A 124,033-nucleotide genomic window follows, 5' to 3' on the forward strand; every position below is an offset into this window, starting at 1 on the left:
TTTTATATTATTTTTAATTAAAATTGAATTTTTTATTTTGATAATTTGTGATACTAAATGAACTCTAAATTTATTTAATTTAATATTGGATAATATAATTAATAGCTTCTACCACTGAACCCATGCATTTATGGGTAGGAAGTTGTTCCAATTTAACTTATAATCTTAATTTTAATTCCAGCAAATGCTTGTGTTAAATATTTTTTTTTAAAATTGCTACTCATAGTAATCCTACTAAACTTGAATAGTATTGTCTCCAATAAATTATACATGTTTTGATTCAAATAAAATATATTTTAATCTCAATATAACTAATATTTTTATTTTAAACGAATTATGTTTAACTTAATTATTTTAAAAAGATGGTGCAAGAGATTGAGTAAAGCTTTGGACTTTTATTTGAGAGTCATCGTCATATACACCAAAATCAAGAATTCAAGGTCCAAGAAAGGAAGACTTAGAAAACAAATGCTACAGGATTACTAGATTGCCCAATTGCAATGGTAGGAGAGGTTGGCCCTTAGGATGCCTTGTATCGAAAAAAACTCATTGTATTTAGCAGCAAAATAATTACTAAAGTTCATTGGTTGAAATAAATTTTTACATAAAATCATTGTTAGAATGTAATTAATCATTAACCATTACAAATTTGTAAAAATTTAACAGTTACATATTCTAAAAAATTAAGATAATTGATTCTTGATTATTAGGTAGAACTTAATTATATTTAATCTATAAATTAGTATAAATTTATACTGTGTGGGCTGCATTAGACACATAATACATTCAACAAACATACTTTTATATATAGTATTAGTAGTTTAGTTTTTTTTTTATCTGCATTAGTTTTTTTTTTGTGAATAGTACCCAAGGCCACTGTGCCCTTTTCCTCTGTCACCAAGCATTCCTCTCCTCCAGTGAGCACTGCGACTAGAATCACCTTCCCCCGGTGATCACCAAGCTCCGTTCACTGCTCTAATCTGCCATCGCACATGCCCACACTTGCGGGCATTTCACGCACTTGTATCAGATTGTGGGTTTTTTCACTTGCTGGCATGCCCTCACACCTCGGCACCCCTTTGTAGCCCTATTTCAGATTTATTTTCCATGACTTCCGACAGCTCACACTTGAATATCGCCCTTGCAATGACGTTTACCACTATTTCGCTGATTCCATGTGAAAACTGACCGGGGCAGGCAACTATAGCTCTTGGGTTGCTGCTATCTAGCTATGGTTTCAGGGTCAAGGTCGTGACGACCACTTGACCAAACAGGCCAAGGATATTCCCAGCAATGATCAAGCCTGATAGAAGCAAATTGATGCCTCTTTGTGTAGCGTTCTCTAATTCTCCATTGATGTCAAATTGCAGCCTCAATACTAAGTCTTTCCTACCTGTTACGATGTTTGGAACAAAGCTAAGAAACTATACTCCAATGATGTTCATCGCCTTTACAATGTTGTCTCTAACCTTATTTCTGTGAAGCTAGAAAATCATGATATACAGACCTATCTTGGTAAGTTCAATCGCTTAATTGTTGATTGTAGTGCACTCATGCCTTTCACTAATGATCCAGATAAACATGTTGAACAACGTGAAAAATTTTTTATGGTTCTTGCCCTTGCTGGACTTCTTCCTGAATTTGACTCTGTCCACAATCAAATATTATCGGGCACTGTTGTTCCATCTTATGACACCGTTAGTAAACAATTACTTCGCCTCTCAATTCCTCACATGTTTGGACATTCTCTTGTATCTCATACCAATTCATCTGCCTTTTACTTTAACTCTTCCTACTAGAGATGACAAAGTAGAATTCGTGGTGGCTATCATGGTCAACACCCTCATTGCAATTTTTGTCAACAGTGTGGCCATACTGAGGCAGAATGTTGTACAAAGGCACAAAAACAACCCACGATAGCTAATATTGCTCAGGTCATTTCTCCAGGAACATCTTATGAGGTTTCAGTTTCAGCTAATGCCTACAATGAATTTCTCTAATATAAAACAGCCATGCAACATACCCAACCTATCGCCGCCATTGCTCAGTCTAGTAATCTTGTAGCTTTTGTTTCTCAATTCTCTTCCCTTGGATCTTGGATTCTTGACTTCGGTGCCTCTAATCATATGTCTGTTAACAAGTCCCTTTTCTCTCATCTATCTTATTTAGATTCTTTACCCTCTATAACCATGGCAAATGACTCTCAAATAAAAGTTCATGGCATTGGTCAAACACAACCCTCTCTAATCTTACCCTAGATTTTGTACTTTATATCTCTGAGTGTCCTTTTAATTTAATTTCCATCGGCAAGCTCATTCACACCCAAAATTACCTTTTTTTTTTGCTAATAATTCTGTTCTTGTTTAGGATCAGCGTAACAGACAGACAATTGGAGCAGGACATAAGTATCAAGGATTATACTATCTGTCACAATCGGTTGCTTGTCTCTCCATTGCGCCTCCAACTCTTGAGCATCAACGCTTAGGTCATCTTGATATTACCAAAATGCATCTAATGGTTCCAAGTTTTTCTCACAGTTCGTCTTTTCAATGAGAGTCTTGTCAGTTAGGAAAACACACTTGTCATACATATAGTCCTCGAGTTAATAAAAGTGTTTTGTCACCTTTTGCCTTGGTTCATTAAGATATTTGGGGTCTTAGTCATGTTAGTTCAACTTTAGGTTTTTATTATTTCGTTACTTTCATTGATGATTTTTTCCGATGTACTTGGTTATTCTTAATGAAAAATTCTATATTCCAAGGTTTCTCAATTAAAATTCAAAATCAATTTGGCACATCTATTAAAATTTTACACACTGACAATGCTCGTGAATATATGTCTTCCCAATTTTGATCATTTTTTTAGTTCACAGGGTATTCTTCATCAAATATCTTGCTCTCACACACCACAACAGAATGATGTTGCTAAACGAAAGAATCAACACTTGATTAAGACTGCCCGTACTCTTCTTCTTCACCATAATTTTCCTCTTTGCTTTTAGGGAGATGTCATTCTCACAGCATGTTATCTGATCAACCGCATGCCTTCCTTCGTCCTTAATAATCAGGTTCCTCACTCTCTCTTATATACAACATAAGATCTTTACTTCATCCATCTTCGTGTCTTGGTTGCGCATGCTTTGTCTATGACTTTACTCCAGGTAAAGATAAATTTTCTGCCAAATGTATCAAGTGTATTTTCCTTAGTTACTCATGCCTTCAGAAGGGCTATCGTTGTTTTTATCCTCAACTTCAACGATATATTGTTTCTACTAATGTCACCTTTTTTTGAGACTACTCCCTTCTCCACTTCTATTGTATTGGATGTCAATTTTGCAACAAACTCTTTAGAAGTCTTGTACTTTTTGCCTGTTTTGGCTCAAGTAATTGTTTCTCCTCCACCTTCATTGCTTCAATACCACATACGGTCTCAAAATCTGGTTATGACTCACTCCACTAATCCTCCAACATCATCTTTTGCTCCAACCGCCCCTCCGCCCACGCCTGCACTTGAACTTCCTATTGCGATACAAAAAGGTATCTGTTCCACTTGTAATCCTAACTCTCTCTATTTTTTTACCATTAATTATGATCATTTGTCTCCATCCTATTTCTCCTTTGTTTCTTCTTTGGATTTAATGTCTATTCCTAAGATTACAGGTGAAGCTATGGCTGATCCCGGATGGTGCTAGACAATGGTAGAGGTGATGGCAGCCTTACATTCCAGTGGCACTTGGGAACTTGTTCCTTTATCTCCTGGCAAGAAAACTGTTAGTTGTCGTTGGGTTTATACATTGAAAATTGCATCAAATGGACATGTTAAAAGCTCGATTGGTCACCAAAGGATATACATAGATTATGGGGACACCTTTTCTCCTTGGGCCAAAATAACTTATGTTCATCTCTTTCTGGCCATGGCTGTTATTCGTCATTGGTCTCTTCATCAGCTCGATATTAGAAATGCTTTCTTACATGGTGAATTGTAGAAAGAAGTTTATATGGATCAACCCCCTAGGTTTATAGTTCCTGGTGATTCTGGACTTGTTTGTAAGCTTCATCAATCTCTCTATGATTTGAAGCAATCTCCTTGGACATAGTTTGGTCGTTTCAGTTCTGCCTTGATACAGTTTGATATGACTAGATGTGAAGCTGATCATTCTGTCTTCTTCTTTCATTCTTCATCCAACAGGTGCATTTATCTTCTTGTTTATGTTGATGACATTGTCATCACTAGAGATGATGCGACTGGAATTCAACAACTCAAATAGCACTTTTCACAGCAACTTTATACTAAAGATTTGGGTCCTCTCAAATATTTCTTAGGCATTGAAGTTGCTCAATCTTCTTCTGGCATTGTTATTAATCAACGTAAGTATGTCATGGACATTCTTACTAAAACTAGTATGCTTGATTGTCATCATTGCGATACTCTTATGAATCTAAATATCAAGCTTCTTTTGAGTCAGGGGGAGCTATTGAAAAATTCAGAAAGATATTGCCACTTGGTAGGCAGACTCAACTATCTCACTATCACCAGACCCAATATTACTTTCGTGGTTAGCGTGGTCAGCTAGTTTCTAAATGCCCCTTGTGATATCCATTGGGATGCTGTGACACGTATTCTTTGATATATAAAAAATGCTCCGGAACAAGGGTTATTGTATGAAGACAAAGGCAATACTAAGATTACTTGTTATTCTAATACGGATTGGGCAAAATCACCATCAGATAGAAGATCCACTTATAGGTACTGTGTTTTTATCAGAAGAAACCTGATCTCATAGAGAAGCAAGAAGCAAAACATAGTTGCCAGATTCAGTGCAGAAGCAGAATATTGTGCCATGGTAACAGCCACTTGTGAACTTACATGGCTTAGGCAACTACTACTACAACTACAAGTAGGAAACATCCATGAAACAAAACTTATTTGTGACAATCAAGTTGCACTACATATTTCATCAAACCCGGTCTTTCATGAAAGAACCAAACACATAGAGATTGATTATTACTTTATTAGAGAAAATGTGCTTTCTGGAGAAATCACGACTGATTTTGTCAATTCTAGCGATCATCTGGCTAACATGTTCATCAAGTTTCTTAGAGGCCCTCGGATTGAGTACATTTGTAACAAGTTTGGTGCATATGACATATATGCTCCAGCTTGAGGGAGAATGTAATTAGTCATTAGTCGTTACGGATTTGTAGGAAATTAACAGTTACATATTATAATAAATTAAGATGATTGATTCCTAATTATTAGATAGAAATTAATTATATTTAATTCTATAAATTAGTATAAATTTATACTGTGTGGACTGCATTAGACACATAACACATTCAGGAAATATACTTTTCTATAATCACAAAAATGTTGGTATAAGTGAGGGCATTACTGGAGTCGAAAGGTGAACTAATAAAAGCCATAAGAGTAACAAGTAAAAGCAGTGCTGGTGATGGTAGGTAGGAAAAATGTCACTAATGAATGAGTCTCACTAGAAAGGGTTCACATGGGTGCAGGTATGTGAGGCAAATGAGCCGAAAAAGATCGTCGTTGGAGGCATGTGTGACAATGATATGGGATGACGTCAATAAAGTGACAATCACTAAAGGGTGGTGAAGTTGGTTGTAAGGGCACATTAGAAAAGTGAGGTGCAATTGCAAGCAAAAAATGATTGATTGGAGGCGCAAATATTGTTCATTATTCACACGTATTGTTCACAAGTAGAATAGAATCGAGAAATCAAAAGAATATTGATATTATATAAAAGAAGAGACTTTTAAATTTTGGTTATATAATCACATATAAACTATATTTATAATAAAATAATGAGGTATAGTAAAATTAATCATAATTACAGAGGAATCAATTAAATCTATAATTTATAGTTATAAATATAATTATATCCCTAATTATTATTTGTAAATGATCATGAAAATAATATAAGATGATTCAAGGTTTGGATTAATCAATATTTCATTTCATGAAAAATTATTAGGTAATGCAAGTATTTAAGTTTGACATTTAAGTTTTGTTTGAAAGTTTAGATAGAAAGAGAAAAAAAAAGAGTTTAAAGAGTAAGAAAAAAAAAAGTGAATTGATAGAAAGGAAATGACTTCTTTAAAGTACAACTTGTAACGGTAAATTGCATAAATCTTAAGCCATCCATAACAACGAATAACATATAATAATTCCAACTAATAATTGCAAATAAAGTTATAAATATAAAAAAAAGAAAGTAAAAATTTACATATTTATTGTAAACAACTTTCATGTTTGACTTAAAACATTAACAAATTTTCTTTCCAAATTTTTCTACAACAATGGTTTTAACATTTGACTGACATCCCATCCCATTTTATTCACCTTAAACGTTAACAAAATATAGATTGGTAAAATTATTGTGAACATTTAAAGTGGAGACTTCAAACTTTTTTGCTACTTCATGATTATTGAATAACAAATGCTATACATCTTCAAATCGTATTTGTTTAGTGTTATCCTTTAACTTTTATGATTTAAAAGTTGTTTTAAGTCAAAAAAATTATTTTAATTTAATAAATATTATTTATTAAAATTAGAATGACATCGAATTAATTGTATGAGTTGGAATCATTATTTGCCATTCATTTTTATTAATGGTTATGATTTATACACTTTAACCTTTTATACAAATTGTACAGTAGAGGAGTTATCTTCCGATAAACAAAATTCTAAATTGGAGAAACTAAAAAACATATGTTTATGATGGTTTATAAACTTTTTTTTCTCATATGAAAATTCACAAACAAGAGTAAAAGCATATTTGATTTTCCTCTTAAAAATAAATATTTATTTTTAAAAACAAAATATAGTACCGATTTGTACAATATCTTATTTTTAAACATTAAAAACTAATTTTAAAAAAAATAAATATAATCTAAATTTATGTTTGATTTCTTTTTTTCAAATAATTTTAGTTTTTAAAAAAAGAAATCAAACTCATGTCTTTTTCTTCTTTCATTTTTTTCTCCTAAAAATTAACTCTTAAACAAAGTTTAGATCAAGAAATCCTAACAATATAAACAATCATATAATTTTTTTTAATAATTTAACTTCAATTATATTATAATTAAATGAATTTATTTTTATTGATCATAGAATATTTGAAAAAGAGTTAAAGCTAAAAAAAAAAAATCAAGAACAGTACTGTTTACGATCTTCCGTACACCTACCAAGAGTTACTCATTCAAAATATATAAATATATGATTTTATTTTTAAAATAATTTTCATCATCACATATTATAAATATTATTTACTTTCACTTGATTAAATAAATCTATATTTCAATAATCCATCTAACTAATCACGTGGAATCTAAATAACTTTTATCCTATCAAAAGATCAAGTTGAATATCATAATTAATCCATTCATAAATTTAAGAAAATTTATATAGATTATTAGATTAAAGTGCATAATATAAGTTAAAGAACAACTCCAAAAAATATAGACTTAACAGTTCAAGATTATGTCATGAATCAAAAACGTAAAAAGCTCATTCCATAATTTATAACATGTTTAGTTTTATGTTAAAATATATATAAATTTATATTTACTTCAACGTTACTGGTCATATTTTTTATGCTGGATTCACTATTATAAACAATTTCTAATATGTTTTTAAACACGCCCTAACTTGTATTTGAAAAGAGATGTACACACAGTGGAAGTAACCAAAATATGTCAAAAGTGTAGGTCATATCTTTTATAAGTGCTCCATCACGTTGAACCTACTAGAAAAAAAATATCATCGTCGTCGTCGTTGTATTATTATTATTATTATTATTATTATTATTATTATCAAGTAATATTGTATTTTATTTTTATTATATAAATTAAATATTTTTATTATTGATTAATGTAGCAAGCAGATTAATTTAAATATTTTCAAAATATATAAATAACATTAATATTCATTAACATAGAAAAAATTTAATAAGTAACATAAATATGTCAAAATAAATTAATTTATATATTTTTATATTTTCTAAAAATACTAACTCTATAAATATTGATTATCATTAATATGTTAAACCTTTTAATAAGTCTAATTACATGAATTATCATTAAAATATTATAATATTATTACAAAATAATTTAATGCATTTAATTACAATTAGTTTATATAATTATATATATTTATTTATAATATAATATTTTAAAAATAAACATAAGATATATTTAATTTTAAAACCATAATAAAATAAAAATAATAAACTGAAAATGATAAATTAAAATTAATTTTAAATAATTAAAACAGTGGCAGTTGGATGTCGATTTGTAAATTACTGGAATCCTTTGTTTAGATAAAAACAATTTTTTTTGGCAAGAGAAATCGATTTTCTAACATTATTTAATATGTTTAAAATTGGAGCAGTAAAAAAATTACAAATAAGGTAAAATAAAAGAAATAATTTCAGAAAAAATGCCTAGACTAAAACTGATTACCTATTATTATTGAAATTGAAATTATTGGAATAAACGCGGCAGAGAAAATAATATGCGGGAAAGTCAGACAGAAGCGGAAATTGAGTAGAAAGTCAAATCAGTCATTTTCGCCTTCAGCAGTAATTTGATATGGCATCACAAAATGTCTCTACCAAAATAATAAAACAAAATAACAATAAATAAATAAATAAATAAAGTTGCAACATATTCCCTCAAGAAAATTAAAAAAATTAGGTACGCGACCTCACCCCCTTCCCTGGTAGGGTTCCTCTCTCTCTCTCTCTCTCTCTCTCTCTCTCTAAATCCAAACCCATTCCATCTTCAGTCTCTGCCATGACCTAATACACATATCTCCGAGCAATTCTCAAAGTGTTATCAAGTCATCGTTTGCGTTTTTCTTCTCCTTCATGGATGGGTTTGGTTCTGCTGCTACTCCCACCCCCGGCGATCATAAACAATTCGGAAATGTTTCCAAAGGTTCCTTTCTTTTTCATTGTTTTCACTTTCTCGCATTATCATTATTACCAAAATTCCTTTGGCGCTTTTTCTTAAATGGTTATTACAGTAGTTTCTTTCTTCTTTCGCGTTCTCTGATTCAGCTGGTGCATGTAGATCTGGTCCAACTTAGGAGCTCGATCGCGAAAATAGATGGAAAAATTTAAGTTTTAGCTCCGCGATTCAGTTTTTTATTTTTGTTTAATGCGCTTAGTTCACAGCAACTCAGTGAACAACCGTATAGGGTTTAGAGTTTTGTTAATTTTGAAAAGTTTATTGTAACATCTGAATTTAAATGATTTTGTGTTTTTTTATTATGATTTTTGGTTTATGCCATTGTTGATTGCTTTAGTAGATATCCATAGTGAATGTTGGTATTTTTTTATTGTGTGACTGCCAAGGAAGCTTGCAAATAGTAGATAATCATTGCTCTGTTTTTTTAGAGCCTTGTTTGTATTAATATCTTCTATTGTAGAGTAGAATACATATATATTTTTTAAATTACAATGTTGTTATGCCATTTTTATATACTTATTGAAACGTGACCTATTATCTTCAAACGTTTTGTTTTATTATTTGGTTCTTAGCTTTTCCTCCTTGTTTTGTTTTCTTTTGGTGGGCCGTGGCGGGCCATACACATGGGGATACTTCTGTTTTTTAAATGTGCAAAACTGTATTTTATATTTAAAAGGTTGTATGAAGCTGCGGACATGTCTTTGACTCGATTTTCTTCTTTTATGCAGAAGATGAAGTATTTGATGCATCACAATATGCATTCTTTGGTAAAGATGCTGCTGAGGAAGTAGAGTTGGGGGGATTAGAAGATTATGATGACCATATGCCTATGCCTGCTGTTGAGTTCAATGAGGAAGATTTCTTTCTCAATAAAGAAGAGGTTATTTTTCATTCATGTTATTGCATTTTTTTTCTCAATTTTAAATTTTATTGTGGCTATTTTGTTTTAAGGTATAAGCATTTTGATCGTCTGCAAAAAATTTAACCAGCATTTAATTTCATTCACCAATGGTTTTATTTTCTCTGGGTGTTAAACTGCTGGTTTTTCCCCCATTTTCTCTTAAATTGCTTATCTTGTTAAGCAGACTGTTCAATTGCAGTTATGTGGTTAGACAATAGAAGCAGAGAATGCCAACAAAAAAGAAGAAATTATATATATTTTTGTATGATTTTTCTTATTAAATTGTGCTGATACAATGCCTGATCATTTGGTGATGTTGTACTAAGGATGTTGTTTTGAAGTTTGTTGAGAAAGGAGAAAAGAGAGGCATATGCTGAAAACCGTATGGCTCAATAACATCACTGACTTTACATTCTGTAGTGAATATACTAAATACTAGGATACAGTTTTCCCAATTCCTATAATTACATGATACGCATAATGTAGATGTGATGATACAATTTTCCTAATTCCTTGAGTATATGTTTTAGTCAGATGAGTTAGTGGTGGATGCTGTTAAGAGAGAAGAAAACTAAAGATCATTGATGGAATCCATGTGTCTCAACTGAACAACAGGCTGAATATTTATTTTGGTAATAATAATATCAGCAATGATTACACAATAATTACAAAATATCCAACCTAACTACCATAATTACCATGATAGTAATTTGCCGTATTAACATATTTGCACATTTAATACTCTCCATCAAGCTGGAACATATAAATCATATGCATCAAGCCTGTCACATATGTGCTTAATATGAGGACCTCTTACAGACTTGGTGAATATATCTGCTAGTTGATCATTTGAATTGACAAAGCTTGTGGTCAATGTGTTTTGTTCTTTCATGGAATACTAGATTCAAGGCTATATGCAAGGCAGCTTGGTTATTACAAATAATTGTCATTTGTGACCTCCTGAAATCTCAGTTCTTTAGAAAGTCATTTTAGCCCCTAGCCAAATAAGTTCACACGTGGTTGAGGCTGTAGTTTGATATTATACTTCTGCACTAGAAAGAGAAACCACATTTTGCTTCTTACTTTTCCAAGAAATCATATTACCTCCGATCAGAATGCAATAGCCTGCAGTAGACCTATAATAAGGGCTTGCATAACCTATATTAGAATACCCTACAATTTGAGTGTCACCCTTGTCATCGTACAAGATACTTTTTCCTGGAGCTCCTTCCATATACTTTAAGATGCAAATCAATGCATCCCAATGTCCTTTTACAAGGAGAGTTAAGGAATTGACTTATCAGAATGACAGCAAAAAAGATGTTGGGACGAGTGACGGTGAGATAGTTCAACTTTCCCATAAGTCCGTTGTACTTCTCTGGATCAGAATGAGGCTCCCCTTGACTTCAAACCTGTTTCTTCTAAGATATCCAATGCACACTGTCTGAAAAATTACAATATCATTCTTGGATTGTGCCACCACTATTTCCAAGAAATATTGGAGTCTGTTAAAGTCTTTTGCCTGAAAATGGTAACATAGATGGTTCTCCAATTGTGTAATGACATGGGGATCACTATCAGTAATAACAATGTTGTCAACATAAACAATCAAATAAATGGATCCTATAGCTGAATCTCGATAAATAATTGAAAGATTAGCTTAACATCGAGACAACCCAAACTCTTAGACAACATTGTTGAATCTACCAAACCACCCCCTTTGAGATTGTTTAAGGCCATACAAATATTTTTGTAGATGGCAAACTAATCCTAAAGACTCCCCTTGAGCAACAAATCCAAGGTTGCTCCATATAAATTTCCTCATTGAGATCTTTATGAAAAAAAACATTTTTGATGTGAAGTTGATGTAGAGGCTAGTGGCGTGTGGCAGCCATGGATAAAAATAAACAAATAGAAGCCATTTTAGCCATTGGAGAGAAAGTGTTGCCATAATCAAAACCAAAGATCTGAGTATAACCCTTAGTTACTAGACGGGCTTTAAGGCAATCAACTTGATCATCAAGGCCAATTTTGATAGTAAAATCCATCTACCATCAACAAAAAATTTCCTTGAAGGAAAAGGAACAAGGTCCCAAGTGCCACGGCTCTGAAACACACATTTCATCCATCATTGCTTGATGCCGCTCAGGGTGTGAAAGGGCTTCATTTGTATTCTTAGTAATAGGAATTGAAAATAAAGAATAAAGACTCATATTAGAAAGAAGACAATGATATGTTATAGTAGCATAATGAAGAGAAGGATTATGAGTGAAATATATACCTCTTCAAAGAGCAATAGGAAGATCAGCCTCAAGAGGCAAGGCTGGAGGAGATGAAGGAGTTGGTTTTGACAATGAGTCAAATGGAGTTGTAATGTTGGCTGATCATGACAAAGGAGGAGGATCATCTAGAGGAGGTGTTTGTTGACAGTGATAAATTGGAATTGGGGAGGGGGGTTCATCTAGAGGAGGGATACCTATGGTGGGTTAAAAACAATTGGAACTAGGGAAATAGCCATGACAAACCCCGACACAGGAGATGTAGATGAAGAATTAAAAAAATGGAATAGACTCAAAAAGTTACATCAGTAGAGATAAGGTAGTGCTTAATAATATGAGAATAACACTTATAACCTTTTTATGAGAACAACCATAACCAAGATAGACTTATTTGTAAGCACAAGCAGAAAGTTTGTCATCTCCTAGACTAAGATTATGTACAAAACAGGTAGACTCAAACACACGAGGAGGTAAAGGATGGAGAGATTAGTGAGGAAACAAGACAAAGTGTGGGACCTGGTTGTTGAGAACAAAAGAAGGTAGCCAATTGATAAGATAATATGCTGTAAAAACATCACCCCAAAACAATGAGGGACATTATTATGTATAAGAACAGTGCGAGTAGTTTTAATAAGATGTTTATTTTTCCTTTTGGCAAACCCATTTGTTGATGAGCATGAGTACAAGAGGTTTAATGAAATATTCCATTGGATGTCATAAATTGTTGAAAAGAACGAGACAAGTTCTCTCTAGCATTATTGAACTTTATTTCATGGTAAATGGTTTGAAAAATAGAAAATATTTTAGAATAATTTTTTATTTTAAAACAACTAAGTTCAAGAATAATCATCAATAAAAGTAATAAATATTGAAATCCTAAAGTAGACATAGTATAACTAAGATCCCAAACATTTGAAGAGACTAAACCAAAAGGAGATGAAGCTCAATTATTAATAAGATTGTGAAAAGAACTACAAAGATGTTTTCCTAACTGACACAACTCACAAGACAAGGTTGACAACTTAGAAAGACTTTACACCAATTGTTGTAGCTTCTAGCGATTGGGATGACCTAATCAAGCATGTAGACTGAGGAGAGTTCACCACTTAACCAGCATGAGTAATGCCAATCATCTGCTCTGAACTCTGATAGTGCAGGAAAACAGAGTCTATAGTAAAAGAGACAACACAATCTAGAGTACAAGACAACCAAGGGATAAAATATTAAAAGAAGACCCAGGGACATATAAGACATTGTCAACAAGTAAGGATGGAAAGGGATGAACAATACTAATACCCTAAGACTATGTTTGAGAATCATTGACCTTAGTAATAGAAGGAAAAAAACTAGAGGTAGAGAGAGAAGAACAGAGATTTGTTACCAATGATATGATCAATGGCACCAGAATCAAGATCTCATGGACAAAGAGATGCAAAATGAAAAAGACTGATAAAGGAGGGTCAATGCAAAAAATGAGGAGAGATTCAGGGCCAGTAGAGAGAGGCAACTCCAAAAATTGAGGAGAGATGCATTGCCATGCACGGTGGTGACGATGACTGAAGAGAGAAATACGCATAGCTCAGTGGTGACATGTGCCAGCGCATGTGGGCTTTGTTTGCAATGGGGTCTTCGGGGATGGGTCAGTCTTGATGGTGTGGTCCTGATGCTGTTATTGGTTACTAGTCAGAAAGGTGTGTCGGAACAGTAGAAGTGGTGATGATAGTGATGCCGGTGGAGGGAAGATCATAAACTGGAATTGAAGCATGGTTTCTGGAAAAAATTCCATCAATGGGTGGTTGGCCCACCCGGAACACGGATTTAATTCACTAGGCACTAGATACCATGTTAAGAGAGAAGAAAAAGAAAGAACATTGGTGAAATATGTGTCTTAACTACACAATGGGTTGAATAGTTATATTGATAATAATTGTATCAGCAATGATTACAAAATAATTACAAAATATACAGTTATCTAATTAACATAATTACAATGATACTAATTTCCCTAATTAATATATTTACACATATTTAACAGATGCCAATGCCATGACTTGATATTCCACTTGAGCACTTAATATTGCATATGTGATACTAAAATTTCTACCAACTAACTGTTATTTCCACATTGCAGGCGGAGGATGTAAGATCTCTTTCCGATATTGATGATCTCACTACAACTTTTTTAAAGGTAAGGTCATGAAAATGTGGCATACTGTGCTTTCTCTGTATGCTGGGGACTTTTAGATAAATGAATGACTTGTTGCTATTTATATAAGGACTCAAACAGAGAAATCTAAATACAAGATTGTTGCAAAGCTACCCAATCATTGGGTGAGTTGGAGCCACTCCTTTGAGCTATGAGCTGAACACCAAAAGACAATCCTGTCCTATAGCAAACTGTGAGGTCTTGGGTGTATTGGGACCAGGGTTTTAGTGTTGTGCAGTTATTCCATGTAATCTTCATTGACCATAGGGAATTGTCTTTCTATTTTGCCTGTGGAATTAGGCCAGTAGTTTACTGCAGGTTGATCTGCATTAAATTCCATATCTATTTTTCTTCTCCTTATTCTCTTTTGGGCACTTGATTACAACAAATCAAATTCACATGATTTCATAAACAGCATACTACCTTTAAGCTAAACCTTATTTTTTTTATAACTTCTATACAAAGCCATCAGAAAGTACTCCAAAGTTTTAAGTACACAACCTTTGATTGTTCAGCAAGATCCCCAAATGATTGTTTGTTAGGAACTCCTGTGCTAGATCATATTGGAAATATTATGGGGCAGAAGAGGGATTTGGGTTGTTACAACCTTGCTTCATTGCCTTCATGGCAAGGATGCTTGGAACCATGGCAGAAGAGTGAAATGGCTGGAAGCAAAGATGGGAAGGAAAGGCAGGGGAGAAGACATTCAGCCGTTGAGTGATTTTTGGGGCCTTTGGTCGATGTTTTGCAGACCCTCCAAATTCTGTCATGTTTGATATCTTTTGTTTTCTTATCCCTATATCGCTAATAAAATGCCTAGTTCCTACTGTTGTTTCAATGTAAAGTGGCTGTTTTACAATGCTAAAATGAGATGTGTTTCTTTGATATGACTAACGAAGTGGTTTGGTCCAGTCTCATAAATTTCTTTGACATACTGGGTAGAATCTTTGCATTGAAAGAGGAGGATGATTCTAGAATTAGTTCAAGAGGTACAAACTGAGCAGTGTAATCTGTTCCTTAAGTGTAGTAGATTTTCTTTGTTTTATTTTAGGGCTTTAATACTTGTTGGTGAGTTATCCAAAAAAAATTTGTGAAAACTGTAAAGGGTAACTGGCATATTCTCTGGAATATACCAGTAAAGAAGGAAAATCCTTGTATCTCATCTTGTTATGTACATACTAGGCCATTTGATATGCATGATAAAACTTGACTGAGGTATGCATTCTTCTAGGGACCCTGGCTTGGTGGAAAGTGATTTCCACAGTAGCCTTTGATACAGTATTACATTGAAAATATTGGTTGTTAGAGTCTGAATCTTCAGTGAAATGGTCAATCCTTGAAAATACTTTGTCATAACCTAGCATTTAATCTTGTGATTGGTGTTGAGTATGGCTCTTCACCTTTCACCTGAGTTTACCCGAGTTTCTAATGGGCGAAGCAATTTTTACTGACCCAACTGTATGTATACGTGTGCTGCTTGTCATGATCCCAATTGTACTAGCCTACTAGGGATTGTCAAGTTGAAGGATCAGGGTGGGATTGCTAGTAAACTTGCCAGAATGGTGGGATCATCTTAGTTTGGTGAGAGCAATGACAAGCCTTGCTTTGGCAGGATGAGCTGGGTTACTTGCAATCAACAATCTGTGATTAGAGAAACCTAAAATCCCTTAGTCCCATTTGTCTTGACCTCCTCCTCTTTCAGGCTTGAGTACTTGACCTGTCTCAGATGCCCTCAACCCAGTGTTATCAAATGGCAGCCTTGGCGGAAAATGGTGGATTTTTAACAATTTGCCATGCATGTGGTGGGTCATGGCGGTCAGCAGTTATGGTGGCCGTGGCAGATATTTTGGGAATCTGCCCAAACAAAGAAAAGAATCAGGTTTGCTGATTTGATCTAGTACCACACTGACCCAAGATAAAAACCTTCAAATGTAGACTTTCAACCTTGTTGGCCTCTGTTATCGTCTCAGCTACGTCTTTCTCTCGCACAGCAACCTCCCATTTCCTTCTCTTACTTTTCCCGCTGGTCACCTTCCTTGCTTCCAATGACAGTGAGCTCCATCAACCCTCATTTTCCAGTGAGCGGGTTTTTTTGTTGTTGTTTTTGTTCTATCCTCCTTCATTCTATTTTTCTTTTTCCTTCTCCACATCTCTCCTCCACTCTCTCTCTCTCCATTTTGTTTGTTTCAACTTTCTTTCTCTTCTCAGATTTTCTTCTTATTTTCTTTTTCGAGTTTTTCTTCTCTGTTTTTCATCCATTTTTTATTCTAACACTGCTGCCTTGGTTTGAGCAGCAGTTTTCTTTAACTTAGCCTAACAACAAGCTTCCTCAATTAGTCTTTCTATTTTCCTTGTTTTTTATCACCTTGTTTCACTTAACGCTTTGACGCATTTTAGTTTGTATTGAACTGCTATGAGATTTAGGCGATTATGTTATTATGAGATTTTGTTATGAAGCATATGATAATATTTGATGATTTTCTATCAACGAGATTCTTGATTTTGTCATATGTAGTTAGTTTTTGGGTTTTATATCACATTCTGCAGTGTTTTTTAATATATTTTTGGGGTGTGTGTGTATATATATTAGTGTAGTTAGTATTGTACTATTCACCTTACGATACTAACGATTCGATTCTGTAGCTCAAGGATACAAATCATATTGCAGAATCGATTTAACATTTGAATCGTTGCTAGAATCGCTTGAATCGAATGTATCAGGCTGAATCGTGAATCTGAATGGCAGCACACAATTCCTTTGCAAGCCAGGTCGTGCTCGCTCGAATCAGAGCAGTGCGGTGCGGCTGTCAGCCACCACATCACAGGGCGTTTGGCACATCGCAGCAGGTGCAGGTGTTTGCAGCCAAAACAGGGAGACGTTCATGTGATTTGGGGGAAAGAAAAAAACCCTATTCTATTTTTTAAAAAACACACCGTTTGGATTATTTTTTAAGGGTAGAAAGGTCATTTACCCTTTATAAAACACGTGTTAATTTCATCTTCCCCACACTCTCCTCTCTGAGCTCTCTCCACGTAAAGTCTGACCTCTGTGTAGTGGTTTCTCCCATTCTCACTGGCGCACCCATTCCATTTTGCTGGAGAAATCAGCTAGTCCGGAGGCTCACCTGCTCCATTTTGCCGGAGAAATCATCTTTTATGTTGTCTCCTCTAAGGCATATCCTCTGTTTTTTTTTTTTTTTTCACTGGAGAAATTAGTTTTTCTGTTCACCAGAAAAATCATTTTTTTTTTGGCATTTGTTCACTGCTTCCCTATTCAAGATTTCTGGTATTCAAGATTTTTGGTGGTCCCCTCTGGCATTGTAACTGTTCCTATTTTTTATTTGTTTTCTCCTCTTTTTGTTAGCTACATATTATTTAACTTCAAAATGTTAATATATTAGATATTTTGATGTTTCTTTATGTTACAATACTCTTATATTTATATTTTTTTTGTTTTAAATTATTAATTTTGAATCTTACGATTCAAAATACGATTCGATTCACGATTCAAAAAATAGGTCTTCTGATCCACAACTTGAATCCTGATTTAACTACCTTGATATATATGTTATTTTATTATGGTTGCCATGCTTCTGCCATGGCATCTGTCATAATTTTATGGCAGCTTTTTGGCTTTTCACCATCCGCCAGCCATTGGTTACATTCTCAACCTCCCTCATCTTAGATGCCCTTGGTCTCCATCTTTCTCTGTCTCAGCTCCCAACCTCTCTGTCTCAGCATTCAACTGGGATCTCTTTGGTATGGTAAAGGCTTAAGCTTTTTTCTCATTCTGTTTTTTTTTTCCTTTCTTAAGCCTGCAAATTGATCTCTGGGACTTTCTTTGAACAATTGGTTTGAAACATTTCTTAAAACCTTGTCTTGACTCGAGAACTTCTGATATATACCTTACACAACTATTGTTGACCATCTCATGACTCATGGGTGCTGCACTTCGTCGATACATTCTTTTGTTCCTTTATGCTGGTAGGCTCTATTCCTTCAGCAATTACCTTTAAAATTTCACAAAGTAACTAGTCAAAAAATTTAAAATTACTCCTGTAAAATTACAGATTGTTACAGACCCGAAAATAGCAGAACAGGATATAGGGCAGGAACAACAATATTGAGAGAGAATAAGGGAAGTTTGTATAATTTGCAACAATAAATGGAAACTACGTAGAAGATAGGTTCTTCTAATGCCCCAGGGCAATGCTCCTTACAGAGAGCTAAATGGCAACTTTATCCCACAACTACCAAAAGAGCAAAAACCGCCCCTCCACTCATGGATAAACATGCCTAAGTAATCAAAAACTATTCTCTCTCCATTACTAAATTTGCCAACATCCCAAACATTTCCTAATTTCTTTCTTTTCCGGACATACACTATCCAATCCTTGGGCTTGGCTGAAGCATCATGGATCACTTTCTACTTAGGCCCATTTTCTTCTCCTCGGTCCTCATCACTAATTTTACTGATATAGTAATACCATAGACAAATGAAATTGCTAAAATTGATCACTATTCACCCTGCATTGCAGAAGCAGAAAGGGATAAAGATCACAAATAATCTAGTTGATGGAAAGGGGATTAAAGAATATCAATATTCTAGTTTTTTATTTTTTGGTTCCTTATTTATACTTTCTCGGCAGATGGAAAAGAATTCATTATAAGTAATCTGCAGGCCAGTGCTGTCTTTGTGTGAATCATGCTATTTCAAATTCTCTAGAATTGCTATGCGATGAAAGTGTACTTCCCTTGGTATGTTTTCTTAATTTCAGAAGGATGTGAAGGCATAATTCTGTTGCATGGCTTGCACTCAATTATTCTTTCTATTGGGTATACTGGCTGCTTTGCTTTTCTGTGCTTCTCTATTGGGTATTTGTGGACCAGTAGAGCAATCATAATACGGAGAAAATTATGATATGTGATTCTATGGGAATGCTAAACTTTTGGGATCTTGGGTTCTGAAGATTGTTATTGGTGAAGCCTGAAAGATATTTATGATACTTCATCAAGGGGGCTTCTTATCGCAGCAAATCAAATAACATCCTATGAATATAAAATTGCATTTCCAATTTTTGTGTGCTGTGCAATTTTGCATGCTTGGCTCTCTCTCTTTCTCCCTATTTTTAGTTTTTCTAGTAGTTTATTCATTTGGTTAGTAAGTCCCAGTCATTTTTACAATCAAGCTGTTTTGTCATTTATGAAATAGAGCGAAAAAAGAAGGATAAGTAGATGAATGAGTTGTGAAAGGAAAGGAAAGCACACTTCGTTTAGCTTATCTAACTTATATGAATATTTTGACGACAACTAACAAATTTTGTCTATAATTCGTACTTAGTTTTCTGCAAAACATGTACTCTGCATGACTTCAATCAGTGATTAATTTATGATTCAATTTCTTATTGTATTGAAATTTGAAAATAATGTGGGTCTCCTTTAATGGTAATCTGTTCTGCAAATTGATATTAAGCTTTTTGATTTATTACAGTTGAACAAGGTTGTTAGTGGACCTAGAAGTGCAGGAGTTATTGGTGATCGAGGATCAAGAGAAAGTGAGTAGCAATAGCAATGAACTCAGCTACTTGCTTATTTATTTATTTTTTTTAAACTAAAAAACTGATGTTACTTATCTGCATTATCTGCGTTTATTATTTTTGTGAAGTTTCATTTTTTGAGCAGAGGTTTCTTAGGATAGGATTTAGATATGTGAAAATACAACACTATTTTCTATTTAGGGCCTATCATTATCTCAATTCTATGGGCCTGTGCCTGTCATTATCTCAATACTTATTTCAATACTGCTTGACAAAATGAAGGATGAAGAAAGAAATTGACATCAATACAGAAAAAGGCTAGTTTGAATTACTGAAATAGTTTTAAGATGGGTTTTAGCCACTGAAAATGCGTAAAGCAAAAAAGATATGTCAAATAATCTTATTATTTTTGTCTGTTCCTTGTCTATTTACTTTGCTGTGTCTTTATGGGACACAACCCAGGTATACAAAATTGAAAATTATTAAAAAGTCTTGTCAAATTTGGGTAAATGAAAACAAATATGGATGTAGTGACGATATCAATTACTGGTTTTTTCTTTCTTTCTGCTGTTACTTATCAAGATTATTTTTGGTGCTTGTGCTGTAAACTTCTCTCACTTCTATACGACTGCATTGATTGAAACCTCGTAAACATGCTTATGCATTTATAAATATTATGTTGAGTGTACATGCATTGATTTTTTACCATGCAACTGTAAAACTTGAGTCCGGTTCTGCTGCATGCTTATTTATAAATGGTATGGTCTTCTAAGTGGAGAAAGTTCCACCAGATAAAGATGGGGCCTGTGAAATGTTAGGTCAGTAATTTGGTGACTGTTGAGATTCAATTGGCATTTTCTTCGATCATGTAAAAACCATGCTAATGATGGGGGAAGGTCACAGAGTTGTGCAATATATGATGTTTCATCAGAGGAATTGCCTGATTTTGTGATCATTCATGTCTATAGCATGCACGTATGTGTAAAATTCATTTACTTTTGAAGATCGATGGTGTAAGAAACAACGAGCAAAACACCAGTCAAGTTCATGAGAAATTATTTGATAGATAGCAATTTTGAAGTCTGGACTTATATGACATGACACACATGAAGTGTTCTTAGTGAAATATGTGTTTTGACTCTGGCTGCACTATTCCTGCTCCCTCTCTCCATGCCATCTTGTTTCTGTTGACTGAATTATTTCTATTCCTATATTCCTCTATACAGATTCCTCTGCCTCTGAATGGTCACAAAGGGATGATGTTCCTTACTGGTCTGATCAGCATGCTTATGACAGTGAAGGGCAAGGCACTCGGGATGGCAAAAGATGGTCATCTCATCCCCATTCTTCTCTAACTCAGCTTCAAGACTCAAGGCCCTTGTACAGAACATCTTCATATCCTGAGCAGCAACGGCAGCTGCAACACCACCTCCAACATTGCTCTAGTGAACCTGTTCCTAACTGGTTTGATCAGCATTTTTATGATAGTGAAACTACTGAGGATGGAAAGAGATGGTCATCACAACCACATTTCCCCATTGCACACATACAAGAATCAAAGCCCCTGTATAGAACATCTTCATATCCTGACAAGAGACAGGAACTTACTCGTTTTTCTAGTGAACCGATTTTAGTACCAAAATCTTCATTTACTTCTTATCCTCCCCCTGGTGGTCAGTCCCAACAGTCTTCTCCAAATCACAGTACAGGTCACTTGAACATTCTTTATCATGCTGGTGGGGCTCATATGGCTTTGCCATCACAAAATCGCTCTCCTTTCTTCAATTCTGCTCTACAGTTGAGTGGATCAAAACATGATTCACATTTTAGTGGACACATGCGCCAATTTACAACTGGCTCCTCTCTTAATCATCAAATACAGAATCCCTGGGTTCACCAAACAGGATTGTATTCTGGAGATCATCCAAATCTCCTGACTAATATGTTGCAGCAACAATTACCTCATCACAGCAGATCAGTATCACCTCACTTATTGACCCAATTGCAGCAACAACAGCACAGATTGCATCATCCTGTTCAGCAATCAGCAGGCTACATGTCAGGTTACCAGTCCCATTTATTTAGCCCCCAGATTTCATCTGCATCGTCCATAGTTAGCAAATCTGAACACATGCTTGGTCTTGTTGATGTTAGAGAACATAGATCAAAATCAACACATAAGGGTAAACATAGTCATCGTTTCTGCCAACAGGGTTCTGATGCCAGCAGCCAGAAAAGTGAAAGTGGTTCATTACAGTTTAGGTCCAAGTACATGACTAGTGATGAAATAGAGAGTATTCTTAAAATGCAGCTTGCTGTGACTCATTGCAATGACCCCTATGTTGATGACTATTACCACCAAGCTTGTCTTGCTAAAAATCCTGGGGCTAAGTTGAAACATTCATTTTGCCCAACCCAAATAAAGGAGCTTCCTCCTCGGGCCCGTTCCAATTCTGAGTCACATGGTTGTCTTCAGGTCGATGCTTTAGGGAGGGTTTCATTCCTGGCTATTCGGCAGTCTCGTGCTCTTCTTGAAGTTGATCCTCCAAACTCTTCTGTTAGTGGTAGCTCTGAGAGAAATATTTCAGAGAAGCCCCTTGAACAGGAGCCTTTGTTTGCAGCCAGGGTCTCAATTGAGGATGGTCTATGTCTTCTTCTTGATGTAGATGATATCGATCGCTTTCTACAGTGTAATCAGCTTCAAGATGGTGGAACTCAATTAAGACGAAGACGGAAGGTCCTTTTGGAAGGACTAGCAACATCACTCCAACTTGTTGACCCACTGGGAAAGAATGGACACAAAGTTGGACTTGGTGCTAAAGATGATGTTGTTTTCTTACGACTGGTATCTCTACCCAAAGGGCGTAAACTCCTAGCAAAGTATCTTCAGTTACTTGTTCCTGGTAGTGAGCTTATGCGGATAGTCTGCATGACCATATTTCGACATTTGAGATTCTTATTTGGCAGCCTCCCTTCTGATCCTGCTGCTGGGGAGACTACAAGTGACCTTGCTAAGGTTGTTTCTCAATGTGTCCAAGGAATGGATCTTGGTGCTTTGGGTGCTTGCCTTGCAGCAGTGGTTTGCTCTGCAGAGCAGCCTCCTCTACGCCCCCTTGGAAGCACTACTGGTGATGGTGCTTCACGTGTTTTAGTATCTGTTCTTGACAGGGCTACTGAACTTTTAACTGATTCCCATGGTGCTTGCAGCTATAACAATGGTAATCGTTCATTTTGGCAAGCCTCATTTGATGAATTTTTTGGTCTTCTCACTAAGTATTGCATGAATAAGTACCATAGTATCATGCAATCACTGCTTGTTCAAGGGACACCAAATGTAGCTGCAATTGGATCAGATGCTGCTAAAGCAATTAGTAGGGACATGCCTGTGGAACTCTTACGAGCAAGTCTTCCTCACACCGATGACCACCAGAGGAAGTTATTACTGGATTTTGCTCAGCGCTCTGTGCCTGTGGTTGGATTTAACAGTTATACTGGGAGCAGCGGTGGTCATGTGAACTCAGAGACAGTGCTAAGTTGATAGATAATTGGGGAGAAGTTCTCCCAATTATACTGGTTTGTGTTGAAGGTCACATGTACTTAAGTACATTTGGAGCAATCTGAAGTAGAAGTGCAAGTTGCTTCTATGGCAGAGGTTTCTGCCTCTCTTGTAACTTATCATGATGCCGAAACAATGTGTAGCATTGTGATATATTTGCAATCAGGCTCTTCGTGTATTGTGATATACTAGCTTGATCTGTTCCTCTCGTCTTTTTTTTTTTTCTCATGACAGGGGAGCTTATTTTGTTACTGTGTGGCTGATAGAAACTCTGTAGTAGTTATCCTGTACAGATTTAGGCACATATTTGATTCCCATGTTTCCTTTCTATATATACAAGGCGTGAGGTGGGTTGTATCAAATACATCAAGGTTCTGTTACTAAATACATGTCAACAATACAAAATGTTGTTCCGATCTTCTACAACTATAACTGCACTATATTAGAATTTACAAACATTAGCCCTCACTAATAGTGGAAGCCTATTGAAAAGATAACAACTCTTTGATAAGACAACAATCCTAGGAATTTGCTACTCTATAACGTAGGAATGTGGAAGAAAGATAAGAGTTAAGGGTGAGTCATTCAGACTCGGTAAGGACATATACAAAGCGACATGAAGGAGAAACAAAATAATTGCACCAGTTTCTTAGTACTCACATAACTTGAGAATAAGTTATCTAAAAAGATAAATTCTATTATAATTTATTTATTAGATAAAATGTTAGGTTTTCTTACTCATAAGCCACCTCAGTAATCTAAAATAATTATTTTTCTATCAAATGGAAACCAAAACCATGATGGTTATAAATGAACAACAGCTTAAGTTTAAAGTTGGAGAGTTGTAATATCTCACTTTTCTACTTCTGTGTATATAGGTGCGTGCATGTGCGTTCTGCATATGTACATCTATATATTTTAAAATTATTACTAATTATTATTTAATATTAGTATTTTAATTAATTGAATTACTAGTGTATTAATGTGTGTATTTTTAATAATAAAAAATGATTTTAAATTATTTTTATGATTGCTAATATTTATTATTAATGCTATTGTTAAATTAATATTATATGAAATTATTATTTTGATAATTAAAGAAATATAAGTAATTTATTTGCTTATTAACATTATCTACTTAAGCAAAAAAGTTATATTTTTTAAATTATGTTTATCTATCTAATTTATGCTAATTGTGATAGATTATATTTTATTGTAGCATTTTGATTATTTTGAATAGAATTTTACTATATGTATTACAACTCTCAAATGAGTTAGTTTTTACTTATTTAGCCTTAACTCAAGTGAGTTATGGTTAAAAAGTTCATTATATAAAAAGTTTATAAAATTAAGAAGTCCATAAAGTTAAGTGGGTTAGAGTGAATTTATAGACTAATTGTCTTTTAAAAAATTATTTTAATATATGTGTTTTCTAATCATAAAAGACTGTCAAAATAGTCATTAATTTAAAGTCTCATGCACCACATGCATATATATATATATATATATAGTATTTGTCAAGTGCTTTAAGACAAAATAAGATTAGGTCACTTTCTTTTTCTCAAATATTCTTTTATTTTTAATTTAAATTTCCTTGCTTCCATGGTTCACATGACATATTATCATATCTTACAATTTCTTTTTTATTAAAATTTTAAGAATGATGTCTTAAAATATTCTTAAGTAAAGAATAAAAACAATTAATTAACACATAACTTAATAATCAAATTTTATAAGAAAAAAGTAAACTTAAACGAGCAACATAGTTTAAAATTTACTTATAAATAAAGTCTTATATAAAGAGAAAAAATTACTCAAAGTAAATAAGAGTTTAATAACTCTTCAAACATTGGGATAAGGAATTTTTGTTCCAAATTTCTCTATTTAATCTTTAAGTTTTTGTGCAAATTTTATTAAAAAATATAAAAAATATTTAAGACATAAATGTGTTATGCTATTACTTTTAGAGAGTTTCGTAGAAATTCTTTTCAAACGTAAAAATTAAATTATGTCAGTGTAACTTAAATTAAACTTCATGTTATTTAATAATTTTTTTATTAAATAATTTTATTCAAAAACTAATCATTAAATTAAAAATTTTAAGTATGGAATTATGTTTACAAGATTTTAAATCAATCTAAAATTCATTGATACATTGCTTTTATTCATCAAAATTAAGCTAATATATTAAAATATACTACTTTCTTTTTTTTTAAAATGACTGAATAAAGGGGGAGATCCCCCTCCTTCCTTTTATTTTTCTTTCATTTGATGAAATCATCTTCATATACACACTCTCCTCTTCTCCCTCTGCCTTAGTTTTATCTTTTTCATTTTCTCTTGTTTTTTATGTGATTATTTATTTTTTTATTTTAACTCTTTTTTTTTTTAGATTTTGAAAAGACTTTTATAATTCATTTATTTTTCTCATTCACATCGATAATATTGTATGAATTTTCAGAGTTTAGAATAGTGTTTGAAGGAGAAAATTGTGTCACGTATTGCATAAATTTTTTTTATAAATTTCCAAGATATGCTCACAACTCTAGGATATAAGAAAAATTAGTTTTTGATATAATTTATTTAAAAGGAAGGTATATTTTAAATAAATTTATTTATGTATGAGAACAACTTTCTGCAACGTAAATATTTTTTAAGAAACTATATTAAAATCCTATAATTGTTGAGAGAAATAACAGTCATATAGTTATACTTTAAAAGGATAAAGTCACATAGTGTATAAAGAAGGCTATTAACAAGATAGTGTGTTACTCGTTAAATAAAATAACTAATGTATAAAGAGAACTATTAACAAGATGAAGTTACCCCATTAAAATTAATTACAATAGATATATGTAAAGAGAGAACTACTTATTAGATAGAACTACTTTTAAAGGAGAGACCGCTCTTGGGAGAAAAAAGCCTATCAACAAGGTGAAGTTGTGTTAGATTTTAGTTCTCTTTCAAATGACCCTTATAGTATTATATTGACATTTGTTTTTATGATTGTTTTTATTTAACAATGTAAATTTGTGAACTTAATCATGACCATGCTTTTGAAAGAATAGTTAGAATGAATTCTTTTTAAAATAATGTGTTATCAATAAATTCTATAATTACAAACTATTCGGGTGTTATTTATTTCTCTTTCTTATTCATTATAATTATTATATTATCATTAAGTTTGTGTGACTCATCCTTTATTTATATATTATTTTTATACTATTAAATAACGATATTGCAAGCTTTTTAGAATATTAGTTTATTTTAGAAAAATATCTATTGATAAGCCTCGATTATTTTAGTTATGGATTAATAATAATAGATTATTATATTTTGAAATGATGAACTTATCGTCATGGCATATTTTTAAAATATATAAAAATAAAGATCCTTAAATTATACTTTTGTAATTATTTAATTATAACAAAATTCAACACTGATAATCTAAGTAACATGTAGTTATAATTTAATCATTAAATCAACACACATTACATTTATATATAAAGTTATTGATGGTGTAAGATTGAATAATTTGATTCTTCTTTTCACACACTCATATTATTTTTTAAATTTTACATAACTATTAAATGAAGCATAAATACACATATAAACATATAAAATTTGATATATTTTAAAAATTATTAAAAATAATTTTTTACTAAAAAACTGCAAAATAAAATATTCTGAAAGCTATGGTTTTATAAAATTTAACCCCCAAAATATTAAAATATATTAAAAAATAGAAAATAATGTTAAGAGATGAAATGTTTATGATATTTATTAAATTGAAATATTAGTAAAATAATATATGGATATAAATATTATTCTTTAGATGTTTCAAAATAACATTATAAAAATTATTTTTAATATTTTTATTAAAATATTTTCAAAATAATATGGAAAAGGAATATTTCTTAGCTTTTTTATATTTAGAATAATATTTATATGTTATTATACTAATTTATATTTCTTTTTTATTTAAACAAAGGGGACTATGAATATTATGTACAATAATGATACATAAATATTTTATTTTATAATATCAGTTTAGCTCTAATGCATAAATATCTTATTTTATAATAAATATACATATAATTTAATAATTAAAGAACAAAATTAATATTTTTTTAGATAATTATATATATATTGAAATTAACTTAAAACATTTTAAAATTTTTTTGACTGAACTCTATAACTATGAATATTATGTACAATAATGATACAAATTTAATAAAATTAAGTAATTTTAAAATAATACTTTTATCATATAGTGTAAAAATGTCAGCAATTAAATAATCATAATTTAAGAAATAAGATTTTTAAAGTAAATTCTAAATTTAAAAATATAAAAAAATAAAGATAATTTTTATAAATAAAAAAAATATGTATTTACAAAAAATATAAAAATTTGTATAAGCTAACAAGGGAAAGTTAAGTAACAATTTTAATTTCTAAAATTTAAGACAAAATTAATAAGGATGTAGATAAAAAGAAAAATCATTACAATAAAAATGAGTATAATTCACACATCATTTTTAATCAATTTCAATCTTAAAATGTACCTAGACTCTTGCTTTTTCCGTGTTTTGTTGTTTAACATTGTATCTCTTTCCCCTCATTTTAATTTCTTGCATGTTGTTTGTAGTTTGCAGCAGGTAGCTTACAACTTTGCCAAAAGACAAAACCATATAAAATAGATTTGGCAACAATAAAGTGGGATAGGGTGTCGACCTCCATGGTTTGTTGTTCACGTGGACGTGGTAGAGGGGACTCATGAAGCCAGTTTATTGTGCTTTGATAGATTGATAAGCACACGAATATGACTAATTAGTTTTACGTTGTTTTAAATTTATAAGCAGTTTGATGAGTTTTGTTTATTTTAATTTGCTCTACATTAATTACAACTTAGATGATGCTACTTCATTTAGGGTTGGCAATGGGTAAAGTACCCGATGGGCACCCGCAAAATTTACCCACAATGGGTTGGTTATTTACCCGCTTTACGGGTACGAGTATGGGTGTGGGTAAAAACCCGCAAATTTTAATGGGGATGGGTGCGGGTATGGGTATCTAAGTACCCACCCCGCCCCATACCCGCATATATATATATATATATGCTTGAACTTTATTTTACAATTATGAATTGAATTTTTGTATTATTATATTACTTATGTGAAGTTATATAAGATTAATATAAAAATATATTTAATAATAAAGTAAACTAAAAAATTTATTTTGGTTTATATTTTTAATAGAAAAATTTATTTACTATTTTATATCATTTAATTAGGCTAACACAATTTAATTATTACATATTTAATATGAGATTGACTTTTTTTTAAATATTATTTATATATGACACACATAAAATATTTTTTACACAAATATTTTTGTTAATAAAATCATATTGATGTTTAAATCATAAAGTGAATGATAAATAATAAATATATTATAAATATTTTATAAATTTTACAATCACCTACTATTACCGTAAACTTATTATTTATTAATAATATTTAAATTTTATTTTTATATTTTAATTTAAAATAATATTTTTCTATGCAACATATGTATTACAAGCACAACTATAATCTATTGAATCTAAATAATATTATTCTTACTATTTATTCACATTCAAAGAAGTTTTTGAAAAGATATAAATATAAAAAATTATTGTTAATTTTTATTTGTTAATTTTTTTAAGATAAAAAAGTATAATTTTTTTAATATACATGTATATTTCTTTATTATAAAATTTTATTGTAACTATTTATCTTTTATTTAAATTCTTTTTTTTTAAATTTATATACATTATAAATATTTAATTCACTAAAATAATTTTTCAAAAATTTATATTTTTGATAAAATACTTTCGTATAGTATATGAGTTAAAAAATACTAGTATTAATATATATATATATATATATTAATTATATTATATTATTTTAATTAAATCTATTATTTTTCTTACAATTTCAAATTCAAAAGTTAAAAAAAATATTTTATGTATCAACTTTCTAGTGTTAGTATTGAACTTCTCTACTCTAACTCTATTCTCATTCTCAATGTCTGTCTCACTAAAACTTAATAACTATGAAATGTTATTCATTAGAGTTAGTTGTTAATGCCGTCACAAGAGGTTACTAAGTAATCTCACACGAAGGGGACAACCATTATACAGATTTATTTCATTGTCGTTCTGACATTACCAATCAATCAAATCTCACACAAGATAGGATTATCACTGACAAATAACTTGTGTGTTTAGTTTTGCTTATTGTTTCTAAGAATTTTAGTTTAGAAAATTATTATATTAAGATACATTTAACATTTATGATCTTTGAATATTTATTTTTTATCTATATTTGTACCTTGTTCGATAATTACATGTTGAATTTTTGTATTATTATGCTACTTATGTGAAATTATATAAACATATTTTTCTTTATAAATTTTTTTTTCTCAAATAAGCGCGGGTAATGGGTACAAGACGGGTATGTGGGTACCCAGAGGGTACGGGTACGGGGATTAATGTTCATACCCACGCGGGTATGGGGTCAGGTACGGGTATTTTTTTAAAACGCGGGTATGGGGATGGGTACTGTAATACCCTACCCATACCCTACCCATTGTCATCCCTAACTTCATTTTATTTTCTTCAAGAATGAACTTTTCCATGTATGATTCTAGCTTATCTTATTATTATTTTGGGCAAGTCTCAACTCTATGAAATTTATTTGTAATCCATTTGAAAATTACAGTTTGTCTTGTAGTGTTCTAAAGGAGATAAGCAAGTTGGGTGACAAAAACTCCTAAGTACCTGTAGAACAAAGCCATAGTGAAATTGCTATTTGCACTAACTGTTTTTGCTATTAGCACATTCTTTTTTATTATTATTTAAGTTTCAAATGTATATTTAATACATCCTGAAAATTAAACTAAAAGTCATTTACAAATAACTTTGTGAATTTAATTTTTAGAAAGTATATATTTATTTTCAATAAGTGATTTATAAATGATTTTTGAAGTTTAATTTTTGAAAACTATAAAATTACATCTGAAAATTAAATTTTGAAAATAATAATAAAGTGGTAGTACGAATAACAGTAAGCCTAGCATTAACATTACATTGCACGCAACTTAATTGGAAGCACAGAGATAAGCCGACTCTTGTAGTTGAATAGCAGTCTTATAGCTACAACATACGTCCCTTCAAGGCTTCAATTCACAAATACATGTTGACAAAGGGACTTCTCACAAAGCGTTTTCATCTACAAGTAAATTGAGAAGGATAAATGTTCATTCGCCAACTTTTGAGAGTATTATATGGCATAATTTTTGTAATTAGTACATGATTTGCCTCTTATTATCCTTTTACAAATTTACTTTTCTCATTTCTTGTGATTAGGATAGATTTTATTGTTTGATTCCCTAATTAGAAGAGGTTAGATTTAATCTAGATATTGTAAATATCCTATGCTTTTACATCATTAGAATATTCAAACATTGGTCCTCTTTTCAAGTTACGTTTTGTTAACAAGTTCTTATAGAATGTATTTAACAAACACTAAATGCACTTGTACATATGAATTAGTGATTCAATGAATGACGATTAATGCAGATTTACACACCATACGACTAGTCATAATATAAAATGACTCAGTTACTAGTACTGCCTAGCTAGAATTGTCGGTAATATGAAATCTCATTGTATAAATTCTATTTATAACTTAGTTACATTTGCATCACAGATTGTTAGATATAATATAATTAAAACAACATTATATACAATACTGGCGTTTATTACAGTATACTACTACCTAAATTTTATATAGAAATTAGTTTATATTTATTTACAAAATGCATGTAATCCTATTTAGCGCCTAATAATTTGACCATAAGCACTAACTTTTAAGTTCCTTAATCATATTCCTTGCCTCAGCTAGAGTGCGTGTGTAAGAGACATCTTTAGCCCATATATTCTGCATGGTTTGCACATTCACCATTTCTGTAGGGTATTCTTTCTCCAACTGTCTCATTTCCGCTGCATCCATCCCATTAGCAACTACAGTCTGCTCACATCAAGTTAAAAACTTAAATTAGCCAAATATTTAAAAGCCACAACAAATGAAATGAGATGATGGAAGATGGAAAATGTATGATGCAGGTACAATTATTGAACCAACAAATGAGAGTAACATGCAGTGGGCAACATATCATAGAAATGTCATACTAAAACACTACTGAACTGAATATTGCTTCCTTATTAACATTTTTTTTTGTTTGTTTATTTTGCCTGTGAAGAATGAAGTTAGTTTTGATAAAATTGACACAATATACCAAGCACAAGTGACTATTTCTCTACACCAAAATCTTAATGATAAACTAATTATTGCCAATTGTATCAGATCCATATAGGTTAACTCACCCATATTCTACCAACACATGCATTGAATATTATGAACTTGAGCATGTTTTGATCGGAACTGGACAGAGCATCACCAGAAGTAACAGAAACAAGATCCTGGTAAGGAGAATCAATACATAATCCATGGTTTTTCATGGTAATTCTTTTGTGATTTTTCAAAATTTTCGCTAGATGATAAGATGTGGAGAGTTCTTCACGTAGTCTCAACAAGGTTGCTGCCCTTTCAGCATTAGCCCAGCAACAGCATGATGATGAACCATCTTCTACAAGAATCATGAAATGCCAGGAAAAATATCATTATAAAAATAAAGTATTCACAGAGAAGCTGGCATAAAGTAGAGATAAAAAGCATGAGATGTGAGAAAAATAGATGGTGAGTCTGCACATCAAGGGTCACATTAAAGAAGCTAACTTTTAGATGTCAAATAGATTGTCCTAGGTCAAGTATTACCTACAAGTGATTGAACAAAAGCACACATCCTAACCCTCTCCTGTTTAGAACAAGAGAATGATTTCATTCTTCATTATTAAATCAGAGAATTATAGAGACTAAATAGGCAGAGACAATCAATTAGGGAAATTCTCTTGCCAAAACAGATAACAAAATTAATTAAATTAAGAGAAATACTAGGAAGGATCAGCTGGACAACCTGGGTTAACAAGTTATGCACAAGGTGGTTTGTAACTTTCATAGATTCAGAAAAAGGTTACTTCGGTTTTTCTCACGATGGAAAAGTTAGAAGTAGGAAAAATCTTTGAAAATTTTTACAAAAGTTTGGGCAATGTTGGGGCTGGAAAGACTCGGGAGTGCATCACTTATCATATGGTGAACTAGTAGAGAGGAAGCAAAAAGGTTTGTGTATTAAACGTGGCCAAAACTTCCACCCTATGCATCAATGCCCTGCCCTGAACGATAATTTAAGTTAATCATTGTGGATGATGAACAATTAGGGAGGAGGCAAAGAAGGTATTAGCCTTGGAGATGGAGGAGCATCCTGCAGGAAAGTTGTAGTGTTCTGCTCGTAAAAGTTATGCAGTGGGTCGTGGAGTTGGGTTTCAGCCCACAACCATGAAAATAAAAGGGAAAATTAAGCATGTTCCGTTGGTAATTTTGGTTGACAGCAGAGCTTCTCATAATTTCGTTTCAGTGAAGATTGTGAAGTCCTTGGAGTTAGAGCATGGCAACACCACAGAGGTGGGAGTCAGATTAGGAGATGGGAACTGAAAATGGGGGCAAGGGAGGTGTAGCGGAGTAGTATTTGAGTTGGAAGACTTGCAAATATGCATCAATTCTTTTGGGTTTGATATGAAAGAGCTCAACTTAATTTTGGGTGTTGAGTTGTTGGCCACATTGGGAGTCTGATTTCTGATATCTGTTAATTTTGAGCTTTAAGTTTTGGTTAGTTAGTTAAGAGTCTGTTGTACAGTTTGTTAGTTTTTTGTTAGATGTCAAACTGTTGTACTTAACACACTATCCTAACTTTCTAAAAAAGAAAATATTTACACAATCTCAACACCCTTGTTAAAATTGTTTGTTACCATCATAGTAGTCATAGCAGCCACTATCACGGCATAGCAGAGTAGAGCGGCTCCCTGCCACTATTCTAAGTGCATAGCATCACGGTTCAGTGTAGTGGCTGGAGCAATGCGAATCATGGCCAAAATTGCAAAAAATTACAGCTGTACCAGCTGCTATTTGATGTATGACAGAAATGTCAAATTTACACTTGTTTTCTTAACATTAGAAGCCTTTTAAAGGGGGCAATTTTTGAGATTTTACTCCCCCTTTACATTGTCAATTTCTGCATGTAGTTGTATAATCCAAACTCAGTACTCTTGAACCCTAAGTGCTCCCATTCACCATCTTCGGCAACCTTGGTTACAATATTGTGCAATTCTATTGTTTAAATAAATTTTCACTTTCCTATAAAATTTACTACCCTGCAAAATTTAAGCACACTTATAGTAAGAATCATCTACAAAATACTATGCTTTCGCATGCTGCCAAGTGAATAAACATGGCTATATATGTTAGAAATGAAAGAGCAACACAAACTTCATATAAGAATATAGAAAATAGAAACCAAACCAAGCCAAAAAATGGACAGAATTTATGAGGAATTTAGAAAAAAGTTGAAAATAGGATGCCTATAGAATACTGGGTAAAATAAAAACGTCATGAGGTTAAACCACATTTGACCTGTTGTACATGAACATATAATTAAGTTGTTCTTAGCTGACTTTTCTTCCACAAAACTTCAACTGAACTTATCTTTTAACACATAACTTACCCAACAAAAAACAAGCAAGCGGTATGTCCAAAAGAGTCCTCTCAGCATTAATTTTGGTTTCTGCAATAAAATTTGTAGTCTTCCTCTCTATAACTAAAACAAAGACTGCAACAACCTGATCATAAAAAACAACAGTGAAAATAATGTTCTTTGAGAGCACAAACATTTCATAGATAAATATATAAACAATTTACCCTGCATCGAAGCAGTATTTGCTTGTGACTCAAGTTCTGAGGCAATTGGGAAATCAGACAAGAGAAAGAATCTTGAGATGCACTGTAAGCATCTTTAGTAGCCTTTAAATTGGTGGAGTTGTCACTGCATTGGTTATCACATACGTCTATGGATTTTATTACAATAAATGACACAGGCAGCAACATAAATTTATTTTGGACCCTGCAGAAAAAAAGATAAAGATAAGCAATCAATTTTGCAGCAAAAATGAAAACAAATTTCATATAATTAATGAAAGGATAAGTCCTTCAGACAAGTGCATATGGGAACATGGAAGAGTAAAACTGAATAGACAGAACAGATTGGTAAGTAGAAGTACACAAAACATCCTCATCAATGAAATTTTTCATACAAAAAAGTTCACAACTGCCAATTTTGCTTTCTTAAACAGTGCAGCAAAACGAGAAATGGAACCCGATTATCTCATGGAGGAACCTATTTCATACCTTGCATCAAGAATTCGATGAAATGTGGCAGTTACACCAGGTCCAAAACCAGTGGGGAAAGAATGCTTATTTACAGAACCAAAAATATTCACCTAATAAGAAATAAATTAACAAGACTAAGTTGAAAAAATAAGCAAAACAAAAATACAAAAATATGGCGAGATGGAATTGCAGTTACAATGTGATGATGCACCAAAACGTGAATGCAGAAACTGCCTCCAGTCCTAGCAATGCTTTTCAACTCAAGGGCATCAAGGTTTGCACCACTTGAGCTTGAATAGCAGAAGCTAGAGCCAATGTCATGAATGTCAACCACGTTTCCCTCAAGAGAGATCAATTTTCCCTCAGGAAACAAACAATTTGATCTATGAGGCCCAAAACAAAAATTGTGCCTAGAGACTACAGGCCCAGTACTCAAGGAAATGTTAGCAATGTATTCTGATATTGCAAATTGTTGTCTTTGACAATCTCCCGATTCCATAATATTATCCTCCAAGACACCTGCAACATTGACAGGGAGGTAAAGACAGACATCTGAAGAGACACCTGAAGGTTCATTATCGGACCTCAGCAGAAACTGTTCACTTTGATCTTTAGGCAAATCCTCATCAATGGTAAGAGATAAAGAATCTTCTGCAGTTGTATATACTGATTTGTAATCATTAAGATTCTCATCATAAATAAATGAAAGGCTCCAGATATGTTTTCCAGAATCAACAAGAAATTTAGTAGTGCCACTGCTACCAAAGCCATCTTTTGCACAGCTAAAGCAGTCTTTTCTATTATGATCTATGATGTAATAGCCACCAATCTGCAACAACTGAAATGCAGTAGAAAGTAAATCAATACTCAGGTGCCCAATATATAAAACTAGTTAATACCTACTACCCTCAGAAAGAAAGCCAGAGTAAATAAGATACCTGGTACTTTAAAAATCTATCTGATGAGAACTCGAGCAAAATTTTCCTTGAAGTAGGTTTACAATTGAAACTCGTATCTTTCATAGGTGATGTGGAGCACAAGATACCTGGGCAAATCACATTCTCATTTTGAAGGCTTCTAAAAGTAACCAGACAAAATATATCATGAGAAGACCTCAAATTGACACATTTTGTGTTTTCTTCTGATTTCCATAAGCAATTAGAACAAGCACTCAACCCATAGATTGTGCGAAACTCATCCTTTGATGAACATACTGATTCCATAATTTTCTGCCTCTTCATGGAAACTTTATCCTCATTATTACCACTAACACAATGTTTAGAAGGTTCATTTGTTTTGTCATGACAAGCATAGCATGGATGAGCTATTCTACTCTTGCCAGCAAGCAATAAAATGCAAGGCAAAATTATGGCTTCAACAAAAGTACTTGACTTGCTGGATACCATTTTATTAGAATACTGCAAGAATTGATACAGGTAGGGGTATTAGCAGTGCAAGATTGATGAAAAACAATGCTAATACTGTACAACAATGGAACATTTTAGAATGGGTAAAACTATACAAGAAAAAGTTAAATAAAAAGAAAAGCACCTTTTGTCCTTTATGACATCACATCACATCAGATTTTTGCATGGATATGCAATTGTTGGAAATATGTAACTGTGGTAATGTTATAAATAGGAAAGTTAATATCTTTGTAATTACAGTAATTAAGCAATTGAATATTAATACAGTGTATTAATTATTCTCATTATAGATATATGTTAGATTATGCAATTTAGACACACGGATTCATTATATGTCTCTCGTTCATCTATTTTCTCAATTTTGTATCAGCCTAACAAGAAATAGCCTTAATCCATGATTACCAAGTGAGCCCACTGCTACTTTATTTCCAAACATTATTTTTCTCATCTAGTTTTTGGATTTTTACTTTTCTGGTCATTGTGCCCCCCCCCCCCCGGCCAGTTACTAGATTTGCTACATCCTTCCTCACATTAGAAAGGATTCATAAAGAGAAAGCAAATCTTAGAAAAATGTTTGTATTGGATGATTGGACAAATAACAAATTGTCCAAGGAGGCCAAAAGAAGGGAAGCAACAAAAATTGTACTCATGCCTACTTTTTGGAATAATGTAGTATACACACTTAAGGTTATGGCTCCTCTTGTGCATGAGTTTCGCCTTGTTGATAGTGAGAAAAAACCAGCCATGGGTTGTATTTATGAGGCAATGAAAATGGCTAAAAAAACTATTATGAGATCTTTTGAGAATATTGAAAGCAAATATATGGAGGTTTTTGAAATTATTGATAAGAGGTGGAGTTGTCAACTTCATTGTCCATTACATGTGGCTGGTTACTTCTTAAATCCAAAATTCTTCTACAATAATCCCTCAATTGAATTTGATTTTGAGGTAACAAATGGGCTGTATGCATGCATTGAGAGGTTAACAAAAGATTTAGAAGGAGCTACGAGTTTATAAAACTGCTGGTGGTATGTTTGAAAATAAATTTGCTACTTCACAAAGAAACACAATTGCACCAAGTGAGAAACGTTATGAAGTTTTCTCAATTCTTCTAAATTGTAACCCTTGTTATGTGCATTATTGCAAAATATTTATTTGGATTCATAGCACAATGATGGAGAATGTATGGACTATCAACTCCAAATTTATAACAATTGGCTATAAAGATCTTGAACTTAACATCTAGTGCATCAGGATGCGAACGCAATTGGAGTGTTTGAGCAAGTAATTTATTAATTAATTTTCTTAGTAGATAATAGTTTCTATACTTAGTCACTTAGAAAATTTCGTTAATTTTTATTTAACTTATTGTTGCAGATTCATTCTAAGAAAAGGAACAAGCTTAGGCATAAAAGACTATACAACTTAGTGTATGTCAAATATAATCAAGCATTGCTTCGAAGATATAATTTAATGGATGAGATTGACCCAATCTCACTCAATGATATCGATGAGTGTAATGAATGGTTAGTTGAAAAGATGGATGGTGATGAAAATGATGTTGGGAATGAGAGAGTCTTTGAGGATGACAATGATAATGCCCTTATTTGGAAGATGTTTACGGAGCTTCAAGAGTTGGAGAACCTATAACATATATTAGGCAAAGATTTCATAAAAGAAAGGAACCCTCTAATGTTGTTGGTGTTGCATCTAAGACAAAGAAAGGTTTGGCAAGTGCATCGTCATCCAAAAATGGAAAAGAGCATATGGTTGAAGATATTGCAATCTTGGAAGAAATAGAAAAAGAATTAGAAGACAGTCAAGACAATGATTTTAAAGATTTAGAAGAAGTTGAAGGATATGCCTCACTATTTGACAATGAGAATGATGATTATATAGGGGAAGAAGGGGATGAAAATGATTGAATAAATGGATTTATTTTGTCGTTGTTTAGTGTTTTCAGTACTTTGTTTTGAACTTTCTTTGACACTTGATATTTTTGGTACTTTGTTTGAAGTTTGAACAATTAAACTTTTGACTTGAATTAATCTTATGTCACTTTTTTTATATACTTACTTTTAGTCTTTATGTAGCTTATTTATTTATATACTGTTTTACTGCTTAATTTTTTATATTTCAACCATTATGTGACTTTCACTATTTGCCCGCAACGCTATATGCTACATGACATTGCAGTATTTTGGTTTTTCACAATTTTCTGCATTATGGTTGCTATTATTTTTTGAAGGTATATATCACTGATTTCTGCAGTTACAATCCTTTTTTTGTGTCATTGTGGCTTATGTTTGACTTAAATCTTTGTACTATGTTTTATTTATTAGTTATACAATTAAGTATTTAACTATAAAATGTCAATATATGGATGAATTTAATTTTTCTTTATGTTAGAACATTTTTTATTATATTTTTAGCAATTAATCATGAATCTTACTATTCATGATACAATTCGATTCACAATTTAGAAAATAGGTCTCTTGATTCAAGATTGGAATATCGATTTAACTACCATGGTTTGGGGTACAAGACGTATTGTATCCACTTTATGATCAAGATATTTTGTTATGGTTTGGGGTACAAGAAGTATTGTATCCACTTTATGATCAAGATATTTTGTTACTTTTATTCATTATTATTTTAAAGGTACTTGGTTATTCTTAATGAAAGCTCGTTCTAAATTATTTTCTATTCTCAATTCTTTCTTTTTTAAAATTAAAACTCAATTTAGTGTTTTGAATTGTAATTTACGAAAAGACAATGTTTGTGAATATCTATCTCATCACTTTCAAAGTTTTATGACTTCTAATGGCATCCTTCATTAAACCTCTTGTATTTATATTCCACAACAAAATGGGGTTGTTAAATGTAAAGATACACGTCTAATTGAAACTGTTCATATTCTTTTGTATCATAGTCATGTTCGCTTCTTGGGTGATATTATTCTTACTGCTTTTGACCTCATTAACAAAAAATGTCATCACTGGTTCTTCAAAATCAAGTCTCTCATTGTTCTTGTATCATCACTAGTCTCCTCATCCTCAAGGTTTTAAGGCCATTTGATTTGTTCATGACCCCAAGGACATTGTATGTCACTTGTTTCTGTTCCTTCTCAATAGCTTTGCACACTAGTTAAGTTGTTATGCTTTTCTGTATTTGTGGACATTGTATCTAGCTTACATGTTTTAGAAATCATTATTCACTTAAGAGGTAGATAAAGGGCTTAATATGTGTGGATATTGTTAGACATAAAAAACCATTCCTAGGAATACCTACTAGTTTAACCTAGGACAATTACTCCTTGGCAATGGGCATGATATTGAAACTTCTTCAACCAAGGTAGGATTCAAGCCTTGGAGTTCCTAGTCCTACTATGTGTTAAATTATAATTTCAGCATAAGGTTTTAGCCTTGATGCTTCAAGTCAAGCCCAAAGATATCACTTGTTGGGTCATGCTAGACATAAAAAATCATATCCAGGCATTCCCTAACAGATAGGAGGTCAAGTTGAACTGAGTTAAGTACATTCTTTTTTTACTTAATTCACACAAAGGATTACAATTACAAGTATACATACATTAAACAGAAACAACAATACCTAACAGAATAACAGTCTAATAATAACTGTTATTAACTAACTAATAATGTAATAAATTTAGGATTCCATCTCCCTAGACACATGACATTTACTACTTACTAGACCAAGAAAACTACAATATAAGAAAAAGCTTCATCTGTCTCCTGAAAATGCAAATATAACTTAAAAATCTTTAGGTTTCTTAAACAGATCGCATACTTAACAAGAATTTAAAGAATTTTGACTGACTGGCAGCAGGCATTTAATCTTGTAATATGGATTTTGAAATTATCATAACCAAGAGAAGTTGATTAATCTATCAACTATATACAGTGAACCCAAAATACTAACCAAACAATAATAGCCTTGCCATTCACAAACAATAACACTAAGTTACATAGAAGCTAAAATCTCCCAGAAATATAAGATGTGAAAGGGTTAATCCTATCAATCACACACACATTAGTTTAAGCTGATACTAATCCTTCTACCTGATCTTATAATCATTTTATATGTAACTCTTCACCACTTTTTTAACTTGCAACAGTTCTAATTAATATTTCATTGCAGCTCATAATGTAATTAGTGACCATAATTTCAGATTAAATAGAGTTAAAACATACCTTTTCTTGCAGAGGAAATTTGTGAGATACCCTAAGCAAATGGTAGGATCCCGGTTCTAGTGTCTCTGTTTCATTCTCACTATGGATACAAGAGTAAAGGGGAAATTTTCTGCGTTTAGCATTCTTCCAAAGGAAGAAAACAAAAATTGATGTGCGTAACTCTCTTTCTACTTGGGAGCAATTAAAGATCGTTCTGCATGATAATGACTCGCTACCAAGCAATTTGGACTGATTATCAAGTTCGCCTATGCTATCCACAAAAACATCATAGTCCATCACCTGTAAATCCAAAATTATAGTGAAGTTGAAACAATCTATGGACAGCCTAATACTATGTTATCAAATTAGAAATTTATAGGTTTAAATATATTTTTATCCGTTGAAAATATCAAGGTTTTTATTCGTTTTTAGTACCTACATGTAACAAAAATATTGTGATTTTTATAATATTTAGGGACTACAAACAAATAAAATTTTACAAGGACCAAAATCACAAGTTTTAGGGATTAAAAACTTGCTTAAGCTGTCTTGATGAAGAGACAAAGAATTGCTAAATGCTTTAGGAAAATTACCTCAACAAGATCAATAATATATACAGAATTTAAAATCACTAACAAAGGAAATAAAGTGAGGAAACAAGAAAATAAAGTAAGAATAGAAACAGAATAAAACAAATAGAATTTTCCCTAAATAATATATATGTTCCACTATGATAGTCAAAATCACGTGCTAAAGATATATCCACAATTGTACAATCCTTGACCCTGTCTCCGTGCTTGCCAATGTTATCAATGGCAAATGGCAGGTCATGATAGAAAGCCAAAAAACTGTCATAAAGGTATGGTAGAATGGTCATACATTCTTTACCATTGAGCTATAAATCAAAGATAAATTACAACTTTAAGGGTCTTAGCTATAAATTAACTTGAAATTAGAATGTTGAAGTCTTTGATGAATTATCAAGAGAAATGTTTTTCTTTATGATTTTACAAAGTCAGACCAAAAGAGCCCAAAACCACTCTTATAAATTAGTAGTTCAAGTAATATGCTTTGTTACACATTCTCACATGGCACTTACCTCTTGATACAATCATATAACTCATTTGTAACCTTCAAATCAAACTCTAGTTAAGGGTTGTCATAAAAGAACTTTGAGTTTAAATGTATCCAAGGGATGATGAAGTTGGCAAATTCATCTATAATCAATGGTTGCAAACATGTCTTTGTATTTAATTCATTATTTTTGAAATACTTAATAATAGCTTCTTTAGTTTTATCCATTGCTTCATAAATGTATCTCATCGCTAGTCTTCTTTCACCATCAACCACACAAAGCACTTGTACAAGAAGAGCCATGATTTTAAGAGTGTAAGCCACATAATTCCAGAATGACAAAGCATTCATACAAGAGCCATGATTTTGAGTGTAAACCACATAATTCCAAAATGAAGGCATTACATGTTTAGAGAACCTAAACTATATTTAGTTGTTCATAAGATAAAATAAAATGTGAAATGCAGAGAGAAACAGACCTCGTACATTTCGTTGGGATTCCATGTTAAGGGAAGGTCTGGTATAAAAACATCAATGCCACCAGTTGCATCAACCAGCTGCAGTCTTCTAGTGAATGGATCAATCTGAATAGTCAAAGCAAAATTACAACAACCTAAATATCAGTAGATGTGCCAATAATATAAAAAATTCATGTAAAAAAAAATTGTCTGATCCCTTTTTTAAAACATCAAAGAAAGTAATGTACAAATAAGACAGAACTAATATAACCATTGATGCAGTTTATTTCCATGTGTTGAAATAAAAGATAAATTGAATTAACAACCTTAAGATGTCCGAGCAAAACAACACCTAAATCTTCACTTCGAAGGATCCTCCTAACTGATCTACCATTATTCCTGGCTTTGTGTGATAAAATACTGAAATAGTTGCCAACAGGCAATACTTGACTGTGATTTTCCAACTTTAGTGTTCCTAGCAAGGTGTATATACAGTGACAAAAGAAGATAGACATTGGTATTACCTGTAATAATACAAAGACACAATAGTTAATATCCTTCAGTGGTTAATAACAAATTCGTTCTAGAAAAACATGACTATTCTTTCTTTTGGGTGAAACAATGACTACATATTGTATCCAAACTTTATAAAGTACCAGAAGAAATTTAATATAAATTTTTAAATTCAAATAAAATACCAATTTCAGAAAACCACAATGCAGTTCTCTACCGCATCCATTCAAGTCGTGCGAACGCAGCCCTATGAAAACATCATGCTACCAAAGGAAAACATTACAACAAAACTAATGCAGCAAAAAATTGACTTCAAAGAAGTTTTCCCAGGCGTCAATTTGTTACCTGAGTTTGCAACACTGATGGAGGAAACAGCAAACTAGCGTACATCTGAGCTAGTCCTTCTTTCTGGAAAAACCTTGCAACAATAGCTCATTAGAATTGGAACAGAACAATAAGCTTCAGAAAAACTAATAACTACTTGACCCCAAAGGAAGTAGATTACATGTTTTGATCCCAAAATCTCCTTATCAGATAAGATACCAGCAAACTTTTTACGCAAGCTTGAGACAAGGAGTAATACCCTGCCATTCAAAAATAATAAAAAGAAATAATACATATTCCAGCAAATTTTAGAACTAGAAATTCCAAATTATTTGCAACAAAAGGAAAAAAATTTATTTAATACCAGAGTCTTGCAGAAAATGGTAATGACTGAATGAACTTTCCTAGCTTACCCGTAGATTGCAAAACTACATTACACCTGCAATACTAAATTGAATTATCACTTTATCTGCAAAGGACATGTATAGGCAGCTAGACATCAAATAACTCAGAAACATTCAAGGAACAATTACTTCATGTTTGGTTTGGCTTATTTTGAGGAAATAATTGCATTCTTTTGTCACCTTCTTGAGAGAACTTTAGAAGAATAAGCAATCATTACCCTTGAAAAAAAGCATATCCAAACATGCTATTAGTATTCAAGAACAATTAGTATTAACATTACATCATGCAAAACATACAACAAATCAGAACATGACCAAGGCATGGGTCCAGTTAGATGCAATTGTTGGTCTTTGTCCAATCTTCCAAATATAAAAGGAAAGGGCAATAACATGTATAGAACAAAATAAGTTACTTTTCAATGGCCACACATAAGGTCTCACGACTGTCATACGTTACATTGAGCATTCATGTGACACAATTGAACAGAAGCAAGCACAATTATGGAAGCAATACATACACAGTTTCAAGCGGGGAGAAGGATTGCACAGTAACACTAGTCTTGACACAGGCCCCGAGAATAATAACTTTTGTCCAAGAAAACTTTGGATCCACAAAATGCACATTTCTCACAGATATCTACACAATGGTCAGGTCATTGCTTTAGGTGTAAAACATAGAAGTCTAAGAGGATAGCTATTATCAGAGTATATATATTATACAATCATAAAGGAAAATTCGTTCTACAACACACTGCTATATTTACAGTCCAAAAAATTTCTCTGGTCAATGAAGCAGTGAATTCACTTCACTTACAATGGATCCAACTCTCAAACCATGTATCACAGATTGTAATTGATCAGTCAAAAGAAGCCACACATCATGATCCAACTCCAACGCCATTCCTTGCATGTAAACACCCTTAATTACACCAGTGTAAGTACCGCATTCACCATTCCCCTTGCATTCACCATTCAAGCTTTGCACACATTTCTCTGAACACGAACCAACATGCAGAACCGACATATCCACAGTCACATACATCACACGAGACTCCTCCTTCGTCACATAAACTATCTTTTTCTTCAGACCGGAAACCACGATGCGGTTACCAATCAGCTTAGTGATTGCAGGGTGCCATGACGAGGCATCACCACAAAAATACACAATCTCCAATTTGGTAAAAGAATGCCTGCTCCTATTCTCGTTCAACTTGTTAATTAATAATTCCCTGGTACCACATAACCTACACTCACAACACATCAATTGCACCAAAAACCCCGGCATGTTCACCTTAGGACCGGAATTCATATTAGAGCCACTAACCGCCATTGTGCATGGAACCACGGAAAGTGGGTCAACCGACTCCACTACTCCGTGGACGCTTCTCAATCCGTCCATGGCAAGGTTGCGATCATTTGGCATCAGCAGAAGTGAATCCACGGGGTTTGACCCTTCATTAGGATCATCAAAACACCAATCGATGATCTCTAAGAAGCCGTGGCTGACGTTGTGCCTGTGGTGCTTGAACGGGATGAAATTCCACCTGGTGACGCGGATTTCCTTGCCTACAGCGGCGGCACGAAAGCGGAGGAGGTCGCAGCAGACGGTGGCGGAGGCGTCGGAGAATCGGAAACAGGAGCAAGAAGAGGGACGGGAGGGGGTGGGGAGGGTTAGGGTTCCGACGATGACGGTGGGGCGGTTGAGGGTTGTGAGGACGCGGTGGTTCGCGGAGCGTTGTGGCGGCGGAGAGGGTGTGGAATTGAATGGAAGAGACGAAGAGGCGGTGACAGGTCGAGGGGTGCGGAGAAGGTCTGCTAGCCTCAACGTACTGTCTTCCATTGCCGCGGCAGTATCGAAGAACTATTTGCCTACTGTGTGACGTTGGGTTTTCTAGTTATAAATTCATCTCCAGCGGGAACAAGCTTTTCAAATTGAAACACGTGAGAAAATTTTAAAAATTCACCGGGGTGTAGGTCCGTGTCCGCTCCGATTATTTTAAAATTTATATTCTCTTAAATGCTTAGAGGAGTTTTTAGAATAAAAAAAAAATATTATTTATAATAATAAATATATTATTAACATGGGTTTAAATTTAAAATTTTTACATTCAATTTAAATATTTTATTTAACTTATATCAGGTTATAATTTATTATTTTATTAATTATTAGATATAAATTAAATAAAAATCTTAAATCAAATTTAAATTTTTTTAGACTTATATCAATATAATAATATTTTATCTCTTATTAATATATTAATTTTTATTTTAAAAACTAAAAATTTAAAATATAATTTTTTTCTTTTCAACATATACTAATATAAAGATAGTTAAAACAAATTAATATATTATATAATTTAAATAAATTAATAAGATAATTTGTTGACGTAAGTTTTAAAATTATAATATTTATATTTTAAATTTAATAAATTTTGTAAATTAAAGATATCAAAATATTATGTTTATAATATTTTCTTGAATATTATTATACTGAAAGAAAATGTAAAATTGCAAAATGTTACAAAAACATGTGCAGAACAGTTATAACATAACATTTTTTTGACAGGGTTAAGATCGAATTTATAATGTCTATTATAAAAGGAAAGAGTCTATTAAATATAAGGCATTAAAAAATGTTAATTTCTAGTTAGAATTTTTACAATAATAAAAAAAATATGCATAAAAAATAATACATATAACCCTTTAATTTTTATTTAGACTTAAATATAAGAACTCACTCAAAGCGTATGATGAGATGTATATAATTATTATATAAATCTCAAATTACAAATAAAATATTTGTTGCAAACCAAACAACTTGGAAAAAAAAGTTCACACGCCTATATATTTCATGTAAAGAATGAAAAAAAGAACAAAACAATACTTAAAGTTGAATTTCAATAATATAACAAAAGTAAAAATAAAAGTATGATTATTTCTTTTCATAAACAGTATTTATATAACGGCAAAACCCAGCTATGAAAAGTATACAGATATAGATTAGATGATCGGCTACTATTTACGCCATAAGAAAATTTGTATTGTAAAAGGATTTATTAACTTTTTGTTTATCTATATTTCAGATTCCGATCGCGTGGCCTAATGGATAAGGCGCTCGCCTCCGGAGCGGGAGATTGTGGGTTCGAGTCCCATCGCGATCGCTGTGATATATGCACCTTTTTAATTTTCGAAGCGGTGTTGCAATATGCGTAATTGAATAAAAACATGAAATTTTGTAAAATAGTTTATACAATACCGAGAAATTGTACAATATCCTTCTATTTTCTATAGATATTATCAAATTTTGTTGTTGTTTTTAATCAATTCATTAGTCATTGATAATGTGAAATTTAGTTCTTCTAGAATAAAATAATTTATAAAGTAAATAAAAAAACTATATATTATTGATTTAAGTTTATTATGTTTAGAAAATATCCAAGCTCTAATGTTAAATTGGAATTAAAAAGTCATTAAATTTCATTATAAAAAAATATGATTTAGTTTCTCTAGGTTTGAAAATCAAATCTAAACCCAATATGATTTTTTGTGATTTGAATGGAGTCGAGTATTTTAGTCTTTTAAGTGAAGTTTTACACTTGCGTGTTGTGTGTCGCGCGCTTTATTTTTCTGGCACAGAAAAGGCAATGACGTGCCCTTACAAAGTGCTGGATGGATCAAACGGTTCATGTGTTTCGGACTGCACCAACTACAAAGCAAATCCGAGTTCTGCATGTGTCAAAATACCATGGGACCGTTTGACTTATCAAATGAAAGTTGGCATTGCACAGAATCGTATAATCCAGCCAAACAAATTCGTGATTCACATTAAAGTTTAAAAATTAATTTTACACTTTTTGATAAAATGGTGTACTTTAAATTAATTTATACATATATTTTAATTATATTTAATAATTTGAAATTAACTTTTCAGTATGTTCAAAAAAGACAACTGAAAAAGTATAATTGGGGGTCAAAACCTGGAAAACTTATTATCAAAACCTTGGGTATACCCCAAACGGAAAGCAAGAATTATACTTACTATTGCATAAGTTAATGTTATAAAACCACATGGAAGATGGAAAAATATTATTAAAAAAAAACGCTTATCCTTTGAAAGAGAAACTCAAAAACCGAATGTGTTAGAAAAAAATGCATACGAGAATAAAAAGAAAAAAAATGAAGCAAATAACAGTTTCGCAATGCACCCATCGTACCAAAAATTTGTATATGAAAGATCACCGATCACAACTCATACTTTAATTTATTATAAATCATTTTAAATCGGTATATAATAAATATTAAAATTTACATTAATATAATATGTAACAGATTTGGTCTATTGTTGAAGAGTTTTTTTAGTCTCACATCAGCTGTTCGACTGTGCTGGAGACTACATTCCAACACACTCCAGTACTAGTCCCGCATCGGTTCACGTTAATATAAGAATTTAACAACACTGATCATAACTCATACTAACCTGTTCAAGACCCTTGATCACCTAGTAAAACCAATATCCCCAGACATTCCATCAAACAAGTTATGTACAAGAATTCGAGTATAGTAAACATCAAGTTTCAACCATAAACATGCAACAAATTCACAAGCCCAAAAATCTAATGGAAAACATAAAGCACAAATATGAGATACAAAATTCACAAAGATTATGCTGAGCACTATATCACATATTACCTGAGAAACATCAACAGCCAAACAATCATTATCACCTAAGGGACACAGCTAAAATATCGCAGGAAATTTTAAAAAGAGATTCAGGGCACATGCATGAAACATGTCAATATTTCAAGATCAAAAGCGAACAAGTGAAAAAATAGTCTAGCTAATTCACCCTGGCTTCAAGAAATAACAAAAAATATTGCACACATAACATGGCAACTATATGTAATAGACCAATGTCAGCATTTACAGGATGCCCAACATCAACCTTTACATATGAATCAAGACAGACCTTAAAATTTTGTTACATGGAATAGTTAAGAATTAAAACCCAAAGAGGAATTAAAGTCAACTGTGTATCAAACCAGAAATTACCAGAACTGAAAGAAAGACAATAGGGCTAAGTTAACTCATCCCTTGATCTCGGTAAACATCTTTCGCTGGTTGCTCATGGGCAATGGTTCATGCCCGCCCCTGCTTGTACCTCTATCTTTCTCTGCTCCACTTTCTTGCTGAATCTTTCTTTCTGTGAAAGCACTTGTCGTTTGCAATAACTTGTCTCTTGTCTCATGCTGAAAGTGTAGATTTAGGTGGGGAAGGAACATATGAACTCAACAACAAATCCCTCAAGATGACACAAAACCTTTGCATCTGACACTCCCACATCGACACCACTCTCACAGGAAATATGGTAGAAGGCTTATCCGAGAGAAAAACAGCGGTTCAGACATTCTATCATACAACGTGTGCACAACATAAGAGAGAACTTGAATCATAAGAGGAAAGAACCTAAGAAAGATACCAAATCAGATATCAAATTTAAAAAATAATCAAGGAGCATCATACGTTAACAAGTAGAAATAGGACAGGTTGATTCTCACATAAAAAATATTGCACATAAAAAAACAGCATATAGAAAATGGATTACCCAATAGAGGTCTTATCAACAGCAGTTTCCATACCTGAGTTCAGCCTCTCTCTTTTTTCCAATTTCTGTTCTGAATTTTTTGTGGGGTTTTAAATTGAATGACACAGATGCTCAAAGAAATCAAACATAAAATTCGGAAAATTTTCGAAAAAGTACCATGACAAAACTGAGGATGATTGTTCAAACATGAACATTAATGTATAATTCATATGGTTACATTTACACAAACCGGTAGACCGTTTGTTAGCTCCAGTACAGTGGCATCACAAGTCTTAGGATCAAGAATATTTGTTGATTAAACCGATTATATTTGGCATGCCTCTAGCTTCTGCTTAATGATAACAATGGTGGCAGAATTATCCACAGTTAAGTGCAAGAATAACAAGTTACGGGAGATAAATCCCAGTATGCCACAATGCACAATGTAAATGATAATATAAACTTGAATGACCTATGATTCATGAACCATGAACAGGATACTACACCTCTGGACAAAGTTAATTTAAACCTAACTGTATCAACGATTCACATTTCAAACAATATTAATTTAAACCTAACTGTATCAACGATTCACATTTCAAACAAAAGCAAAACGTTTCGAATCAAATGGCATATAAATAATATGTCCATCCTCCAAAGAACCCTTTACAATAAAAAAAGAGGCTAATTTCAATGTATAGCACAGAAAGCTTAATTGTGCTGAAAGTTGCAGGTAGATGTTATGTCACACCAACATGCAGCAGCTACCGTCAATAATGAATTGTTCAACCTGCATAGACGAAACTTGGAGAGTCACTCTCACTAGCTGATTGGCATCCTGGCATTCTTTGCTTCTTGCTGACTAATGTTATGATGTTCAACATCGTAAGTTGCATGAACACCCACAAACAAATAATACAGAAACATGACAGCAGTGCAAATTAAGAACCTCCAGAAAGCCTCAGAACCCAAGGAGCCCATGAGAAAGAGGTTGGTTGCAATGGACAACGATGGGAGCCATGGAACCAAGGGAACGCCCCACACCTTGGGAGCCCTCTGCTTGGGAAGCAAACCCATCACCAGCGTAGCCAAAAACCAAACACAAGCAGCCACGGTGTAGCCGATCCAACCCAGCTTCCCCGAGTTCCAAAGCGCAGAACCCACGGCAGAAGCACCAATAATAACCAACAAGCACGCAACAACCTTCGCCAAGTCACTCTTGGCCGCGCTCTCCCTCGCATAATACCTCCTCACGAGCAACGCAACAGCCATAAGCATGAAAATAAAAAGAGTGCTGATAGAGAAAACACTGGACAAAACATCCAAGCTAGAGAAAAGAGCAACCAAAGAACTGCATATAGTGGTCAACAGAGTGGCATTAACAGGGGTTCCGGTTTTGGGGTGAACAAGGGCGAAAAAGGGAGGGATCATATGCGACCTCGCGATCTGAGTTGTGTACCTAGCTTGCCCCATGGACCCAACCAGCAAGCTAGTTGTCATTCCCTTCAACGCGCAAATACTCACAAGGTACTTAGCCCAAGTCATCCCAATCTGAACAAAAGCCACAGAATAAGCAGCATCCACGTCAATCTCAGAGTACTTAACCATCGTCACAAGTGACAAAGCCATCATGCAATAAATGACCGTAATCATCGTCATTGACCCAACCAAACCAATAGGGATATCCCTCGAAGGGTTCTTCGTCTCCTCAGCCATCGTCGCCACCATGTCAAACCCCGAGTACGACCAATACACCACAGCAGCGGCTTTGAAAACACCGTTAACGCCGTGAGGGAAAAAGGGCGTCAAGTTCGACGTTTTACCGTGAATGAAACCAATCACGATGATAAAACCGATTACTAATGTGGTGACGATGGAACTGAGCCAGGTTAAGATCGAGGTTTTTCTTGTCCCGCTAACGGCAATGCCGTTGGCGACGAAGAGAACCACAACGGCCAAAGGATCCAGCATGTTGAACCCCGGTTTGAAGGAGTTGACCCGGATCCGGAAGAAATCCGGGTCGTTTTTTACCATGCTGGCGAAGTAAGAGGACCAGGAGCGCCCAAGGCCAGCTGCGCCGACGAGAGCTTCCAGAAGGATGTTGCCGGCGGCGACATAGGCCAGGAAGTCGCCGAGCTCGATGCGGAGGAAGGAGAAGGAGCCGCCTGCGACGGGGACATCGACGGCGAACTCGGTGTAGCAGAGGGTGGAAAGGAGGGCGGAAAAGCCGGAGGCAGCGTAGGAGAGGACGACGGCGGGGCCAGCGTGGAGGCGGGCTTCTTGGCCGGTGACGACGAAGATGCCGGACCCGACGACGGAGCCAAAGGCGAGCCACGTGAGGTCCCACCACGTGAGGCAACGATTCATGCGGTTCTCGCTGGCTTGGGGGAGGACGAGGAGCTCGTGGGAGTCGCTCGAGCGGCTCAGGAGGCGGTCCTTCAGGCGTGGGCACGTGTTCGCCACTGCGGTCCAGTAGGATTTCCCACTCTCGAACGATGGCTCAGGGAAGAAGTCTCGCTTGCTCCACCGCCAGTAGCTTCGAGGCTTTGCCATGGACGCACCCGAGCCGGTGTAGGAGGACGGTGGCGGTGGTGGTGGGTCTTCCATTGGCATGTCAGTTTCACAGTGGGAGTGGAGTAAAAATTGATGAGCAGGTGAGAGTCTGTGACAAACGCAGATGTAACCTATTAATTTATACTTATATGTTGTAAATTCACTGTTATCTGGATTATTATTACTATTAAATATGTGATTTAATTTTTAAGATATTTTTATCACATGAATTGAGGACTTTCATCCCTCAATTCAAAAACACGGAGTTCAGTTAAAATATTGCTTTATTTAAAAATAAGAAAACTGATTTCAATCATGAACAAAATTAAAAGCTATTTTTTATTGAAATTATTTATTATTTTTAATTTAATAAATATTTTTATTAAATAATTTTTTGTATTTAAATTCAGTCATAAATTTTATAATGAATCATTAATTTTTTGAAGGAAAATATTTATAATTTGTTAAAATTTTATAAAAATACATGTTCTATAATTGATTATTTAAAATTTATTTTTAGTTTTAAGAAATTAAAAATTATAAAAATAATTTAATAATAAATTTAATTTAAATATATTATTAATAGAATAATTTTTTTACACTATTTTAATTATAAATTATTATATCAATAAATTTTAAATTTTTAATAATTAATATAAAAATTATATCTTTATTGTGTTTACAATATATTTTAATTGATTGATAGTAATTTTTACCAAACTAAAATTAAAATATTAAATAAGAATATTACTAATATTTTTTTAAACAGGAAGAATGAGAACTGCTACTCCAATTAATCGTCGTAACCTTTATTTAATTATTTATTTATTTATTATCCTCGTAACATTCTAGAATCTGCGGATATTTTAAAATATTCTACTTTTTAAAGAAATTGAAAAAAATAATTTCTGTCATAATAACGAATATTTTATTCTTTTGTCTCCATTTTTTATTTCATTTAGTAAAATATTAAATGCAAAAAGTATTTAAATAGTAATTTTTATGCGCTATAAGTATAGATGATATAAATAATATCTATCCAATAATAAATACTGCAATTATTAAAATTCAATCCGACCGATTCGACCAATAGTTGGTCAGGTTACCTGTTCAAATAACAACAAGAATTGATAAATTAAAAATATAGTAAAGAATTAATTAAGTTAATTAAAAATCAAATAAAATTTATTAATAAACCGACTATTTTATATTTTTATCTTGTAAAATATATAATATAATTTTATGATAGTTTATTAATTAAATCATATTCTATAATTTTATATTAATTTATTATTTAATAAATTATATAATATTAAAAATTATTGTTTTGATTCTAATTCAGTCACAATTTAACCAACGAATCATGAATCAGTATTTTATTAGTTTAATGCTTGATAAATTTTATAATTATTGATCACTAACATCATATAGTTTGAAATTGATATTTTAATACGATTATTTTGTTCAGTGTATTAGTTTAAAACATCATTAATTAAATAATCAATCAATTTTTATGTTGTTAACATATATTAAAATTTTGAATAAATAAAAGAAGATAACAAAATAAAAAATTAAATGAAAAATATTCATCACTTACATACTTTTAATACTTTCAATAGTAGAGTTTTCTTTAATAAAGAAAGCCGAAATAGATGTTTCTATGTAATGAATTGAACCTTGTTTCAAATCTCGAACATTCTGAATATTTCTCTGTTTATGTATTTAGACCTAAAACTTATGCAGGTACATTTCGACTTCATTTTTCATTTGTCCACACATCCTTATAACTACAGATGTGTAACATTAGCAGCTAAAGGTATTTGTAGAAGAGATATTTTAAGAGCAGTAAAAAGTATATTTTTAAATTTTAAACTGTGAATAACTAATTTTATTTGGTTCTATTTTAAAATAATAAAAAAATTAATATTAAAATTTTAGACAATGATTAAATTTTATAGGAGTTGATAAAATTTATTTTTTAAAAATTTAAAATTTAAAATTTTCAAATTTCAAAATTTAAAAATAAGTAAATTTTTAAGATTTCATGTGTTAGTTTATATAAACTGATTCGTTGAGAAGGTGAAACAGAATATTAAAAAAATTAATTGGTGGTTATTGGAAATGATAGACAAAAAGTAATAGAGCTTTTTTTAAAAAATAAAAAAAAAGTTATAAATAAAAAAATTGTGTAAAAAAAAGGATGGATAAAAGAGAAAGAAAATAAATAAATAAATAAAATAAGTAGAGATAAAAAAAAAAACTAAAGTTGAAAGATCAAACACCTTTTTTTATTTTTAAAATTTTTTACACTTTTTTGTTCTATGTTGATTCTTATGATAAACTCTAAAAAATAAAAAACCTTTCTTTTACTAACAAAAAACTTAATCTTGCAGTAAATCTTAATAAAAAAAGTAGTTATTTTTTAATTCTTTTTTCTACAAATTAAAAATTCAATTTTACGATAAAACCTAAAAAATAAAAAAAATGGTTACTTTTTTGTTCTTTTTAATTGTTTTCCTTTTTTATAAATAAAAAATTTAATCCTAATAAACTCTAAAAAAATTTACAAATTATTTTTTTTTGTTTTTTTATTTTTTTTTCTTTTACAAACAAAAAATCAATCTTGTGATAAACCTTAAAATATCAAAGAATAATTTTTTTTTCACTTTTTATCCACTTTTATTCTTTCTTTTTTTTACAAATAAAAATTTAATATTGTAATAAATAATAAGTTTATATTTTGACATACTTTTACAGCCTATATATTTATGTGTGACTATTATTCTGTCAAGTTTTTATGCTAATTACTATAATTACTATAAGAAAGTCACAATTAAATTTTTTTGCATTTTGGATCCAAATTAGTTGAAAAATAGAGTTTCGCTATAATTGATATGTAAAAATTGATTATTGGACAAGTGTATCTATTGTCAAAGTAATATTATGAAAAACAGAATACCAAGTGTCATATTCACAGGAACTATTATTAAGAATTACTTCATTAATTATACAATTGTTAATGAATATGAAAAATAGATTTTGTTGAAAAAATTGCTAATCAATTACATTGTAACTAACTGTATCGTGATTAATTAACGGATCTTTAAGATAAAACAATGACAAAGAATTAGATAAATTCATAGTAGTTTAGTTTTTGAATATCCTTTTAAGATGAAAAAATATAAGAAAACTTGTTTGATAAATTTGTTTTCGAAAACAAGTTTTAAAAACAAAAAAAAAAAGTTTTTGGTTTTATTTACTATTATAAATTAAATGAATATATATATATATATGTATGTGATATTTATTTTAGTATTTTTTAATTTACTTAAATAGATTTTTTTATATTTAAAATAAAATATTAGATTAAAAAAAGATTAAAATATTAAAATCTAATATTAAATTAAAGTAATATAATACATAGACTTTCATGAAAGTAAAATCTATGGTACATCGATTGAGGAGTATTAAATACTCACTCTCGTTAAATCATAAAAACGACTTTTTTTATATTAAAAAATAAATTATAACAAAAATAAATTATAAATTAATTAAACTAATGATATTACGTGATTTATGAAGGGTATCGATACCTTAAAATGTGGGAACACCATGACAAACACTTTTTATAAATTATGAAAATTATAAAATAAATTATTAAAATAAAAAATAATGATTAATTTTAATATTAAAATAAATTTTAATAAATAAATATAAATAGTATGGATAATAAATATCATAAAAAATAATACTAATACAATAAAATAAGTGAACTTGATCATAAAACTCAATATCATCCCAATAAAGAGTAATTATAAAAACAATTCAGGTCAGGAAACATACACATTATCTTGTGAATTTTGAAGGGTTATCATAAATAAAATATTACATGTAAGGTAAATTTAATCATAACACATAAAGCAACTATAGAGAATAGTCACAAGATATGCTCCAACCCTTATATTTTTTATAAGTTGGATATTTCAATAGCCACTAAAACTTGGTTTGAGACAAAGTTTTTGCTGGATGTGTACAAACATTCAATATTAATTGTAAAATGTAAGAAAAAGATAAAAAAATGCAGGAAGAGAAGAAGAATCAAATATGAGCTTTTTTCTCATATTTGTTGGTGCTTTTGTAGTACGAATGTAAGTTCAAATTTAAATCAAAATCAACAATGGTACAAAACAAATTCAAAATAAAAAAAAGAAAAAATTTGAGTACTTATTAAATTTATGTTTCTTGCACCATTCTTATAGGATGATTAATGGTGCCTTGAGTGTGTTGATGATTTAGGAGCTCTAACCCAATATTTTTAGCATTTATTTTTTTTCTTCTTAATTTATGAAACTGCCATTAATGAAAATAGAATTATATGCACCTTCAAAGTTTTGAAAAAAAAAAAAGAATAAAAATAAAAATACTTTAAGAGTTATTATAATTTTTAGTTTTAAAAACTAAAACTATATTTAAAAAGGGGAAGCAAACGTCCTCTTAATTAATCTCATTCAATACTAAGAGTCTGAAAATTCATCTAAACATGTATGAGTGAGGTATGAAAACACAACTGTGAATATTATGCAATTTTTTTTTTAATATATATGAAATGTAAGAAAAAGAAAATGTTATGAAACTATATACAATTTCGTACATGAAAATGCAAGCAAGTTATCAATTATAAGAAAGTCATAGTTCCTGTCCCTCCCCGTTCTTAAACCCATTGTTGTCCTCAATATTTACAAAGTAAGAAAAAGAAAAAAAGACAAAAATAAAAAAAATACTCTTAAGATATTTATTGCGTATTTAATTAAATTTATTTTAAAAATAAAAATTATTGTTTAGAAAAAAAGCTTTTTAAAAGAGTCATTACATTTAAGTAATTAATTTAGTATTTATAAATTTATGAGTAAATATTATACATATTTTATTTAGACTAATAAAATACATAAAATTTTTATTCAACGCGGACACATAGGCGTACACATGCACAAGTATATATGATAACTAACATATATATTCACACACATATAATTATTAATAATTAATTTTGAAATAAAATATAATCTTATATAAATTTAAAAGAAAATAATATGTTTGCATTTTCAAAAATATAATATTTTTTCAGTAAATAAAAATATATAATTGTACCATTTGTAAAATGCATTTTGAATATACTAATACTTATTATTAATTGATTTATACATATATTAACACCCATGATTGAGTTTACATTTAAAATGAGGTAAAGTGTAACACATGTTAACCTCCTGGGCAAAGAATTGTAATTTTTAAAATAAAATGAAAGGACATTGTAATTTGAACATTTATTGGAAAAAGAATTTATTTTATTAAAACATAAACTGCGATAAATATATACTTATATAAATATGAGTAAAATGATAATTTCATAACTAAATCTGCTTTCTGGGCGTTAAGCCCCTCTGATAAAAATAACTAAACCTACTTAAATTATTTAATTTTAGTTAATTAAAATTTAAAATATGAGCTTTTACTATTAGATAAGATACTATATTATATCAATTTTATCAAACGTAAAAATTTTAAATAATTTTTTATAAAAGCTGAAATAAAAATTTATTAACTTTAAGTTTAAATCCAAATAACTCACTTTATTTATTTATTTATAATATATATTAATTTGATTTTAATAATAATTTTAAAAAATTAACTTAAGTCTTTAGCAACTGAAAATAAAAAATATTTATTAACTTGATATTAATAATAATAATTATTGTTATTATTGATACATATTAATATTTTAAATATTTAAATTTAATTTAAAAAATTAGATAAAATTAATAAATTCATCTCTTAATTTTTTATTTTTTTTATAATCAACGAATTTATCATAAACTCCTCTCGAAAAAGTGATGCTCTTTTGTTTTTTTGGTCAGAAGGGAACGGTAAAGTTCGACTAACATGGCAACAATTTTGTTTGGTGTCAATGTATACGCAACAACGTTCATGCAGGTAAGCAATGACAATTTTGTTGGGCCTTGAGCCTCTGAGAGTTCGTATTTGGACCTGAAAAGAATTTAATAAATTCAGGAAAATTATAACCCAAAAACAGGAAAAAAATAAATATCAATTCATGTAAATATTTTTGATAATATGAACGATGAAAAAGAAATTGGTTATTAAAAAGAAAAAGAAATTGACTTGTCTAGCTTCTGAACGTCTCGAGAGAGGACCATTAAATGTGTGGATATGATGCTCAGTTTCTTTGTAGCCATAGAATTTCACATTTTATAAGTTTAACCTTTTGCTCTGCAGCATTCAGCAACTCTGGCCATGGCTGCTACCATCACATGCTCGCTCTCACTGCTCTTTAGCCTCCTCTCAGTTTCAATCTTGGCAGTGAGGTCAAATACCCTTAAGCATGTAGGAACAGTTCCCCCAACATGCAAACGCATTGAATGTCCCAGTTATGATGTTATACAAGTAGGCAACGGTTATGAAATTCGTCGCTATGATTCCAGTGTTTGGATTTCAAACCCTCCTATTCAAGACATTTCTATTGTTGAAGCTACAAGAACTGGCTTCAGGAGGTAATTTTGCCTTTCTCTAACTATTTCTGTTTTTCATTTTTTCAAAATTCAATTATGCCTTATTTCTAGTCAAGTTTCTGAGCAATACAGTAATAATCTGGGTATTTTTGTGGAATTCTCTATTAAGAAGTAATATATTTTGTGGAATCCTCAATTATGCCTTATTTTGTGGTCCCATTTTGATGAACGTAGAAGAATTCAACCATGCGTTATGATACAAAATATATTGCGTTAATAACATTCAGATTAGAATTTAAACTTAGAAATTGGTTTTTTAATTGAATAAACTAAAGCCATGAATACATGATATTAAATTGAGGTTATGTTGCTCTTTTTCAAACTTGTGGGAAATTGTGTAAAAATGAAGCCGTAATTGCAATTGTGAACTGCAATTTAAAAACATGACTATGATCTTAAGTTCATGTATAGTGAAAAGATTTTCGGTTTATGATAGTGGGTAGTCCCATTCTTGGAGTTAAATAAGTTTGAGTAACCATTCTGTTTTCCTAGGCTGTTTGATTATATTCAGGGTGAGAACAACTACAAGCAGAAAATTGAGATGACAGCACCTGTGATCAGTGAAGTTTTACCTAGTGATGGACCCTTCTGTGAGTCCTCATTTGTTGTGAGCTTCTATGTGCCGAAAGAGAACCAGGCAAACCCGCCTCCGGCAAAGGGTCTCCATGTTCAAAGATGGAAAAGTGTGTATGTGGCAGTTAGACAGTTTGGTGGATTTGTCAAAGATACTAATGTTGGAGAGGAAGCTGCAGCCTTGAAGGATAGTCTTGCTGGAACTAAGTGGGCTGCTGCCATTGAGAAAAGCCAGAGCGCTGGTCATGCTTCTGTTTACACTGTGGCACAGTACAATGCCCCTTTTGAATATGACAATAGGGTGAATGAGATATGGTTCTTGTTTGATATTGAAAATGTACCTCATTCTATGTGAAATATATACCACATAAGATAGCATGTGATTGTATGCTTTCAACGGGAAAGCAATACCGAGAGTGCAGACTAAGGTGGTAGAACATCTTGAATTGATGAATAAAGTGTTTCACGTTTAGCGTAGTGCTTTCAGATTGAGTTTTATTTTCATCCTAGTTATGTAGTTTCAAGGTAAATATAGAATACTATTTTTTTTAAATAATAAATTTAAAAAGTCTGCAGTCAAATGCAACGTGATTATCAGTTTATCACCTTTGTATTAAAAGAAGAGAAAAATGCAAAATGATTGCGGACATTGGAGTATCATATACCAAGTGTGATTAGTATTTACAGAAACTTGATTTGCGAGTGCTGTAATTTATGTTATAAACTTCAGCACAAATAGTGTGAATTTAGATAACTAGATGTGAAGAAAAATGAGATGTTTGTAAGATTTAGTGAAGTTAAGAGTTTGAAAACCGAGTTTTGTTTACATTGTTAGTTTGAATGAGTCTCGAAATATCCCATAACATAGGTGCCACAGTTATCATTTGGTGGTGGTTCAATTCAAGAATAACTTCTGTAGTCATTTTCAAAAGAATGGTTAGGCAAGTAAGATTTTTTAATATATATAACCCTTCTGAGTTCCCAGGATAGAACCTGGTTGTGTCCTACTATTTTAGAACTTCAGTATCCTTCAAGTGGTGACACTTCTAAACGTAGGACCAGACTATTGCACGGCTATGAAACAGTTAAAAGGAAAATATAAGCTGAATAAGTAAAGAATGAATATGAACACTATACATCCCTCTAATGAGTAACTTTTATCAGAAATCATCTAGATGAATATAGCAGAACTACAGAAGCATTAATATAAAATGACAGTAAGATTCATGTATCAAACGGAGCAACATAACGGTAAGGTATGATCAATCTAAATTATGTTTAGGCTTTCTAAACTATCATGAGAGCAATGTGACAATGAAAAATTTGACAAGTCAGTCCAAGTTAGACCAAGCACAAATTTTAGTTTGCAAAGAACTAGCTGGTTTTTCAAAGTTTGGTTCTCCAATTTTGAACCGTTAAGCCACTTTTTTTGGGTTATGAGCCCCTGGGCTGGTTTTAGGATTTGAACTGAGACCCGTGTAGGGTGCAGTAACCAATTCAAACCAATTTCTTCAAAGAAAACGTGAAACTATGATTCACAATTATTTCTAGTTCAAAACTGGAAGAGAATGAAGCATAAACGTTTTATAATAATAGGCCCATATTAGTCTCTTCAGTTCATAAAAGCAAATTAATTCATCTTAAATAAAATATGTGCAGTTTGAATTTCCTTTTAGACTCAATCCCGATCACAACATACACTTGCTAGTAACAGGTAATTCAGAAATGAAACCTAGACAATCCCTAATCAAACCATTTATACTTACTTGAACAAAAGAAGCGTGGTTATTTTTAATAGAAAAACTTGAAACAAGATTTAGAGTATATTTGATTTATATTTTAAAAACAGTTTATGTAAATCATGCTCTTATTTTTTTTAAAAATCATTTTTTAATGTTTTTTTTATAAACTTCACTAAATTATCCGTTTTTCTTTAACTAATTATAACTATTTTTTATCTTTTTTTTCTCTCTGCACAGTTGCTACCCTATCGTGCGTAAGAACATAGAAGAAAAATAATGATAAAAAATATTAATGAAATTTGAATAAAAATTAATTGACTAAAGAGTATTAGTAATAAAATTTAAATTTAATTTATCATAGATTTTTGTTTATCTCTAATTTCAATACCATGTATCTTATTTTACCTGTTAAATTTCCAAAAGGAGTGTAAAATTTCTTAAAGAATAATCATATTGTTAATTCTTTGCTTATTCGGAATGAAACTATATTTATTATTAGATATAAAATAAGATAAAGAATGTTGTAAATTGAGAACCATAATTTTTTATAGGATTTTGTAGCTAACATTAACATTTCAAAGTGAAATAGCCTTAATTGACTTATATTTTCTAGAATTTCAGATTTAGGAATAAGAGTTAGAACAATTTATTTTATTAATTTAATTTATGTGAATTTTCACAAACCAGAATGAATTTAAAAATAAATGGATGTAAAAAAAATGAAAAAATATTATAATTTAATATCAAATTTTTATATTGTATGTACACAATTTTTTTTAATATTTATATTTTTATTGAAAAGTAAAAGTTGAATAAAAATTATTCTTAAAAAATTATATTAATTTGATAAAAGAATATTTTTGGCATTTATATATAATTTAATCTTGATTTATTATTATTATTATTATTTTATTTATCTCAAACATTAATCATAATGACATAATATTTCTGCTTTACTAATGATCAAACATATCTAACTCTCATATACTGTATCCTGTTCGTTAAACGAGGTCTTGATAAATTAATAAAACTAAATATTATCTTGAATTAAATCATATTAATAAAATTTTAAAAAATTACATTTAATATTTACAGTTCAATTATAATTAAAAGTCCATATATTCTATAAAATAAATCAACGAATTATTATATAAATTAAAAAAAGTTGTACTTTATAAAACTTTTCTCTAGCTTTTATTTATATAAATAAGTATTTGCAAACTTATATAATTAATTTATTTTTGTATTAATTGTGTAGATATATCAAGTAAATGTCCTTAAAGCAAAACATACATAATGAATTTAGAAACATAACATTAAATGCAGAGAGAAAATGCAAGTCAAACACAATAAAAAAACTCAAATTTACGTTCTCACAGAAAGGGTCTAATTTAATGAAGTGAAACAAATAGTCTCTAGACCGCATTAAATTCATTTAAATGTCAACGGAGACACGGAGATGTGTATTAAAATATGAGGATACTAAATATATTGATGCCAAAGAATTGAGATTTTCAGAGAGTAACCTTTTGCACCATTCAACAACTCTGCCATGGCTACTACCTTCACATTCTTATTTTCACTTTTGAGCCTCTTCTCTGTTTCATTGTTGGGTGTTTCAGGGGAATTTCCCCCACCATGCAAACGCTATGAATGTCCCCGTTATGAACTCGTAGCATCAGCCAATGACTTTGAAATTCGACGCTATGAATCCATTGTGTTGATCTCAAATTCCCCTGTTCAAGGCGATTCTTTGGTAGGAGCTACAAGAACTGGCGTCGAAAGGTAATTTTTATTGGTCCATCTCATGTTTAATTGAGCAAATAAAAACTACGATAATTGAAAGTTTATAGTACAATTCAAAGAGCTATATAAGCTTGAGTAACCAATTTTGTTGTTTATTTTCTTAGGCTATTTAGTTATATTCATGGTAATAACAGCCGTAAGGAACAGATTGAGATGACTGCACCAGTGATCACTGAAGTCGCAACTGGGAATGTCTCCGCATTTAGTGTGAGCTTCTATCTGCCGAAAGCAAACCAAGAAAACCCACCTTCTGCAGAGGGTCTCAGAGTTGTAAGATTGAAGAGTGTGTATGCAGCAATTAGACAGTTTGGGGGATTTGTGACTGATTCAAATGTTGAGAAGGAAGTTGCAGCCTTAAGCGCTAGTCTTTCTGGCACTAAGTGGTCTTCTGCCATTCAGAAAGGAGGTTATGCCTTGGGACAATATAATTCCCCTTTTAAATTGATTAATAGGTTGAATGAGATATGGTTCTTGCCTAAAGCTCAGCCATAATTACAAATGAGTTACCCGTCTGTAATCTTTTTGTTTGTAAATTAATACTGTTATGTGATATTTAATTTAATTTTTTATTTACTTGTATAATTATTTCTCATTATTCTTAATTATTATAATAATTTGTAAGCATAAAAAAATTATAAAATTAAAACTCACAATTCAAAAAATTATTTTAAAAATATTAAATTAAAATACTATTACAATTAAAGAAGTAAACATCCAAAGTAATAATGTGAAAAATAAAATGACAATTTCTATCATGAGTACTCAATCATCATCAGGAGCAATGTTATCATTAATAGAGGAGGAGGATGAATATCGCATCACCCTAACGATGGAGCTAGTGGAGGAAGAGAAAGAGGTGTGAAGCTTCTTATTCTCATAAGCTCGAAGTATGCATGCATCTGTTGCATCAATGTATTTTACTGTTATATCTTTTTCTACATCCTTAATGTCACCTTTTTCTTTATTTTTTTTTTCTCATTTTTTTGGCCCATTTCTTTTTTCATGTTCTCTCTTTGGTCTTCTACATCTCCTCATTTTGGTTTTAGAGCTCTTCATTAGGGGCATGGACTTGAGTGCAAATCATGTCCTCCATCACCTCAGGCACAAGAGAAAGGACATCCCCGATTACAGATGTAGACGACATCGAATCTATTAAGCAGTTTTCTATGCCATAAATGCGACATTTATATAGGCCATTCATTTGACCATATTGCATCCTCATCAATGGACTTTAGGTTCTCAATCGAGTCTATTAAGCGGTTTTTCATGCCATAAATGCGACATTTATAAAGGCCTTTCATTTGACCATATTGCATCCTCATCAATAGACTCTGGGTTCTCAGTAGATGCAACCTTTCGCCTTTGAACATAATCATCCTATGATTTAATGTAGATAATTATATATTAGTCTCGAGAAATATTTTTAAATATTTAATAAATAATATAATGTCATTAACTATAGTTACATATGTAGTCTGAGATCATGCATCAACCTACTTAGTTTTGTCTCCCTTGCAAGTGTGTATCTTCTTAAATACCTCTCCATGCGTTAGTGGTCTGTTCAATGACTTCTCTTGCAATTCCAATTAATAAACCTGTCAAATTCAATTGATAAATTAAATAACATAAAATTTAAAACAAAATTAGAAATCACTAACCAAGTTGGCCTTAATGCTAGCCAAAGTCATAGAATCACCAGTATGTACTAATCTTCTTTATTGGATGCCCTATTTGCCTTATTTTTTATGGAGAGATTTTTAAACTCATATGTACGCCAATACTTCTACAAGACTGAAGGAAGTGAGGTGCTATCTAATCAGCAAATGATGGGTCTCGATAGGCCTAAATGTATATCTATCTTAGTTACTTTGAAGTGCGACTCTTTCAGGCTTTCAAAATTATCTTCTCGTCTTAGAGTTGGAGAAATTGCTCTACATGAATAAAAATTAATTAATACAGGTACAAGAAATACAAATATAATAAGATTTAAAATAAATTACTTGACTTTTATTACCTTCCAATCTTTGAACCACTCCACATAATATATCCTTAGGCATCTTAGCAAAACTAGTATAAGGTGCATAATACATCTTTTTAATGATATTTGTTACCTAATGGATACTCTTCTGTGGTGAATACCAACACACAATAAAATAATACAACCATGATAATATTTACATCAAATAAAGTTTTGCAGCATATTTTGCAAATAACTTACCAAGTTGATCCATCCTATCTCAAACTTGGAAGCAGTCTCAATGGTGTTTGAGTCTGTGATTGTTGTCCACATGAAGATGCAATAATAGTGGATCCCTTGCTTGTGCAATGTGTGGAGGGAGACAATGAGATAGATGTAGTTGGTGGTGCAAATTGTGAAACTCGTTGTATTGGAGGAGGATGAGACATATACCTAGGGTTGAGCACCATGATGAATTACTCATGCCCCCAATCTGAGAGGTTTGCACTACAACTGGTGTGGATGTAGCAGAGGGAGTGGTTGATGGAGGAGTTTTACCATGAGCAGGCGTTGAGTAATACATTTCTTATCTTTACCTACCATACCTTAATCAAACCTAATTCAAACACAATATGGTATAGACATATTTTATTTTACATTACACAAATTTCTAAAGTTAATTTTGACAAAATCTCCCCTACCCTAATGTATGAACATTTCCTTAATTATGTATATTAACATCTAATACAAAAAATAAGCATTTCTTTCATACATAATCTATATATTATATAAAAATATAATAATAAATAAATTATAAACATACACATCACAATCCTAAAATTGTTCCAGAGCGCATTCCCTTAGAATTTCATAACATGCATATTCTACAATCTCTGTAAATACAAACAGTTTCGCAACAAATAATAATAAGGTTCAGGACCTTTACGCTTATACAATATCTAATCCTACAATTCTATCTTAGAAATTATAAGTCTCTATTCTACATCAAAAATAAAAAAACTAGGTGAATTAAAAGTTAAAGTATTGTACTAGGAACATAATGGTTCAATTTATTTGTTTTCTAAATGGATGCTTCAACCATTCGTAATAGGCAAAGAACTGAAGATGGTAGAGAAAGAGAGAGATGAGAGAGACAAGGAAAAATGGAAATGAGGAGAAAGACGAAGGGAAAACGCAATTTTGATCTATTTCACACATTACACACATATTTTTCTGTCTGTGATTGGTTTAATGAAACACAATGTTTAAAAACCTTAATTACAGATGAACTTTTTCATTTGCAATTGCATTAAATGTATTTACAAACAAATTTTTTCATCTATAATTCTTGCTTAAAATTTCACTCTAGTTTCAAATTATAGACAATTTTTTCGGTTTGTAATGTTAATATGTGAAGTTACTCGCTAAATAGTTGATTGTTTACAAATGGATTTTATTTATAAATAGTTATATGAAAGGTCAAAAATATATTTTAAAATACAAACAAAATTTTCTATCTGTAATATTATGTGCCAAAAGACAAACTTTTTTTAGATGATTTTTACAAATAAAAAAATTTGTTTATAAATTATAGTTAAATTTTTGATTTATCATTGTAAATTTATCTTTATTACAGATAAATTAATTAGCATATTTCTAGTAGTGTATACTCAACCATGTATTGGCCTTGAGATTTTGGCAATTATGATATAGACAAAAATTTAGTTTCTAAAATCGTGAAAGGTTTTAAATAGAAAAATTAAGAAAATTATAGAAAAAATTAAAAATATTCATGTAAATATATTTTTAGCATAACTAATTACACATTGTTACAATTGAAGTCACAACGGAAAACAAATGGGGAATGAGACTGGGTGAGAAAAGGAAATATAGATAAAAGAAGTTCCTATTGGAATTTTTACAAACCTTAGAAAATTAAAAAAAAAAAAGAGTCTATCTTATTAGATCAAAATTTATAATTCTAATTATGCGTATAAAAGATATTAGTGGTCCACGATAAACGTAAATATAATTATCTTAAATTGAAAAAAATTAAAGTTCTATTTCATCTTTAAATTTTGATATTTTATTCATTAGAAGAAAAGAAAATGAGTAGAAAAAAGTTCTAAAATAATTGAGTTTAACAAATTTTAATTCCTATTTCTACATATCTTTTAGTGTAATTAAGGTTACATAATTTTAAAATAATTTTTTTAAAGGTATAAAATTGGAAATGATAATTTTGTTGAAAGATTGTAAGAAAATTAAAAATTAAAAATAAATACTTTTAAAAATTATATTAAAATGAGAGTAAAATGGTTGTTAAAATGATTTAAAAAAAATATTTTTTGTTTTTATTTTTTTGAAAAATAAGATAAAAATTTTAATTTTACGATTATATATGTTAATGATAGAATAATTTATATATCATTATCATTCATTGTTATATGAATTTAAAAATTTATTTAAACTTTTAAAATAAAAAAATTAAAAAAATATCTAATTTTTATAAATAAATTGTAGAATAATTCACTAAATAATGTAATTAAATTAGTATCCTTATAATTTAAAAATAATAGAGTAATTCATATATTATTATTATAAATTGTTGTATAAATTTAGCCAAATTAATTAAAAATAAAAGTATAAAAATTTTATAATTGAATATATTAATTCAAAAATTAACTTTAAAGTAAAATTTATTTATTTTATTTTATTTTACTATAAAAGTAAATGAATTCACACATATAATTTTATAAAATAAAAAGAAAGAGTAATTTATATATTATTATTAATAACTATTATAACAGTTTTTTTTAAATGTTTTGATTTCAAAATGGAAAATTTTAAAAAAATATATAATTTTTAAAATAAAATATTAGATGATAATATACTTAAATGATGTACTTAGAAAGTGTGTTAAACTAATACTTTTATGATTTTATAATATATGACTGGTAGAATAATTTATATATTATTATTATGAATTATTGTATGAACAAATAGTAATGCAAATTAATTAATTAATTTATTTTATAAATCAAACATAAAAGAGTTTACAATCGAACGATATTGATTTGGAAATTTAAAGGAATTGTAGAGATATTTATTTATTTTATTAAAAATATTAATAAATTTCACACATTTAACTTTGTAATATGAAAATAATAAAATAATTTATACATTACTATTATGAATCAATTAAGAAAGTTTATAATTATTTTTTAAAAAAATGTAAGAGATAATTTTTATTTATTTAACATAAACATGTGAAAAAATTTACATACTCAACAAATTTACTTTAAAAATATAATTAATTTAATTAACATGATAATCCATTTATACATGAATTCTTACTTATTAGTGACAGGTCTGGATGAAAATCCTCAATAAATTAATTTATGAGGTCAAAGTAAGAAATTAGACTTCAATCTGTTGTAAATAATTTGGATACATTCCAATATTGACAAAAATTAAAATACTATTCTTTACAAAGAATGGCCTAATAAACTCGCGAGTCTATTATCAGATTCTATATGCTTCTGATTTACTCAAATAAGATCTATAATACGAAATTTGTTTTGAATCAATAAACAACTTTCACTAATTTATTATAAATATGAAAATCAAGCTAAAACTCTATTTTCTCAGGTTATTATAATACATATTTTTCTCGGGTTGGTTAGTTTGTTGAAATAAATATAATTATTTGATATTGAAATATTTTAATTTTTAGTTTAGAAGAGAATATTATTTTTATTTTTAAAAAAATTGTATTTTTATTTTTTAGATTTAATTTTTTAAAAACTATTATTTATTATAGTATTTTTATTTTTAAATTACTTTAAAATATTTTATATTCCTTTAACTCTTTTTTTTATTAAATATCAATATTTTATTAAAGATAAATTTAGAGTATAAAAGATACTATAACTTATTACAACTTTAAAGAAAATTAATAATATATTAAAAAATTATTAATTCAATTCACGTATACTCTTTTAACTTTATTTATTATGTATTATATATTTTTTTTATAAAAATATTATCTCTCATTTTAAATTAAATAATTATTTATAAAAAATAAAATTTAAACTTTATATTTTATTGGGCTAGTCTAGTCTAATTTAATTAAATAGGTTCCTTCGATCAACTCTAATTTAATTAAAATTAGTTATTATACTCATGTTTATATGAATTATATGAAAAAATAAAATAAAATTTTATTTAATATACTTTAATGTAGTTTAATTTAATTATTCAATAAAATATATAAAAAGATATCATGATTCTAACAAAAACATTTTAAAGAAGTTTAAGAGGATAATTTTTTTTCAAAATAGTTCTTAAATTTATAAATAATAATTAATATTAAATTATTATAAATTTTAACTATTTTTACATTTTAATTAAATTATTTGTTATAAAGTATGATTTGATATTATAATATTTAAAAATTATTCTAAAATATCATTTTAAATTCTATTATTATTTATTTTTAATAAAAAATTAATTTATATTGGAAAATAATGATGTTTTGTTAATTATTTTTTTAATACATGTTTAAAAATTATAATAAATAAATTTTTTTATTGTTATCTGTTATTATATTTATTATTTTGAATAAAGAGAATTTTAATTAATATTTTTTTTAGTATAGTAGAATATATTACTTTTATATTGATAGTAACTAAATATTGTTGAATAATCAATAAAATATTTTTCAATAATTTTGAGATTTTTTTTATATAAATAACAAGTTTTATATATGCAATTGTTTAATTTTTAAAAATAATTATTATAATACATCAAGAGATTCTAAATTTTTCAATTTAACTTTTAAACATACTAAATTTATTTGATATATTGAAATGATATTATTGTTTATACTATTTATTCAATAATATTAAAATAAATCATAATTTTTCTATTTTTAAATATATATTTTTATCATCTTACAACATTATATTTCTCACCATTTTGGTAAAATTTTAATTTTTTAGTTATAATTTTGTTTATGTAAAAATAAAACTAAAAAAATAAAGTGTTTTACACATATCTTTTGGCAAGCATACCAATTGATTGTGTAATTAGTAATGAGTTAATATGTGATATTTTACAAGGATGGGTAGATATTACTATAATTTCTAATATTTTAATTATATATTTAATAAAAAAATTAATAATTGCATATATGAGTTATAATTTTATAAAATTAAAGATAATAAGCACCAACAAGATGTGACAATAGAAATGTTAAAATGTAAAGATTAAAAATAGGGATTAAACTTTATCATTCTTTCTCTTTCTTATTCTAATAATTTAATATAAAAAAACCACTCCTATAGAAGTATATGCACACATTTTTTTCTTAGTGATTTATTGCACAAAGTTCCTAAGAGTATTCTTTAAATAACAATTCCTTGGTTATTCAATAAATCCTCCAACACTAAAAATAATTTATCAAATAACAATCAATATATTGAGACTTATCTAGTATCACCTAATACACTGAGTGAGTTTCACTTAATATGAAACTATAAATTTCTTTCCAGCTAATCCATGGATCTTAAATTAAGATTTTATCGATTAAAAATTAAAATTAAGAATTAAAAATAGAATGAAACACCAACATCTATAGAAATAAAAAATTATATATAAATTATAAAACATATCTAAGTTGAAGATTACATCTAATCCCAAAAGAAGTTTAACTACTTAGGATAGCTATTACTACAAAAAAAAAAAAAGATAAAAGATATGAAGATTAATGCTTCAATGGTTCTTTACAAGATGTCCTAACTTTCTCTTCTAGGCTTTCTTTTCCATTTTTCATTCTTCTCCTATTTTCTGTTTCTTCTTTCTTTAAAGAGTGACTTAATGATTGTTTTACTTAAGCAAAAATTTGTCGCTTAAGCTAAAAAAGAATTTTCACTCAAGCAAAAAATTTTCACTTGAACTAAAATCACGGGGTGACCAAGTTTTATTTCTTGCATTTTTACTCAAGCGAGAAATCCTTCACTTGAGCAAAAATTGAGCATATTCACTTCCTTTCTTTCTTTCTCCCTAAGTTTTTGTAAAATAAAGAATTCAACAAAAAAAGATTAAGAAAAATTTCATCTCTGTCTTTTAGTCAAAATATATGGGTTAATTTAAATTTTTATAAACTAGAAAGAGATTGAAAGTCAAATTTAATTAATTAAAGACAATAAATGTCCTAATTCAAATTATCATTTACTAAAACTTGACACTTATCAACTTTCTTAAATCTAGAATCTTGCTTGCCCTCACGCAAAGTATATAAATTTTGACAGAAGAACAATTTACTAAAACTAAGTCACTAGAAATAGTTTGATAGAAATCAACCTTGATTTGTTTGATCACCCTCCAATAATGCATTTTATTGAAAAATCTTTCATGAAGTAAAACATGGTGTCCACAATTTCAAGTAGAAATGAGATGCAAATGCACTTTACATTTAAAGAAATATAAGAGGAACAACTGAATGACTATGTTTCAAAGAACAACTCTCATAGCTCATAATGAAAATTTCATGAAATATATTCTTCACTAAGGTAAGTGTTTCTCTCATTCAATCACATTATATACGTAAGTGAACATTGATATTCATCTTCATATCATCAAAATTGCAAAACAAGGTTAGGATTACTAAGGTCTTTCAAGCTTGTAATCATATGAACTTGATTTTTTTGGATAGAAAATAACATTTAAAATAATTGAAGAACAACAATGATTGATTCTTAGCTTTTTATTATACACTTAACTTTTCAAACCCAAACACTTTTATTTTTTTCAGAATCTAAACACATCTCTTTTCTACAAACACAGAATAATTTTTTTTTTCAAGTTTAGAAAAAGTTTTCAAAATCAAATCTTTTTCTTTTTCAAGTTTAGATTAAGGTTTTTAAAATCAAATCTTCATATTTTAAGTTCAAATAGGGTGCAAAAGGATTAATTATTAATCAAGTTAGTTATTTGATCCTAGTTTAAATCACAATTGAATGCCTTAATCATTTCCAAATTTTGTTAAACAAAGTAATAAAACAAATATTCAAACAATATCAGTCACATTCCCATAATGATAAAATGACACTCAATCATTTTTGAAATTTTTTTTCCAACAAAAAAATATACTTCAGTATCTTAAAAGAAATTGAAGAATAACAAGATAATTTAAAAAAATTTGTAAAATTTTCATTCTCATAAAATTTTCATTACTTTTTTTTAGGTAGACATCTTAGATTATGTAAATTTTTTTATAGAGAAAAAAGAGAGGAAGATATACTAAATATAAGTTTTAAGGAAAATAATTTAATAATTTATTTGAGAATATAACGTTAAAGATTGAGCAAAGTCAATACAAAAGAAAGATATAAAATATTAAAATTAAACTAAAATAAACATAAATTTTAATGCATTTGTAATTGTCATTAATGCCCTCTTGATTTACTCACAGTAAAAATTACCTAAGATAATTTAAACCACTTAGGATAAGAGTGGGTTGATGATGCTGTAATTTGGTCCAGGTACGTAAATTATCTTTTATAAAATGATGTTGCTTTGTAAGAAAGAAACTTCAGAAAAGCGTTGCCAAACTCTCGAAACATTTTTCGTGACAAAAATTAATATTTTGAAAGAATTTGTCGGAATGGAAGAAATTTAGATAGAAATAATCTTCATCTTGTTTCGGAAAAGCAAATCTTGATACATTCACGGTTGACAAAATCGAAACTTGATGACTAAAGCAGAACAAAAATGTGTAATTGGAAAGATGACTGAAGGATCCAAAGAGAGTGTCTCACTCATGATTGTTGCAAAACATGATTCTCCCCAATTGTTTTTTCACCAATTTCATTCAAACCAAGCGTGTCTCTCCCTTGTTCTCATTGTTTTTCAGAACCCACTTCACCAATTCACACATCAGACCAATTCTGACAAGAACGCAACAATTTCATTCAAAAACATCCCCAGAACTTCGAAACAAACGGGAATTTTGCTTCCAAGACTGTGTCCCCCTCTTGCAGCATTTGAGAGACCACAAAGACGAAAACAGTGGAAGAACCCTTCATTCTCTTTTCGTTAAAAGCGCCCTTGACAAGGATGAATTTGTACAAAACAATATGGTTAGATTTTATGGCGATATTGGAGAACTCGAGAATGCACACAAATTGTTTGGTGAAATTCCTCAACCGAGTTTGATCTCTTGGACCAGCATGGTCTCTTGTTATGTCAACGTGGGGCAACATGAAATGGGTCTAAGCTTGTTTCGTGGCTTATGTCGGTCGGGGATGCACCCAAATGAGTATGGTTTCTCGGTGGCACTCAAGGCTTGCAGGGTGATGTGTGATCCTGTGATGGGGAAGCTCATTCATGGGTTGATACTCAAATGTGGGTTTGATTCGCATAGCTTTTGCAGTGCTTCAATTCTTCACTTGTATGCTGATTGTGGTGATGTTGAGAATTCGAGAAAGGTTTTTGATGGGGTTTGTTTTGGTGAAAGGTGTGAGGCACTGTGGAATACTTTGCTGAACGCTCATGTCGAGATGTCTGATGTGGAGAGCTCTCTGAAGTTGTTTAATGAGATGCGGCACTCTTCCGTGTCGCCGAATCATTTTACTTACACCATTTTTGTTAAACTCTGTGCTGATGTGTTGGATGTTGAACTTGGAAGGTCTGTTCATGGCCAGGCTGTGAAGAGTGGAATTGAAAATGATGTTGTGGTGGGTGGGGCTCTTGTTGACTGCTATGTTAAACTGGGATTATTTAATGATGCTTGTAAAGTGTTTCAAATTCTTGAAGAGAAGGATAATGTGGCAATCTGTGCTTTACTTGCTGGCTTTAATCAGTTTGGAAAATCAAAGGAAGGATTTTCCTTATATGTTGACTTTCTTTATGAAGGGAATAAACCAGATCCATTTACTTGTGCAAGTGTTGTTAGTTTGTGCTCAAATTTGGAGACAGAGCTTTCTGGTACTCAAGTTCACTGTGGTTTCATCAAACTTGGCTTTAAGATGGATTCATATATTGGCAGTGCCTTTATCAACATGTATGGAAACTTTGGCATGATATCCGATGCTTATAAATGTTTTCTTGCTATTCACATTAAGAATGAAATATGTATAAATGCCATGATGAATAGTTTAATTTTCAATTCTTATGATTTGAAAGCTTTAGAGCTGTTCTGTGGGATGAGGGAAGTTGGTATTGCCCAAACCAGTTCTTCAATCATTTATGCTCTGCGTGCTTGCGGGAACCTTTTTATGCTAAAAGAAGGAAGATCTGTTCATTCGTATTTGATTAAAAATCCTTTTGAAGATGACTCTAGGTTGGGCACTGAAAATGTTCTTCTAGACATGTATGTTAGATGTAGAGCTGTTAATGATGCAAAATTGATTTTCAAAAAGATGCCAAGACAAAATGAGTTTTCCTGGACTACTATCATATCTGGATGCAGTGAATCAGGGCACTCTGTAGAAGCTCTGGGGATCTTCCGCGATATGCTTCTATATTCAAAACCTAGTCAGTTCACCTTAATTAGTGCTATTCAGGCATGTGCAGAAATAAAGGCACTTGAAGTAGGAAAACAAGTCCATTGTTATATCATGAAAGTAGGATTTGGATATTATCCTTTTTTGGAAAGTGCCCTGATTAACATGTATGCAGTGTTTAAACATGAAACTTTGAATGCTTTACAGGTATTCTTGTCCATGAAAGAGCAAGATCTTGTCTCATGGAGTGCCATGTTAACTGCATGGGTCCAAAATGGTTTTCATGAAGAAGCACTTAAGCTTTTCACAGAATTCCAAACTGTTCCCATTTTTCAGGTTGATGAGTCTATCATATCCAGCTGTATCTCAGCAGCTGCTGGCTTATCAGCATCAGACACAGGCAAATGTTTCCATTCCTGGGTTATCAAAACTGGCCTTGAGGTTAATCTACATGTGGCTTCTTCCATTATAGACATGTATAGTAAATGTGGAAACATAAAAGATGCCATCACGTATTTCAATACCATCAGTCACCATAATTTAGTAACATGGACGGCCATGATATATGGATATGCTTATCACGGGCGTGGAAGAGAAGCTATTGACCTGTTTAACAAGGCTAAAGAAGCTGGGTTGGAACCTGATGGTGTCACCTTTGCTGGGGTTTTAGCTGCATGTAGTCATGCAGGACTAGTGGAGGAAGGTTGCCAATATTTTGAGTACATGAGAAGTAAATACAGCTATGAAGTGACCATAAATCATTATGCCTGCATGGTTGATCTTTTTGGTCGAGCTGCAAAATTGGAAGAAGCAGAAGCTTTGATAAAGGAAGCTCCATTTCAGTCAAAATCTCTTCTATGGAAGACTTTCCTAGGTGCGTGCTCTAAACATGAAAATGCTGACATTGGAGACAGAATATCAAACTTGCTTGCTGGTATAGAATTGAATGAACCGTCAACCTATGTTCTACTGTCTAACATTTATGCATCAGCATCAATGTGGAAAAGTTGCACAGAGTTGAGAAACAAAATGGTAAAAGGGAGTGTTACAAAGCAACCAGGTAGTAGTTGGATTCAATTGGCTGGTTAAAACTATTGAGCTCTCTAAATTTTGTACATCTCAATAAATATTGAGATCATATTGAATTGTTGATTGCAACATTACTTAGCTTGAATATTTTATGCAGAGGTCGAACACAAAATTGATTGTTTGAACTTTGAACAAATTGGTTTTATAGTACAACCATGTACAAGTGTGGCTTTTGGAATTTGGTCACTGGGAGTCAAGTAATCAGTTTCCTAAACTATCAAGACGAGTATTAGTGAGAATTTCAGCTGCAGCGAGCCCTGCATTTGTGCTATTATTAGTCCCATTGAATGGATTTTTGAAGATGCTATATCACTGTATATATAGTAGATAGAGGATTGTATCCCTTTTGGTTACTTCTAGAATGTATCATTCTCCCAAATAATATTGACGGTACCGCTTCGATGGGTCTGATGTATGGATTAAATAAGAGATCGCATGTAGTTGTATTCTGAGAGAGGAATGGTTTGAATCCCTAATTCTTGCATCTTTTGTTGCAAGAATTAATTATCCCAAATTTTGTATTTGGATAGCTGGATAAAAGGATGCGGTAATGGAACCATGGCCTTCGCCAATTTATATATGTTTCAAAGCAGACCGTACAGCTATCTCTTTATTCATTGACAATATACAACTTGTATGGGACAAGGAGCTTGTTGAGCTTTTAATATACCCTATTGTCTTCAGAAGTTGTGATTATTGTTCCCTTGTTCAATCTTTCTGCTCTCTAAGATTCCTGCATGAGAAATCAGTGTTAAATTTTTCACTCCTCATCTTTTCAATTAAGTTATCTTTTCAACTTTTTGAAAAGTTAAATGAGAATAACTTTTGAAAAATAGAAAAGTATAAATTATTTTAACTTATAAAAAAAAACTTAATTTATTTTTTATATTATTTTTCTTTTTTTTGTAAAAATTTATCTACAAGATAAACTTTTAAAGAAGTCCATGTAGAAGAAAAAATTAATATAAAATATAAATAAATATTCTCTGATAAATTAGAAATAATTGAGATTTCTTGCAAAAAAAATATTTTTTATACTGACATTTTTCTTTTTTATAAGAATTATTCAAACTGGCATATATAGAAAATTTGTCTACATTACAGGTACCATAATTTCTCCCTCATAATTATCTCCCATTATGTATATATAGACAACATAACAAATGAAAATGTTTTTCTTATGCAAAATATTTAATAAATGATCATAAAATAATATTATAATTTTAAAAGAAGTAAAATGATATTATATTAATATTCAATTTAAAGTTGTACTGAAATTTTATTATAAAATTAAAGATGACAATTAACTATTTTACCAAAAATAGTTCAAAATCAGATTATAATAGTATTAAATCTGTAATAAAATATTTTACAGACAATAAATATAATAGTAAAGTAATAAAAAAAATAATTGACGTAAAAAGATGAGTTTTTTTTACATTGCTACTTTTTATATAGATTTTTTTTTAGAGAATTGATATAGAAAATAATAAAAAATTTTAAATTTTATTGCCCTTTTTAACGTCCTAAACTTTAAAAAAATTATCTTTTACCATAAAAATTTAATTTATGTAAATTATATGACTATTTTATATAATTTTTTGAGATATATTGAACACAAATTTCATGGAAGAGAAAAGACACAGAGGAATCTGTGGTTGGGTTTGTCATCAGTTTCTATCTTGATATCAACCATTTGTATTTAAATTTTACTAACAATGATCATCGCTTCGAATGTGCTCATTTTAACATATTTCATCCACCTAATTTTTAGATCTATGCTTTAGTTTTCTTAACTAAAGAAGATTTAATAGCTAATATTGAAATTATAATTTATTTTTTGCTTTGCTAAGATTATTAAGTATTGATGTAGCATTGATTTGCTTCATCTAAGATTATAATGTGCTCATTATAGAAGGTGTTTTAGTTGGATATAAAATCTACATTTTTTAATAGTTATTTGCCAGAGGAGATATATGTTGAATAACCTGAAGATTTTGCATTTAAGAACAAGAAGACAAGGTTTATTTGCTAAAGAAGGCATTGTATGGTTTAAAGCAGGCTCCAAGGACTTGGTATAGTAAGATTGATGATTACTTGTTGAGTATTGGTTTCACAAAATGTCTTAGTGAGTCAATTCTTTATTTGCAATGCTTGAATTCTAAGATTTTAATTGTTTCTTTGTATGTAGATCTTGGTGACAGGAAACAATACTTCATTTGTTAAAGAGTTCAAATAAAATATGATGAAAGTCTTTGAGATGACAAATTGTGGAAAAATAACTTTCTTTCTTGAAATGGAAGTCAAACAAGATGAGAAAGGAATTTTTATTAGTCATAAGAAATATGCAAAAAAAATTCTTAAGAAGTTTCAAATGGAGAACTCTAAGCTTATGAGTACTCTAATATTTTAGAAGTTGAAGCTTTGCAAAGAGGATGGTACAGAAAAAGTTAATGACACTGATTTTAGAAATCTGATTGGTTGTCTCATTTATCTTACAATAACAAGACCTGATATTTTGCAAGCTGTATGTGTTCTTTCTAAATTCTTATATTGTGCCAGTGAAGTTCATCAAAGGAACTCTTGGTTATGGAATTTGGTTTGAGCATAACCAAGAATTTAATTTTCATGAATTTTCTAATAGTGATTGGGCAGGTTCATTGGATGATATGAAAAATACTTTTGGTTATTGCTTTACATTTGGTTCTGAGTGTTTTCTTAGGCCTCAAAGAAGTAAGATATTGTGGCACAATCAACTATTGAAGCAGAGTTCATAGCTGCTACTATAACAATTAATTAAGTCTTATGACTGAGAAAAATTGTTCAAACAAATTCAACTAAGGTGTTTGTCGATAATCAAGCAGCAATTGCAATTTCTAATAATTTAGTTTTTCATAGTAAGACTAAACACTTCAATATCAAGTTGTATTTTCTTAGAGAAGTTTAGAAAGAAGGTGAAGTTTTATTAGAATATTGTAAGACAGAAGACCAATTGGCAAACATATTCACAAAGGCGCTTCCAAAAGAACGGTTCAAGAACTTAAGAAAGAAACTTAGAGTCGATAATTAATGATGCAAGGAGGAGTATTGAGAATCTGAATCAATAGCTATTATTAGTATTTATTTCTACGTTATGAGTTTTGATTATAGAAATTATGGGTGTAAATGAGTTGTTACATATTTATGAATAACTTTATTTTTATTTATTTTCAGATTAATAAGTAAAATTAGAATCAATTTTATGTTATAGTTTTCTTGTATTTAAAGATTAATAGTATAAATAAACGTGTGAATTTCCACTTTTAATTTCATAACCTTCCAAATTTCTCTTAGTTCTAACAATGCTGCTGCTGTGCTGCTGTAATTCTGTCGCTCAACTTGTGGCCTTTTTCATGCTATAATAAATCAAATCAAATCTGGTCTTTGCATTTTTATCACTAATCTCTTCAAAATGTTACTGATTCTGGTTAGAGAACAAGCAAGAATGAAGAATTTTAAATTTTCTTAAGACGTTTGTTTTGGAAATTCGCACTTAAAATAAATAAAAACATGAGAGAGGGCTGTCAATTTAGTTTCATTCAATGAAAATTAGCAAAACTATTCTTTGAAAAACTATTGCATACTTTAAAACTCATGATTTTTTTTACCAATAAGTCAATATCATTCGAAAGTATAATTTACCTTTACGTATTAAATTTAAGTCTACATTATTAAAGGAGAGTATTTTTGTAAATTTTTTTTGAATGAGGACATATTTTAGAGTTATTATTCCTTTTCATTGTGTCGTGTGATTTCTCCTGCATTGAGCACTTTACCTTTTTTAATTGAATTATAATTTAAAGTTTGAATTTTTTATAATTTATTTATTAATTTTTTTAAAAAAGTTTACTTCTTTAATATGATATGTAATATAATTACATATATATTTATTATTCATAATATCACTATTTTTATTTTGTAAAATTTAATAAATTACAAAATAGTAATACAATATATTTTTAAGATTATTTATCTAAAAATATTTAAATTTGATAATATTTACGTAGGGTGAACTCTATAATTCGTTGAAAAGGTCATGTGGTATCTTAAGTCACTTCTTATAAACTTAAGAAATTAATTATGTAGTTATATATACAAAATAATAATAATATCCTGTTATTACATCAAACTTTTATTATAACATTTTAAAATTGAACAAAATAAAACCAAATATAAAATAAGAAGACAAGAAAATTTAATCTTTTGTTAGTATTTTCAGGAAAATATAAATTTTAAATTTTAAAGTTGAGTTTAAGCCACTAACAATAGGAGTATTTTATTTTAAAGAAATATTCATCACAATATATCTAAAAAAAATTATTACTTTTTAATGCTAAAACTTAGCATTAACGATTAAGATTAACGAAAATTATTTTTATAGCAGTTAAGAGTACATTTACTGGAACCACAGTTGAACACTCAAATTTATTTATTGAAAAGAAGATACGAGAATCATAATCTAGCTCCATAAGTTTTTTCAAACAGACCTAAATTGATTTGCTAAACACTTTAATTTGATACAACAAATACTACATATCCAAACATATATGTAACTAATACGATGCTTAATAGACCGTTTAGTACTCAGGTTCACCCCTACAAGCACAAAGGGTATTTGAAGGATCTAACTTTATGAGTTTGGAGTAAGACAATTATTTTACATATTACACAAAGCGTACCTCTTCATATGACTGATATATCAGAGTTTATGGAAAATGATTTGCGCCCCATGTTTTGGCTGGAAACTTAGCAAAGCAGTAGGAGCATGTGTATAGGAAGGAGATAGCACAAATGAGAAATTTTGCAAAAGCAATGATAACACCATCTTCGCTTCCAACAAGGCAAAGTTTTGACCAACACATACTCTAGGACCCCATCCAAATGGGAAATACGAAACTTTGCCTTTTGTTGCCTTTGCAATTCCTTCAGAGAACCTTTCAGGATTGAACTCCTTTGCATCATCACCCCAAATATCACGATCTTGGTGAATACAAAGTATTGGTATAGAAACTCTTACTCCGGCTGGTAGTGATAGGTATCCAAGATTCATATCCTTTTGAAGAGCTCGAACAAAGTAAATTGTTGGAGGATATAACCTAAGAGCCTCATACAAAATCATGGTTACCTAGGAAAGAAAAAGTTCTTATAAAAGTTAGTACCAAAAACATTTATAATAATGATAAAATGAAAACATATGATAGTGATACATACAATTTTAAGGCGACTTAACCCATGAAAGTTTGGATTTTGGTTTCCGAAAACTTGCAAAACTTCCTCCCTTGCCCTTGCTTGCCATTCAGGAAACCTACCTAATAACACCATTGTCCAGACCAGCAAAGATGAAGTGGTCTCTTGCCCTGCCAAGTAGAATAGCTTGCATTCTTCGACTACTTCTCGCTTTGTCATTCCAGCATTCCTGCTATTTCCTCGTCCTTGGATTTCATTGTGATTTGATTCCAAGAGTTTGCTTAACAAATCATCGTTGGCGATTTCTCCATTCTTCATAATTTCCTCTCGCTTTTTAATGATACCCTCAATTGAATCACACATTTCTCTTTCAATTTTTTTCATCTTCTTGTTGACACTTGATGGTAGATGCCTAAAGATTATGTAAATGGATGAATTATGAAGGAATGGATCCACTTATGAGCGTTAGATTTGTTCATATCTACAATAGGTTAGTACTCTATAACAACATAAACTCTGGTAGCAACTCCTGCACGAGTCATTTTGTATGCCATGTCCATAAAAACATGAAACCAGATATCAAATATCTTGGCGATGAGACTTATAAATTAAAATATGTATGTTACTAATAACAATTTGTCATCATTATTAGAATTCTTATTTAGAGTTTACATATTTTATCTTGGACAACTTGGGTCCAAGTCTTCTTTTGACTAGCTTGAGAGGCTTCAGATTACTGAGATCATGGACTTTTAGACATGAAGCACTTACAGGAAATAAAACGTGATATTGATAGACTAATGTCAGGGGTAAACTTCCAATTTGTGTCCATATTAAAATGTAGACATATGAAACAACTTTGCGATCAAGAACTCAAGTGGTGTTAAAAGTAGAACTTAAGTGGTCCGTATTAGAAATAAACGGTAATTAGTTGCTTCCTCTGTGAAACTCCATGGTGAGTCTACTTCTGTTAAAACTGGAACATGCTTAATTCAGATGTCAAATATACCAAAATTATGGTGTGTGATCTTACCGCAATATTGGTATGCCCTTGTGCTGTGCTTTCATGGAAAGATACCCCAGCATTTTTAGAAGTTCAAATATTTTTGTTCCTTCTGCATATCTGCTTCCAAACGCTGTTCTAGAAATTACATCACGACTCAAATTCTGAAGGAAAGGCCAAACATCAATTTCACCCGTTCCATCCGATGACAGCATTTCATTCCATGCGCTAATCATATCATGGCAGCTTTGAGAAAATGCTGGTAGCATGTTCTGTAAATTAAGTACGAAGGAAACCATATCATAGAAAGAAAAAAACTATAGAATTTGACTATGAAGTGAAATGGTAAACTAAAGCAATAACCTTACTTTTAATTTTTCTAAGTGGAATGCAGGGTTGATGATCCTTCGATGTTTAGCCCATTTCTCACCCTCATAACTTATCAAACCTTTGACCAAGACCTTGACATTGCCACTTAACTTCGGTTTCTGGAAGTCATGGATGTTGTTAAAGACATCTTTGATTTGTTCGAGGTCTGTGATGATCACCTTTGGTGTTGTACCTTCCCAGAAAAAGCAGTTTTTGCCTGCACATCCTTTACTTATCAGCAATTGCTCATAAAGACAACTTTAGGAAGACTTATGATGAATATGTGATTTGAAATTAGCATAAAGTTCAGATAATGTTTTATTGTTTGGTGGGTACGAGTCATAAATAAATTTCATGAAAAAGTGTACCATATTTGGAGAGAGTGTGACAGAGAGAAGAGGAGAGAAGAGGTGCAACATGATTGGAGAGAGCGAAGGGTTCTTGATGTTGCATATGGGTATGATTGGAGGAGTGATGAGAAAGGGTGTAGGGATCGCCATGAAGACCTTGCGCTCTTAGAAGCATTTCCAACCTCTTAGGCCTAAGCCACAGAGAGTTCAGAATCTGCAGTGCCCATATGGGAATCACAGCAAGAATTGCTGTCAGAACCCATATTCCAACATTCCAAGAAAATTCCATCTTTTTTGTTTTCTTTCTCGCCACCTGCAATGACGAAGATCAAGACAAACTATTCAATTTCGAGGTATATACATCGCTTTACTTTTAAAAGTCATTTTAAATGATAATACGTGGAAAAGATATTCTTTTTATTATATTAAATAATTTTTAATTAATAATTAATCATGCTTAATTTAGCTTATAGTCTCGAAAATTTAAATCTTAATAAATATAATTATTTTAAATAGTTAAAACAATATCTTATTGGTCTATAGCCATCTATAATGGTCCAATAATTAATTTAAAATTTAAATTCATTTTTTTAAAAAATTCTTACTTTATAAAATTCAATATTATTTAATATAATAAAAAATAATATTTTATTTTAATATTTAAAATTATTAACATTTGTCAATTTATTTTCTAAAATTATTAAAAAATAATCATTTTAATATAAAGCAAAATTGTTAACTATTATTTTTAGTCATTATAGTTACAAAATTATGAAATAAAAATGATAAATCAATCATTTCAACTCTTAAAATCACAAATACAATTTAATACAACTTTTAAATAATAAGAATTATTCAATTTTTCTATTAAACGATATTTTTTAGCCCCTAAATAAATGAAATTTTATACAAATATTTTAAGAGGTTAAATTTCCAAAACACCAAATAAAAGAAAATTTATGTGTGAAGAAAATTTATATTTTTGTATTAAGTGGAAACAAATATAAGGAAATATTCATATATTAAGGGACATTCTTCTAAAATTTACATTACAAATTTGTTGTATTAAGTTAAACAAATATAAGAAAATATTCATATATTAGAGGAGATTCTGCCAAAATTTATGTTAAAAATTTGTATAAATTAAAATAAAAGGTTGATATAACATTGTTGCTTTTTTGACTGCAGGAGCAACTCCATGCCCTTAATGAAGAACTGTCGAAGTAAAATGAGAAAATGTAGAAGACCAAGGAAAGTGCATATAAGAAGAAGTGAGCAAAGAAAATGGAGAAAAAAAGAAAAGAAAAGAATGTGGCATTAAGGATGAAGAGGGAGGTACAACAACATATGTAGATGCAATAGATGCATTCATGAGTTCATAAGAGCAAGTAGCTTCGCACCTCTTACTCCTTCTCTACTAGCTCCAACACCATCAATCTTTAGTTCCATGCATAATTCCTTCTCCGACTCTTCCTCTACTAATGATGATGTTTTTTTGGAAGATGATCACACCGATTATTTGTGATGTACAATATTTTATTTTTGACATTATTTATTTATATGTTTACTTCTTTATTTGTAATAACATTTTAATTTTATATTTTATAAATAATTTCTGATTTTAAATATATAATTTTGTAGTTTTCATTATGTTTATAAATTATGATAATTAGGAACAATAAGAAATAATTATGTTTATAAAAAAAATGAAAAGAAATTTTGAAAGTTCACAAACGGATCCGTCTGTAATTTATAGACAGATTTTTTTGTCTGTAACTACAGACAAATTTTTTTGTTTCTAACTTACAGACATATTTGAATCCGTCTGTAATGCTAAAATCTGTCTATAATAATTAAAAAATTTGTCTGTAAATCCATATATTTTTATAGGTTTTCTAGTAGTGGTGGCACCTTGAATGACCAAACGACATTGTTCTGATTGAAGCCCTTTGTCTCAAAGAAGAACCTTAAGTGCATGTAGAATCTCGCCCAAATTCTTGTTCATAGTTGTGTTTAGCGGTAAAATATTTAGAGATTAAAGTTTGTTATAGTGGAAAAAGGGCTAACAGATGGAAAATTAGGTAAAAAAAATTTCTTAACTCACTGTGAGTCATTTTGTATTTTGGAGACTATGAACCCTAAGTGTTCAATGTTTTGGGGATGAAAAATCCTAGCTGTACAGGTAGGATAAAGTTGAAGTTTGGGCTTATATTTATGGTATAGAATCATGCTTGTGATTTAGTTATCGAAAGTTGGATTAGTGGGGTATGGTAGGCAAATCTTGTGTTTGTATCTATAGAATTATATAATAAATAAAGAAAGTGTCTGTAGAATTTATCAGAACTTAAAATATTTCTTTCTCATAAGTATTTGTGATGCAATTCTGAATGGCAAATTTGCATCCAATGATCATGGAAACGTCCTTATAGGGTTGGTTAGTTGGATTAGATGAATATGGAGCTCACCTATATTACAATTGTCTGAGTGGAAACTATTTTGACTATTAGGCTTTTGCAATTAGCTCTCGCTCACAAGTTGCAAAGACATATTTGGAATGCAAGTTTGAGAACTTCACAAGCTTCTCCTGAGAATATCTGATTAAAGATACACTTATTGCAACTACGGAGTCTGTGCAAGGTGAAAAGCTCAGTAGTAGTTCTGTATGCACTATTGCTGCAGTTGGAGTTGGTGAGCCATTCCATATTTTGGATCAAGAAACTATTTAGCAGTTGATTGATACTTTTGAGATTGTAAGGGAGGAAGAAGAGCCTTCAATTGAATCTCAGCCAGCAACTAAGCAGGGTACTACCACATATCAAGGTAGTGCTGAAAGGGCTTCAATCAGAAAAATGCTAGTTGGTCATTTAAGGTGCTGTGTTATCTTCCTAAAACGACATCATTTCTGCTAACTAAGATTCTGACGTGACACTTAACATAACAACTTAGCTTTCTGTTATTGTTTCTTAACGGAGTTTGAGCTCAGGAATTAAAATGAATGACGAAGAAAGAAATTAGGAACTAACGTGACATTTTAAATGTCTTATATATTAAAACACTGGACTCAAACTCTTTTAAAGACTAAAATGAGGGTTTAGTCAATATACAACACTTTACTTTTAAAAGTTATTTTAAATGATAATATGATTAAAATATATTCATCTTTTATATTAAATAATTTTTAATTAATAATTAATCATACTTAACTTAGCTTATAGTTTTGAATTTAAATCTTAATAAATACAATTATTTTAAATAGTTGAAACAAGATCTTACTAGTCTATAGTCATCTATAATGGTGCAATAATTAATTTAAAATTTGAATTCATTTTTTTAAAAATTAATTCTTAATTTATAAAATTTAAGCTTACTTAATATAATAAAATAAAAATAATATTGTATTTTAATCTTTGAAATTATTAACATTGTTCAATTTATTTTCTAAAATTATTAAAAAATATTCATTTTAATCTAAAATAAAATTATTAACTCTGTTATTTTCAGTCATTAAAATTATAAAATTAATCATTTTAAGTTTTAAAATTATAAATATATGCCTATTTAGTCTTTAAAATTATGAAAGAAAAAACTTTAGCCTATCACATTATGAGAAATCAATAATTTTAATTTTTAAAATCACAAATATAATTTAATACAATATTTAAAATAATACGAATTATTCAATTTTTTTTCTATTTAAAAAAATCCCTAAACAAACGGAATTCTATACAAATATTTTAAGAGGCTAAATTTTCAAAGCATCCAATCTCAAAAAGGCTATAATATAGAAAAAGTCCTATCAAAATATGTAAAGAACAAATAATCTTTTAAGCTTATTTTGGTCAACTTATTACATTTTGATTAACTTCTCTATAAAAATAATTAAATTTAATAAAGACTAAATCATAGATTTAAAGAAAAGTAAAAGAGACAATTTTATTAAAAAAAATTATAAAAATATTTTAAAATAACTAGAATTAAGCAATCAAATAGAATGAATTATACTGAAAATTATATAAATTTTTATTTTTATTTTCAATTAAAAAAATTAACATTTTCGTCCCTAATAATAATGAGTAAATAAGTGGACACATTATTATTATTATTATTATTATTATTATTATTATTATTATTATTATTATTATTATTATTTCACATGATCACTTTAGACAAACTTGGTTAGATTTTGAAAAAAAAAATAAAGAATGAAATCAATCTTTTTAATAAATAAAATTAAAGTGTCTATAAAATATAGAATTTATAAATAGATTTAACTAAAAAATTATTTAAAATTTCACTTTTTAAATTATTTTACTGTTTATATCCAAATAAAATAACATCAAAATGTAACACGAGTTCCGCGAGCGAAAAGTTTGGAATCTTCTCACGAGCTTTACAGGGTTTGCTAATCATTTGGTATGACGAACAAATCAAATTTGTTCTTCACCTGAAATCAGATTTTGTTAGGCATTAGACAAAGTCCTACTTCTTACTTACTAAGTGCACCTCTTCAAGATATATTTGTCAGACATTACATGTGAAGAAACACTCTTACACAATCAAGAAAAAGAATGTTTGTTTGTTAAGATTCGTGTGTTTTGTGGAAGAACGAGATGCAAATCTATTAAAGAATTATAAAAATAAAATAAAATAATAGTAATATAATTTTACTACAAAGAAAGTATAAAAATAAAGAAAAAAACTCTTCTTAATTTAAAAAATAATAAACAAATTAAAATATGTGTTAAAAGGTGCCTCTAGACTTTGTGAAGCACCTGAGTCAATGTTTTTCATTCTTTTGTGAAGCTGAGTTAGAAGGAGAGTATACCTTTAACTCCTCAATCCCGAGATGTTTACCTTAAAAAAATATTTGTAGTTTAACGTTAGGAAAGAACCTTCACGACAATGAATTGGAATAAACATATAACAATGGCAGAACTATTCGGAGAATTATTATATAATATTATAGAAGAAGTTTTATCTGCGTTGGTTTCCAAATGCATTCAAATTATGTAACCTTTTCTAAAAAACCTTGAACTACAACTTATGTAAAATGATAGGTGTGCCAAACTGAGGTTGAACAGTTATCACTGTTATTGGAGCATGAATATATGATGGAGAAAGCTCAAAGAAGAAGTTTTGTAGGATTAAGCACAAAGCCATTTTGGCTTCAAGCAAAGCAAAGTTTTGGCCAATGCATATTCGTGGACCCCATCCAAATGGTAGAAATGAAACTTGACCATTTGTTGCCTTTAAGACCCCTTCAGAGAATCTTTCTGGTTTGAACTCTTTAACGTCATTGCCCCACAGATCACAATCATGGTGTACCAATATGGTTGGAACAATAGCAAGTGCTCCGGTAGGTAGAGTTAAATTTCCAACCTTAGTTTCCTTTTGGACAACTCTGGTAATGGCAGTAACTGGTGGGTATAGCCTTAGAACCTCGCACAAAATCATTGTTACCTATGATAATGTCACGTGAAACTATAATTAATTCACCTAATTGACACTTTGAAAAAGCAAGAGAACTAATATTTTGTCCACTCATTTTAGAAAAGCATTCTTATAGTTTATCACAAGAGCATTAAATTCTCAGATATACTCATTTGAATAATAAATTCAACAATGTTTTTTTGTAGGAGGTGCAATAGGGTAAACTTGATTTACATGAATTGAAATGGTGAAAATACATAAAGATAGAAAGGCTTATTATTATAAATCAAGCAACCATATGCTATTATTTCAACTTTTAATTTTTGGAGTGGTTGTCAAATACTAAATTAAGCATCTCAATTTTAAAAAGGTTTCAAGTTTACTTTGTTAAAAGAGATATTGAATACATAATCAATTTAAATATAAGACAGTGTTATCAAAAGGTGAGATTTGCGAGTTTAAATGTAAGACCATGTTCTCAAAAGATGAAATTTGTGAGAAATCCTTTTTAGGTGAAATCATGTGGTTTTAAGAAACCTATCATATATTAAAGTTGGAAATAGGTTAGTTCATTTATTAAAGCAAGTGATCTAGCTCACATTAATTGACTTTAGGGAAGACCCTTTTATTAAATAGATCTTCTCAAAATCTTTTTAAAGTTATTTAACTAATTAAAAAGACTTGACTTTATGTCACTTAAAAAACCCTTTAACCCACGTAGCAACCTACTTAATAATAATAATACTTTGAGTATAATAATAATAGTAATAATAATAATAATAATAGTTATTATTATTATTATTATTATTATTATTATTATTATTATTATTATTATTATTATTATTATTAGTATAATACTTTGAGATTATATATTTGTTAGTTTATTTAAGGATTTAAGTTTATTGACAAATATATAACTTTAGGCCTATTAATCTATTTAAAGTGATTTTCTAACTTATTTAATTTCTACTAAATTGGTTCTAACACTTTTTAAAAATTTAGACTTTAAAAAAAAAAAAATCTAAATAAGATAAACAGATCAAGTTCGGTTTTTAAATTTGAGAAACTAGTCAAGTTCAAGTCTAATAAAGTCTAACCTAACGTAACTAAACCTGTTTCTAACTCTACTTAAACGTACAAAACGTACATGTAGTTTTCTTTTAATTTTTTTTCCAAGAGTTTACCACTCTCACATAACTTAAAGCAACCCTCTTAGTTATGATGTTGCGTTTTAAATCTTTTTTCAAAATGGTTAGCGTTGAAAAATCATAATTCAGCAAGGTAGCTCTAAAATTAAATATTTTATGGTGTTAGAAATCTTGGAATATATACCTACTATGTTATTATAAAGTCATAGATTTTTATGAACTTTTAGCTATTTATACTTTCAGGTGAAAGCTGATTTGTTCAAGAAGTTAACTTAATATCCTTGAGTTCATTTGTCCTATTTATCAACTTTTGAATTGAAAGATAGCCTATATTATGCTGTTTAGTCAATGAAAAGAATAATTTAACCCTCATTATAGAAAATTAAAATAAATTTCCATTCAAATCAGTGAAATTTAGCTTTATTGACATTATATGGAGCAGTAATTTTTTTTTTATTAAATTTATGTGCCCTTCTTGATGTAAAGAAAATGACTAAAAAAATAAAAATTAAGAGCATATTTGTTTCCATTTAAAAACTAAAAATACATGTATTTTTAGTTTTAAAAAGAGAAATCTCTTTTAAAAATTGGAAACAAACATACCCTAAGTTTATTATAATTGTAAAACGAAGTTATAAATACAAAAAATAAATTATGACTTTGTTTATATAATGTATCATTGATTTTAGGGTAAATTACTCCAATTTATTTCTATTTAGTATCTTTTACACAACTTTTTCTATTTGTAAAATCTATAAGAAAAATCCCACTAACTAATAAATATGCTACACTCAAACTCCCAACCATCAGATTTTGTAAGTACCCTTTTGCAGATTGTGACTGATTAGATAAAATTTTCAATATGTCTTAAACATTAATACACAATGTCTTTTATATTATAAATGAATTACAAATAAATTTGCTTATTTTAGTAAAAAAATTAAATTATTCAAGTCAAATCATAAGAAATTTAAAGTTAAATTAGAATAACACAGAAGATAAATTACAGTTTCATATTTTTTAGATTACACGCTTTTAAAATGGTCGCAACAAAAATTTTTAATAAAAATTTAATCACATGAATAATTGATGTGATAGAATAAAATTAATTTTAAAATAAGTTTTAAATATTAAATAATAAAAATAAAAGAACATGCTATTGATTTAATTATTAATAATTCATGTGATTGACTTTTTATTAAATTTTTTATTACAATGATACATAGTTAAAATGTATTTAAATGTCTATTCTCTTAGATTAATTATGGTAGTGTTATCTTTAAAATTGTATTCTTTATGAATTTAATAAATTCACATTTTTACTGTCATAGAGGCCAGGCTGTAACCGTAATGGATTTTAAAATAGATAAGATGCGTGTAATGCTTAAAAAAAAGAAGAAGTTTTGTGTGATGTAAAATTTAAAATGTAATTTTTCCAATTTTATACAAAATAAGAGTTTTAAATATATATATATATATATATATATATATATATATATATAAATGTACTTTATAAATACATAAAAGTTTTGTACAAAAGTGTGAAACAGAAGTGTAATTATTAAAGTAATTTGCTCTCAATAATCTATAGTCATACTCTAGAATAATAAATGGTCGAGTTATACGTAATTTAAGAAGAAATTTTCTCGTTTTAATTATAAAAAATAGTATTTTAAAATAATTTAAAAGAATAAAATGGTAATTAATACTTACAACTTTTAGACGATTTAATCCATCGTAGTCTGGTTCTTTTGTACCAAAAATCTCGATGACCTCTTCTCTTGCTAGTGTTTGCCAATTGGGAAACCTACTTAATAACACCATTGTCCAATTAAGTAGAACCGACGTTGTTTCTTGTCCGGCAAAGTAAAATAGCTTACACTCGTTAATTACATCATCGGTGTTCATTCCAACATTCTTGTTTTGTCCATTATCTTCTATCTCCTTTTGATTGGATTCCAATAGTAATCCCAACAAGTTATCATTTGCAGCTTTGCATGTCTTCATTGCAGCCTCCTGTTTTTGGACAATTCCTCTAAGCACATTTCGAATTTCATACTCTATCTCCTTCATCCTCTTGTTCAATTTTGTTGGTACAAATCTTAAAATATAAAAGGAAAGTGGGCCTTAGCTTGAAAGGTCTTCTAATTGAGCTTTTTATTATTTCTCTTTCTTCATTATTTATATGTAGTGGATACTTCTATAAATTATAAACAAATTATGTTGTTACATTACAGAAAAAATCTTATGATAATCTCCTTGCCGGCAAGCATAGGGTGTTAAATAAAAAATGATTTGATAATAGATAATATATTTTAATCAACAAAAATCCACGGGTGTTTTCAAAGCTTTTATATTTATTGGCTAATCTAACCTATTCCATTGTAACGTGCTGAAATGGGTTTACAATGGATTAATCTATTGGTCCACTGAACCAATATAGGAGAACAATCTTCTTATAACAGTGCAAGTTTAAAAAATTTTATACTAAATTTAAGCCTTTTATTTAACTTAAATCTAACAGTCAATAAAGTAAAATTATAACCCATTAGATTTAAGTTGAATGAAAGATTCAGATTAAACGTAAGAATTTTTAAACTTAAACCGATATAAGAAGATCATGCCTCTTTTATATATATATATATATATATATATATATATATATATATAATTATTAGTTATTATTATTTTAAGTTAATAAAATTTTTACTCTTGAATTATTTTTAGGTGGACCAGCTCACTGTTTATTACTCAACTTCTCATTTATTTTATTTTTTAAATCTTTGGAATAAGAATTCGCTAGTTCATCACTAGACAGACTATACTAACTAATATTATTTTGTCTAGTTGAAAAAATGAGTTAAACAATGCTAACTCCTTTTTTGGGATTTAGATTCCCTCTAGTTGTGACGGAGAATTGGATATCCAATTTTATTTTTGATTAAGCGAAAATGGACTCGCTTAAAAAAAATGCAGAAAATGATTACAAAATTTTACACAAAATTAGATTAAGTGAAAATTTTTAACTTAAATGAACTTTACATATTTGCTTTAGCGAATTTTTTGCATTTGGAGAGATAGAGGTTGGGTGTGGAAGGAAGAGAGGACAGAGGATGAATGAAGAAAAAGAGTGCAAGTGGTGGAGGGAGAGAAGGTGAAGAGTTGGCTGTGAAGGAAAGAATGAAAGATAGATATAGAGTGGAGTGAGAGTGGGAAGAGGAAGAGAGGAGTTGGGCATGAGGTGGAGGGAAAAAAGAGTTGGGAGAAGGAGAGAGGAGTTAAATATGAGAGAAGGAAGAATGTTGAATATAGAGATTAAACATGGTTGAATATGGAGGTTGAGGAAGGAGTGTCAGGTATAAAGATAAAGAGAAGAGAAGACTAAGAGAGAAGACGCAAAATTCGCTTAAGTCAAAATAATTCGCTTAAGCAAATTTACAAAATTCGATTAAATAAAAAAAATTCGCTTAAGCTAATTTTACGTAAATTTTTTTATCATTTTCTGTATTTTTGCTTAAGCGAGTTTATTTTTGCTTAAACGAAAATGAAACTAGATGTCCAGCTCTTGTCACAACTAGAAGGAGTCTGAATCCCCTTTTTTGATGGTCTTCATGTATGTTACAGTTTTTTTTCATCGTTTTATCCAAATCATAATTAAAAAGCTCTCATTCTGGAAGTTTTTTTTTTAATTATTGGTGAATTGTTAATTATTAATTTGAGCTTATATTAGTTGATTTAATTTTATTTATTTTTTATTTTTTATTAGAAACAGAAAAAAATTAAATAGTATTTTAAGAGTAACAATATTTAAGACCCATTTGACAAACATAATAAAAAAAATGATAGGATATGACTGTATGAGAGATGGATAAAAGAATTATAAACCTCTGTGTTATCCTACGTTTGATATATGTTAAAATAGTAAAGTAGATAATAGTATATGTCCTGATTAATGTTTAAAATAAACAAAAAAAGAAAACAAGATATAAATTATATTTACATGATAAAGTTACTCTTTTAATTAAAAATTAATATGCATTTTTAAAATAATTTTTAATTTAACATTTAACTTTTCAATAAAAATATATATTAAAAATTTATTAAAATTAAAAATATCTTTGTGCTTAAATAATATAAAATTTTTGATGAATAATTATAAAGTTTTCTTATTTTTTTAAAATTAAAGTTTGTTTTTGAAATAAACTATCATTAAAACAAAAAATAATTATTAAAGATTAAAATATATTTTATAAAATGAGTAAAGTATTTTCTACAAAAAAATATTTTATGAAAAATATATTTTAAATTTTATTTTGTTAAAGATAATATTTTATTTATTGAAATTATATTTTTGAATAATTAATTTTCCTATAAAATAATAATGAAGTATGAAGTAAGAGTACTAAGAAAAAAATTATCAATAATTTATAATGAATCACTCTCGTCAAAATAATAATTTAAAATATTAAGATAATATATGATAGCCTAACAAGATTAGTTATCATAAGTAAATGTTCAATAAACATAAAAAAATAAGATTAGATAGGATAATTTATCATATTTTGTTCTTTTACCTTGATTATTAAATGAAGTCAACACACTTATGTGTAATTCAAAATTTAAAAGTTTAAATCAAATAATATATCTTATCTTTCATTGGAGATTTTTTTTTAATCTTATTTCATTATCTCTCATTGAAGATATCTCATATTTTATTTTGTTATCTATATCTTATTTAGCGGTCTTATTTTTATCTCACATGGATTACCCCAAAGCCATTCTTCAAGCTCTTCATCACACTTATTTCTTATCAATTTTTTTTATTTGCTTTATCTTCCTCTGTTGTGAAAGTATTGTAGTTTTGAAATTATTAAGCACTCATAGGATCAATCTCTTAGTCCTTGAGTCAAAATGTCTAGGTATAAGGATTTTTCTTTTAGGTTCTCTTTTAAATAAGATTATGAATTGTTTTTAATATTTGTTTTGATTTTATGTTTTCATTAATACAAGTAACTAAATTCACAGCCAAAGAATATATTCATGGTATTTGTCACATTACTTTTATTTCATTATTAAGAATTGAACACTTTTAATAGTTTTTAATTAATTAGATAACAAACAATTATCATTATCTACTTAGTGGATTCATGAGATCAATTAAACTTAGAATTTTAGAAGATCAATTGAAATTTTAGATTTTTAATTACTTATTTAATTAATAAATATATTGATTCTTCATATTTTATTTACATTAATTGTTTTGCATGATTATTAAAGATATTAATAGAGAAAAATAATGTTATTATTGCATTATCATAACAGTAAAATCTTAATGAGTGATTAACCGTTAGATCATAAATTAATCCATGAAAAGATATAAAGCAAAAAATAAAAAAAAGCTCATAAGTGAATCTAAATCCCTTAATCTTTTTATAATTAGTTAATTTTTTGAGTACTCTTTAAATTTGTCTCTCTTCTCTGCTTTTCATTCATTTACTATTTATTTTGATTCTCTTTATTATAATTTGAAATATAATAAACTTATTGATTAATTTGACAATAATCATAAATTTGATTTATTACTTATTTGAATAGTATCTATGGAATCATGATATTATAAAAATTTAAATACTCATCTTTACTACTTTTAGCAAATATAATTATAAAGAAGTAAAACTCATGATAACAATAATATAATTAGAAGAAACATATTTTTTTCAATTAACAATTACTTAACCCTAATTTTTAAGACTGAATTTAAGTAAGAGTATTAAGTATTTTATTAAAAAATAATTATTGTATTGACATATACAAATATAATAAATATTTTTTTAATAAAATTTTATTTAATTCAATTTGAAGTTGACAACATTATATAATCAAACATACCTCCACCCTGGAACATAAACAGAAAGAAGGACCTTGGCAGTAAGTTCAGCTTGTTCTTTTTGAAGTTGAAATACTTTTCTCCCCTCTTCATAGCTACTTCCGAAAGCCGTACGAGAAATCATATCACCAGATAAGCTATTGACAAAAGGCCAAACATCTACCGTACATGATCCTGTTCCTTTTTCAGATATTAACATCTTCCATTCGTTTATCATCTCGCTGCAACTTTGATACATTGCAGGTAACACAAGCTGCAACAAATTTGACACGTGAAAAAAGAGAGAGATCACGATTGAAAAACTAATGCTTCTTCGCAGAGAACGTGAAATTGTTAAGGTATTGAAATGTGAAACTCTTTAGCTTTTAGTTTGGAGAGAGAGAGAGAGATGGAACCAAGGAAGTTGGATCCCTCAAATGACATTTAGTTGGAGAAGCACATTTCTTATTTGTAACTATGATGTGTCTGTCTATAGAACAAATTATCCCAACAAATCTTTTGTAAAGTGCATAAATAATGCTGCTTTCACTTTTAATTTAATTTCAAATAGAGTGTGATCTTAACTCCATTAATTTTTTTAAATTATATATTTTATCAAAATATCAAATTCGTCCTTAAAAAATAACTTTTAATTTGTCCTTTAAAAGAAAAAAATTAAAATTAATTTTTAAATATACAATTTGTTATTTATTTTAGTCCTTTTGATAGAATTCATTAATTTACTCTCACAAAGATGGTAATGTAACAAGTACAATATAGCATAATAATGTCTTTAACTATGTCAATTAAGAATGTTACAACACAAGTTATGAAAAATAATATGTAATTTTTTACCTCATAATATTACGTTTCATCAGGAATTAAATGAAAATGAAGTATTTTTAATTTATTTTGTAATATTTTTAAATAACTAAGAAGCATATTAGTATACTATATTTTATTTATCATGTCACTTCACTATCTCTATGAAGTTAATTAATAAAATTTAACAGAATAACTAAAATAAAAATGATAAATGACTCTTTAAGAGAAATGATAATTTTTCCAAGTTATATTGACTTGTGCTCAAAATAAGATTTTCAAGTTTGTTAAAAGTATGTTTGAGCTACATTTAGTTGAAAAAAATATAAAAATAAATGACTTTGTTTAATATTCTAAGTATATATATGATTAAAATCTTTATAACATGACTTTCGTAAGGTTTAAGACATATCTTCCTGTAACCGCTGTCATATTACAGCGAAGAAATAAGAATCCTACTTGGAAAGCTCAGAATGCACAATACAACACACATTCGATGAGAGAACCATTTCATATAGACCCCAAACTGAGTTGAGTATCGGATATTCTAGTCTTGCCCAATCCAATATTTCTGATAATCGTATAAGTTGAAGTTAGAAAATGACATAAAATATGATGAGAAAAAACCTTGAGCTTGGCGAGATTAAATGCAGGGTTGATAATCTTTCTGTGTTTTGACCATTTTTCACCCTCAAGGTCTACAAGTCCTGTTATCAAGAACTTGGCAAGTGGATTGTAGGTCGGCTTTGGAAAGTCATGTATCCTATTCAGAACTTCTTTTATTGCTTCAGGATCCATAATGTTCACTGTAGGCTTGGGGCCATACCATGAAAACGAATTCTTACCTGCGAAAACAGTTATATAAACTGGTGATTATTTTTCACCAAGACGAAAGAGTAATGATATAAACATATATAATAATTATGCTCAATGAAAAGGTAAATAACAAGCAATAGTCAAACATGAGGAGCATTAGAGATGTATAATGAAGATCATCAGAAGCATACCATAAATTTTAAGGAGTTGATGTAGAAAAGGAGTGAGACGAGGTACAACATCATCGTTGATGTTTATGGGTTTAGATTTTGCTGTCTTTAACATGGTTGTCATTGGTTTGATGTCTCCAAAGAAAAGTGTGTATGAGTTTCCCTTTAGGCCTTGTTCTCTGAGGAATCTCTCTGCCCTTTTCGGCTCCAGCCACAACCAATTCAGTGCTTTCGTTAGCAGTATGATAACAAATGCCACACAAATTCCAACACCCATCATCGTTGCTGCATCAACTTCCATTTCCAAAGTGCCTATGATTGGTTAAAATGGAAGTCCAATATAAATCAACCTGTTTTCTGGTCAAACAATAATATATAGAGAAGCGTCCTCAACGACAATGCAAGAAGCATGGAGCATATTCATAAATGGACAAGAAGAATCTCCAACTCAGCTGACGACGCCACCAATGATGAGCATTATAATCAGAGACACACACCTCATCTTGAAATTTAAATATTACAATTTTTATATCATGTCAATCAATATAAGAATTGTACTACAATTTTAATATAATAAGTACGTGTTAATATATATTTTTTACGTTCTCTTGTACTAAAATAATTTTAATTAAGTTCTTGATCTTTAAAAGAATGTAAAAATTATAACTTTTTTTATTTGATTTCCTTTTTACTTTTTACAATATTGTTTGAAAAATAACTTTTTTACAAAGTAATTTTATAGAATTTTTTTAATCTTATTTGATCTCATTAATTATTATATATTTTTTTATTCTTTTAAAGATCAAGATAGAATTTTACATTTAATCATCATAAAGCATTCTCTTAAATTATCATGTCTAAATTCCAGGCAAATAGTTTAGAGGAAAACTTGCATTAGAACTTTTCATTTTATGTTGTAGAATTGAATCCTAAACATTAGTCAAAGAATAATTAAGGGATGAGATAATGAAAAAAATAATAATTTTATACTAATTTATTTTGAAATTATTATGGTTATGTCTAATTCTTGACTCAAATTAAATTGCAAAAAAATTGGTTAAAATAATATTTCTCCAAATTGTTGTGGGACATCTGTTTGTTTCTTCTTGTGTTATTTTATAGTTGTTGGGGAAACTATTGTGAGAAACTATGGTTGATCCCCACTCATTTCCTTTTGTCCACACGCCACGATTCAAACATAAAAGTCTGAGACAACAAATGCTTCGATCAGACTAATCTTCCATATGCGATTTAAACAATGTTTAAAAGTTTAATTGATTTGATCAATTTTAATATAGCTGAGTTGTTTAATAATGGTGATAGTTTTGCAGTATGAATTTCTAAAGTAAGTGCTGTTTTGAACTTTTAAAGCATGAAAATCAACAATTGAAAATCGTTGCTTTCCAGATTCCCTCATAAGATATGTAGTTTAATCTCCTTTGTACTATGTTCATGTCCTGATCGTGGCCGGTTAACATAATTGTTCACATTCCAAATTCTTGTTTCCTCGAATCTCCCGATTATTGTTACTGTTCTTCTAAGGAAATGACCTTCTTGCTGGTAAACCCAAAGATCCACGGACAAATTAAGGTAACGGTTAATATAAATGTTTTAATTTTTAAAAGTGATATAAGAATTTATTCAAAATGAAAAATTCTACCAACCTCTTATTTAATAATCACTATTATGAAAAAAATAAACACAAAAACTTTGATAAAAGAAATTTTTAATAATAAATAAATGAAACAATTAATCGATTTTTCTAAAATGTGTCTAAGATATTTGTTATCTCAAAATCATAATTTTTTTTAATAAATACATTTTTATATCGAGAAAATTATAAAGAATGAGTTTTTTTTTTAATCATATCAGGTAATTTTTTTAATATTATGCATTTATATTTTCTAATTCAACCAATCTTGTATAAAATTTTTGAGTACTAATTATTAAGTTATTAAGTGTGAGCACTTTTTGGAACTTTATCAAATGATTTTAGGAATTCATTGAGTAATATTTTTTTTTTTGTATTAAGCATTTCTTTTAATTTAATATTAGTTTAAATTATTATTATTATTTTTTAAAATATCAACAATCAATGTAAAGAAAACTCCAATTTTTAAAAAAAATTCACTAACAGAAACACGCTATTTACAAACAAATTACATACATATTTTATCCATTTATATTATACAAACGAATTATCCAATTTTATTTTTTGGAGAAATCTATCTGTATTTGGCCTGCCATTTGGCACGAAGCATTATAGACATAAATTACAAACTGTTTGGAATTGTCTTTGCCGAATTTACAGACGAATGGATAGATCCGTCTATAATTGAACTTGTAAAATGCATCGTTTAATTAAATCATTTATAGACAAATTTTTTCGTCTGTAATATGCGAAACACATCAAAACGCGTCTCCTTCTTCTTTTTCCTTAGTTTGCATAATTTTCCCTCTCTCTCGTGTCCCTTTCTTTTTCTCTCTCTAAGAGGTTTAATTTTTTGGTCTTTGCGAGTGATTGAAGCATCAATTTGAAAAATAATTTGCATCACTGTGGTCCAGGTACGATACTCTAACTTTTAATTGGTTTAATTTTTTAATTTTTGATGTATAATAGAGATTTAAAATTTCTAAGATAGAGTTATAGGACTAGAAATTGTATGATTGAGGGAAAGGGCGTAGAGATCCTTTTCCAAACCTGATTATTATGTGCTGTGGGATTGTTTATGTTTGTGTAGATTGTAGAATATGCATGTTGTAGAGTCATAAGGAGATGTGCTCTAGAATAGTTTAGGATTGTGATGTATATGTTTTTTATGCATTGATTAATATATTGTTATCTGTGGGAAAAATTTTAATTTTTGTATTAGGTGTAAACAAACGTAAGGAAATATTTATATATTCAGGGAGATTCTACCAAAATTTACACTATAAATTTGTGTAATATAAAATAGAAGGTTGATACATCATTATATATTTGTATTAGGATTATATAATTCTTGATCCAGATGTTTTTTGAAAATTGTCAGTAGATGTATGATAGGTTGCACCTAGGTCGGGCCAGAAGGACAAAACTTGAACTTGTTGAGGGTGTAGAGGAATTCATACGTGCTTGTTTTAATTTGCAATAATTCATCACCAACCAAAAAGTTAGGAGTCTATGTTCTAAGTGCAAGTATAAAAAGTTTTTGGATATTGATTCTGTAACATCCTCATTTTGTAACGCTCCAAATTTTGTAATTTTAATTATTATTGATATATGTATATATGTTTATATGTACGTGTAAATGTGAAAGATATAATTTGCATTTGAATGCGTAATGATGATATTTGTGGGTATAATGCATAGATGTGTGTGTGTGTGTATATATATATGTAATTGGATTGAATTGATTGGGCTGAAAACAGGCTAAGTGTAGATGCTGCTGCAAGGCATTCTCGCTGTAGCGAGAGGCCTCTGGGTTTGAGGCATGAAACTGTGCCTTTCTCGCTGTAGCGAGAAGGCACTGGGAGAGAAGGATAAAACTGTTACATTGTCACTGTAGCGAGAGGTCTCTTGCTGTATCGACAAAGCCACAGTTTGGGCTGCATTTCTAGGTGCAGTCTCGCTGTTACGAGAGGGTCTCGCTGTAGCGAGATTTTGCAGAAACCAGAGTGCATTTTTGTCTGAGCTTTTCACTGTAGCGAGGGAGGGTGTCGATGCAGCGAGGTCCTCGCTGCAGTGAGAGTGTCATGACCAGAGAGGATTTAAAGAGGGTTAGGGTTCGAGAAAAGGTTATTTCTCACATTTCCTTTGAAATTTCTTCGATTCTTTCAACCCAAAACCTTATCACACTGATTATATTGCCTCCAAAGCCGTTCGAGAGCTTGATTGAAGGTTGGATTCGTGTTGGGAAAGCTTGAAGGTGAGTATTAATGGTTAAGGTTTTCGTTTTTCATCCCTTTTTTCTGTTTCTCGGTTTCCTTGGATTCTCATAGAGTTCTTCCATGTATATAGGCCGAAATCCGTGTGGGGAGCATTTCTGTGGTTGAATTCGAGTGTAGGTCTTCAATCCAAGGTAAAGAGGGACTCTACCCTATCTCTTTGGGTTTGATTGTCGTGTATTTTGATGAATATTGCAATGTGAGTGAGATAGAGGGTAGGAAGTATGTATTTGATAGAATTTGCCATATGGAAACCCATGATGGGTGATTATGTGGTGTGAGTATGCTAATACTTGATGAATGAGAAATGTAAATGTGAACTATGTTGAAAGTATTGTGTGAGTAAATAAGGGCAATGTGTGCGCTGTGTAATGTGAATAAGTGTAGGCCGAGAGCTTTGTATAATGGTGAATGTTGTGTGTGTGGTTGAAATGAATTATGTTGTAAATGCATGTGGGCACTTGTGTCATATATTTGAATGAATATTATGAACAAGTGTGGGCTCAAAGGCCGTGTAATATGAATAAATATAGGCTTTGTGCCATGTACTATAAAACGAATGAGGGCCTAGTGCTGTGTATTATGTATGACTGTAGGCTTTATACCGTATACTGAGAATGAATATTGCAATGTGTGTAAATGAGGCGTGATTAACGCCAGTGTAATGTGTTGTGAATGGTTCAACGATACACTGGGGGTGTGAAAGATGAGGACAATAGAAATACCTTGGGAAAGAGGGAGTGATGGTGATACCGATAGTGGGAGCGGGTACATCACAGGCCACACACTCTCTTCCTGACTATACCTCTGACCACTACCTTTGTTGAGTGACCCGTGACTGCCCACGTGGTATCTGTGAGGCGAGGGTAACCGGCGACCATCTATAGTGAAAATCTCTGATCACCGTGCCATCGTGAGTGTGGCTGGCGTGCAACGAGTGCATGAGATTATTATTTGTTAATTTTGTGTGTATAAACTGTTTGATATCGTGAGTGCATCGGTGTTTGAATTAAATTGAATGAAATAGTATTGCTTCTTGTGAATGTATTTTTATGAATTGTGTTAGAAATAATGTAAAATAAGTGCAATGTGAGACTTTGTTTGTTTGTGTAACGAGTAGTGTAGAGTACTCACCCTTACATTCATTTTTTAGGTAATTAAGACAATCAGCATCGGTCTTAGTGAAAAAGGGTGGATGGAACTACTATAGGACTTAGAATATTATTTGAAACTGTTGTATTTGAATAGGTCTTGTAGTAGTTATTTGATATGAACTTGTAACCCTTTCCTCCATTTTGAAATATTTTGTGAAACCATGTGATGAGAATTTTATTTAAATAAAAATTTTAATATCCTTATTTTTGCAAAATTTATTATTTAGAAATTAAATTAAGGTGTTACACATTTTGTAATTTATTATTATTGCAATTTATGTTAGTTGTTTGTGCAGGTTATTTGAAATGAAGAGTGTTTAATTGACGTGAACTGCAGAATTTCTCGCTGTAACGATAAATGAGCATTCAGAATCAAGCTCTCTGACACTCTCTCGCTGCAGTGAGGATTCTCTCGTTGTATCGAGGATGCTCTCATTATAGTGAGTAGCTCTTGCTGTAGCTAGAATGACAGACAGAAAAGGAAGAAAACTTCTAGTTTTTTTGGCTGTAGCAAGAACTTCTCGTTGTAGCTAGAAAGTCGCGAGTTTGAGAAATATTTAAAGAACTCACGCTCTAAAAACTTCATTTTCAACCAAATCACCTTTCCCTCTCCATCCTCTTCGTACTCTCTCTCCCCTTTCCCAGAGAAAACCTCCAATAACTTTGGATCCCCCTCAGATCTGAGCTCAAATGTCTGTTCTTCTCGGATCTAAGTAAGTTTTTGGAGTCCAACTTTCAAATCTAGTTCCTATTTCTCTGTTCTTTCTCCTTCTAATAGTAACCTCTTCTGTGACATTAGAAAGAACTCTAGTTCTTGGGAAGTGTTTTCGGCTGAGATGTGGAGTTTCTCCCAGAGCCCACAAAGAACTTTGTTTTGGGATCTATTTTTAGTTAAGGAGGGTGTTTCCTGGTCCTAGTTTTATTTCTATAGGTAGTGACCACATAAGAATCAAATAATCTATTTTAGTAATAATATATAAATTTTTATGAAACTGTATGGTAAAAAGTGGTGTTTTAGTATAAAGAATGATTTTGGATTTAATAAAAGTCACTTAGAGTTAAATTCTTAGTAAATGTCATGAGCTATAGTAAGATTAGAAAGTTTTGTAGATAAGTTTCTTGAGATAAATACATGTTGAGTGATAAAAGTTAGCGAATACTGAACCTTAGGTTAGAAGATTTTATTAAGACTAAGAGAATGTAATCTGTGGTAAATTATATACGAATTACACAATTTGGGCTGGGTCTGAGGATGTCCAACCCTTGACATATTATGCGGTAATATACTACTACCTTGTAATTGTGTTACTGTTTGTGGTGTTGTGTTGAAATAATGGAATATGATGATTGTATGAATTTGATGAACTTTAGTCGATACTGGGAAGGATAAATGTATTTATCATGAATATGTGAAATAGAATTAATTGGGATGGAAAATGTGATGGAAAAAAGGGATGCATGAATATGACCCTTGGGAATCTGTGTGATATGAAAAGTGATGAATATGTGTGGAGGAAAGAAATAGGAATACTAGTACGTGTGTTATAAATATACCGACTGGTGCGATTATGATATACGTGTTGTAATACATCAATTAATATAGTTGCAACATATGTATTAAAATAATATAAAGTGATGTGCCATGAATTGAGATATAGTATTGATAGTTCAAGGATACACTGGGGGTATAGAGTCTAAAGTTGATTGTGGAAATCTGGGAGAAATGAGAGTGGTAAATATGGTTTACCGATGTATACACGATGTAAAAGTGGAATGCATTTATAGGTCTCACACTTATTTCTTGACCAAATTCTTAACTATACATTTGCTTGGAAGGCTGTAAATGCACACGTTGTATCCATGTGTGGTTTAGCTTACCATCAATTATCTATGCTGCGTAAGTCCTTCGTAACTAGGGGGAATATGTTGGCAGCGATTTAGGGGCCAGAGAGTACCTAGAGTACCGTTGAATTGATGGAATATTTGGATTTGAAATAGATAAAGTGGCATAAAGTTATAGATTGAATAATGATATTTGGTTAAGTGTAAAGTGATAGGTCTTCTTGTTCTATTATTGTATGTTTAATTGAGAAGTTAAGTTTTAAGTGAAATTGATGTGAATGGATTAACTACCTTTAAATAACAGAAGATGTAAGGTTACATGTGTGAACTAAAAGAAGTAGGAATGCATGTACTTTGAATATAAATAGATAAATATTTTGGAATCAATATGATAAAAGTGAAATGAATCAAAGAATCGAATGACTGTAATAAATAAGGAGAAATAGATACAAATTAATCAAATGATAAATCAATTGATTAGAAATAAAATGTTCCTAATCTATTATATGTGACTTTGAAAATACTTTATGTATTGATTTTATTATCTTATGAATTAAGAATTTTAGTGGGCAAGGGATGTTTATTCTTAAAATTATTTTTCAGGTAAAGAAGATTGATCCGTTCTAAGGTTATACTCGCAGAGAATGGTAGAAAGGGAACTGCTTTGTAGAGTTTAATTTATTTAAGGAAGAATTGTAATTATATTGATAAAAATTATATTGATGAAATAATCTATTCAAAGTTATTTACCATATGTAATTATATTGTTGAAAATTTTTAATTTGGAATTGAAGCACTTTGATAAATTTACTGTAAAGGATGATTTTAAAAAAATTATATGTGTAATATTTAGTAATTAATTGCTAATATAGCAATTTAGTTTTCATTTAAAATGATGGATTATAAATAATTAAATGTGTATGTATGAAATTCTAAGATTTTACTCAATTTTAGTAATTCAAATCTTACATGTAAAAAGATCTTTTATCTACTTATTTATCCTTTACTTATTTTACTCAAATAAATGATGATATTCCTATATTTATGAAGAAGAAATTATTTAAATAAAAATGGGATGTTACAGATTCAATTAGGTATGATCTGTATAAATTTAGATTTAAACATGGTTATTGGATATAGACTGAGCATAGGAAAGTAGTTAATGTAAAAAATCAAGTAGGCAGTTCAACTATATTGCAATCAAGTGAGCATGTAGGTAATGTAAATTGGGAAGAAAACAATAGTAGTTATCAAGAAATGATTTATGATGCTGTTGGTCCTGACTTTGATATTTTTTGTGATTTTGAAGCTGAACGAGAACTTATTAGAGAGGCCGCAAGGTTTTATAATCTTTTAGAGGTAACACGCTTTTATGAGATAAGTGTGTGCATTCAAAGTTATCTTTATTAGTAAGAATGTTAAGCATAAAGTTAGAAGGCAATCCAAGTCAGAGTTTATTTGATCAATGGGCTACATTAATTAGAGAGCTTAGTCCCCAACCTGTCTCGACCCCAAAAGTCTTTTATGAAATAAAAAAATTAGTTTCCAAACTTGGATTAGAAGAAGTCAAAACTGGTTGTTGTTTGAAGGACTGCATGCTGTATTACAAAGATGATGTTGTTTCAACCAATTGCAAATTCAATGGAGAGCCTAGCTTTAAATCAAGAAGAGGTGGTAGAAGTGGTAAACATAAAAATGTATTGCAAACTAGAATGCATTATTTGCCTTTAATCCCTAGGCTAAAAAGGTTGTATGCGTCTATGAGCTTAGCTCCTTACACGACGTGGCATGCTGAAAATAAGAGGAGTGATGGGATAATGTCTCATCCATCTCATTGTGAGGCTTGGCAACATTTTGATCAAGTGTATCCTGAGTTTGCGTCTAATCCTGGAAATGTAAGGTTAAGGTTGTGTGCTGATGGGTTCACCCTAAAGAATCAATTTAATAAACCATATTCTTGTTGGCTTATTGTGGTTACACCTTTTAATCTTTCTCCAGAAATAAACATGAAAAATCCATATTTGTTATTAACTTGTATAATTCCTGGTCTAGAAAATTCAAAGGCTAAAATTGATGTATACCTTCAACCTTTAATTAATGAGTTGAAAAAGTTGTGATGTGAGGGTGTAGTAACTTATGACCTATCAACGAAGCAAAATTTTAATATGAAGGTAGCAATGATGTGGATGATAAATGATTTTTCTGCTTATGGAATGTTATCTGGATGGATGGCTCAAGGAAAATTAGCATGCCTAATTTGTATGGAGGATAAAAAGGCATTTACTTTGAAATATGGAGGAAAGAATTCATGAATTGATTGTTATAAGAGATTTTTAGATATGGAGCATCCTTATAGGCATCAAGCCTATAAATAATAGAAGTAGGAAAATCCATTAGGTTTCCTGGTTAAGAGATGACACATAATTGGACTAAACAAAGTATATTTTGGGAGGTCGCATATTGGAAAGATAACTTAATTCGCCATTGTTTAGATGTGATGCATGTGAAAAAAAAAGTGTTTGACAATATCATGAATATTATAGTGGACATTGATCAAACTAAAGATAATGTAAAGGCAAGGCAAGATGTAGAAGAGTATTGTAGGCGTCTAGAATTAATGGTACAACAATTTGTAGATGGTCAATGGTCAAAGCCAAAGGCAAGTTACACTCTGAGTTTACCACAGAGACAAGATGTGTGTAAATGGGTGAACGACTTGAAAATGTCTGACAGTTACGCTTCAAACTTAGGTCATTGTGTGAATGTTGAATAAGTGATATTTTTTGGGATGAAAAGTTCTGATTTTCACATATTTATGGAGTGTTTTCTACTTGCTGCATTTAGGGAATTACTTGAACATGTTTAGAAGCCACTGACCAAGTTAAGTGAGTACTTTTAGAGACTTGTGTTCACCTACTCTTAGGGTTGAAGACCTATTAGTGATGAAGAAAAATTAGGGATGACAGTGGGTAAGGTACTATAATACCCATCCCCATACCTACGTTTTAAAAAAATACCCGTACCTAATCCCATACCCATGTGGATATGAATATTAATCTCCGTACCCGTACCCCTTTGGGTACCCGTATACCCATCTTGTACCCATTACTCGCGCTTATTTGAGAAAAAAATATTTATAAAGAAAAATATGTTTATATAACTTCACATAGTAGCATAATAAAACAAAAGTTCAATAAGTAGTTGCTGAACAAGGCACAAACATAGATAAAAAATAAATATTCAAATATCACAAGTGATAAATGTATTTTAATACAATAATTTTCTAAACTAAAATTCTTAGAAACAATAAGAAACTAAATACACAAGTTATTTGTTGGCGATAACTCTATCTTGTGTGAGATTCGATCGATCGACAACACTAGAGTGACAACGAAATAGATCTGCATAATGGGTGACCCTTCGTGTAGGATCACTTGATAACCTCTTGTAGCGGCATCGACAACTAATTCTAATGAATAACATTTCATAATTACTAGGTTTTAATGAGACAAACAGTATGAATGAGAGTAGAGTTTGAGTAGAAAAATTCAAGTACTAAAAAACAACGAAAAGTGGATATATAAAATATTTTTTTTTAACTTTTGAATTTAAAATTTTAAGAAAAATAATAGATTTAATTAAAATAATGTATATACATACACATATATATATATATATATATATATATATATATATACTAATACTAATATTTTTAACTCATGTGCTATACGAAAGTATTTTGTCAAAAATATAAATTTTAAAAGAAAGAATTTGAATAAAAGACAAATTGTCACAATAAAAGTTTACAATAAAGAAATATATGTGTATATAAAAAAACTATATGTTTTTATTTGAAGAAAAAATTAACAAATAAGAATTAACAATATTTTTTTTTATATTTTATATCTTTTCAAAAATTTCTTTGAACATAAATAAATGGTAAGAATAATATTATTTAGATTTAATAGATTATAGTTATACTTGAAATGCACATATTACATAAGAAAATATTATTTTAAATGTAAATATAAAAAATAAAATTTAAATATTATTAATAAATAATAAGTTTATGGTAATAGTTGGTGATTGTAAAATTTATAAAATGTTTACAATATGTTTATTATTTATTATTCACTTTATGATTTAAATATCAATGTGATTTTATTAACAAAAATATTTGTGTAAAAAAATTTTATATGTGTGTCATATATAAATAATATTTTTTTTAAAATTTAATCTCATATAAAGTGTATAATAATTAAATTGTATTAACCTAATTAAACGATATAAAATAGTACATAATTTTTTTATTAAAAATATAAAACAAAATAAATTTTTATATTAATCTTATATAATTTCACATAAGCAGTATAATAATAATAAAAATTCAATACATAGTTATAGAACAAAGTTTAAGCATACACACAGATATATATATATATATATATATATATATATATATATATATATATATATGCGGGTATGGGGCGAGGTGAGTACTTAGATACCATACCCGCATCCATTCCTATTAAAAATTGCGAGTGTTTACTTATACCCATACCCATGTAGCAAATAAATACTTTACCCATTGTGGGTAAATTTTGTGGGTGCTGGTGTGTAAAAATCGATTACTGGACAAGTGTACCAATTGTGAGAGTAATATTATGAAAAATAGAGTACCAAGTGTCGTATGCACAGTGACTGTTATTAAGAATTACTTCCTTAATTACGCAATGGTTAATGAATATGAGAAATAAATTTTTGTTGATAAAATTACTAAAAATAGAAGAATGATAAATTAAAAGGAATAGATTTCTTATGATAATAAATTATAAAAAAATATGACTAAAGGTATTCAAGGGGAAAAGGCGAGTATCTAGACTGTAAATCCTCTTAAGTGTCCAAATAACTAAAATTCTTCTTCAACTACTCAGTTCCAAACCCTTATTGCTGCAGGAAATTCTGAATTAAATCAATAGCCTTTTCAAGGATAATGATTCCTAACCCTTGGTTGATCAATCAGAATCTCTTCCTTAATTAATACCCCTAGGTTGTAATAAGTTCATTATGAATTCCATAATTAGGGTGAATCCTAATACAGAAAACATACGTCTTTCTATCTCTAGAAATACATTCAAGTCCTTTTAAATGAGCAATGTTAATTTCATGCAGGAATTTTACTTAAATTCAAACAAGAAAACAAGATGGAAGACAATTGATACTACTCAATTAAACCCAAGAGAAAAGAACATGAAATAGCATTAGAAGAATTCTAGAAAATTTAGTCAATTAGGATTCATTACGTCTAGATACTCAAAGGAAAATTAGAACCTAAACATCTTGAAACTAAAATTACAAAAGAGATGAATAAAAGTGCTTGATCCCATCCTCCAGCCGTCTCTGAGTCTTTCTTCTCCTCCAAACTGTGTCCCGTAAGTTTTTGTGCCAAGTTACCTTTTATATGAATAGCCCAAGGGCTCATCTTCTCGTAGAAATTTAAATTCTGACGCACGTTAAAAGTACACGCCCATGTACACGGCCATGTACTTTGTCCGTGTACATCTCTAGTCTCTAAAAATTGTACTTCACAACTTTCATGAAAAGTATACGCCCATGTACACGGCCATGTACTTTGACCATGTACATCTCTAGTTTTGATGATACACTTCAATTGACGCGACCAGTGAGATACACGCTCATATACACGGGCATGTACTTGCCTGTGTATATCTCTGGCTTTATTGTGTTCTTGATTCATGCAACAGTGAGATACACACTCATATTCACGGGTGTGTACTTTCCTGTGTATATCTCTGGTTCTTTGTATGCTTTAATTCCCAATATCTTTTAAAGCTTTCACTTCTTGATCCTTTTTTCGGAAATATGAATAAAATGAAATTAATAATAGTAAATTTTCTCAATGAATAACTTAAAACTCTCAATTATCATTCATGAATTACAATGTAAGATCAAGTATAGAAAGCATTTATCAGGTGCCTATCGGTTAATTTACCCATTGCCATCTGTAAGAAAATATCTTTGTTATTTTGTGCAAATTAGAGAGAATACTTTCCTCTAATTTATTTAACTTTATGGAGTACTTGCCTATACACTTAGAGTATGAAGCACATGTATGTGGACCTGTACAATATAGGTGGATGTATTCGTTTGAATGAGAATTCGAAAGGTTTAAAAGGACTGTGAAAAATAGAGCTCAATTGAAAGGATCCATATGCCAGACATACATATCAAAGGAGACATCGAATTTTTGCACATACTATTTTGAACCTCATGTTCAATCAAGGAGGAGTCGGGTTGGTCAAAATGATGATGGGAGAGAGGGAAGTAGTAATGAGCTAACTTTAACTATATTCAACCAACCTGGTCATGCATTTGGGAAATGCAAAGAATGATAGATATTAGGAGATGAATTAGATGCCGCAAACTTGCACATCTTGTTAAATTGTGATGAAGTTCAACCATTTATAACGTAAGTGACTTATGATTGCTTTAAATTCTTTCCATGTCATGGTTATTCAAATCTCATTAGTGATGTTGCAATGTTTCCAGATATTTTGAACAATTATATGGTCACAAATGCCTTAATCAATTTCTATCATGGTTCAAAAGTTATATATGTCATGGAATTTCCATGTCAATTTAGTTTACTGAATTTTTTATATTCTTCTTATTCAATCAATTGACATATTTAATGGTATGTGTAGGTGCGTGATCTCAGTAATTGTATAACTGATATTAGCATATAGAACTTGTCCAGAGCCCTAAAAAAAATAGCATATTATTAGCCAATTTACTATGTTAACAGGTATAAATTCCAAACTATTGAATCATGTAAAGAGAAAAAAAATAGACAACAGTGAAGTTAGTGTGAGAGAAAATTAAAGTGATGATGATTGTGATTGATATGGAAAACTCAATGAAATAGTTGAGCTTGAATATGCTGGTGAAACCATAAAAAAAATTGTCTTATTCAAGTGTGAATGGTTTGATCTAACACGCCTATCAGGGACACGTAAACATAATCATTACAATATAATTGAGATTAACCACACCAAAAGATATAGAGGCTTTGACCTTTTCATCATTGCACAAAATGCAAGACAAATATATTTCTTATCTTATTCTGGAAAATGTAATAAAAGTTGGAGGATTGTAATAAAAAACTAAAGCAAGGGGTCAGATTGAAAATGATGAAAATGCATATCAAATCGATGACTCAATCCCTTCACGTATAGCAATAGACATTGTTGTCCCTCCCTCTAATTTTGTTTTCTCCTTTGAATGAAATTGAAATAATTGTCAATTTACTATATTTATATGATTATTTATTTTAAGTTTTCACCAATATTAATCATGTTTGATAAAGATTATGATATTGGTCTCTAAACATATATTATGTTTGATTCAGATATGGCAATTAAAAGTAAGAAGAGTGTTGCTCTACGTCCTAATCATGGTAACACTCCTTCACCCACTGCTCCCACTTTCACCTCCACACTAGCTATAGTGCAAACCTCCCAGGCTAGGGGAAAGGATCAATTTGTTATGGTGCACAACCCTGGGTATGTTGCTATTCCCTTTCCAGTACAGCGAGTTTCACAGTCTGCACCGCCTATTGCACAAGCTACACAGTCTCTTTTTGCACAAGGCACAGGAGAGGGATGCATTGTTGTCCCAATTGTAAGTAGGTAGTTCTCATCATAGACTCAGTCATCATCGAGATTGCTAGAAACTTTGAGATAGGATGGGTCCACTTGGTAAGTTTCTTTCAAAATATGCCAAACATTGTGTATTTTATGTGAATGTTATAATAATTGTTTTATTTTATTATGTGTTCAGTTGGATACCGCCGCAGAAAGGTCTGCATCAAGTCACGGATACCATTAAGAAGATGTTTGATGTGCCTTACACAAGTTTTGTGAAGGTGCCTAAGGATACAAAGATGAAATGGTTCAAAGATTGGAAGGTAATAACAAATAATTAATTTCAACTAAGTGTAATTATATATTGTTGTTTGTACCTCTTCTAATGAAATTGTATTTATGTAGAGCAACTTTTTCATTCTCCCCCAGGACAAAAAGATAATTTTCAAGGCCTAGAAGAGTCATACTACAAAGCGACTAAGACAGATGTACACTGTTCGAAGGGTAAGTATAATCGTCGAGTAATAATAAAGGGTTCTAAAATAAGTTTCCAAAATATTATCCCATAAGGATTTATTTTCAATTACTAAGAATTTCTTAATTTAATTGTTTGAGCATAAAAGATGTGAAATTAAGAAGAACTAGAATTTAATATAAAATTTGTGACGCCCCAAATTTTGTAATATTGATTATTGTTATTTATATAAATCTAATTGTATATATATGTGTATAAGTGTAAATGAATGTTGTGAATTTGCATTGAATGTGTAATGGTAGTGTTCTTTTGTGTAATGAGTATGAATGTGTATATATATGTGTGTATGTGTAGACGTATGATTGATGAGTTTGGACTGGTTGGACTGAGAATGGGCTAAGTGCCTAAGTGCATGGTGTAATTCTAGGCTGTCCTCGCTGCAGCGAGAAGATTTTCACTGTAGTAAGAAGGCCCTAGGAGGAATGACCAAAACTGTCGCCGTCTTGCTGTAGTGACAGTTTGGGGTGCATTTTTGGGTGCAATCTCGCTGTAACGAGAGGGTCTCGCTGTAGTGAGATTCTGCAGAAATCAGGGTGTAATTTCGTTTGATATTTTTGCTGTAGCGAGAATATCTCGCTATAGCGAGAGTGTTGCGACCAGAAGGGATTTATAAGGGGTTAGGGGAGATTTCATTTCTCCCTTCTCCTTCGAAATTCCTCTAAACCTTTCACTCCCAAACCTTATTCTACCGATTACATTGTCTCCAAAGTCCTTTGGGAGCTTGATTGAAGGTTGAATCCATGTGGAAAACGCTTGGAGATGAGTTTTAATGATTAGGGTTTCCGTTTTCACTCCCTTTCTCTGTTTTTGTGGTTTCCCCTAGGGCCTCATGGAATTTCTCCATGTGTTTAGGACGAAATCCGTGAGGGGAAGCACTTCTTGGTGGATTTAGCGTGTGGGACGTCAATCCGAGGTAAGGGGGGACTCTACCCTACTCTTTTTATGTGTAATTGATTGAATATGGAGTTGTGGCTGAGTTAGAAGGTAAAAAACGTGCAGAGAATAAGTTGGTTGAGAAATGTAATATGGGCCATGTGCATTGATATGTGAACATTGTGTGTGTTACCCGAAATGGATGAATGTGAATTGTATGCTAGATGTTGCATGATGTAAATGAATATTGTGAATAAATGTGGGCCCGAGGGCCATGTAATATAAATGAATATTGGCCATGTGCCCTGTAATGTGAAATGAATGTGGGCCTAGTGTCGTGTATTTGAATGCAATGTGGGCTGTGTGCCGTGTGTAAGCATGAATATTGTGTGTGTGAATGAAATGTATGTAAATGGGGCGTGTAGCGCCGTTATAATGTGCTGTGAATGATTCAGCGATACACTGGGGGTGTGAAAGATGAGGATGGTAAAAATACCTTGGGGAGGAGAGAGTGGTGGTGACACCGACTGCGGAACGGGTGCACCACGGACTACACACTCTTTTCCTGACTAGACCTCTGATCATTACCTTTGCTAAATGACCCGTGACTGCCCACGTGGTATTCGTGAGGCGGAGGTAACTAGCAACCATTCATAGTAGAAATCTATGATCACAGTGCCACAGTGAGGGTGGCTGGTGTGCTTATGCATGAGTTTGTGTATTGTACTTATGGATGTGAAATGCTGCCTGTAATTGTATTTATTTAATGTATTGAAAATGTGTTGGAGGTGAGACTCTATGTTAACTGTGTCTTTTTGGGTAGTGTAGAGTACTCACTCTTACATTCAATTTTCAGGTAATCAAGACGACCAGCACTGGACTCAGTGAAGGGGTTGATGAAACTGCTATAAGACTTAAGATATTATTTTGAAAAATGTTGTATTTGAATAAGTCCTATAGCAACTGTTTGATGAAATTTGTAACCGCTTTCTTTATTTGAAATGTTTGATGAAACTTGGATTGAAAATGAAAATTTTATTATTTTAAAAATTTGTGAAATTCTTTATTTATTGAAATTAAATTAAAGTGTTACAAAATTAATTATGAATAAAAGCAAATAACACAACACACGGCTTGGTTGAACTTATAGGAGAGGAACCTAGGGCATATGGATTTTCTCATTCAATCCTTTATGTTATTTTTTTGTTTAATTCTAAATTTGATTTCCTTGTAATTACCAATTGTTCATACAAATACTATTAATACTCAATGATCATGTAATACTAATATTCTTTTCTCAAAATTAATATCTTCAATGATCATGCAAGACATCAATTAAAGAAAGCATAAAACACCTATGAACTTGTTAATTTAATAACGATTGGAAGAAAAAGATGGGTTTGGTCCACCTAATCCTTTGTCTCGTTTTATCCTATAGCTCTATTAACTAATCGAGGTACGGTCGCCTAAAAATATAGTTAATTAGGATTATAATTATGTGCAATAGGATAAAAGCTAATCACGAACGGAAACCAAATATAGATTCAAACATCAAAATTTCATAAATTCATGAGCAATACTTCCTATAATTCTAGCTATGGACTTAGTTACTCATGCTAAAGAGAAAAACTAAAACAATTATAAATAAAGCCATAAAGAAAAGAAAACTAGAAAGAGATGATTTTTCGGTCTTCAAGTACGGCCGCTCAAAGCTCCAAGTCCCACCAAGAATATGCCAACGATCCAGTGCTGACAAGATGAGAAGTGTATTAGAGAGTAAAAGACAAGATGTAAATGGTGAGTCCAACAAGATGTCTGTGGTATCTCTTTTATAGGATTTGAAAACCCTAAAAGCTCTTTATGATTCAGCTTCCTGCAGATGAGCATGGCCATGCAAGGCCTTGTTGAAAGGGTCTGGGCGTGCTGACTGCTGTGAAGCTCTGATCTTTCATCAATTTGGGCCTAAAATGAATCCAAAATCTACTTATGGCCTCTTCATATTAAAATGCACATTTAACATATAAATTAATGTAAAACTCAATTAAAATAAAGGTTAAACATAAATATATGGGCGATAGAAGAGGGCCTAATTACAAAGATATTTGTAGAGCAACTTCTCCATTCTCTCCCAAGACAAAAAGATGATTTTAAAGGCTTAAAAGAGTCGCACTACAAAGCGACTAAGGCAGATATGCACAAAGGCTCGTCAGGACCCCTCTACTGCTGATTGGATAGCACCCAACTACCTTCATGCCTTGCAAGAGTATTGGGGTACACATGAGTTTAAAAATCTCTCTGTAAAGAACAAGATAAACAAGGCATCCAATAAGGGGGGTTTACTACATACTGGTGGCTCTAAGACTTTGGCTGGCACTAAGACAAACCGTGTATGTGATTTTAAAATTTATTTTATTCAATCTATAATTTGATATTTGAGATGGTGATTTAATTGGAATTATAAGAAAATTCGTTGAAGAGGTCACCTACTCATGGAGAGCTATTCAAAGAGACACACACTTGTAAGGGATACAAAAACCTGTGGGTTGATACACGATCTCAAGCCACATATGTAAGTTATCTTTATTAACACTATATGTTATTATTAATGTTTTATTAAATAGTTCTCCAAACTAATATAAAATTATCTGAATTGAATTGTAGGATGACTATGTTCAAAAGCTTGAGGAGACTGCTTCTCAGGATCCAAAGTCAGTTGACAAGGATGCTATGTGGACACAGATAGTAGGTGGCCTTTATAAAGTTGCATTTATGGCATGAGGGCTTGCTTTGCAGACTCCATGTCCCCTGCATCTATCACCGGAGATGCCCCTTCTCTTGCACCTGAGGAAGTGGAAGACATGGTTTGTACTCAGGTCCATGCCCTCACTGAAGAACTCTAGAAGCAGAATGAGGAGATATGGAAGAGCAAGGGAAGTGCATGGAAGAAAAAGTGGACCAAGAAAATGGAGAAGAGGTGGCATCAAGGATGAAAAGGTAGGTGCAGCAGTAGATAGCATATACAGATGCAACAAATGCATGTGTACTTTAAAGCTCATGAGAGCAAGTAGCTCCGCACCTCTTCCACCTCCTCCACTAACTCTAGCACCATAAGTTTTCAGCTCCATCCGTTATTCCTCTTACCATTCCTCATCTACTGATAGGGATGCTCTTTCGGATGATGATCATACTAATTATTCATGATATTTTTAACATTATTTATTTATATTTTTATATCTTCATTTGTAATGATATTTTAATTTTTGAATTCTAGATATAATTTTGTAGTTTTCATTATGTTTATAAATTGTGATAATCAAGAACATCGAGAAATAATTATGTATATAAACAAAAAGTAACAAAAATAATAAAATGTATCATAGACAAATTTTTTTGTCTGTACGTTTGAGACGGAAAATTCGTCTGAAAATTACAGAATTCAATTTTTTATCGATAAGGATATTACAAACGGTTTCTTCCTGTTAATAAATTTGTCGTCTGTAATTCCAAAATTTGTTTGTAAATCCATCTATATATACAAGTTTTGTATTAGTTTATAAATATAAAAATAAGTATTCATAAAAATATAGAAATTATTTTTATGTATTAGTTTAAATTTTGATTATTTATTTGAATGATGCGTTAATTGCACTCTCCTTAACTATAATAATTTTACTTCTTTTTTTTTTCTAATTTTTTTCTAATTTGGCTCTAAACTTTAGAGATAATTTGTTACTTAACTTTCTCTTATTACCGAATATAAACTTTTATATGTTTTGTGACAATGACTTTACATTTATAAATTCTCTTGGTACCTTATATAAGCTTTCAAATTATTTATAAATAATTTTGTATATATAAATTTATAATACTTTAATATATAAAATTTAAAATAGGGTAATCATTTTTTAGTAGATAGTTTGTTGCACTTAAAGGGTGATTCACTTCAGTTTAAAGATAAAATTGTTGAAAATTTTTTTGTCTCAAAAATCATATTCTTTCTTAACTACATGGTATCCAAATAGAATTGTATTCGTTGACAAGTATACTTATTGAAAAGTAATAAAAGATTCTAAAATAAGTTCTCAAAAGACCACAAGGATTGTTTCCAAGTACCAAGTATATCTTAATTCAATTGTTTGAACTTAAGTAATATAAAATTATGTAAAATAAGAATTTAAATTCAAGAGAAATTATAGAATAAAGAAAGTAGCACAACCTATGACAATAAACTATTCAAGATGAATTTTAGGATATATGGTTTCACATTTACACTTCTCTATGTTCACTTTTAGATTAGTTTTAGTTTTGATTTCTTTATGATTATCAACTATTTGTACTAAATTTATTAACATCAAATGGTTATGTGATACTAACAGTATTTTTTTTTAAACTATTACCCTAATGGTCTTGCAAGGAAAAAGGAAGAGAAAACATAAAAAGCCTACGAGCTATTAATTTAATAACAATTAAAAGAGAATAACTAAGCTTGATACACTGAATTCTTTGTCTCGTTTTATCCTATAAATTAATTAACTATATGTGGTACTGTTGCCTACAATATAATTAATTATAGTACATTAAGAATTGTTAATTTTGAACATACATAATACAGTATAATAGGATAAAAACCAATCAATAGAGGAAACTGAAATTATCATTAATCACAAAGAACACATAGAGTTATGCAAAAAGTCCACCACAGCCCTAGCTATAGATTTAATTAGACATAATATAATAGGAAACTAAAACAATAATAAATCAATCCATAATCATTCAAAGAGTAAACACAATTGTGGTTGTGTTATCCAATGGAGAAGAGATAAAAAGAGTTCTTGATCCAATATGCATTCCCCAAGGCTCTAAAAGTCATTAACAACTAGCCAAAACCAAGATAATCCAAGTCGCAACCCTTAGCCCTCTATAAATAGAGTTTCAAAACTTCTTTAACAGTGAATCTCCCAAGCCAATCGTGGTTTTGTTATCCATTATGCATGCTTGTGCATGGTCCACAAAGCACCCTCATGCTAGCTATTGAAGCATGAGCATGCTTGCTGTTATTTTTCACCACTTTGGGCAAAAAATGCTTTCAATATCCAATTGAGATCTTCTCATACTAAACTGCACAATTAATAAAAAAATCAATGTAAAATCCTAATGAAATAAAGGGTCGAGCATATAGATATAAGCTGTAAAAACATATCAAAATACAAACTTATCACTTGAGATTAACTTATTTGGAGAATAAATTACATAAATAATTTAATGAGGTTTTTCTTCAAGAAAAATAATGAATCATATTATATTGACACCTTAGTATCCTTAGTACTACCTCTTGACACTAATTCTATAATTATTTCACTATTTTAGGCTACTTTTATTTGTTTGGGTTGTAATAAGTAATTCTACCTATTTCTTACATTTTAGTACTTTTGACTTTTGCTCACTATTTTGGTCATGCCTTTTGATGAAGATGAAGTTTTTTAGTGATTCTTCTTGCGATGGAAAGCTAACTCAAAGATTTTTTATTTGAGACATCATTTGCCTGATTTGGAGTTCTAAGCTAAAAATTACAAGCATTTGAAGTTGGTCCTCTAATGATGTTACGAGAATTATAAGAATTAAATGTTTACTAATAGTTTGCAATTAGGATTTTGGCCTAATTAGACTTTATCACTCATTTTACCTTCTAAACTTATTAGGTTAAGTTTATTTAAGGTTAGCCTCAATTAAAAAAGGAAGATGTTGGAGGAATTAAGGATCTTTTTGACTTTCTTCTTTTTTACTTTTTATCATTTTTTTGAATTTGAGTTAATTTGAGTTCTTTTTTGTTTCTTCTCTTCCCTGTAAATTCATTTTATTTTTTCCATAATAATTTTTTTAAATCTGCATTTATGTTTACAATTGTCATATAAGAGTAATTTCATAGACCGATCTATGAATTCGATCCTATAAAGCAATGATATAACATTTTCTACTTCAATCCAGTTCAAAACTTCATTTCTTATCTCCTCAATTCTATCACAAATATTTTAAATTTGGATAATTAGCAAATGTTGAATTCATTACTCATGTAATCTCAAAATGTTCATTTACGATTTAGACTTTTGAGATTGGATGAGAAGAACCATATTAAATCAACCAAAGATATGTTTTTAACGATCATTCAAGGAATTCATGTTAAAGATGCATTTTCTTTAATTTGAATTCACAAATTAGATTGAAATTGATTTCGAAACCAAATATATTTTGTGGAGTAGAAATTGTAAGTTAATCACTTTTGATTTCTTGAATTTCTTTGTGTTTTAATTTTTTGGTTATGTTCTTGCTTGCATTCAAATTTCTCTTCAATTTTATGTGTTTTAATTTTCATGTTTGTAATTGAGGTTCTGGAGAGAATGACCTAAGTTTGTTTTCTAGTTAATGCATTTAAATTGTTTTTATTTGATCGAGTACGAGAACTATACTAGAAACGAATGTGCGTGATTTAATTTAGAGAGCGTTTAAAATCGCTATAAAATCTTGCGCTATCCAATGTGTTGCCTTTAAAAGAATGGTTCTCAAATGTTGATATTAGACAATGGTTCAACGTGGAACCACTCTCACAAAGTGGATGTCACTTAGAGAGCGGTTCATATAATCTCTCTCCAAAATATGAATATCAACCGCAAATTTGAAATTTGATTTTTTTTTATGAATTTTCTATTACAAATTAAAATGAATTTATTGTTACGTTTAAATTTGAATTCATATGTCTGCCACTCAAGGTTTCTATATTTTTATGCAAATCAAAATTGAAACTTTAGTTTGTATGTTGTGTTAACCAAAACAGTCTACATCTGTATGAACTAAACATAGGTAAGCAAAAAAAAAAGAGAACAAACTGGTAGAATAGTTCAATGTTAATAGAGAGAAAGGGAAAGAAAAAGAGAATTGAGAGAACCATAAGAAAGGTACCTATAGACGTGAAACAAACTAACTTTATTAATGCAGAGAAGATGAAGAGATCCTACAAATGTGAATGAGACCAAAAAGACTAACTTCATTAGCGTATAGAAAACGACGAAGAAGAAGAAGACGAAGGGAACTTACAGAGGTAAAAGATATCAACTTTGTTAATAAGACGAAGAGATTTCATAAAATGTGATTTTAGCGTGTTTCACTTATAAAATTTAAACACTTTAGAAAGTGATTTTCCTACTAACTCTCCAAGAATAACGTTAGAAAGCGGTTAATAGAAAACCGCTCTAGAAGTATATATTAGAGAGCGGTTCAATGTTAACCGCTCTTTAAATATATTGTTACAAAGTGATTTTTACTAACCGCTATTTAAGTTAATACTCCAAAAGCTTGTTTCTGGCATAGTGACATGGTAAGAGATTTGGGAGAGTAGCAAGTGTCCTTTGATTTGAAGAGAAAACAATTTGTTAATCTTATTGCAAATGAGACCTTTAAAATTCTTTGTTGTCATTGGCTAAGAGTCTCTCTTCACATGGATATCAAATCAGTGTCTAGCAAATATATCTTAAAGAGACGGGCAAAGTTAGCTTGTCAACAACACAGTGGTATACAGAGATTTGTTCTTACTTTATTTGGATAACCACTAAAGCATGTAGTGGTTAAGAAACATGTATGTTCTTTACCAAAATTACTAATGATGCTTAATAGGTTCCTTAACAAAGTAACAGAGATTGCATGCATCAATGATGCTTCAACAATAGTGCAAGGGTTCCAGATAAAGAAAGGAGAAAAGGTTCAAAACAAAGTTGGATAAAGTACTTAGCAAAAGATAAAAAAAAAATGGTGATCGTGAACATTGCAATTTTATTTTAAAATTTTGATATTTACTTTTTGAAAAAAAATATTAATTTTATCATTACAAAAAGAGAATGGAAACAAAGTTCTTTAAGAAAAAATAAAAAATTGTCTTGGGAAAATTTTAGAAATAATTCATAAAAAAAATAAAAATATTACAAATAATTAAACACTTAAATCAATGTTATTTTATAATGAAATGAGAAAATTTCATATTTCTGATTTTTTATGAAAAACCCTAACAATAAAAGGGGAGAGGAATCATAGAGAAAAGGGTTCAAGAATTTGAAAGTTAAGGGATTCAGTAAATTTTTATCATGCATTCTATAAATTTTTGATATATTTTTACTATTTAATGAGCATTTATTCATTAACTCTCATAATATTTGAAAAAGAAAATTATGGACCACCATCGGCCACTGCAAACCATTATTGCTGGCTGCCACGAACCATTGTCACTAACTACCGAATGCTGCTTCCCACCACCATGTCTCTGCCAAAGCTCAGTTATCGGCCACGACACCTTTTCACCATTAAAGTCCCTACCTCAACCATTATTTCACCCTTCCCCTATCCAAACCATCACCTTTAACCACCCACCTCTCATTCTTTTCCTTCTTCCCCAAACCATCATCCATCATGAAAACACCTTTATTATCCATTGTTCTTATTTTCTTCTCTCTCACCCGTAGACCCATTATTCAAAGAAAGACTTTCATTATCTTTACCTTCAACCTTCATGTTTTTCTCCTAAAAAAATAATCCAATTTGTCTGTTAACTTTTTGTTAAATTTTTTTGGGCCATCTGGTAACCTAATTTTTACTATTGACTTTTCATTCACATTTTTTCGACTTGTTAGTGGCCCAATTTTTTTTGTTGACTTTTTTTTTACACTTATTTATTTATTTGTTTGTATTTACATTACTCGTTTATGTTATTTATTATTATTTTTAGCATCATTGTCCTTTATTGTATTGCATAATTTCACAATGTTAAGGCAAATTGATTTTATATTCATGTTTTACATTTTTATCTCATGATTAGTAAATTATACTTTTTTGTTTATTTTTATTAAGTAAATAAATAATATAATTACATCAATTTATAATATACCGTATAACTTCTCTATCTTTATGTATTATAAATTGATAAAATTTATATGTATCTATGTTATTGAGATTTTATGCAAAATTAATTGATATGTTGGCTTTAATTAATTAGATAATTGTCTTAATAATCAATCGAGATGTGTTTCACCTTTAGTTACTAACTTATTAATCGATTAATTTAAATTAAAGTTATTTTATTAATGTAACAATTTATAATGCTAATGAGTAGTGATTTTACCTTTATGCGTTATAAATTGTCAAAATCTATGTGTGCCAATGTTACCTTAAGTTTTATACACCATTAATATATAAAATTTATTTATCTAATTTCTAGAATTAATCAATTAAATATATTTTTTAATTAATTAAAATCTATTATCTAGGATATTTTCATCATTTTAATGCAACAATTTATAGTGTTATTGTGTATTATCTCTACCTTTGTACGCTTTAAATCGTTAAAATTTTTGTGTACTAACGTTACCTTAGATCCTATGTAATATAAATTTATCAAATGAAGTTTTAATTTTTTTAAATAATTTTCTTCATTCTTTGATCAATTCAAATATATTTATTCCTTTCATTAAATAGAATTAATTTCATATTTTAAATTTTATTTAAGTCATATTTCTAACTTTGACAAATTAAATAACTAAATATTTAATTACTTAATTTTATTTCTTCATTTTATTGTACAATTTTTTACAACATCGATGTGTAAATTACATTATCTTTTATTGTTTAATAAATTATAAAATATTTATGTATAGCTTACGCTATTTTAAATTCTCTTTCAATATAAATTTTTAAATATAAATTCAATTATTTCATTTACAAATAAATTTTTTTAATGATTTGCAATATAGTGGTGCGATTTCCTTTTACTTTCTATATTATTTATTGTAAGATGCGTGTATGCCTTTATCTTATCTTAAATATTATAATCTTATAAAATAATTTTAATATTAAAATAAACTTTCTTTTACTAAACTTAATCAACCAACGTCATGATTTTTATAGTAGAACTACGTGACTTTAAATTTTTCATTGCACAAGGGATACGTAGAAGCAAGAATCTGATTTGTCGAGTCAAAATAATTTTAAAAATAATTTTTTTTCTTGAGATACCAATTAATATTTACATACATAAATTTTTTTTACTTAAAAATAAAAACAACACTTATTGTTTAGTGATTAAATAAATATTTTTCAAATTAAAATAAATTTATACAATTAATTTAAGGTAATCATTATTTAAATGAACGTTGTAGGATATTAATATCTTCCCTATATGTAAACGATTACCGAACTTATTTTTTGTTTCAAAGATCATAACATTCTAAAATTTTTTCCAAAGTTTTTTGGCTTTAATAAATTTTGGTGACGACTCTTCTGATTTTTTAGAAAAATATTTTTATTCTTAAAAGATATTTTTCTTAAAATGTTTTTGTCATAACATTGCGACTCTCAGTTGTGACAAATGACGACTCCATTGAAGACTTATTTTAGAGAGTCAAACCTTTGATAATTAAATCTGCAAATTTATGTAGTTGTGTTTCTATTTTCTTAACCCATTTCCTTTTTCTTATGTATTTGAATTAATTGAATTGTGTTTCTTTTATTCCTATATTTATTTCATGTATAAATTTTGTAACCTTGTTGTATATACTTTTCTTCTTGATATTGTTGTTAACCCTATAATAGATGACTATTGATAATTTTCATGATATTCTCATGTTGTTTAATTTTTCAGCTTTTATTTTTGTTGAGTTGATAAGTTTTGTATGCTCCCCCACACACCAATTTACACATTCATAACACAATTTGAGCGGAGCCCTGTACCCGGGTTTGAGTATACTTAAGATTAAAGTGGTTAGGCAATGGTGTCACTTTGAATGCACGTCCTATTTGACTATCGTAAAAACCCTAACTAGAGTTTGACCTTTTTTTTATGTACCATCTCTAGTAGACTCTCTATTGTTGTGATCAACATCAGGGATTAGATCTTAACTCTAGTAGCCTTTTAGGATTATAAGCCATGTTTGGTGAGTTTTTATACATAAAAGAAAGTGTTAAATATTTAGGTTAAACCCTTAGGTGACCCAAAATAGGACATAAAAGGGAGTATTTTTTTCATATCTCTTCTTTTAGAAATTATGTAAATTATTAGCGCATTAAAGTTTTAAAATAAAAAAGACTTTGCTACATTTTGTAACAATGTTAAAGGCAAGTGATTCACGTGATTCTTTGCTACATTTTGTAACAATGTTAAAGGCTAGTGATTCACATGATTCTTATGTTAATTTTCCTTACATTATTATCATTTCACATATCATTGCATATAATTTATTTGAGGATCAAGCTTATTGTCATCCATATAACACTTGCTATTGTAACACCTTAAATTAATTTCCAAGTAATAATTTTGCAAAATGGGAGTAATAAAAATTTTCATTTAAATAAAAGATCCCATCATAGATGTCACGACCCTTTTTATAAGGAACCAAAAACATTGTTTCTACATCACATACTTATTTAAGATAAATAAATAATAGAGAATATATGTATAAAATTCACTTCTCATTCAAAATAAAACAAAGTTTCTTACAACAAATATCCAATCGAACAATATAATATTACATTTAGTTCATAATATTCAAAATACCCAAAATTATACTACGTAACTCCTCTACATGAGGTCTCAAAATATAAAGAAAAAGACTTTGATGCAATATTACTCGACTTCAGCTTCTAACATTTCTCCACTGGCCCCTTAGCCTGTGAAGTATATGCAACACCTGCTACATCTGCTCATGTACCACCGTACGATCATCGCAGTACATACGCACACAACGACATAGAAAGAAATGCAAAGGTGAGCTTACCAAACATAAAATAAAATCATATATATAGAGTAAAATATTTCTCACAGCAATGACCCCATGCATTTCTAGCCCATCTAATGCACAACATGAAAACGATTTCCAATTGGTTTCATAGCCTAAGTAATCCAGAAGGAATTGAGTCGGTCTGGGAGCGACCCATTCCGGTATCTGGATCCAGACAGCACAACACAGCAGTTCAGCATGAATTTACCGTTACATGTCTACCCACTTAAACATGTAACTCGGCTCTATAATGATGCAAAACATATATCTCAGCATGATGCACACCGCCAAAATTATTTTAATAGCTCAGCTAAGGCAAGTTTATAATAGATCAACCAAAATCTCAGCATTTTAAATCAATTAACAGCAGTCACAGCTT

General features: G+C 30.2%; 9 protein-coding genes and 1 non-coding gene across 11 annotated transcripts; 5 read left to right on the plus strand and 5 right to left on the minus strand.

Moving 5' to 3' along the window:
- Positions 1 to 8,690: 8,690 nt before the first annotated feature.
- LOC113864910 (protein PAT1 homolog) lies at positions 8,691 to 23,899 on the plus strand. 2 transcript variants are annotated; one of them, XM_027499142.1, is made up of 6 exons: positions 8,717 to 8,963; positions 9,725 to 9,876; positions 14,308 to 14,364; positions 19,874 to 19,937; positions 21,146 to 23,047; positions 23,127 to 23,831. In XM_027499142.1, exons 1-6 carry the CDS (start codon positions 8,894 to 8,896, stop codon positions 23,201 to 23,203), a joined length of 2,322 nt encoding a protein of 773 aa, XP_027354943.1. In that variant the 5' UTR covers positions 8,717 to 8,893; the 3' UTR covers positions 23,204 to 23,831. The 2 variants fall into 2 exon arrangements, with proteins under 2 accessions (XP_027354942.1, XP_027354943.1); XM_027499141.1 differs by having other exon boundaries at positions 8,691 to 8,963; positions 21,146 to 23,899.
- Positions 23,900 to 31,177: 7,278 nt separating this feature from the next.
- Positions 31,178 to 36,337, minus strand: LOC113865949 (CST complex subunit CTC1-like). The gene is made up of 6 exons (XM_027500777.1): positions 35,798 to 36,337; positions 34,878 to 35,697; positions 34,392 to 34,593; positions 34,198 to 34,312; positions 31,907 to 32,169; positions 31,178 to 31,550 (listed from the first exon to the last, which is right to left on the minus strand). Exons 3-6 carry the CDS (start codon positions 34,575 to 34,577, stop codon positions 31,383 to 31,385), a joined length of 732 nt encoding a protein of 243 aa, XP_027356578.1. The 5' UTR covers positions 34,578 to 34,593; positions 34,878 to 35,697; positions 35,798 to 36,337; the 3' UTR covers positions 31,178 to 31,382.
- Positions 36,338 to 37,955: 1,618 nt separating this feature from the next.
- On the minus strand, positions 37,956 to 45,092 carry LOC113866126 (CST complex subunit CTC1-like). The gene is made up of 10 exons (XM_027501015.1): positions 44,067 to 45,092; positions 43,771 to 43,889; positions 43,213 to 43,287; positions 43,030 to 43,108; positions 42,870 to 42,932; positions 42,710 to 42,787; positions 42,338 to 42,535; positions 42,033 to 42,137; positions 40,501 to 40,779; positions 37,956 to 38,072 (listed from the first exon to the last, which is right to left on the minus strand). The coding sequence occupies exons 1-10, from the start codon at positions 45,090 to 45,092 to the stop codon at positions 37,956 to 37,958; spliced, it is 2,139 nt and encodes a 712-aa protein (XP_027356816.1).
- Positions 45,093 to 46,340: 1,248 nt separating this feature from the next.
- On the plus strand, positions 46,341 to 46,413 carry TRNAR-CCG. Its single transcript has one exon. It is a non-coding gene; the product is annotated as a tRNA-Arg (tRNA).
- A 2,724-nt stretch (positions 46,414 to 49,137) lies between these two features.
- Positions 49,138 to 51,491, minus strand: LOC113865329 (cationic amino acid transporter 8, vacuolar). The gene is made up of 2 exons (XM_027499796.1): positions 49,408 to 51,491; positions 49,138 to 49,362 (listed from the first exon to the last, which is right to left on the minus strand). Exon 1 carries the CDS (start codon positions 51,444 to 51,446, stop codon positions 49,656 to 49,658), a length of 1,791 nt encoding a protein of 596 aa, XP_027355597.1. The 5' UTR covers positions 51,447 to 51,491; the 3' UTR covers positions 49,138 to 49,362; positions 49,408 to 49,655.
- A 6,133-nt stretch (positions 51,492 to 57,624) lies between these two features.
- Positions 57,625 to 59,287, plus strand: LOC113865045 (heme-binding protein 2-like). Its single transcript, XM_027499390.1, has 2 exons — positions 57,625 to 57,955; positions 58,466 to 59,287. Exons 1-2 carry the CDS (start codon positions 57,699 to 57,701, stop codon positions 58,899 to 58,901), a joined length of 693 nt encoding a protein of 230 aa, XP_027355191.1. The 5' UTR covers positions 57,625 to 57,698; the 3' UTR covers positions 58,902 to 59,287.
- Positions 59,288 to 61,840: 2,553 nt separating this feature from the next.
- Positions 61,841 to 62,586, plus strand: LOC113866127 (heme-binding protein 2-like). The gene is made up of 2 exons (XM_027501016.1): positions 61,841 to 62,073; positions 62,199 to 62,586. The coding sequence occupies exons 1-2, from the start codon at positions 61,841 to 61,843 to the stop codon at positions 62,584 to 62,586; spliced, it is 621 nt and encodes a 206-aa protein (XP_027356817.1).
- A 9,306-nt stretch (positions 62,587 to 71,892) lies between these two features.
- Positions 71,893 to 74,649, plus strand: LOC113866128 (pentatricopeptide repeat-containing protein At5g27110-like). Its single transcript, XM_027501017.1, has one exon. The coding sequence runs from the start codon at positions 71,893 to 71,895 to the stop codon at positions 74,647 to 74,649; it is 2,757 nt and encodes a 918-aa protein (XP_027356818.1).
- Positions 74,650 to 79,302: 4,653 nt separating this feature from the next.
- Positions 79,303 to 81,892, minus strand: LOC113864769 (11-oxo-beta-amyrin 30-oxidase-like). The gene is made up of 5 exons (XM_027498854.1): positions 81,616 to 81,892; positions 81,247 to 81,464; positions 80,909 to 81,150; positions 79,900 to 80,287; positions 79,303 to 79,813 (listed from the first exon to the last, which is right to left on the minus strand). The coding sequence occupies exons 1-5, from the start codon at positions 81,884 to 81,886 to the stop codon at positions 79,388 to 79,390; spliced, it is 1,545 nt and encodes a 514-aa protein (XP_027354655.1). The 5' UTR covers positions 81,887 to 81,892; the 3' UTR covers positions 79,303 to 79,387.
- A 4,739-nt stretch (positions 81,893 to 86,631) lies between these two features.
- Positions 86,632 to 96,150, minus strand: LOC113866129 (cytochrome P450 CYP72A219-like). The gene is made up of 5 exons (XM_027501018.1): positions 95,871 to 96,150; positions 95,491 to 95,708; positions 94,065 to 94,315; positions 89,889 to 90,276; positions 86,632 to 87,057 (listed from the first exon to the last, which is right to left on the minus strand). The coding sequence occupies exons 1-5, from the start codon at positions 96,148 to 96,150 to the stop codon at positions 86,632 to 86,634; spliced, it is 1,563 nt and encodes a 520-aa protein (XP_027356819.1).
- Between the last annotated feature and the right edge of the window lie 27,883 nt (positions 96,151 to 124,033).

The sequence above is a fragment of the Abrus precatorius genome, unplaced genomic scaffold (assembly GCF_003935025.1).
Source record: "Abrus precatorius isolate BTA unplaced genomic scaffold, Abrus_2018 Scaffold4, whole genome shotgun sequence".
NCBI classification, from domain to species: Eukaryota; Viridiplantae; Streptophyta; class Magnoliopsida; order Fabales; family Fabaceae; genus Abrus; species Abrus precatorius.

What these genes read in the sequence shown, in the direction of transcription:
- LOC113865949 (XM_027500777.1), bottom strand. Translation starts at nt 34,577, where the DNA reads ATGTTGCTGCCTGTGTCATTTATTGTAATAAAATCCATAGACGTATGT. An exon ending in AAATACTGCTTCGATGCAGG is followed by an intron (nt 34,313 to 34,391) that starts GTAAATTGTTTA and finishes TTTTATGATCAG; the next exon opens with GTTGTTGCAGTCTTTGTTTT. An exon ending in CATGTGTTGGTAGAATATGG is followed by an intron (nt 31,551 to 31,906) that starts GTGAGTTAACCT and finishes TGATGTGAGCAG; the next exon opens with ACTGTAGTTGCTAATGGGAT.
- LOC113866127 (XM_027501016.1), top strand. Translation starts at nt 61,841, where the DNA reads ATGGCTACTACCTTCACATTCTTATTTTCACTTTTGAGCCTCTTCTCT. An exon ending in ACAAGAACTGGCGTCGAAAG is followed by an intron (nt 62,074 to 62,198) that starts GTAATTTTTATT and finishes TTATTTTCTTAG; the next exon opens with GCTATTTAGTTATATTCATG.
- LOC113864910 (XM_027499141.1), top strand. Translation starts at nt 8,894, where the DNA reads ATGGATGGGTTTGGTTCTGCTGCTACTCCCACCCCCGGCGATCATAAA. An exon ending in TCTTTCTCAATAAAGAAGAG is followed by an intron (nt 9,877 to 14,307) that starts GTTATTTTTCAT and finishes TCCACATTGCAG; the next exon opens with GCGGAGGATGTAAGATCTCT. An exon ending in TCACTACAACTTTTTTAAAG is followed by an intron (nt 14,365 to 19,873) that starts GTAAGGTCATGA and finishes GATTTATTACAG; the next exon opens with TTGAACAAGGTTGTTAGTGG.
- LOC113864769 (XM_027498854.1), bottom strand. Translation starts at nt 81,886, where the DNA reads ATGGAATTTTCTTGGAATGTTGGAATATGGGTTCTGACAGCAATTCTT. An exon ending in TCCACTTAGAAAAATTAAAA is followed by an intron (nt 81,151 to 81,246) that starts GTAAGGTTATTG and finishes CTTAATTTACAG; the next exon opens with AACATGCTACCAGCATTTTC. An exon ending in GGTTAAGTCGCCTTAAAATT is followed by an intron (nt 79,814 to 79,899) that starts GTATGTATCACT and finishes TTTCTTTCCTAG; the next exon opens with GTAACCATGATTTTGTATGA.
- LOC113866128 (XM_027501017.1), top strand. Translation starts at nt 71,893, where the DNA reads ATGATTCTCCCCAATTGTTTTTTCACCAATTTCATTCAAACCAAGCGT.
- LOC113865045 (XM_027499390.1), top strand. Translation starts at nt 57,699, where the DNA reads ATGGCTGCTACCATCACATGCTCGCTCTCACTGCTCTTTAGCCTCCTC. An exon ending in ACAAGAACTGGCTTCAGGAG is followed by an intron (nt 57,956 to 58,465) that starts GTAATTTTGCCT and finishes CTGTTTTCCTAG; the next exon opens with GCTGTTTGATTATATTCAGG.
- LOC113865329 (XM_027499796.1), bottom strand. Translation starts at nt 51,446, where the DNA reads ATGCCAATGGAAGACCCACCACCACCGCCACCGTCCTCCTACACCGGC.
- LOC113866129 (XM_027501018.1), bottom strand. Translation starts at nt 96,150, where the DNA reads ATGGAAGTTGATGCAGCAACGATGATGGGTGTTGGAATTTGTGTGGCA. An exon ending in TCAACTCCTTAAAATTTATG is followed by an intron (nt 95,709 to 95,870) that starts GTATGCTTCTGA and finishes CTGTTTTCGCAG; the next exon opens with GTAAGAATTCGTTTTCATGG. An exon ending in TTAATCTCGCCAAGCTCAAG is followed by an intron (nt 94,316 to 95,490) that starts GTTTTTTCTCAT and finishes AATTTGTTGCAG; the next exon opens with CTTGTGTTACCTGCAATGTA.
- LOC113866126 (XM_027501015.1), bottom strand. Translation starts at nt 45,092, where the DNA reads ATGGAAGACAGTACGTTGAGGCTAGCAGACCTTCTCCGCACCCCTCGA. An exon ending in AGATTTTGGGATCAAAACAT is followed by an intron (nt 42,933 to 43,029) that starts GTAATCTACTTC and finishes AGGTTTTTCCAG; the next exon opens with AAAGAAGGACTAGCTCAGAT. An exon ending in TTTTGCTCGGACATCTTAAG is followed by an intron (nt 42,138 to 42,337) that starts GTTGTTAATTCA and finishes TTGACTATTCAG; the next exon opens with ATTGATCCATTCACTAGAAG.